Below are 144,179 nucleotides of genomic sequence, written 5' to 3'. Positions count from 1 at the left end.
CACAGCTGTATGAACTGTATTTCCAAAATGGTTTACCTATTTTTATTGCTTATCAGATGCTGTATTTCTGTCCACATCTGTTTGGCCTCTATCTGTCTGTCTTTTTATGCACAAACATCAATTAACCAGACAGTGTTATTTGTGCATCCACTGTAACTGCAAACAAATCCATCCTAAATCAGGTTAATTTACTTATTCTTTCTTCTTCTTTTTTCTTTTTTTTTTACACATACAATTTATAGCCCAGCCAATATGTTAGGGCACCATTTCCCTCCAGAGTGACCTTGTCTATGTGACACAGAATAAACAAATTAGCTCTCAGCAGCAGGATCTGTAAACTATAATCTATAACAGACTGCATATTTGTGATTAAAATCATAGCCAGTCAAGTATATCCAACTCAGCAGTCCATTTCTACTGTTTTTATTTAACCCAACAATTCTGACAGTAGAGCAACTTTGCTGTATTATTATATCAGTAATTAGAATACTACTATACCCTCTTTTTGTGGTCCAAATCTTTTAACTCCATTACATGTAATTTGCTTCTCCTGAGCCCTGTCAGTGTACTTGAACATGGTTGAGTAGCGCGGCCCTGATAGCTCCACGGGGGTCCAGAGAGGAGTGTATAGGGACAGCACTGTAACAGCACTCATATCTGTCTCTGGGGGTAGATTAAGCTTAATTAACTAAACCATCCAGCACGCTTGGATGAATGGATACAAGTCAAGGGCAGAGCAGTCACGGGAGTGCTCACACATTCTCTGGCAGACACTGAGAGGATTTTGTGCATGGTGTCATCTGCGTCCATAATGGCAACCAAAACATTTGATACTGCAGCTATAATGAAGCTGTGTGTACAATTCAACAATAATTATTTGATGCAAAATTCAACAACAGACAGAATATTGTTCATAAGTGCTGCAGTTTGCTGAACATCCATACCACAATCCTACATATTGTTCCTCATGATGCAATTATTTATCATTCTTCAGCACTTTCAGAGTCTCAAAAACAGAATTGCTCAAACCTCTTTGATTTGACATTGCCTTTATGTGGAACTGCAGCTGGAGAAAAGAGAAGTCTAAATTTGCTAGATCATTTCTTTCAATATACATATAAACCACATGCAAGAAGTGTGTGATAAAATAGAACCACTGAGAAAAATAGTTATCCACCCTGCAGAGCTGCAACAGAAACGGCAATCGAAGGCATCCCATTTCTTATCTTCAAGTCAGTGCAATTTCTTTTCCCAGATCATTTTCTCAGCAAATGATGTTGTTGTTCAATCCTGCTTTTAGCCACAAGCTAAACATCTGTTGTTGTTTCGGATACTAGTCCTCCCTGGCCCTAACATTCACTCCCTGCTCTTCTTTTCTCCAGGGCAACTCACCCTCCTTACTCACACTGATATCTCCCTTTAATTCCAACTATCTATAACGATAATTACTCCAGCCATATGTGAATTTAATTGATGCCTTGCAAATTTGTAAATGTGTGTGCTAAATGCGTGCATGTTGCTAATAAAGCCTTATTGCTTGTTAATCTGGACTGTCAGGGAAATGTGTACAAATCGATTAAATGTGTCAGCCTTATCATTAAAGACAACTGTTTTATTGAACAAATATAGATGACTTAATCCCTGTATGAAATACACTGGCATGTATGACATTTCACTAATGCACCTAATCCTGATCAAATTTGTCATGGGAGTAAAATCTTGTAAAAAAGGATTAGATTCACTGTTTAACACACCCTTACCGCACATAAATGCACACAAACACACATACACATCACATAAATCCAGGAGGATGGCATGTTTTGGAGTCTCTGATTAAAAAAGTACATTTGATAGGTTTTAAAAGAAAATCCATATCTCATGCTGCATGTAGGCTTGTACTTTGTCACTGCAATGTTATATTTATCCACTAGAGGGGACATGGGTATCAGCATAATGCTGCTTGTTTCACTATAACTGGTTTGTTTTAATCACATGTACTAAGTCAGCCACAAAAAAAATGATGTAGAGACTTTTGCTCTTATAGAGTGACAAAGAGATTACCAGTCCCTACAAAAGATCTGGACTGCTTTGAAAGCATTTTCATGTTTCTGTTTTTTGAGCGAGCAATTTTTTTTGGCTGCTGGTACGCTTTCAAACACACCCACAAATCTATGAGTATCAGATCTATCTGTTTTAGGGTTATCCTCCTCAACTTACACCTGCTGTTATCAGATAGAAAAACACAAGGATTAGCTGCCATGGAGACTTAATTAACAAATTAAACATCTGGATATTCAGACCTACTGCAAAGATTTAGCTGCTTCTTATAAGACTGGCCATTTGATGTATCAAACAATGTATCCTGATGTTTCTTGCAAAAATCCCCATCTGGCTTGTTTTGTATCTTCACTTTTTTCATGTCACTCATTTTGAAGTATTTCATGTATCTGTTTTGGTTGTTTTAGGGAATTTTGGAGGAGTGGACAATGACAGATCTCATAACATAACATAACATAACATAACATAACATAACATAACATAACATAAACAAGTTAGGGTAGGGAAGGATATGGGTATAAACCAGAAATTGGGCCAATAATGAAGTGAAATAGCTAGATAGGAAGGACGTTTGTTTATATTTGTTCATTCATTTATTTATATATTTATTTTGCATTACAAACGGTATGTGTAAGAATATTACCTCCACAACAAATGTTATTTTTCTGTCCTCAGTCTAATCTAATCTGACCAAAGAATGCTTAAACTAACAACTAACCTTGCCTAACGAAACATAACATTATGTTATTACATAACATTATTTGCTGTATAAGAGTAAACCTTAAATTGCTGTAATGTGCGACCAAAGAAATGACATATTTAGTCTTTAATAAAGTAAAATAGCTGTTTTCCTAGTATGTAGTATCATTGTTATTTTTGTTAAGGAATCAGAGAAATTTACAAATGCAGAGACTCAAATTGATTATCAAAATAGTTGACTTTTAATCAGCAACTAATCGATTAATCACTGCAGTTCTATACATAATATAACATAACATAACAAAGTACTTTTCAGTATTGTGAATGAAAAGCTTGGATGGTCCCGATGAGAACTGGACCTCCAGACCTGGCAAGACTGTTCAGTGCTCTACCCACTGAGCTAATATCCTACAGACCATGCTTTTTGGCTTACCCTTCCTTATCCTCAGGCTGCACCAGCTGCCGTCTACCGTCCGACTACATTCCACGCCCCTGATATGTTGTCCTCTATACCTGCCTTGTCCCTCCTCCTTCCCCTCCTCATTTGTAGGTGTTCTATCCCCTTTTTGGCCGCAACTTTGCAAAAGGTGAACAGAAGTGATTTTCAATAGCACCGTGCATGACTAATGGTGGAAACATGTTAAAATCATTGCAGAAATGTCCTTGGGAAGACAAATGAATTTTCAGCAGAATAATTAACTTAATTAACAAATTTGCATGCATATTCATCAGGGCCATTGAAGTCTTTCCAGCTCAGCTTGATGAACGTTGCTGTGTAATAACCAGCTCATTTACATTCAGCCATCCACTGCCATTTGTGTGGATTACCGAGAAAAAGCAAAGTGTGTGTGTGTGTGTGTGTGTGTGTGTGTGTGTGTATGTATGTGTGTGCATGATGCTAGGGGTACATCATATGTGCACTCACTCTCCTATTTCTCTTAACATGTAATAGAGAGAGCCTGATAAATTGATTTGACATACTGTTTTGTTGGTTACACACCCCAATTTTGGACCCAGCTGCATCTCCTTACACACACACACACACACACACACACACACACAAACACAGAAATATATGTACATATTCATACACACATACCTTGTGTGAATGTGACTGATATGGGCCTGACTGCATGTGTGTGTACGTGTGTGTGTGTGTGTGTGTGTGTGTGTGTGTGTGTGTGTGTGTGTGTGTGTGTGTGTGTGTGTGTGTGTGTTTATGTGTGTGTATGAGTGCTCTCCACCCATATCTCCTTGCATCCTCCTCCCCCCACCTCTCCCCTCACCCCCCTTCTCTCTAGTGGGCAGTTCTTGGCACCGATCCTGAGTCGTAAACCCTCCTGGGTTGCCAGACTGTGCGTTGTTAAAAAACGTGAGGCCCTGCGTACCCCCTCCCCGTCTCTGCAGGGCAATCTTTAAAGGCAGCAAGGTGTGACGGCACAAACTGGCAGCTTGGCAGCCATGCCTGAGGATACCAACGCTCCGTCAGCCGTGAACGGGCACCATCACATGGGCTCGCCTAACTAATACGCTCGCCGTACATGTGCCTTTCTCATGCCTCATCTGTGCCAGTCAGAGACAAAGGAATTCATTAAGATATTTCACATGGCACTGTTGTTTTCTGATTTTGCTGGGATATAGTTAATTGGGAATTTCACACAAGCTAAGGTAACTGAGGGAGAGATTATCCAAATGAGTTCGGAAAAGTTAATTACACTCACTTGGCTGTGTGTGCCCTTGATCTGTTTGGGCAGGGAACAACATGGAAAACTTATTTTATGGAAGCTTGTGCAGGATATTTCTCTAACAATATGTTTCACATTCTCATCATGGATTTCGTTTTCCTGCGATTTAGGTGTCAATGACGCTGTTACTTCCCAGTAGGTTGCCATCAGAAAACTGCTGCACCAGTAAAATTACCCTACCAACATAAAAAGGTATGCAAAGTAAATGATTTTGCACCTTTAACATAAGCAATATGGTGCAGTGTTCTGAGATTTTGCAGGAGCAATTATCACATTTATTGGAGAAAAAAAAAGCAGCATCACCTGACATATCAAAAACTTGTGATATTCAGCATACTTTCTTCCCTTTGCCTCTGTGATACTTTCTCCTACGCTTTTTGTGCATGACATATGTGTGACACTTGAAGCTGTTATCATAGCTGGAAGTGTGAAAGAGAATTGTTGCAGTAATATGCCGCTCTTGAGTGTTGTGACAGGAAAATGCTTTTCAGATACAGAATTGGCATTTTCAGTGTTTGTCATCCATGCTGATAACAGAGAAGCCAAGTTTGCAAATTAATTTCCTTAGAAATGCTTTGATAATGTTCAGGGCATGACAGATAGATACTTTTGACTATGAGTTGTGCAGTAAAAGAGATTTCACGCTTATCTAAAGACTTATTGCATTTTTAATGACATGTTTTACTCATAAAAAAAAAAAATCCCATTTATTGCATTGTCTCACCCTCTTTGTTTTGAAGCTTCCACTGAAGCAAGACGAATACAAAACACAAATGGACCATTAAACTGACCTTCAAACTCGGCCCTATGAAAATCAAATGGCTGTCACCACACTGATGGGGATATTTACAGAACTGCAGCCTGTTTCCCTGCAGTAACAACATGAAAAATACAGATCAGATGCTAGTTTTCATGATCCACTTTTTTTCTTTTTTTCTTTTAAAGTAACAGCAACTCTCGCAGCTCGTGTGAATAAATCTGTGAAAGCTTTATGGTTTCAAGTGAAAGAAAGCCGATCACAGAACATGAAAGGCGTGTTTGTGTGCACAGAAACACAAGACTCTCCCCTGCAGACTTGCTTTGTTGGCCTGCTGATGTGATTGTTGCTTTTCTATAATAGCTGCAGCACATTATTGTTCAAACTTAAAACACACAAACACACGCTGTTTTACCAGAGACATGTATGAAGATAAAACAACACCAGTATTTGCTATGGAGGGATGAGGCCTTCCAGGTATTTACATGAGTATAAGATCTGTGCTTCTTTTTCACATCATCTACCGAACTTGGCTAAGTCTGTCAAAAAAAACAAAAAAAACTTGTAACTTCTTTGTATCCTTTCTTTTGAGGGGTGTGTGTGTGTGTGTGTGTGTGTGTGTGTGTGTATGTGGGTTTGGGGGGGGTGCTGTATTTGACGATGGTACCGTTTGATGGTGCAATTGATGGGAAAGTTCTGAAGAAAGTCCCAAAGCCTCTGAGGAATTTGATTACCTCCATCCATTATCTGCACAGTGAGCAATCGCGAGGCTCTCCATCTGTCATCCGTTTCATTTGCATCGTCAACACCTGCCCTGCCTTATGCCTTCACATTTTTTATAAGCTGCCTTTCATGGCATGGAAAAATGTTGATTTTTCCCTCTAAGTACATTAATTCCACAAGTTCAAAGAACATATTTCACGCAAACAACTTGGTTTATGTCTAATAGAATTTGGAAACTCTTCTTTTTATTGCTGCAGATTAAAAACAACATTCAAGATACTTTCACAGTTTAGTGAACAAATAAGCAATAAGTGTTTCATTTTGTGGATGAATGGATAGATAGATAGATAGATAGATAGATAGATAGATAGATAGATAGATAGATAGATAGATAGATAGATAGATAGATAGATAGATAGATAGATAGATAGACTCAATTTCCATATCACCATCCTCCTGTTTATTACCAACACAGTGTGCTGCACACACTCCCTGTTCTCTCCCTCCCTCCCTCCTCAATCCTCCCCCATCCATCCATCCCGTCTCCCATATCCCCAGGTGGTGCCGACGGCTGCGGGGCCCATTAGCGACAGAATTCCTGCCTCCAGCAGGCCATGCGTGTCCCGAGTGACACATTTTTGGACCAGCACCAAGAATCCAACCCTCCGCAGACAGCTCACTTCCCTCTGCAGTCACCACAGTATGTACATGTGTGTGTGTGTGTGTGCGTGTGTGCGTGTTTGTGTATGTGTATGTGTGTGTGAGTGAGAGAGGGAGAGAGAGAGGCCTTGCAAACACAGCATGAGTCCCACAGGAAATGCTTGAAAGGCAGTATGGGACAGATTGGTGATGGTGCAGAATGGACCAGAATACTAAAAAGAAATGCAAAGATATTCTACAGTAGAGAGATCATACATCGATAAGATGACTCTCCTGTCTAGTTGGGGCATTTGTTACAGTCATAACCTCCATGAATATCCCTGCCTTAGCATATACTCTATGCATTACAATGTAAACTGCATAAGACTTTTCCATTTTCATAGACCATTTTTAATTGGATTTTGCAGCTGCACATTGTTGTTTGTTGACACTCTAACGCCAGATGATGCTTGTGTACCACATTTTATTTTACAAACAATTCCTGCTCAGAAAATAGTGCAGTCTGAGATAATTTGCATGTGTTGCATGCTGTGAAAGGTGGCACTACAAGGATTTCTGATTTGATCTACACAAGTGATATTTGATGGTCGATCAAGATTCGTATTAATCATAAGGAGGAGTGATTATGAAACAATACGTATCGAGTTAAGACAGAGCAGTAAGTCCTTTCAGTATTGATATTATGAATGGATTCTTTCTCCATACTAATAGATAGTTAATTATGTACCTAATGACTCCTCACAAAGCACTATATAATTAGTCTAGATGAGCCGAGAAAGTTCCTACTTGTTCTTACATGTTTAATGTTGGCGATTTCTCATTTCCAAATGGGAATGTGGGTGATGGTGGTACAACATTAGTCTCTGTGGAGCTACCGAAAGGTACTGACATCTATGTCTGTCTGTCTATCTATGTATGAAATGAAATGCTTTATTGTTCATAAAGCTGTGAAAGCAGCTTGGAAGTGTTTTTTAATATTTTATTTGCTGTGATAAGCACAGAAATATATATTAAAGTTATAAAGAGTTTTGCATTCATTGTTCTTTGAAATTGTAGCAGCCGTATTACAGATTTTTTTGGTTGCTTATGCAGATTTTCTGAGAATCTTGCAGTTTTCAAAACACAGAGAGCAACCACATTTTTTAAAGACTGGGCAGCAAAAACATTTAATTTATTATGAAAAAGGGTGCCACTCTCTCAAAATATTAAAAGAGGACATATCATGCTTTTTGTGACTTTCTGTTATTTTTATATGTTTATGATATTGGAGGTCTATGTTAAACATGGTCAAAATTCCCAAACTTGAGGTGAATGTATATAAAAAATGCTTCCTGTAAGTCAAAAGCCCAGGCTTCAATCTGCTCTGAACGCTTCGTTTGCAAAGTTGGGACTTCCCTGCACACTTTGATCTGGTGAGCAGCGACCTTTTTGGGTGAGTAACATTAGTTTTGTATAAATAATGTAAGGTGCTACTTTTCATTTGCGTTATCCAGTCATGCTAGCATTAGAATGTCATTATATGTGCCCTGAAAATACTAGAGGAAATTTACTGGCTAGCTAATGTTAGCTAACTGTGAGCAAGCTAACTTGCAGTCAACACTGCTTGCAGATTGGATTCAGACTGAAAAAAGTACTTGAAATAAGGTTTTCATTTCAAGTAAAGAATGATAAAAAGAAGTTTAATTCTACAATACTACTGCTTCTTCGAGCTGGCCAATCAGAACAGACAGGAGCTGAATTAAAGAGACAGGAGCTGAAAACAACCTGTTTCAGACAGAGGCTGAACTGACAGGCGGCCTAAAGGGTCAGTATGAGGTAAATATGCGCTGTGCTCGAAACCGCATACTACATACATACTACACATTACACACTAAACGACTAGATAGTAAGCACACCGTTTACACTGTAGTAAACTACACGATAACCCACAATGCATTTCGTTCCTACCCGAGCTGAAATCAGCAGGTTGAAGCTAATTTTATTCTGTAAATATACCACTTTATCCACATTTCTAACCTTTTTAGGCGAGAAAGTAGCCCTTTAGATCCACATGACCCTACCTAACCCTACATACAGTAATTCATTCAGTTTCCTGGTCTGTCTCCTATTAACAACATACATATATGTAACAGTAATAAACAACATAAAATAGAAAAATTAAAGTACATTTTTTTTAAAATACACTTCTCAATACAAACTACAAGTAATCTTAGCAGTCTATCTGATCACAGAATGAATTCAGATTTTGCCCTCACATGCGCAAATAAGTCATCTGGCATAGCAAATCTTTCTCCTACATATCTCTGCTGTCATTATGCTTTCACAGCAACACGTTGTCTCTGTCCTCTGTTCACTTCTCCATCGTACACTTTCAGAGTGTACTTTAATTTCTTCCCTCGTGTATGAGTAGGCTGTTGACCCTCCCTGATGTCCTCCTGTTCCATGCTCAGAAAACGGGCTATTATATGAAACAAAAGTGTTCACAGAAAGAAATTATTTTTTGAATTGCACCTGTAACTACATATGACAACATGTGATAAACTTCAATGTGTTACTTCTGTAATTGAATTCAAAGGATTTGTTTGTTACTGCTTCTTTTTGTGACCACAATGGATCTAATAAACAGATAAAGCATTTCATGATCATGTTGATAAGTGTGTTTGAGAACAGAACCCATTAACCCCTTTTAGCAGAGTATGTCCATGAAATTCATGTGAGATACTGTATACATGTTTGAGAATGGTATCTTTTCTTCAGGGATATAAAAATCCTGTCCGAGGTAGCATGGGTTTCCAGGGCGTGACAGGCAAAATCCTGCACTCCTGTACTTGGAAGGTCATGGCTCCGAACAGAAGAGATGGAGTCAAACAATTGCCAAAATAATTAGTGACGTCACACCTTGTTATGTCCATCTTTGTGTCCATTGTTATATATGTCTATGGGCAGGAAGTACTATTGCTGTTGGTTACATTTGAGCCCAATTTCTTTAGCCTATATTTGTTTATATTCTGGCTGATTTACACCATGACAAGTCCGTTGGAATTAAACATCAGCACTTCCAATTTGCACTGTGACCATGGATGTAGAGACAACTAAAAAGAAAAAACTCAACTCAACTCACTTATGAGACAAGATCTGCAGTGTAAGTCACCTTATATCATGTTTAGCTTCAGATTTGACTGTGTTATGACTCAGAGGAAGAAGGAGAAGTGCTTCATGACGCACATTGCCATTCCATCAGGTGCAAAGGGTTGCACATTTCAAAATTAACTCAATGCATCTCCGGTTTAACTGAAAATAATTGTACTTACACATTGGATACTACAGCATGTGAAAGTGAGATGAAGCACACATACTGTCTTGTAAAGAAAAGGAACCGTGGATTTACAAGAATAATGGTTTTCAATGCAAGAGAAAAGCTATAATGTATTTAGGGAAAATCTATCTATCTGACTATCATGCAAACACTCCACAGTGCAGTCATGACTGCCAGATGCTCTTATTCACAATCAAGGGAATCAAAACCACTTCACCCAGTAGCACCCGCGCCTCTCAGTGTGCCCTGAAATAGGGTGTTGCTGAGGTGTCAGAGGATCACACCCCTGCTTCCCAGCTGCTCCAAAACCCACTCTTTATACTTTCTCTTATTGTAGCCACACACACTCTCACACATACACATACTACACCCACTCAGAGTACCTCTAGACCAAGAGCACAAAGCACAAAGGTGATGTAGTGACAGATGCTCCTGTCACATACTTAGCATATCTCCACCTCCAAAATAGTGCAACTGCAGGAGTTGCTCTGCCTCTCTCACTCCATGGAAACCAGCACTACTATTCGTAACTCATTTATCTCCACTCCCTGCTGGATAAAAGCAGCTCTTAAACCGCAATCCTTCACCCAATATTTATCCAATCTGACCAAATATTATAATGAATGCCTCCGTCTCTCCCCTCTCTCTTCTTCAGGCCAACATATTCCCCCGCATCTCCCTCCCACCCTGTCTAACCTTTCGGTGCCAAGTTCACAGATAGAGAGAAAGTACTTCCTGTGAGAGGCCGGGCCGGCTGCCAGAGAGACTGATCCACCAATCTGACACGTTAATGAGATCCTGGCCCATAGTACTGGAGTGTCAGGCCTCCTCCACTGCAGCATCAGCCATGCCGTGACCTGCAACACACACACACACACACACACACACAGAAACACACGCACACACAGAAACACAAGCACAAATGAATCTGAGTCCCTCTCTACAAACACACACACACACACACACACACACACACACACACACTAAGAAAGACCGAGGGGAGGGGTTCAGCTCCTTAAATCTGTCTAATTAAAACACCAAATCCCTCTACTCCCCTCACCCACCAACCCAATCCTCACACAGACACACACACTCACTCGCACCCCACCCTCCTCCATCCCCACTGCCACCACCCCCGATTCCGCAGGAGAAATGATTATTAGGAATTTAATGGGGGAACGTTTCCCATCCCACACCATCTGGGGCTTGGGAATGGCACGAAATTTGAGGATGCTTGCCTGACGACATGGCGGGGAACATTATTTTCATTTTTTTTCCCTTGACTGGCACTCCGATTTCAGACATTGCAGGAAAAGGCTCGTGATTACAATAAATTACCATAATATACTGCAAAATAAAGTACACATAAAGATGGATCTCTGTTAGGTGATAGGTGACTGGATGAAACTTTTCTCAACTTCCCACATGGTTGTTGTCAACCTCATTCTGCAACTTATCCCTATAGAAACACACTTTGTTTTGCACTAATTATGATACAATGTCTCAGACTGCAAAAGCACCTCTATACGATATCCCCCATTCTTGTCCTTCACCTCCCACACAGCACTGGGCCATATGCTCTCTCTCTCTCTCTCTGCCCATGCTTCTTTCTCCCTCTCTCTCTCTCTCTCTCTCTCTACCCAGCTTAATGAGCTGCATGAATGTAGGGGTACGTGTACACGTTTGACCCCGTGCTAAACTGCTGCACGCCACCCTGTGGACCCTGTGGGCGTGAAACACCCCCTCCTTTCACTCCTCTCCACTCCTCCTCAGCCTCGTCAGCCTCCCATGTGAGGCCCCAAGAGGGATTTGAACCCTCCACATATATGCATACACACAAACACACCCAGCCTGGTTGGAAAAAGCAGGAACAAGACTGATGAGGTGAGAATCTTTCTGAATAGGATAAACAAGACCTGGCGGTGCGGGTTAGGGGGTTAAAGCACCTCTTTAGCCCCCTAACCCACAATGGACTCCAAAGGGCTCCAGCAGCCTAGTCTTTAATTTTTACTGAAGTCAAGGAAATAATCCCTTTTTCTCATTTTCTTGTAAATTGCATTAGTGGTTTTTCAGCCTTGCCATAATTCCTTTCTCTACTGTAAAAAGTACATTTCACCCAACGCAGCATTTTATTTCATTTTCTAAATCAACATGAGGCAAATCCCAACAGTTTGAAATTCTTTGAAATCACATCAAAAGGAAGAATTTTATGTTGTTTAATGATTTCTATTAAATAACCAGTCAAATGCTCATTTTACCTACGAGCAGCTTCCACCAGGCCTAATTTAGTGTTTTCAATGTATTTTCTTACAGCTTTGACTCTTCAGGATATTCATGTCTAACTTCATACATATACAACATTTGATATTAATTTCATCATCATCTTAAAACAGGACAACAAATATGCAAATAATGATGTAACATCTGATTACATCAGACAGTAGAATTTGGTGATAATGTCTTACAACCCCAACTCTTTCCCCCCTTGTCATCAATTAAACTTCTACAAAACTAAACAAAAATAAAAGTTACTGTAACTTGAATCTTTCAAAGTACAAGTGTCTTCTATTTAAGTGTGTTACAAAAGCATCAAAAACAATTATTTGAAGCTCAAAAGTGACATGACAGGGCCCAGAAGGCAATTCTTGTCTTTTGTGCAATACATGATTTCATACCTGTGTTTGTTGGTGCTGCAAAGATAAACTTTCCTTTTACTAAAGTAATGACAAACATGCAGAACTCCTTTTCAGTTGTCTGCTTTGCCTAAAGAACAAAATATCTCTGTCTTCTTAAAATCCTTCAAAAAAATTCAAAGAGAGTCCGTTTTGAAGGTTTTGTAGGAGGTATTTCTTAATTTCATTTTTTTCTTCACATTGCTTTTGCACTCTACATTTGAATTTGTTCCTTAATTGTTTTAAAATTAATTTGATTACATTTTTTGACCATACAAGTAGGTATGCAGCCAAACCTTTAAATACCAGACATCTAACTGGTGTAAAACAAACAGCCTGCAAGTGTGAACAAGTGCATGTCCTCCTATGTAAATGTGATTGACTCTCCTCCCCATGACAGAGCACACTTGTGTCTTATATATTATATATTATATCCTATTTAATATCTGTTGAGTTGTTATGTCCCTCTATACCTTGAAGAAGATTGTCACGTCGAAATGTTTGTAACTTATTCAACTATTCTCGCATCGTGGCTGCGAGTGTGCGACTTTGTTTCACACCTGCTATTCCAACTTTCTCTAATGATTACACTCTGTCTGAATAAAATAAATAAATAATACAAAATAATACAATGAACTATTTTCAATATATTTTGATGATAATATACCAAAGAGAAATACACATATTTAACAGTGAGGGTTAGTTCATCGGACAAACACAACGATATAAACATAAATTAATGATTTACTGCACTTGAATGCATCACCAGCGTCATCTTCAGCTTCCATTGATTATTATGTATTCATTTAATGTATTTCTATATTTTGGTCCTCCTCTGAATCGGTTAATATTAAAAGTGTGGAAAAATATTTTGCAGATAAAATGGAATAAGTGGAAATAAGTCATGTAAATCTTCTGTTTGATGTTTAAAATAATACAAAAGAGCTTGAAAGCAACATCAATTTGTTTTTTTTTAAATATCTGAAAAAATAGTTATCATCTTTTCTTCTAAATTGCATCTCTAGAGATTATATAAATTCATGTATTTCCACTTTTCCTCTAACTGGGAGGACTGGGGACGGCTGTCTGTGCTCTCTGGCTGACATCCAACACCTCATGAGCACAAATCAGCCATCTGATCAACTGAAATAAATCAATTTATCTCGACAAGGGTCTTTCAGAGGAAGAACGACCAAACTTTGTAATGACAGCCTAAGATATAACATCGTTTCATTGTATTTTATCCAAAAATGAGTAATTAAAAATCCCCCAATCCAGAGGTTAAATTTGATTTACGCTGTTAAATAGAAATGGTTGAAATGCATGTGTTTAAATTGTACATGGCCTGTTAAAGTAAAAATATGTTTATGTGAACTGTGCTAATACAGGCCTCCACACACCTCAAAGCTGTGAGATTGTGCTATAAGCTATATTATAACAAGATTACATTTTGGATACTCAAATAAACAAATAAAATAAAATTACGCCAGGGCGTATTTTAAAAAATCTTGATTTATTTATCTAACAATTTTATTTGTTTCATTGCTGTCGATCACTTCCACAGAAAGCTGGGAAGCCGCAGGGCTACAACATAAAGCCTCTCACTGCCTCTTCATTTTTATTGCGACAAAACACATCACAAAACATTTAACACATTACTTCACGAATATTTCGATCCATAACGAGTTTTCAGAAGTGTGTACGTGCGTGAGTGAGTGAGTGTAAGTGTGTGTGTGTGTGTGTGTGTGTGTGTGTGCGTGTGCGTGTGCGTGAGAGAGAGAGAGAGAGAGAGAGAGAGAGAGAGAGAGAGAGAGAGAGAGAGAGAGAGAGAGAGAGAGAGAAATAAAAATATATCTCAAAGTTACAAAATCAACAGGATTTATGAGAGTACAGTCACCAACATTGTGCAGAAATACATGGAGTGCATCACAGTTGCTCCTCAGCAGGAACAAGAAAGTGTAAAAATGTTCACATCAAACTATCCAAAAAACTTTCATCTCGTTGCATATAGATGGTCGTCATCTCCCTTTTTTTAAGGCATGTTGTTCGGATTCATATAGTTTTGAAACTGTTAACTTCACACAAAATGATTTTCCTTCCAGTGCTCGACCTCAAGCAAAACTGTAGTGAAATATACAACAATGCATCATAAATAATAATAATAATAATAATAATAATAATAATAATAATAATAACAATAATAATAATAATAATAATAATAAAAAACTTTATGGAAATTCACATGAAAGGTAACACTGCTGAATTGTACAATATTTTTTTATAATATATTATCAACATTCAAATTGACGGACTTATAATAAATAAGCTTAAATAAATACAATTTACATTCACCTCGTTACCACACTATTTACTCCACATACAAATGCATTTTACGTTTTTTCTCCCCACAACTTCCTGTATTTATAGGACCAATTCAGATGACATCATCATCAGCTCTCCAAAACACATGCACGTCTCCAAACTTTATGATGGTATTTAATTGTGTACTTATAATTGTCATCATTTTAATTAGATATTAGATTATGAGAAACGTCTTGTGAGAGGAACATGTCATTTCTTTTTTTTTTTATAAGCAAAGATTGCATTTGGCTGTCTTGCATAGCTCAATTGACCTTTATTGCTAACAGACTGAATCTCTGAACTCCAATCATGTCTCAGCAAACTTCCCTGATGATGAAACATTTTTAGATTCTTCTTCCCCTTTGTTTGGCTGATTTCATTTTACTCATTTTTGCCGATTTCTAATAATATGCGCATCCAAACAAAATAATGTGCATTGTATAATCGTCATCCACCTTACGCCATGACCGACATCTGTAGCACTGACAAATGAATATATATGTATATATATCCAAGATAATTCAGACAGAATAGACACAATTGCTCAAAATTTGAATTATCGACGTTTGACTTTACGTGGTTTTCCTCTGGAAACCATTATGTGGCATTTGGCCATAAAATCTTAATTGTCTGTCAACGAATGAGAAGATCTGCCTTCAGACTGAAATCATTTAATTTGTTTCCAAACAACATTCTCACTGTCCATCTGTCTGCCTCAGATTTACACAAATTCATCACTGAACAATGAAATCTAAGGTGCAGATTTTTTTTATCGTGTTTCAAAGAAAAATAAGACTGAAGATATGACAAAATGATTTCTTAAAATTGGCATGTTTGCAGTGCATGGGCCTGTCTCGAGTCCATTACGTTCCTCGCTCGACATCTGCGGGGGGAAATTGCATCGCTTCTGAAACTTGAGCTTTGTCCATCTGATTGATTAATTGTGGAAAGAGCCATTAACTTCCCCTTGTGCTTGGAAGGACTGGCTGCGGACATGCAGATCGTAGGGGAAACGGGCCTCTGGGGAGACTCTGTACATGGAGTTGTGAGCCAGAGCCGCGCGTCCTGGCGCACCATAGCGCATGCTATAGTGGCTGCTTTTGCCGTAGTCTGGCGGTTCCTCGTGTTTTAGGGAGAAAATCCCATTAAAGTTCATCGGCGGGCTCAGCTGGCCGTCAAAATGCGGGCTCCCTCTCTCTGGGGAGGGGTTCTCGTAGTACGGCTCGTACGCACCGCTGTAGCTGTAGTGACGGAACGGCTTGGCGCTGCTGTCCAAGCTCCCGCCGCTGTGGCCGGGGGGCGTGTTCACGTCTGAACCCGGGTATGGGTACATGGCATCGTATGGCGATCTGCCAGAGAACATGACCTCCCCGTTCTGGTCTGTGAGGAAATTTCTCGCGTTCAGCTGCAAACAACCGGCCACTAAGTTTGTGGTGGGCTGGGATAATCCTTTGCACAAAGTCTGCACGAAGGCGAGAAGGTCCGGTCTCTTCCCTGCGCTCAGAGTCTCTGACAGGGCCCAGATGTAATTTTTAGCCAGTCTGAGGGTCTCAATCTTTGACAGTTTTTGAGTTTTTGAGTAGCACGGAACAACTTTACGCAGGCTCTCCAGCGCATCGTTCAAGCCGTGCATCCGGCTGCGTTCACGGGCGTTGGCTTCCTGACGCCGTACTTTGGACCTGTCCATATGCTCCTTGCTCTTCTTTTTCCGGGGGCCACGCTTTTTAGGAAGTCCGTCCTCATCCTGATCGTCCTCTCTCTCCTCCTCCTCTCTGTCGGAGATGTCGCCATCGGCCTCCCTCATGTCTGAGTCGGACCTGTCCTGGTTGTGCTGGCGCTCCTGCTCCAGGCTCTCAGGTAAGCTTTCACGGGGATATTTGGCACCAAACCGTGGCTCGCACATCATATGCGGTTCCTCGAAAGGCAGTGTCAACATATTTCCTGTAAAATCAAAGCCAGAACGTAAACCATAAGGACAGAGTATAGGCCACCGACGTCTTTTGAAGGTTGTCAGTTAATTACCTTGTGAATGGGTCCTCCCAAGAGGAAGAGGAACAAAATTGGCAAGTGAGGCCAATGTCACAGCTTTCTACCTTTTCAAAGGCACTCAACTTCATTGTCTTTGGACTTGTTGTGTTAATAAAACCTTTTTACGCCTTTTATTACATAATATCAGTTAATGATACATGATAACAGCCCACTTCGGGTTTTTTGTTTTTTTGTTTGTTTTTTAGCAAAAGCGCAGAATAAAATCATTCTACACACCTGAAGTCTGAACAAAAGCTCGTTAATAGATAAAAGCAATATAAAGCTAGTAATACTTACCTCTGCTCAGCGTGCACCGTGCATGTTCCCAAATATCTCCTCTGAATCTGCGCTGCAGCTTCTTCTCTTGCAAACCAACAAATTATAAGAAAAAGCTGAACCTGCGCACCCTCTTTTTCTCTGCCTTTCTCTCTCTCTCTCTGTGTGTTCTGCTCTTCCTTCTCCCCCTCTCCTTCTCTCTCTCTCTCTCTCTCTCTCTCTCTCTCCCTTCACCTTCCCTCTCTCTTTGAGGAATGACACTCATGCCAACAGCGGGTACCCATGCCATCTGCCGCTGACGTCTTGTGGCAGCCTAGACCACGTGTTCAGTCTCCCATGGGACCTCCATTCCGTACCGATCATCTGGCAGCTCCGGTAATGGGCACCGGGAGGCCCGCGTTTACCGTCAAAAACACAGACTGGAGAGGGATAACAACTAATATCTGCATCTCTCCGTGTAAGAAAGATGAATTAATGTCTTTTTATCTGGGAAAAATGAGGAGAGATTGCAGGTTTTGTCAACAGGTGAGATAGATAGAGATAGATAGATAGATAGATATATAGATTGATAGACAATGCACTGTACATTTAAAGTTCATACCACAAAAAGGAACATTGGAATCAATTACACCAAGAAGATTTGGACATCCCAGCATGTGATGTGTGATGTTCTGTTTAACTTTCTTTAACAGCTCAAAAAACAAACTTAACAATGTTTTATCATCTTGACACTTAATACCTTTTAATAATTTTGTGAGAACTGCTTGTAAACCTGATTTTGAACAGCTGAAAATCACACATTGCTTTTTTTTTCATGGGTTCTCAAAGACCCAAGAAAGCATGTGTTAAATACAGTAGGATTTTTATATGCTGTGTATCTGTGGTTTCACAGCTTCCCAAATGAGTCTGTTTGGTTTGATGTTTTTATAGCATTAGTAGCATCACCGTAGGATAGCAAACTGTACACATCTGTGATACTGGATGACCTTTTGCCAAAAATTTGAATATTTGTTCATATTTTCAGTAGCCCAATGTACCCCATCCAATGCCCATGAAATGTGCAGTTTTATTAAGGTAACAAAAAGAAAAAAACACTAATAAACAATGACAAAGTAAAGTCAAAGTCAACACAACATAGTCACATTGTATGCAGTGTTAATGAATGTACAGTATATAAACATGGGTACAGAAATTCCAACACGCACCTTACATGTAGGATGATTCAAGCATACCAGAGGGGCGTGCACAGTGTTGGTAGCTGTGGTACCTCAGGACCATAGACATTAAGTACACCCCATGGAAAAGGCCCAGTGGCACACTGCCAAATCCACACTGGGGCACAGCTGGCACTCGATATGGGTATATGCACTCCTTAGTTATGTGGAACAAGCGCACACACACAAACGTAAGCCTGTGAATGACCTTGTTGCAAGGAGAATCAATTAAAGCGACTTATCAATCTCTCTATATTGGACATTACAAGACATCGATCAGCAGTTTGGGCCCGGCACAGCATGTTGATTACACTTTGGTGTGAGTTCAGAGGATGAAAGACCACACAAAGATGAATTCAGCGGTTACAATAACAGCATGTACACACACACACACACACACACACACACACACACACACACACATATAGGTGAATGCATGGAGATATGAGGCACCAAACATGTGTTCTAAGGATTTGCATCTCCATCACTGAAGCCAATGTGATACACATCTTGATGCATTGCTAATGAAGCGATACATTAAAGATATGCATAAAGTAACTACCAGTGCGATTCATTTCTATTGTAATGTAGTGCAATTCAATATGATTTGATTCAACACAATACAATTCATTGTGATGCAAAAGAATGATGCTATGCAATTCAATATAGTACAGAGAGTTTGAGTTCACTTCCTATGAATACAGCTAATCATAATTGAACTGAAAAGTATCACTCTTACATATTGTTTGTCTAGTATTGCAACTCAGTAAGCATCTCATTTATGCTGTTTCTTTTTTACCTCTAAAAAAACAATTAGACCTTTCAGAAACATGCCTTTTCACATGTCCTTTGTGGAGCTGTATTTTTTGTCTCCTGTTTATATGCATACACTCCATGACCTAAACAATTACTGTCAAAATAGTTAAAACTGGAGTGCTTGAGTTTTGTCTCCCACCTCTGACAGTGAGAGCAATCACAAAAACATTATCAACACGTGTTTACAACCCGCATCACAAAACTCCCGTGAAATGACTCATTTCACTGTATTTTAATCCACTCAGTCCGATAACTTTGGAAAGTCTACAAATGCTGCCCGATTAACTGACTTTATCCCCGTTCAAGTTAGCAGAGAGATAACTGGAAGTTAGTCGCTAATGAAGCAGAAGTCTGCATTCAGTTTAGGAATGTCAAACCTGACACCAGATTGAAAACTCAGGTATATTGTGAAACTCAGATTTATCTGGCAGCGATAGGCTTCATAAGCATGAAGTGAACTTGTTTTGCAAGGGCTTACTGATGTTCATTTATATGTAAAAGCAGGTTTGATGTGAAATAACAAAGTGTGAATTCCAACTTGAACATTTTGGTGGTGCACCACTTAGCTGTAGCTGCTGAGAAGAGGAATCAATCTAAATATCATATTATTGGTCACATTTCTATATAATAAAAGCACAGGGCATCTACTGATAATTAGCTATATATAAATAAATCAGATTTTACCAATGCAAAAATGTTAAAAACGATGCATTGAGAGTTCATCTTATATTCTATCTGGTGCAAAGTTATTTAATCGGGGCAATTGTATTGTGAACGTTTGTGTGCACCGATGCGAATCAGTCAATCTTCTCATCCCTAATGTGTTCACACAAAAAAATGCAGGCAAGTGTGCATGTAGACAAACACGTAATGTACATAAACACACCTAAAATACACACACATATGCAAAATAATTTAAATACAAAAAAACAGTCCCTTCATCACTGCCTTCCCCCCCAAAATGCCTCAGCTGGTCTGCTGATCGTTCTGGTCCAGCAGACACACACACACACACACACACACACACACACAAACACACACACACACACACACACACACACACACACACACACACACCAGCATCTGATGAGTCAAACTCCCCATCTCAGACTAATCAGTTGACTGCACTAATTGCAAATGCAAATATGCAAATTTATATTAATTAATTACTCCACTAATTAGTTCTCTTGTCTTTTCAGGTAATAAATCATGGTGTGGTTGAGAGAGAAGGAGAGAGAGACATGGCAGTGATCTTTTGTCTGCTAGAAATCCTTGTTTCAGGTCTGAAACTGATGATCCTGTGAGGTTTTTGGGACACTTTTCATTAAAGCTGTCGTCCACTGAGACACCTTAACCTCTTTCTTTCCCTTCACAACAATTCTAACATGTACTTAATTATTTCGATTCTTATTTTATGTGTTATACTTTGAGGGTGGAAGCCTAGTAATTTGAGAGGTATAACAAATAGCAGAGGTTGGTAAATCAGGGTGTCTCGCTGACAGTTCTTGCCTGTCAGCTCTTTTAATTATCACATTATCAGCTTTTATAGGCACGGCGCGTGGTGTAGAGCTGCAAATGAAGGCGCCACTGATCGCACGCTGAGTTGGAAGCGTTTCTCAATTGATGTCAGCACTTAAGGAGAGTTTGTGTCTGGATGATGAGTGCAAGGTGAAATGGTTGAGGGTATGGTAATAAAGCATGATTCTGTCCATGCCATTAGTGCTTCCTTCTGTGGCTCATTTCTCCAGTGGAGCTTAAGCACAACTCTGATCTCTGAAACAAAGCATGTGTTTTTTAAATCCTGACACTGACTCTGTAATGAGCTCTGCACTGTAATTTTCAAGACTAAACAAGGGAATGCTTAGGCAGGTGTTTCAGGCTAAAATACAAGGGCAAGTCATTTATTTAAAGAACTTGTTGATACACAGTACCATGATAAATACCTTGTTGCTGCTCTTTCAGTTTTCAGATCATTCCTCTCTCAATAAATGTTATAGTTGGCACAGTTATTGCTCCAATTTATGATATAATGATACCAAATTTGATCTTTTGCATATTCTATATTAGACTTTTTTCAAAGCTTAACCAGGTAAAAGTTTGAAATCTAAATTCAACAAAGCAGCAAACTGTTACCACAATAAAAACAAAACAGTCAATATAACTTGACTTGTGTCTTAGAATTCAATAAAAAGTAAGCATTTGACATCAGAGACAGAGGGTTTGAAGTGTGTCCAATTCAAGTAACAAAAGCCTCTTTGGTTAAGTGATCCGGGCATTGGGGGTCAAACCATGAACTGCAACTGCAATGTCTCCAATTCAGTACAGTTTGTTGCACATCATTCCCTCTCTTTCTCTCTGCCCCCCCCCCCCCCCCCCCCCCCATTGAGTTAAGTTTCTTATATACAGTCTATGGTTAAGACCACCACTTTTCACGAAACATACATTTGAGTTCTTAAACATTAAAGTAGAAAAACAACATCATGTAGATATTTTGCAGAAACAAATTAAATGTAACAGTGAATATTTTGCAGACATGTTCTTTCTACAGATACTTTCCTAAAGTATTTTTTTTTAAATTAAACTGAGGTGGTATTGTGTTTTTCTCTGCATACTGTTTCTGTTGAAAATGGAAAAAGATATAAATTCTAAAACACTAGGATATAAACGTTGCAATTTCAGGTCAGTAAATTAATATATAGTTAAAGTGGGTGTATTTTAATACTTGACCAAAGGTTTGTTTTTGATATGACTTTTTAAAATGGATTTGAATTCATGAAAAGTAACAATAGTAAGCATTTCAAGCATTTCTATATATTTTCAGGTGGAAATGTCTAATTGTCTAAACACTGCCCTGCCCTGACTTGGGGAACTGAGATTTGTAAAACATTTGACATTTGTCTGCATAGGTTTTGGTGAATATGAGCAAATACATCACTGTACGTATTCATTATTTGCATAATTTACTAAACATGGCTCATCATGGAGCAAACAATCAGTCTACAGTAACAAGATATTGAGCTGGGCTTGGAATTACTCAGGTAGTTATACAGCAGCTCTACAGTGACAAAGTTTTAAAAGTGCAACTCAGTCAATCAGCCAGAATAATTCAGAATATTGAGAGTCCAGTTGTCAATGACCAGAGTCATGCATTACATATACCTTAGAGTCTGAAAAGGGAAAACATGCCATAGAAAACTTTAAGTGGGCAAGTTTCATGTTTGTTTCAGCTGTGAGAACACATCTAACAACCCCCACCCACTGAAGGGGGGCAGCATTGTGGACGTGCAGAGGAGGGCTGAGGATTGTGGGACTGATTACCAGAGGCCAGGTCCTGGACTGGTGTCCTCCAGCTGTGCTGTTCTACCCAATTAGAAACTCCATATGTTGCCCCACTCAGCTGCTGAGTGGCCACACCTCCCCACCCACACAGGTGGAGCACTGTGTGTGTGTGTGTGTGTGTGTGTGTGTGTGTGTGTGTGTGTGTTTATGTGTGGGTGTCCGTGTTTGTGTGTGACTGGGTTTGCCTTTGTTGCTGTTGTCTATCAACACTCCATTGAGAGCTAAAAAAGGAAGTTTCTCCTGTTCCCATTTTAGCGTACAACAAAATAATCACCTCACAGATCTGATATAACTTTGTGTGATGGTCCACTACAGTAATACTCTCTTAATCCCGACTCATTTCCTCACACACAAACAAAGTAACTTAGACTGTCATCGTTCCTTTGATAAGAAACACTCAGGTATTTAGGTGGGTGGCATAGATGTGCTAATAGTATTAAAATATGGGAATATGAATAATGGATATGTTTTTGAAAATGTATAATGTAAAGATGTTAGTCCCATTTTCAGACAGAGATGGTATGCAGACGTGAAATGTTGCTGGAGGCACCCGTTTCTTTTTCAAAGCACAATCTGTTCGCACACGTTCAAAGTGGCGGTGACAATCTGTTGTGGTAGAATGCGACACTTCCGCTCCCAGAAAGTGATAAGACTAATAAAAATGTGTCAGATATCATATTTAAGTAAGAGTCATGTCTTTAATGGTATGTGTGTAGTGTATGAAATATTTGGGAAACTCTGTGGTATAAAAGAGAGGAGGTGGTGATTGGGAGGTGTATAAACAAAATCTAATAGAACAAAAAAAAACATCACTCATGTTCTTCAAATCTTCTTTTTATTTAGGTTTTGCTCCCAAAGAAATAACAAAGAGCTCATGAAATAAAGTTTCAGTTGTATTTGTGAATCTACTGACTTTTAAACTTTTTTTTGCCTTTTTTAAAAACAATTCTGATTTTTTTTCCAGACATGATGCTGGGATGATTGACAGTGCTGTAATGTCGTTTTTCTCACCTAATCAACACTCTTCGTGTTGATATGATTTCTTTCTCCCTCTCCTCTCATCAACTGTCCTCAACTCCCGTCGCCTTGCTGTGAGTGTGTTTGAAACACTTCTTAACCAAAGTGTGGCATGAAACTAGTATTTGGTGTACTCTGCAAATTCTGTTGTATATTTGCTTTACTTCATTTATGTTATTGGCAACCTGCTGCAAGTGTATGCATTCACATAAGAAGTTGGTTTTGCTGACCATTGGATACAAATATGCTGTATATTGTCCAAAATGCATTCAAATTCATTTTAAAGTTAGCACTGTAAACTATGAAGTAGAGTGAATTTGCTCTCCTTATACGGGAGCTCATATTCATCACTGTTTAGATTGCATACAAATATTTCAGAGTCTGTGTTAGGCCATGCAGTTTGTCTAAACACTCTTAAATGGTAAATGTTGTCAGAGCAAAGGTCTCAAACTTGTACAGTATCAAAGACTGACGTTAAGAAGAAGAACATCACAGTCCTCAGTTAGTTTACTTCACCAGAATATGGTTAACAAGTAAGTGGGTCCTTCCAGTTTGAGTGTGACAGACAGTCACAGTCATAACCCTGTTCGATCATGAGTCAGTTCGCAACCCCTTTCATCATCATACTTGACGTTTAGTCCTAACCTGCAGGCTGCAGCCACAGCAATCCATGTCATTTTGAGTTTGACTAATACAGTAGCAAAGTCAATGCCAACAGCAGTATTATAGTTCTTTATTCAGTCCAAAGATAACACTGGAAGAGTCATTGAGAGGTCTTATCTAAACCCTGATCCTGATCAGTCGGTAATGCTTTTACATGCAAAGATGCAAAGCAATCAGCAGTTGTAATTTGCTACTTTGTTCTGACTAGACAGTTATTTCCTGATGTAACTGCTAATAAACCAACAATTATGGTGATTCATTTCTATGCGCTGTCTTTCTGTTAAAGGTTCTCATTGCTTGTTAAATACACATCTAAAGAAACAAGATGACCAGCTTTCCTTTCTTTCTTGTCGAATTAATGATAAAAGTGATAAAACTCTCATGTCTGAGCATTAAGTACAGAGCTATAGCAATGCTTAGCTGATTAGCTTAGCTTAGCATAAAGAGTGGGGGGAAACAACTTTAACTGATTTTGTTCAAAGTGAGAAAGACAATTTTATTTGTTAAAAAAAGCACAAGCACAGTAATGCCCAAACAACCGTTTTTTGGGTGGCAACAACAGTCAGGAGCAGTTTAATCTCTATAAACAGATATCTGTATCTGTATAAATGCAGACTCTGTAGCCAAGAGGACATAATTTTTGTACCACAAGTGTTCTGGTCTGTTTGTAGTTTGAATAGTACTGAACAGTCACATTTGAGTGGGCTTTGGTTGCATGCAGGGAAAAGCAAAACAGGTGGAACGTATTGGCTGAAATGCAGTCTCTTATAAGCTTGTTAAAATGTTTTGTCTACATTCATATGGATATCTATTTTTTAGCAATTGGCCAAAATGTCCTCTGGACTGTCTCTAGTTGCTAATCGGACTGTAAATGACCAGTACATGGAAGAGGAAATTTTGGACCAGATATCTGTTATCGGTTATCCAGATATTGTTTGCTGGCTACACCAGAACCACTAGTATATTGGCTGTTGCCCCCAGAGGCTAAATCATCATCAGACAGTTAGCTGATGGGCACCTAAATTAGGAGCAGTGCTGCTAGGCAACCCATGGAGACACTGTAAAGAAGTGCTGAACAGTTACAGCACATAATTCCCTCCAAAATGATAACATGTCAGTTTAACAGTACTGTTTGTGTCAGAATTAAACAAACAAGATACCTAACATTAAAAAAGCTCACAGTACATGACCTGACCCGCAACAGTCAGCGACTGTTAGCAGGTGAATTTGCATATAGCATTTAGCTGCTATATATGTTTAGATATGATTATTTGAATACTGATACATGACCTAAAAATGTACAATAGATTTAAATCAACACCTCTCTGACACAGCCTCAACAAGAACTGATAATATTTGCACATAAATATTATAACAAGATATAAAGATATTATATTTAACGGGTATTCATGTTGTTGTTATTACCTCTCTTTGTATCTATAAGTCATAATCATTATAGGAGTTGAACATATTTTAGTTACAAAAGCAGTTTTTGCTAATTTGTAGCCTGAAGCATGATGTAAAATATGTTTTCCAGTGAAAATGAAAAATGAAGAACCAACTTCTTAACATCTCAATACACCCCTGGATGCTCAGTATAACTCCACCTTCTTCTCCACTCTATTAAACGCCATTGTAATGTTGCTGGAAATATCTCAACATGACACCATGCCATCTGTGTTAGATCAGTTTTAGCGAGAACAAGTAACATGGTGTTGCAGTGTTAAATTGGTTTGAGGTTGTTTTAAAGCAAAAACTCTGCATGATGAATGGCAGCACAAACACAGTAAACACAACAAAGATAGTAAGTTAAGTATTCACTGAAAAATGGGCTCTTAAAATCTTTGCTGTTCTGTAGTTGTGGTTAATTTGAATGAACCTCTTCTGTAGCTGATAAGAGTGGTCTATTGGTTTTCTTGTCTTTATTCAACAGAATGGAAAACAATCCAGATTCACATACTTATACAACAAATGAATACAATAATCCAATACAAGTCAAAGTACTGCATTGCATTGTATCTTAATCAAATATATTATCAGCAAAATATACCTAAAGTACCAAAAGTTAGTCATGATGCCAAATGGCCCCTTTCATATCTTATATCCTGCAGTATATTATAGGATTAGTAACATTGATGGATTACTGAGCAGCAGTTTTTATTGTGGTCATTTGAACTGCTTTATAGTGTTTAACTTGTGAGAGTATTTTAACCACTTAACACACGCTGTTCCGTCTACGGGACGGACCGGATGTTAGGAGGTAGCTACAAGTTCTTCTGAATGTTTTAAACACCAACCCTTAAACATGTATATTCATGCCGTACATCGTTGGAAAGCTTAGATTGTCCTGATTCATTCAAGACCACTCACGGATTATATGGTTGCTCACAGCCGTAATAGTATTAGCGATTAGCTCGGCTAGCCCCTGAGCTAAGTAAGAAAAGCTATAATGCCTACATACCTTCAAACTCTTCCATTTATCCACAACGATCATCTTATGACTCAGGACTTTCTGTACAGCTCGCCAAATATCCATGCTTGTGAAATATGAAATCCGTTTCCATACAACCGGAATATTTTCCTCAATATGTCCATGTATTTAGTCCAACACGTAACGTAATAACACAAATAACAAACCATATACGGTCCTTTACGTCATTTCCTGACCTGCGCGTCCATCTCAGAGTACACGTGACTAGATGTTTACGACCGTGAGCCTCTCCTGCTTCTGACGACACCACACACAAGCCAATCGATGTTTAGGATTAGGAAGTACATGTCTCCAAAGCCAATGAGGACATGTGACCGACAACAATGACGACATGGCTTTGATTGACTGCTGTTCTAGCCTATGGAAATATTCGGTGAAATGAAGTTGACAACCTTTTAGCCAATAGTCAGAGGTTTCCAACGGTGTATGACACTAAGTTTTCAGGTTTGGCTGTCCATAAACAAACTCCAAGCGTAACCGGTGTGCGCCCTGTGCGTAAAAGAGTTGAACCATATATCATTACGCACTCGGCATTTTGGTACACAGTTGGTTATTCTTCGACTTGACATATGACTTATACCAAAATAAACAGATAGATAGATAGATAGATAGATATGGCCAAACAAAAAAATATGGTTATATGTAATAATAATAATAATAATAATAATAATAATAATAATAATAATATGGCGTCAGCTTTCATTATAGACCAAGATTTTGATTGTAGGCAAAGGGGATGTGAAGTTATAGGTGTTTGATTGCGGTTATACAGCTTTGGTAACCAAGTGTCCATTTGGAGTCTCCAAAAAGGACCTGAGGAAAACGCATGGACATACCTGTTGAAAAATAATTCAGAAAAATTAATCTTTTGGTCTTTTGACTCCAAATTTGGACTGCATGAGGCCAAGACCTGTGGCTGTTGATTTTAGCCAATAATTCGATACTGGCAGAAAGTTTTATTTTTGTCACTTATTACAAAGATGATTGAAATTTGAAACTTGATAAGAAGGGGATTTTCCATTGTACAAGAGGTTGATCTGGTTTTGTATGAAAAATAACAAATATGTAAAGCCGGAAAAAATAGTAGTAAATTTGCCTCTGAAATGTATTAAAGTAGAAGTACAAAGTTGCATGAAATCAGGGAGAGTACAATAAACTCCTACATACATTTTTTTATTTTTATCATATTCATCTTTTTGTGTCTCAAATCCATCACTGCTTTGGGCTCTTTCACAGTATATCTTTTAATAAAAATGTTAACATAATAAACTTTATTTAGATAGCACCTTCCTAAAAGTGCTTCACAGAAACGTAAAATATAAACACACACAAAAAAACAAAAAGATAAAATATAATTTTTGCTTTTGTCTGGAGACATCAGGGAGCTCAGTGCCCTCTGCGACTTGCATCATCTGCTATGTGTCAGAATGCTGGAGCCACGATGGGGGTCTGCCCTGCCCCTTGTGCCCACCTGAGGGGGTTACAGTTGGCAGCCACGACACTTCACCTGACAGGCTTCCAGAGAGGAACAACTTGGCTGCCAGCAGAAATAGCTTCTTCCTATTCGGGGGTCGGCCCCCAGTCAAGATGAGGGAAGCTTGGCTCTTTAAGAGTTGGGCCAATTCCCAGACACACGAGCGGCTCATGCCACAGGGCCCTTTGATTCTGGGCTCTTGATCAGTCACTCTAAATAGAGCTCTGTGCTCTTTCCAATGGATAGACAGGGTTTAATTTTTATTAAACAGCTTGATATGGAATGTCTACTTTACATGCTGCATGATGTGGCCGTGTGTGGTAAGATGGTGAGAGCATGCTGTCAGTTCTGGTTAGGTTAAGTTGCTTTTGCCTTGGTGTGACGGCATCAGATGTTATTTTTCTTTGCTTTAGATCTGAAATCAGTCAATTAAATGATTCGTTTTTCGACAAAAACATTCATCACCATTTTTAAACATTTTTTAAACATGAGGATTTATTGCTTTTTTGTCTTAATTAATAATGAAGTGGATATTTTTTTGAAACATCACCATCTCTAAACAATTTGTACTATTTTCTGACAATTTATAGAACAAACAGTAGGTTGATTGAGAAAAGTACCAGCAGACTAATCAATAATGAAAACAATATTTAGTTGCACCCTTACTCTTTTAAATCTGACCCTCTGCCATGTTGTCCAGCTGTCTGTGTGCGTGTGAGGATGACAATAATAAACCCAGACATTTTCAGTGCATGTCTGGCCTTGCACATTTGCATGAGTGCATATATTACAGCCAACATACGTAATTTGCAGTTGAGTGCATCCTGCCCACAGGTGTGGTAGTTTTTCTTTTGATGAAGGAAAAGCAAACTGATTAGCAGGTCCAGGTAACATCAGAGCAGCAGTTCCCTACAAGTGGTGGTGTGATTAAATCACATGGAGTGAGTCTCAGGGAGCGGGGTAATGAAGGGACAGACTGGCGCATGGCTTCACACCCCTCCTCGTCCTCATCCTCCTACTTCTTTTCCTCCACAGAGTACTGCTGGAGCTTAGCCTGAGCCCGGGACAGGAGGTGGGGTGGAGCAGAGACACCAACACACACTCATATGCATGCAGAAACTGCATTTGCACATGTATGGCAGCAATGGAAGACTTGACAAAGAGTAGTACGGACAAAATGTATTTACTGGTGCACAAAGTCACAGCAGGAGGCCAAACATGCACACACATAAAGCAAGAGAAGCAGTATGCATCTGTAAGTTAGCTTTTGCATGCCAAAATGATGGAGCAACCACCACAGAACACATAGACATATTTCTCCAATTACCCTTGACTGGAGTTCATGCCAGCAAAAGAAACTAATTTGCTTATTTCACTTGCAAGCAGATTAACAATTTAAAGCAGTAATGACCAAAAACAAAAGCTCTGTAAATCATTTGAGAGCCACAATAAAACAAAATAAAACATCCACAAATCTTAGCAGCCTCACCAAATCTCTCATTCAAGCCAAAAATAAGCATTAAAAGCTCTTTAAAATACTGTTGATAGCTTTTGGTTACGGGCAATCCCCATTCTCATGCCTGGCAATGGTCTTTTATGGCGAGGGACCTAATACAAGATTTCTGTTCTAGTGCAAACACAGTGGCCATGGGCACCAAGGAACAGCTGCCGTATAATTGAATTAACATTCGCCTTCTGCTTCAGCACTCAGCGCAGTGCTAAAAACTCATACACATCCCTCCACGAGCTCCATCAACCTATCCATGAATATGCATGCTTCTTGTGATAAATATGTGTTCTGTGTGTAATGTTTGTGGAGCTGCCTATACAGCGGATAAAGAGCTATAGGCTGACTGTCTTTGGGAAGTGACACTGTATACATCAAGTCTGTTGATCATTTTTAGTGCCGAGGGCCCTCTGAGGCTTATTGCAGTGGTGTCTGTGGAGGCTCGGTGTAATTTGAGGTCTAACAGAGACATCTAGTGGAATATACATGACATGTGCAAGAAGCTTCACATTGCAGATCATACACAGTACATAAGCTTAGGCCTTTATTAAATGTAAATGTTGTTTCTTAAATATGAAAAACAATCTATGTGTATCTAAATTTGAAAACAAAAATATGTCCATTAAAAAATGATGTTATGGCTTGCCTGTCAATTTAACACACATTACACACTGAGGTGATTATATTTTCTTCTTTAGAAGACCCTCTCCAGAACAAGGAGACGAACAATATTCAGGTTTGAATAATAATGTGTGTCCAATATAATTTAAAAAAAAATACATTGTTAAAATCCTTAAACATGGCATTTCCTTCTTCTCTCTCATTAAAAATGCATAATCTATGAATATGCAAATATTTTTCACTTCAAAAGTTCAACTGCTGGACACAACATGTCTCATACATGTTCACTGGAGGCTCCTAGTTTCATCATAACACACCATCACAGTGTAAGTTTTATACTGGACCACGACTGACTCCAAACTATTTGTGATATCACAAATACTGCTTGTAAGTATGCTTTAAACTCAGATTTAAGGTGAGTGCAGAGAAACCTTCCCATGCGAGCTAATGAATATGAAAACAATCCTCTAGTGTCAAATTCTGCACATGCACGATTTGTTCAGTGAAGCTGAAAGATCCAAATGAAGAAATACATTTTTTTTATGAGGAGGGGGACTTTAAAGACCAGACTTTTTATGTAAGGAAGGTCAATTTGTGTTCCACGCACATGTGTTCCCACTTATTTTTGTTGATTGGACTTCTGCTCAGGTTGAAGTTGGGTGGACATATGCTGGGGAATACGTGAGGTCAACAGACTCCATGTAATGGTAAGAATGATAAAAATGTAATTTTTGCAACATAGCTACAGGAGAGTCAAGGATATGTCAATCACGCTCACTCTACACACATACAGTCATTGAAAAGTCTAATGGGGGAAATAGTTAAAATCACCTGGATTACCATGCGTCTGTGTGCAGTCTTTCCTCTGCCTGACTATACTAGGGATCCAATCGAGTCATGCAAGCAAGATGGCAGCTCCCGGAAAAGGAGAATTTTGCATAGCTGTAGGAGGTGAAGACACATCTCCACATTTATATACAGTCAATGGGCTATCCCCTCTCTCACAATGCAATGTGTATTGTACATGGGAAAATATAAATAGGCATGCTCTGAGTGTTACTTCACTCATTGTAGATTACTCCAAAGTGATAGTTTTTTTTGTTTTTTTTTCTAAATAATTTTTTTGGACATAATATATAATACAATAAACAAGGAATATACAAACAACCGGACATTCCAGTTCATAAATAAAATAATAAAAGAGGAAAGTATAAATAAGAAAGAAAAAAATAATCCAAAAACACCAAAAAACTAATTGATGACAGGTGGAGCAGACAGCCCGCCCACTAAAACGTCATTTGATTTGTCACAGTTGATTGGCTAAACCAGGTAGAGGAGCTCCAGCGCCAGTTTGAAATTTGCAGTCAGTAAGAAGAAACTTTTTTAGCCAAGTAGTTTTTGGGAGTCATCTGGACAACGCTGTGAAATTGTGCTTAATGTTACCTGGAGAAGTAAACTTCGCTGCCCGGATTGACAGTGCATACAGGTGTTCAAGGTGCTTGAAGAGGATACAAACCTTTATTTGCAATACCACGTGACTTCATCTCCCGAGTCATCGGGAAGTTTATCCAGAGGAGGAACCACCGTGCCTCCTTTCTCTGTAGTAAGTGAAAGCATATTTTATTATCTTGCCTTTGGGGTGCTGGTCCGTGCATTGGCCATATTGATAGATGATAACGAGTGTCAGTGTGTCCATGCTTGTCTTTGAAGGTTGTTGTCACAGGTAGGATTGTATCCCTGAAAAGTTGTCTATGCGCTTTGTAGAGGCCTTCAGTAGTTTTGAGCTCTTTGCTGTGTGTTCATGGCCCTGTAACTAAATTAATTTCTTCCAAGCTTGGTTATCTTTGCTTATCATGGTGAAATATTGCTCATCATAGTGGTTATGTAACTTGTGTAATTGCTCTCCCTCTCACTCTAGCACAGTATATTTAGTCTGATATTGCATAGTGGGTACTTTAAGTGTAATTTCATGATACTAGGTTAAATGCACGACTTGTAAAATACTATTTCTACACTGTGGTATTGCTAATTTGACTTGAGGAAAAACCCTTGCCTGTGGCTTGTAACTTGAATTTTACCTCTGAAATTGTTGGGACAAGTATTGAATTTATTTTTTCTGTCAGTGCAGCCAAAGCCTATAGCTCATTCTCATGTGCCACAGTGGCCCATAGTCCATTATTACCATTAACATGGGCATTGTAGTCAATTGAGTCAATCCCACATACAGAGCCTGCTGGCAAAAGTACTCTCCAAATGTGTATTCAATTTTTGCTGTTCAAGGGAGATCTCAAAGAAAGTGAGGAATCTGCTTAGAGAGCTAATAAACATACCATTAACAATATGAAACGCCAAGTTAGAGTGGTGGAGGGGGGACCATATCCACACCTGTGTGAATATGATTGGGTGTTACCAGCCACATGACTGTAGATGATTCAGTGATTGCGAAGAACATTGAAAACAGCTGAGGCCAATCGGCTGATACAAGAAGGACTTCAGTGGTCTGCTGAAAATAACACAGTGCTCCATTTTTAGTAAAAATTACAAGAGCCTGCTATTTTTGGAAACTGTTTGGTCTTTAAATACATTATGCATTTACGTTCATGACTGTTTCTTAAAGATTTCTGTTTCTTTGCTAGAAACAAATGGGAATGCTGAAGCCCCAGACAGGCTGTGGGAAGTCAAGGAGTATTGAGACAGACAAGCATTGTTGGTTTTGGTCTTTTTGTGTGATTTGTTGACTTTTAAGTAAAAAAAACCCATAATCTTTAATAATCCTCATCCACGTGACAGCAATTTATAGTTTTTACAGTCGTGTGTGCTGGAGAAATAAAGACAGGCACACATGATCTGAGCCCTTTGAGTCCAGATTTATTGATACGGCTGTGCAGTCACATAGCATGGTGGCACATGGCCGCCTGGCCGGCATGGGACAGTGACACACACATGCATGCACATTCATGCATACGCACACACCCATACACACTCTTAGTCTTTCTATTCAGGGATGTAGTGGACTGTTACGTCTTTTTCTTAAATGATTCACCCAGGTTTTAGGCAAGCATGAGTGTGTGTGATTTGGTCTTCATAATACATTTACATTTGTTTTATATGTGTAAACATATTCAATAGTATCTGCCAGATGGGAAATATAAACTATATGAAGATTACATATTTAACGTGGAAAAAAGTGCTTATCTGAAATGTATTCTTTGATTATGTGTTGGTTAGAATTGTTTTCCCAGCTTTATAGGGTCCACTGCATCACTTTTTTAGATTATCGTTCTCTCTCTCTCCATCTGCCTCACACACTCTCTCTGTCTCTCTCACACACTTACATACACACACCCACCCACCCAATTATCTCACGCACTCATCGCAACATCTCAACACTCTTATCAGTAGAGCAGGTCACAGTGAGGAGATCAGAAATGCATGAATTTGAATTGAAAGTTTGAATGAATTTTCTGGCGTTTCAGACACACACAGACATACACACACACACACACGCTTTACACCCATCTAACCTCAGTCATATAGAGTGATTCAGACTAAACAAGGAAACAAAGCATTGAACAAACAACAAATAATCTGATCCGTAGTAACATTACAAAACACCATGTTTAGAAGTCTTTACATGTCATAAATACAGCTATGTTTCTGATTATGGTTGGTATAAATTCCTGTTGAATATTCATACAGTAGGCTATCACAGTAGCAAGTGAAAAGATAGAGCAAACTACAAGACTGTACATGTGTTGGTCCCTTGGTACAGAAAATATATTCTGCTTTACCAAGCATCAGGCAGGTTATTTTGAGGATACAATAAGTTTTGTGTTTGTTCTTCTTATAAATCTAATTTGCTAAGATGTGAACTCTGTAAATTCAGAGTTTTGAGCCACTTGAATATTTTTGACTTCAAAGCTGGTGGGGGGAAAAAACAACATATCGAACAGACACACAAATAAAACCAGAGAGAGGAGATAAAATAACAAAAAGAAAAGAAAAAAGAAAATCGTTACATGTTGAAGACATTTTTTTTGACAAATGGCATTTGACAAAGTCAAAATAAGGATCGAACAATAAAACAAAAAACATACACTATACAGCACGAAAACAGCTAGAAAATACATTTTCTAAATGAAAAAGAGCAAAATATACCATTATAAATACTATACTTCTGCAACATCGAACTGCTGACTTTACCAACAGGCAGTAGGTTTCCAACAGTGTCTAAAATAGAAGTCTTTAGTCAAGACTCTTTAGTGTGTAATATTGTAGGAAGATATTTACTGGTTTCTTTGACTGTGCTTGGATCAGCACAGATTCAAATGACATCACAAAACTCTTTTTTCCTACAGGTGAAAAATGTGACATGGTAAGTACATATAGAGGCACACGTTCAGCCAGCTGGCTTGCTAACAACTGACTGTATTTTTTTAAATAATTTTAATTTTTTTAGGTAGAAAGTAGCATGGTTACATTGCGTGATAAACTGCTATATCCCAGTGCGATACTAATGTTTCTTTTATAATATAAAAAATGGGGGGTGTTTATTAAAATAAAAAGGCAAAATAAATTCACAAGGTCCCATAATTCCTATTTATATACATTTTTAGAGGTTAAATCATTTATCCCCTTTAAACCCAATATATTTTATACATATTAATGTAGGTAGCAGTATACACATGTTTAGTATACTGTAAAATAACCATAGATTATGCCAAGAACATCTTGTCACTATGAATTTTAGGATTATCATACCAAAAGAATTTATAACCCTAATGGAAAAAAAGTGCACAAATTTAGGGAAAACATATCAATCATTATGCAAATACTGCTAAAATGCTTCTTTAGTTTTTTCCAGTTACACATATATAGTAAAAGCTGAACCAGCGTTGCAGAGGTTCAATATGTTACATATGCACAGTAAGCAATATCTGCATCTTTATATATGCAACATTAAAAGGGTGTTACAAGCCTTAAAAACCTGGCAAACAACCAAGAAGCAGATACAGTTTGGACTCATAGCCTGGGATGCACGACCATCACAGAAGCATGATGGATTCAGCTGGCTAATAGGTGTACGAGCACACTGTAAACACATTGATTAAACATTACACCAACAACCGAGAAGATGAAGCTGCTGTAACGAAACTGCTCTGCAAAGTAAAATACTACACATATATAAGATTTTTTCTCTAAATTCAGCAACAATATTGACTTTGTGCTACAGCTTAAATACACGTAAGAAGGCATCGAGAAGAAGTCTGACGAAGAAACGCTCAACAAAGACTTTTTGATGACAACTTCAGAGTGACGCACATTGTGAGAATATGAGACACACTTAATGTTGGACATTGCATAACAAATGTATGTTACAAAAAACGGTAAACAAAAAGATTTGTATATATTACAAAAACTTGAATGCATTTGCGTATGTGATATGTTTTGAAATGCAAAAAAATTGCGTTCTAATTTTTGGACATTTTCACATTATATCCAAAACTATCTGTCGGTGGATTGCGGAATCATAGGATTTCTATTCCTCCTCAGATCCATACATATAGCAACTTTCAATATGTACAGTAAAGAGGACAAACAAACAAACAATATAAACCAGGCTACAAGGACACAATGTCTGATGAAAGCACTAAGAAAGTAAACCACAAGCTGTGGCAGCAAACATAAGAGACTCCCAACAGGAGCTCCTGAAGCTGAAGCATGATCTGATCTGTGAAGACTTTTCTACATAGAGTGAATTTATTTAAGGAGTGCTTGCTAGTAAAATGGTAGCGCTGCAGTGTATGTGAAGTTACCACCATGTACTGTACACATACTTGTATACTATACATACTTCTGTATGTAGCAGTGGTAATAGTCCCTTTTACTGTGCATCTAATCTGCATTTCCCACAAATCTCTACTTTTGTTACTCTGCAACAACCAAAATAACCTTGTGTCTCTTTTACCAGATTATAAATTGTTGACAGACAACAATGAAGTGGTGGGACTTTTACAATGGCGACATGTCTGTGGCGAAGTAAAAGAAACACACAAAAGCAGTTTTTCAAGGCTCCTCCTTATCCCCGCTGTCCTCGCCATTGTCTTAAGGTCATTAAATTTTCTTCTGTCATCTTTATCAGTGAGCAGGAATGGAGGATTAATGCACGTGGGTAGAGAAAGACAGAGCCACAAGCTCTGCACACAAGAGCCTAGAAGTATAAACATGGTGAAAGTAAAAAGCAAAGTTAAAACAGTGAGACAAAAAAAAGGAAGTGAAGGTGTCAGTTTCTTGATGTCCTGTAGAGGGCGACACAGTCCAACTAATTGCCTTTCCCTGCCTGTTGAGTCTGAGTCCCACAGTGTGGGGAAAAGCAGGTTCAGATCCACAGCAGCAAAGATGCAAACAGCGTGGCTGTGATACTCCACATTATTCCATCTCTACCTCTGCTAAAAAGAAAATGAAAGAGAAATATGTAAACATAAACAAACTGATAACATGGAGGAATAACATGGAAGTCCCTTTGGTATTTCTCATGTATTACAATTTCTGCTTATTCTCATAATCAAGCGGAAAATATTCTGGTCCCATGTTTCCCATTTATTCATATTTATTCAGCTTATTCAATAGTAATAGTTTAAATAAATAGTTTAATTGCAGGAAAAAATATCTTTTCATCAACATTTACATTTATTGCAACAGCTATAAAGTAGTAAACATGCAGTATATCCCTCCTGAGGCAGGGTAGCATTTCTTTGCACATGCTGTTGCTTCATTGGCAAAAGAAGATAAAGAGAAGATGAAGGGAGAATAAATCGAAATACTAGTTTAAACTTAATTTCATGAGGTCATGTTTAATTTTCTGTCAGTCGTGGTGGGCTGTACAGAGCAAACTCACCATCAACTCCTGCGTTTTTGTTTCCTGTACCTTCTGGAGATTCAGCCCCTTCAGACAACTCTCCTGAAAAGTCAGAACAGTTGTATTATTTGTCAGACTCGTGATAATCCTGTTAATAATGTGAAATCTCCAAAGCATCCTCTCTGCTTTAAGACTGTCGGAAGTCACGCAGCCTTTTATGGAATTAACATGTTTCTTATTCATTTGAATGATTTCTCAATGTGATATTTTAGCTCTACAGTTGCAGTGATGGTTGTTTAGATTTTTGCATGTCATAGACACACTTTATGCTACTCTGACTAGAGCTGCAGCTATTAGTCGATTTAATGGTTAAGTTGATAAACAGAAAATTGATCAGCAACTATTTAGATAATTGCTTTTAGTAATTAAAAAACGTTTTTCTGGTTTCTGCTTCTTAAAAGTGAATATTTTCTGGTTTCTTTAGTCTTATGACAGTGACAACGGAATATCTTTGGGTTGTGGACTGTTGGCCAGGACCAAACACAACATTTGAAATTGGATCTTAGACTTTAGGAAATTTTAGGAAAAGGACTTTTTCCCAATATTCTGAAATTTTATAGGCCAAACAACTAATATATAAATTGACAATATAATCAGCAGATTAGTTGATATTGGAAGTAATTGTTAGTCGTAACTTGGACCATCCAGTGAGGGCATTCTGATCCCTGCTCGGCTCCAAAGAACATATGGATAGAAAGTAATGTTTATTGTTGAAACAACTGTACTATTACTACTATTCAATGGAGACGAGAGATTCACAGATTATACAGACCTAAATGCTTTCACTGATGATAGCATGAAACAGGGTTGAGACACCATTACAGAAAACTGTCTAAACATTCACCGAGGTTTACTTTTGACGTAGCACATTTAAAGAAACTGCCTGATGTCATAGCTTTCAAAAACAGGTCATGCTACGGGGTTGCACAGTTAAAGGAGATGTACCGTTCTGCAGCGGTGGATTCTTCTGCGCTCCCTGCTCTGTTGCCCCTGTGTTACCATCTGGTGGTCTGCTGACCTCCACTGACTCTGCCTCCTCACCCTGCAATTTGTCCTCGTTTGGTTCAGGTTGCTCTGATTCTGAGTGGACCTCTTGGGGCTCCATGGCCTCCTCCTGCTGCGCTTGCTCCTCCGCTTCCCTTTTAGCTCTCTCCTCCGCCTCTGAGGTCACATGGAGCGCACAGGCAGGTTAGCATATGCGACAGTGTGAGCTCATGTGGATTAATTCATAATGACTTACTTCTTACTTTGAGTCAGTAAAGGTGGATCAGAGAGCTTTAATGCTTTGCTGTTAGTTCTTCTCTCCAGGGGTGTTAAATCTTTATAAACAAAAATCTTTAAAAGTTGTAACTTATGACTTTATCGATGCTTAAAAATAATTCACTAATGATTTATAGATAAGATTATTTAGAAACCATTAATAAGAACTTTTGGGCTGCCAGGTTGTGATAAAATCCCTTACAGCATTGTTATATATAGCTGAATGAATTGATTAAATGATTCATTTATTTATTCGTCATGTACACAACTAATGTGTAGTGAAATATTTGGAAAAAGATTAGTAAAAAGCAAATGTACAGGACAAAAAAAATCTAGATAAATATTTAAGTGTGCCTAAAGCAAAATGTACCTATACCACAAATGCAGATATGCAATGTGCAAATAAATGTTAATAAATGTTTACAATTATTTCTGACTTTGTAATAAGTAATATTAGAATGATATAATATCATGTAATACGTTTGCAGTAATAAATATCCAGTAATTCATTCACAAATGCTACGTACAAGAGCTTTCCAAGGACCCCAGTTGTAAATATTAATAGATTGTTATAAATGGAAATCTTGATGAACTGAGGATCAAACAGCAGGACAGATACCAACCATGGGGAATTAATGGCTTATGACTGATTAGGTATTAACAATTAAAATCATTATTCACATCTTATAAACCCCTTTTAGAAATGCTGCTAATTTAACTTAACGCGTATTTGCAGTAGAACTGATACATGTCAACACTCTGATCAGCTCTGGTTGATTTTTCATTATGAATCAACAGAGACATTTTCACTGTGTATCGCACAAAATCCAACACTTGACAAATCTCAGTGGAAATCCCTCTCTGACTAAGCTAAGAGCATTTTCAGCTTCATAAGCCAATTTTCTATATTCTGGTGAATCTAATGTTCTGCTCAGACAGATCAGAGCTTTGATGTTCCCTTATGTCGCTAAATCACCAGCACTTTAGCCAATTTAAGTGTTGTAGGGATGCACCATACCTTTATCAGCTTGAGCTTTCCACCTCTCTCTGTTCTGATAGACTTCCTCATTCCACAATGCCTTAAAGTTCTTCATGTCGACCATCAGCAGAGAGCTCGGGCCTGACGAGCTGCTGTCGGAGCCCATGCTCTTCACACTGTGCCTCTTGGCTTCATCTGAGCTAATACTGTTCAGGCTGGGTAGGACAAAAATGAGAGAGAAGAAATACATTAAGAGTTTAATAAGACTAAAGCATTTCTGTCAAGCTGTAAAGGTGCTTTGGGTAAATGTTAATAATTAAGGTCAAGAAATACCAGGAATGTCTGCAAAAGTAATTCATCCTGTGGAAACTTAATATTTGTGCAAAAAAAAAATTTAAAAATCAAGCAATCCATCAAGTAGCTGTTGAAATCATTTAATTTGGACCAAAGTGGTGGATTGACTGACTGACTGGAAGAAAGCAAAATAAGCAGAGGCAAAAATAGAGAGCGGACGTAGTTACCGATGATTTAAAGGGGCCATAAACGCTGCCAAGGATTCAGTCCGAAAAAAACCAATAAGCACCCAGGTGTGCACAGAGACAAGGAGAAAGCACAAGTGGCGACACTATCTGAGATTTCCACTCGGTTAGCTTCGACTGAAGGCCCACTGAGCGATGCTAATGACTGCTGTTGGGGAGAATGGGGAGGCTGATATTGATGTGCAGGTGCAACAGAAGATGCAGAGCCAGACTCCCCGAGCTTTATTTTCTAACAAGCTAAAACACAAAGTTTAAAGAAATACCAAACTCTAACTTTTTAAATGATGATTTTTCCCTGGATAATTTAAATATTAATAACGTGAGAGCAAGTGGAACGTAGTTTCCCATTTCTGAGGACTACACATACCTAATTTACTATATGGTTGGAAGAAAAGTATTGCGCTAATTAATTAAGCCAGTGGAGACAAAATCACTTCCTCATAAATCTCAAGAGGCTATTGTGTATGCCAATCCAGCACTGAGGCCCGTTCTTGATCAGGGATGGCGAGGCAAACTTGAGTAGCATCTCTAAAATGTCAATTTCAAGGTGTGTGGCTCTGCCTGATGAAAGGTGGAGACATTTCCACGCATAGAAATGGATTACTCATGGGAGACTCATCTGCTGTTTTCAATACTTCCATTAGATATGCTGTTATTGCAGAGGAGCGGCTGAGGTTTAATCATGTAATTTAGAGTGCAATTACTCAGAAAGGAATGAAATGGTTTGTATGTTGGGTTGAGAGGTGAAGGGCAGAAAACAGCTGTTTTCTATCCTCATTTGACCAGGCTGGTTACACTTTCACTTAGGTTTCACTTAGATTTACATCCAGTCATTCACTTCCATCCACTCAGCCCTGCTAAAGGTTTTTCCAGCATGCATAAGAATCCAACATTTTTATTTCTAAATTATGTCTCAGTATTAAGAGGAAACACTAAAGCTCACCTTGAGCGTCGAAAGCCTGCAAAACCTGAATGGGAGGCCTCGTCAATGAGTGGCGTGACGATGCGTTCCATCATGTCTGTCAGCACAGTGAAGGTGGGCACCACAATGAAGTCTATGAACCCTGGTGACAAAGATATCGGCAAATTTATAGCATTTAGATTAAGCTGTCACTGCTCAGAACAATCATTTCAATGTTATAATTCATGAAGTGAAGATTGGAAAGTAAATCCGAATGTTGTAAAATTAAACATCAAATCTCAGATACAAGTATAATGAAGTCTGGGTGTCAACAAAGGGCTAAAGTCACCCTTTTATGTATTTTGTGGCATTTTGTCAAACAGTCGAGAGACAGCAGGAACAACAAGGAGATTATTTGTCCTTTAATCTACTCAGACTGAGAGGAAAACTGCCACTGGGGATGAAAAAAGTCATGCCACCTCTTCTGAAACTCTTTTAACTAAATCATTTGTTTTTTTTATTTTGGTTTATACATAAATGAGGTTAAAGGCTTTTGTAGAGAGTATCTGGTTTCTATCTAAGGCACTAAATGTGATAATGGTTTTGTGCCTTAAAAATCCAAAACATTTGCATAACACTTCTTGTTTTTTTGTTTTACCACCATTATTACGGTTCCCACACATACACACTTCAAAAACCAAACCTACACACTTGGGCGCACTATAAATACTTTCACAAAAGAAAACCTCACAAGTAAACTCATTTTGCAACAATGCTTTTAGACCCACACATCCACCATTACGGTGCACGTGATGAGGCGTAGCTACTCACCGATCTGGGACTGTGCCACCAACGTGGATTTTCTGTCGCAGAGTGGGGAAAACGGCAGCCCGAGCTCTGCTTCTTTGTCCCCCTAAAAAAAACACATCAGCTTCCTCAGTCAAATTCTAGAAATCTGTACCTAACCCTACACACACACACAACTGAGTGGCAGTCATAGACACACACTTAAAGCACACAAACAGCACCCACCACCACACACAAAATGGTTGTATTTCTATCAACAGGATTTGGTTTTGTCTGGCCCTCGCCCCAAGTGCTTTTGGGCCACAAATGTGTTTCATTTTCTCCTCTGATTCATCACAGATGAGATGGAGTCGGGAGGCAATGTTCTTGTAGAGAAGCTATTTATCGGCAATTCATATCCTGGGACACAAAGGCCTTGTGAAAGCAGCCATAAAAACAATAGAGCTGATAATCAGAACAATGTGGATTAATAATGGAAGAGATGAAAGCAATGTGGCACCAGTTAAATGACTGTCCCCCCTTGTTGACGTTTGCAAATATGCAATTTATTATTTATAGTCGAATCCATTGTTTGTTAATGTTCTACATTTTAATCTGCCGTGACACTTATCATGGCATCACTATAAAAATAATTATTAGTTGATATAACTCCCTAACTTCATATTTCAGTAATGTTAACTGCTTTGGGGGGTTGAGTTGTGCCAAAGCACCATATTAAAATCATCATTCACTAATATTATTCTGCTTCCTGCTCGGTGTGACTGTGTGAAGAAAACTTACATGGGAATGAATTTGAAGAACAAATATTTAAAGCATAAAGCATGCCTGTGTACTATTTTGAGACAAGAAAATATAAATCCTACTTCACAGTTCCTCCACAGCTGGACCAACAGGCCTTTTCACAGCAGATATGTTGACATGGCAGAAAAACAGCACATTTGTAACTAGTAACAATAATAAGGGCTGCTTTCTGTTTAGATGTTCCAGTTTTATGATCCTGGTATTATCAATTATTCAGTTTTTGGCAATACTATATCAGCATTCGTCACGAAAAAATGTACAAATAACAAGACTGAGACAATTGAAACAACTGATTTGTGTAAATTCTGGACTTCTTTATATTTTATGCACTTCAGTGTTTTCTTAAGTGTTTTTTTTGTCCACTTTGGGGCTGCAGAAACACGCTCTGTTGCTTATTTACAAATCCAGCAGTTATGGGGCAATGTTATCATTAATTTGACGTTGGGTTTCTGTCCACCTGATGAATGTAAGTCCAATATTCACTTTGTGTTTTGGTGTCTACCATTTCATGAGGGAAACCTCCAGCTCTTTAGCTGCTAAATGGTCCACTTTGTTTGCCTGTTTGCCATTTAATGGTGAGCAGCCAGAGTATAGTGTGTTTTCAGAGCTTTCTCTCTGAAAACAGCTGCCTGCTGCAGTCAAAAACACAGTGAGAGTGATGAGAGTGAACCAAAATAGCGTAGTTGCAGCTGGATAGCTAAACAATGAGCTGAAACTTGCTATAAAGCTCAGAAAAAATGGGGGACATCTCTGACATTACACACATGATCATTATTAAGATATCTAATATATTTGGTCAAAATAATTAAACAACTGAACAACATTTCCAGTTTTTGTTCAGTGTAACTAAATTTACCTCCATAGTTATTTAAAAGGTGAATGAAGCTTCCTCTCAGATGTCCAATTTGCATGCTCGCTTACTCGCTTAATGGAGCTGTCATTACTGTTATTAGTTTCACAAGTGCTCTTCCTGCCACAAGCAACCTTGTTTTCACCCGCTCTGCTTGAAATTACAGTATTATAAAGGTGTTGACATCTGAGTGGTATTTATATAGGAAATGTGCAGCTGCTTACCTGTCTGAAGAACTCCTCTAGCAGAGAGGTGGTCCAGCGGTGGTGGAGGTCCCAGTTTTTGGCCGGGTGGCTGATGTCTGCTGTGTGCAGCAGTAGGGAGAGGGCTTTGGGCTTGTCAATGCTACAAAACAGAAATGAACAGAAAATGAAATCACGTGTTTAATCAAGGTGTAGTAAGTGATTTTAGGTTAAAACTGACACATCATGTACAATTCCAGGTCCATATTTATATTCTGGGGCTCTACTTATTTATCTTATACTGACAGCCCATCAGTTTAGCCTTTTTCTGAAACAGGCCATTTTAGTTCCCGTCTCTTTAAGGCCCTCTTCCTGACAAGCCCACTCTGTTCTGAATGTCCTACTCCTGAACAAATTATAATAAAGGAACATGTGATGTCCCCTCATAAAATACACATATATCTGTCAGGTCCAATCACTGGTTAGTCAGTCTCCAAGCAAAAAGAAGAGTACACACTTTTTCATTAAAGGGAATGGGAAAGTGTGTCTCCAAAGTTTTGACTGGCGCTTTATATCAGACAAACAGTAATTCCAGACACATTGTCAACACTGAAAAGGACCAGCTGAGGTGAAAAGATGAAAAAAAGACAATAAAAATGTTCAAAGCCACTGAACCTACTTGGAAAACAGTAAGAATGGAAAGAATGTGGCATGGCTGTAAAATTGTCCAAAGCAATCTCTCCACAAAAACTGACAGTCTGACTGTCTGTGCAAGATGAGCACAATAAAGCATGAAAAGGTTTGGAGAGGTGAGACTTTTTTATAAGCATTGTAGTGGATATGCTCAGGGGTGGAAATGTATTCGCTTCAGGCTTTTGGATGTGTCTTTGATAAAAATGCCCACCAGATGTTTATTAATGAATGTTCAAGAACAAAAGTTGCAGAAATAATTACTACCTAGAAAAAATTGCTAAGAGTATGGTGGGACAGTAGTGTTAGCAGTTAGTAACAGCTGATATGCAAGTGGAATAAATGCAAATATGCATAAATATCAGATGAAAATAAGTATCAAAGATTGTCATTGCAACAGCATGCTGCAGTATGGATTCAGCATTGGGTTGTTACTGGTATTCATACATCAGTCACTAAGTTTGTGCTTAAAGGTGTTCAAACTAGTTTTTTAACCCAGTGATTTATGAAATTGGGCTGAATCATTAAAACTTAACATCCCCTTCAGCCATGTTTGAAGACATATGAAAATTCACTTCTTTGACTAATAATTTGTGTCTGACGGATTTAAAAAAAAACAACCAAACAAACAAATTAAATAACCTTTAAAAAAAAAAAACATCTATTCCTTCAACCTAATTAAAAACTTGTTGAGATGTCACAAATCTTAAACTCATATTTAACATGAGCTCAGAAAAGTTCCACTTTCAGCAGATAAATGTGAAAAGAGCCATCTAGTAACAAGCTCTGCACATACAGTTGAAACCTGTATGTGCACTGTAAAAGAAGTGTATCAGAAGCTTCAAAGCCATGACATCATCATCTGGGCTTTCCCAAATTGTTTAAAGGCATAGTAATCTTAGGGCCTGATTTACCAAGATCCCAAATAAAGGTTACCCTAATTGCATGCACAGTGCAATAGATTGCGTGTTTCGTTTGTGTGTGTTTTGCAGGTGATCTACTAAGAATAACTGCGTTAATGAAGACAGGTGCAACAGGGTGGAGACAGCAGTATTTAAATGAGGGTTTTGCGTGTCTGAATGGAGAGTTTAGACGAGCAGAAAGCTGCAAGCGCAAAATGAAATGTGATCAGCTTCTAGTGGAAGAGATTAACAAGTATATTGAATTATAACAAAAACAACTAATATTGCCAGGAAAACCAACATATGGGAGAGTATTTGGGACGAAGTCAATGCTGTTAGTAACACCAAAAGTATTCCACTCCAAAATATTAACACTAAACACGTATTCTGTCATTGTGCCTCCGTCTCCTCCTCTCCACAGTAACAGAAGTCATCTGTGCTCAATGAGCAGCCGGTTAATATCTGCCCTTCAAAAGGTATTATTTATAGATGCAGTTAGCGTCAGAAATAATACCTTCAGGTTTGGTAAATCACAATGCATGTGCTAAATAACATATTTGCATTTTCTCCTCCCTGTATTTTGCACACTGGGGTTGAAATGCCCCATATTACATATTCATTATGGCAAATGTACTAAATGGACAGCGCATATTGAAAGAGGCAAACCTCAGTGTGCTGCGTTAGTAGATCAGCTTGCACATTTTTTGCGGGTGATGTCAAGTTTGCACACGTTTTTACACACGCAGACCTTTAGTAAATCATTCCCTTAGTGTATGTAAACTTCTGACTTTGAAGAAAGTAATAAATTGTCTAAAAAATTCTCTCATTATTCTGGCATTTAGCAAATATAAATATTTTTTGTAATCCTAACTGACCTAAAAAAGGAAAGGTTTCGTCTGATATAAAGTCAGACAATGAGAGAAAAAAAGGTAATATGTCTTTTTATACAGTGTATGTAAACTTCTGGTTTCAACTGTACATCATCCTGCACATTGTAGCTTAATCATCCAACTGAAGGAACAAGAAGAAAAACACATTTTTGACTGGAGGGGGACTTGAATGTATTAGCTAATAAAGACTACAGTAATGTGTAAATGAGTTGCTAGGAAACATCTGTAGTGCACTCTGATCTAAAGCAATCAATTATGTAACAAGGAGTAACTGTAGCCTCGCAAGCTATATCATAACTGTCATAACATTTAATATCTAGGGCAAAGGATATTACATTTATCTGCCAGTCCTTTTTATAAATGTAATGTAGGTATTTATATCCCCCAAGAAGAATGTGTGTGTGTGTGAGTTAGTCGTAATCATGCAGTCTAAAAAAAATGAATGGGAAACATCTAATCCAATCCATCCCTGCTAATCCAACTGATGTTTGGTAATTTAGTCAACAATGGCATTTTGAGGAATATTGTGTTACTATTATGAAATTAAATTTAAAATCCCCCCAGTTTACATGAGCTGTCATATCAGATGTGTGACTATAATCCTTCCTCTTCAACTATTTAATCTAAATTTTATATTTTAGCAAGCAACAGTTAATTTAGTTTTTTGGTTTACAGAATTTAACTACTGCTCTACTGGCAGCGCCCTCAGACGGTCTCCACTAATTACACTGAGTCCGAATTAATTTAGATATTCATTAGTGTGTGCATACAAACACACTTATGTACCCATGATAACCTAAAATCAGTGAAACGTCTCCATCTAAAAAGAAACTGCCTCCATTAGGCTAATCGGTTTTATATACAGTGTGAAGATAAATCATCTCACCTCATCAGACATCAGTGGCGTCTGAGATATCACCTGATACAGTATCAGACTATCATGTTTAATGGACTGATGCATGAATGGGCAGACACAGACCAATATGGAAAGAGGCAGACAAATGAAAACACACACACACATACACATTTACACATACACAGCACAAGGTTAAACAGAGGTGAGAAAGACTAGCTCAGATTTCCGCCCTTATTCCGTTTGAGGCAGATTGTGTCTTAAAGTGCTCTGTAAGCAGGCCTGGAGCTGACTGGTTTGAATTACATCACATTACAGTCTATTCAGCATTACCTGCAGACTGTGATATCTCATTCATGAGCATGTGTATGTGCTCCATACTGTACGCTGATGATTACCTTCCAGTCAGCATTCTTGGGTTCCGAGGTATATTCACCAAATATAGGAATAATAATATTGTTGATTACAACATCTATTCTCAGGAAGCCATTTATCTCCATATCACTGCTTTCTGGGCATTTTTCTAATCATGACAAGCGCTGTGCATTATCACACTGAAGAGAATACCCCGAAGGTCAACAAGTCCCTTGCAGCTTTCGCTCATCAGTGTTGCTGCTACATCAGCAGTGATGACTCATCATCACGCCACATGATAGTTTGCTTGATAGCTCTATTTTACTTCAAACTGCAGCTCTGTGTCTGCATGTACAGCATTTGCCAGCTATCAGTCACTGTAGTGGCTGCTATGCTTATGATGTGTGAAAAGGACATTCTGGCTGCACCTGGAAAAAAATCCATTCATTTAACATAATTCACTTCCTGTTGTGAATACACCTGGTGCTGGCTTCCTCATGGCTGAACTCTTTAACCTGCTAAATATGAAATTAATTCATGTTATCTACATCATCTTTTTAATTGTTTTATTCAAGGTAATTACACTATACGCGTGTCTCCATAAATATTTACTTATTTTATTCATTCTAAATTATGATAATGTTGAATATTAGTAATTGCTGCTGTTATTAGGTCATTATTTGTGTTAGTATGTTGCAGTGTTAATTAATGTATGATGTAGAATCTCAGTTTTCTTCTACTCTGGATATTTTCTCAATGGGTTGCTTCCAAATTTGGTCACATGTGTATTTGATTTAGTTTTAAAGGTTCTGGATGTAGTTCAAGAATTAGCCTAATTTATTGACTGTGTCTGTGTAGTTTGTATAAATTGTCACTACACCATAATATGCAGTACAACTCAAAAGTTTGGACACACTTTCCCATTTTAGCAGATGGGAAGGTGTGCGTCCAGACTTTTTAATTTCATACTGTATGTGTAGTTTGACTTGAGATGATTTAAGTCCCATATATTACATCTGCCATTTATTCCTCCAAGTGACAGGGCAAGCAAATGAGAAACCCATTGCTCGCTCTTTCAGAAAATGTTTAAAAACTACCTGGAGGTTGGATCGAAGTTGATTTGTTTTTTGGGTGGTGAGCGCCATCATTTTTGATTGAACACTTGACCAGCATTCAACCACATAACACTGTTGTGTACCTCCTGATTTTCTGTTTAAAACTAAACTGATTTGCCAATACTCATCCACCATTGGTGACAGTGAGGGCTGATGGAGTTGTATAGCTGCTGTTTCAGGTTGGCATTTCTTTATATACACATTACAGGAAGCAGAGCAGGAGTTCAAGTAAATACAACATGAAACCACTCATTTGTGGAGGCTGAATGTTTTCTACCTGGTATCTTAGTAGAACAGCCTATACCAGCAACCCTGCCAGCCATATTTTGGGTGCAGACTGTTTTTCACTGCAGTGTGCAAATAAATTTCACCCTGCCAAATCTGGTGTTACTGCACCATAACTCTGCTGCAGACTTGAAGCACAGAAACTACTGTGCCTGAGAGTGCCAGTAGTAACACCCTGCTGTATATTTGTGTTGTATAATGTATGTGTGTTAGTGCTATTTGGCAACAAGATACGCAGTCAATTTCTATTTTTTATGTTAAGTCAACAACACCTGAGCACCAGAAATCCTCACATAAAACATGGTTTCTCTTAGTGCACCCTTCAGGGCAGGGTTAATTGGGTTGTAAACAGCAGGTGGTTAGTAAACAGTGGCTGATGGCAGGGTTAATGGAGATGTAAATTGCACGGATGAGAGCAGAGTGTGTAAACAGTGGCAAAGAAAAAAAGTCAACTGACCCTTCAGGCTGTTGCAGGAAGTTCTTCATGGCCTTCACCTGCTGGAAATGGCAGGACATATCTGTGGCCAGCACCATCTCCACCACGAGAGCCCGCAACTCTCTGGATGAAAAGAAGGGGAAACAAAGGAGAGGGAAACATGAGCCATGTGCTGTATAATGAACTGTCAAACTGGCAGGTAATAAAAGCCGACTCCTTTCGGAAGTCGCTAAAGTAAATGAAGGCAGCCAACACAGTTTTTGAGAGCTATTTATAATACGTGCTTTGACAAGTCCCAGCTTATACCATGAGAAATGGGATTGCAGCTGTCTCCTCTAATGTATTATCACACATTTAGTTTCATTTAGTACAAAGTTGTTGGACCTTGAAGGTAATCCAGCGTTTCAGATTTTCCAAAGAACATAGTTGTTATCTCTTACTTTTTTCAAGACTAAATTAACATCGGGCTTAAAACGGAAGGTTTTTTTTTGGTGAGATTGTTCTGTTTGACCTGCTTGGTTTTACATCTTTCACTCCCGACTGTCTATCTGTCTCTATATGTTCTCTACTTAGGGTTACCAACCGTCCCTTGAAAAGTGGAATTGTCCCGTATTTAGAAACAAAATTATACGTCCCGTATTGAGCCCGTATTTCCGCGAGAATCAAAATAGTCATGCTCTGTGACCAAAGAGCTTGACAGCACACTCACACACGAGAATGACATTGCAGAATCCGGCTCTTCTCATTGGTCGAGGTACTGTTGCTTGCAAGAAGATACCGGAGGACAAGACTAAATGTGCACTATTACAGGAATTTTCATTCTTTCCTTCATTCTTTTTCTTTCTATTGTTTTATGTTATTTTATACAGTTTTCCGTTAAGCAGGACTGAGTTCTGTTAAGAAGATTAGTTATTTTGCACTAAAAAATAAATTGTTGAATAATTTGTTTTCCATGTATTCGTATCACTCAAAAACATGCATCGAATTAAATTCAGGTTCGAGTCAAATTATTAAAAAATGTTTCATACACACAAAGAAGGCAAAAAATTTCACCAAGCCAGGAGGAATGAACGCAATGGGGTCGGCCGGCCCTGCCAACTGTCCCTTATTTCTTTTTCAGGGAGTTGACAACCCTATTTCTACTACATATCAGCGTTTGGTTTCCCTTTGCTGTCACTCAGCTCTTTCAACTCTCTGTCTCTCCTTCTCTTATTGTCTGTCCGTATCAGTCTCTCTGACCTCCAGTCATCCTTGGAGAGGTTGTAGAGGATGTTCATCTCATCGTCGTCCTGCAGTAGGCGGTAGGCTGCGCTGACATGGTGACTCTCTAACACGGAGCGGTCATTATACAGGATGGCTGTATCTGACCTGTCAGTCAAAGAGAAAGCAAAACAATAGTGTCTCTATAATGAAAAACAGCACATAGAGCAATTATATACTACATCATCTTTACTTACCAAAGAAATTAAAATTGCAATACACGACATTCAGCCACTAGATGTCACACTATAGCACCAACATCTCAAACCAAAACAAATGTGTGTTGTTTACTCACTAAACTTGGGGGAAAAAAGAAAGCTCACAAAACTCAGGTCAAATTCTCAAAGTAGGCTGTACTGATCAAATATGGATCAATATTATGTTGGTGCATTTCCTATTTCTTGCCTCGAATGTTGTCTGTAACATATTTTAGTGTGCCGAGTCGACTAGCTGTGATTTGAAAGTGATTTGCCAAAAGTTGTGGAATGGATGTGGAGGACACGGAGGGACTTGCATGCATGATGACAACACACAGAGGGAGTGTGACTTTATTCACTGCTCAGAATGCCATTACTCCTCTATATCCTTACATAACATATAGTTGTATGCTGAGATTCAGTGAGGCTGAATGTCATTTATTGGACCCTTTTTAAATTATTAAAACAATACAAAGAACAAAAACGACAAAAATAAAAAAGGGCAGGGCGAAGGTGGAGGAATAAAAGCAAGAATGGCCTTTACCTTATTTAAAATAATATATAAAATATGTGTATAAAATGTAAATGTTAATATATTGTGTAGGAAAGGAAATAAAACTGCAATTATAAACCATATAAGACAAAAGTTCCTTCAGTGAGGACATATTATCTATGAAAATTGACCTCTGAAATAAAGATGTTTGGGAGGATAAACATTAGATAACTGTCTGGTTGAGTAAGAGTGGATCTTTAAATCTGTTTGAAAATTAGAAATTAAATAGTTGAGATTTCTCCACTTGACTCATTTGTACAAAAGTACATCAGAAACATTAACATGTTTTAAGAAGGTGACGTACATGATTGAAATTGAATCACCTGAGTAACTGTACAACTAAATAAGTATATTTAGTTGCTTCAATATTGACACTTCCCAACTGTTCTCTCCAGTTCAATTTATGATCAGTGTTGCTTCAGAGGAAGTTTAAAGGCCCTATTTTGGCGTGAAGCTTGTGGCGCAAGTGCCTTTTGGGCGTATCCAAATCCACTTTTGCTATTTTAACGGCTGAAAATGGTTGTTTAAAAGGGTCGCACCATCTCCCATTCCCTTTAATATCCAGGCGCGCTGTCACCTTGACAGATTGTTAGTTTGGTGGCAGATATACCTAGCCTGGCTAACACCAGACCATGTCTCAATCTCATGTGAGATTGAGGTAGGGTCTGGTAAGGAGCCGTTCATTTCCTCGTATTAACTGCTGCTTGGAACGGTTGCTGCACCTCCGTGGCCGCCATGCTGGATGTAAACAGAGTCGCTCTACGGTCATCATCGCCTTGAGCCCGCCTCCCTGTTGTGTGATTGGTTTCCTATCTCAGGTGAAAATTTTGTCTTGGTGGCCATGCTAACTTTCTGAGCGAAGTAGAATCTGACTGGAATGAGAGCATGGGTATACCCAGGCTAGGATTTACCAGGATTGGACACATGACTACATTGACAGTTTCATTGATTGATCATTACTGCGATTGACTGATTCTGATACATAGTGGCACGTCATTGTGACTTTAAAAAAAAAAAAAAATGTTGTTGTACATCATAATACGAATTCACATTGTGATCCTTTTATTTGTGATGTTTTACATGTTTGTGTGCTGCTGCGCACCCGTGTGTGCATAGCAGGCACAGTGTCTGTTCTGTCTATCCAGGAGCACATTGGACTCTTGATGCGCCCTTTAATAACAGTGACATATGCGCCAGTGACCTTAGACCTCTTTTTTTTTTTTGGGTCAGTAGCGCAAACGCTTTCCTCTGCCTCAAAATAGCAGCGTGCCACCAATACGCCTGACCACACCAGTCTGTGCGCCCATGGGCGCATTTGCTATTGAGACAATGTGGGCGCAGGGCGAGAAAATGACAACTGCGCCGGGGGAAACTAACAAAGACACATGCGCCACGCCCGCCATCCACTGTGCGCCAACTGCAAGATGGGGTCCTAAGTGTTTGAGTGTAACGCCCCTCTCCAGAGAACAACCTTCTTCTTTCTATTCCAGGACACAGAGTTTAGAGTCGATTTGGACTCCCCGTCCCGCCCCAGTGTTATTACTGCACTGCAGGTGATCTCAGTGTGAATGTGAAGCCCCCTCGCTGTAAATGAAAACATTGATCGGTGAGTCAGCGCCATGCATTTTTGATTTTATGATCCATTACCTTGTCTGAATGTGGAAGTTGTTTGTGGTCCCTGTGTGCTCGTAGTCGTGCACCGCCGCTGCAAAGATCATGGCAAAGATCTCCAGCTCAGTCAGCCAATGCTGGAGGCAAATGAAGAAGAGAAGAAAAAGAGGAGGCGGGTGAAGATAAGGACGAGGGGGATATTAAAAAGGAGCACATAGGAGAGGGAGGGGTGTTGAAGGGGGGGCAGGCAATGACATGGAAAAGACAGACATCAATGGAGAGAAGTAAAGGAAAGGAAAGTAATGAACACAAGAGGAAAGAATGGACAGAAATTAGAGAAGAAAAATGAGAAGCCAGTGAATGGAAAAAAGGGAAATGCAGGGAATGGTACATCACATCATGAAGATGTAGAGGAGGAAAGTGATATAAAGGATGCCGGGAGAGGTATTTGACATGAGGAATACATTACCGCCAGGAATGAAAGGAAACAAATGAGCAGGAGATAGAGGAAAGGTCAGAAAAGCGAAAAAGAAACTTTAGATAAGACAAGCCCAATTGAGAATCACAATTTAAACTCACTTTAACACTCTCTCCTTCTTCCGCTCTCTGACAGTGTCTGGTTTGTCACTGTTACCAAATATAAATAGAAGTTGAGCTCTCTTTGATTTTATTAGGAGTTAATGCTTTCTCAAGGTAATAATGCACATCATGCTTTACTATTTAAGTTTTTAGGTCAAATTTAAGCCCTTTCTAGGCATTACTCATCACTGCAGCAAAGAGGAGTGTGATGTGAAAGTAGCAGTGCATTCTTAAAGGAATAGTTTGATATTTTTGGAAATACACTTTTTGCTGAGAGTTTATTGAGAAGGTCAATACTAAGTCTCATGTCTGCACAGTAAATGTGAAGCTACCATGAGCTGCCACTTACAGTATTTGGAATCAGCCATTTTTTTTTACAGGTATTGGACAAAGTGAAATTTTGACTTGCATTAAAGGAAAGGTTAAGGGATCACCAAAAGTTATTACAGTTCATCCTGAGGGGATGTGAATGTCTGCACAAAATGTCCTGGCACACTAAAAAAATTCAAATGAAAACCTGCTGATGGCTTCTGGGCATCACCAAAGTCATTAGAATTCATCCTCTGGAGAACCTGAATGTTTTTTCATTTTGTTTCATTTCAATCCATTTATTGCTGTTGAGATATTTCAGTTTAGACAAAAATGGTGAATTGACGACCAACAGGCATACCAGCTTTGCCATGTCTAGAGTCAAATCACCTGCATGGCTAAAAATAAGGGGAAACAAATATTTTGGGTAACTGCACCTACCACACAATTTCCAGTAAAACCACATCAAGTTGTTTTTATACCTCGGAGTAAACAAACGACATATAATGCATTAATTGAGATTTAGAGGTGCTTGTTGGCAGATTTTGTTGCCTTTCGAAAGAACCAGGCTAACCATTTATCCCTGTTTTCAGTATTTTTGCAAAGCAATGTTAACCGGCGGCTGACAGCAGCTACGTGAGGTTGGTATTGATCTTCTCAACTAACATGACAAGAAAGCAAATAAGCCTTGGCAGTAAACAAAAAAAGTAATTGTGAAAACTGTTTCATAATATGAACATAAATAACCACCTGAAGCTAAAAATACAGAAACTGACTGTGAAAATAATGTACATATATCGACTTAAACCTGTGTGTGTGTGTGTGTGCTTTTATTTATGGGGATTCATGTTTAATCTCTGTATGTATGCAGCATGCACACAAACACACACACACCTGTGAGTGTGCATTTTTTCTCTGAGGTGTGTATGCATCTGAGTGCTCTCACGTACTCAGAGTGGGGATTTAGCTCAGGAAGCCCAGTCGATATTGGTGACTAATCAACAGTGGGGGATGGGGAAGTCATTAAGAACAAGGAGGGGGGAGCAAGATGGCCGATCCATCCCTTAGTATATTTCCTCATGGGCCTGCTTTATGAATGACCTGTTGATTGTTGATTTAATGGAGTCTGGAGGGCCTGAGAAATGATAGATGCTGTTCTCCTGCTCTCCCAGGAGCCAGTGGTTCTAGCAGTAATGTGGTTTACTCCGCAAGGCACTGCCCAAAGAAACACACCATGTTGACAGCTGTCGCAGCCACCTTATTAAGGTGATTAAATAAAAACACTGGAAGCGGGGGCGGCTGGCTGTTTGGGGACTTTGAACTCAGCTTTAGTGAGGTTTTTCTCTTTTTTTCCCCCTTTTCTTTTTGTTTGGAATGAACACAGCATCAGAAATGCCCTTAAGTCACTCCGATGGGAAGGAATGAAATAAATATAGGTCATCAGATGGAAAAACAACATGTAAAACGGAGAATATAAATGAAGCAACGTTGTGGCTGAGAATAAGGAAGGCATAATATTTGACTTTAAATATCGAGACAATTACCATTAATACGTAAGTGTCACATTTTGACAGATCGTTATTCTTTAAAGTGTGGGTTGTTGTGCTCAAACCTGCCTTGAGCAAGTCTGGGATTAAACTGTGATTTTCTTCTCGTTTATTTTTTTCCATGGAAGAATGGTTCATGGATTCTCCAAGAAAAAAGAAAAAGCCATATTTAGAAGCTACAGTACATGTCAGACAAAGCTGCAATTAGGCTGGCATAAGGTAGATGACAGAGAGGTTCTGAATCCCTGTGATTTCAAAGACTGGGCTTCATTCCAGTGAGCTTTTCCATTTGAAACTAAAGTAGCTGTTTGTTTTTTTTGTTTGTTTGTTTTGAAAGGTGTAGAGTAATTGCTTTGATCTCAAGAGATTATATCATCTAAAGTGCAGAGGTCTTACTCACCACCATGCCAGTCTTGAGTAGCAAGTAGTGTACAGTCTGTGTGACATCAGCAGCGTGCATCAGGTTGTGGTAGGGGTTTTTATGTTTGCTGTATCCCACTTCTAGAGCCTCCACAAACGATACCACTGCAGAGATTGGGATCTGATAGCAGAGAAGAAAAAAGGCAAATGACTGCAAGCAAATGAACACTGCAGAGAGTAAGAAACTTATACAGGCTATTTGGTATTTAAATGATGAGTGCATACAATTTGAATGCGTGCATTTCCCCCTCAGCGTCTGAAATTGATGTCCATCATTTAGGCTACCACAGATTTCGATTACATATTCATGTCAGCTTCATTGCCCATGTCATTTACTCTCAGATGCTGTCACTTCCAGTGGAGTGTCCTCAGCTACAAGACGGTGTAGAAAATGAGCTTCACAGAATCAGATGAGATGAAGTATGCCCAGCTCCCTCATAATATGGTCATCATTGAAATACAACACCATCTAACTTAAGAGACAGAGAAGTGAGAGTGCTCACTTCTGACAAATCATTGTGAGGGTTCTTACAATGTGAGCTGGGTTTTCATTCGTTTCTCGTCATTTAAATGACAAACAAAAAGGTGTAGTGGTGACCAGTGATATGTGAAATCCATGTAACCTTACCTTGAAACGGCTGATGAGGTCGTATCTCGTGAGCAACTCGTAGAATATGAATTTAAGTGCGTGTTCTCCGCTGGCCTCATTTAGAGCGAACACATCAAACGACCACTTGTCAACATTCTGTGTGAGAGAGAAAGAGTTCAAATTAAAAATTTGTTGAGACTGATGGCGCTTCAAGTGTGTCTATGGGTGCAAAATATGTTATTTCATATCAGTATGCTTCTGCTTGGATGTGTGTGCACATGTTAATACCTTAAGCACAGATATGACAGAAGGGGGGTAGCTGAGTCCCACCATATTGGAGGTACGTCGGTACATCCTGTTTGGATGAGATAAAAACATCAAATGAAGCACACTGCTGAGTGTAAACACCAGAGGTTACCTCCCCGACCCAAAACCACAGCCTGGAAGGTTCCCTACCAAGACTGACTGTAAACCTTCAAATCAACACAACTCAGTGTGAAACTCTATTTAAAAGGTTAGATTGTTTTTCCCATGCAAAAGGTTTAAGGCTTTATTGAATGTGAGGGGCAGAATATAGATTCATAAATGCTTTAAAAAGATTAAAATCATGGAGTCATTAGAATTAGTAGTGACATTGAAAAGTTGTGTGTTGCTCAACATCTCAAATATTTAGTGAAAAGCAACAAAATATGTCCTAAAATAGTGTTGATAAATTGAAAGTCAATATTAAGCTGAACAGGTGGACGTGACCTTTTCATTTTTGTTTTATTTCTCATTCTGTTCCAATCCTTCTTCATTGTAAATGTCTGGAAAAAACAAACTGCAGTCTATAAAAACAGATTAAGAAAGATTACAGCTTACATGTTTGGGTCTTACTGATTTGAACAAACGCATATTGCATGTTAGAGTGTGATAAAGCACAGCCTTGGAGCAGGAGCTGTTTGTAACTCTTTGAATGATTGTGCTTAGCCAGGCTTGCCAAGGCCGTCATGATGTATGTTCGAGTCAGTCACTGTGCAGGGGAAGCATGCATATTTACAGTGAGGGTCTTTAAAAACTAGGCTGTAGCAAGTGAAAGTTTTAAAAATAATGCATATGCAAATTCAGATACACGACATGTTGTTCTCTCGAGCCATCAGGACAGTGAACTACATGTATGTCCTCTGATTTCTGTGCATCCTTTGCACTCAAGCGTGTACAAAGTTTTTATTTTATAGTTTGCCTAGCTCATGTGAAATATCAACATTTAACTTTTTAATAAACTGAAAAACTGCACAGCAACATGGGTTAATGCACTTTAACATCTTAGTACTTTCTACATTAATACATCAAATTCGTTTTTCTAATTACTATTCTTTATTTCACAATGGCCTTTTTAGCACAGCCACATGAGTTTGCCTCCCTGATGAATAAAACTTTTAAAAATTGAGTAAACAATCTAATGGCGACAGAGCTGAAAGCAGGCATAGTCTGCATTGTGATGAATTACCTACAGAGAGCAATTTTCAGGTGTCTACAGATAGATTTTCGTATCAAACTAAATCAACACTGATAGCTGCAGGGAGGATTGGAAAAACAAACTCAGACACTATTATATGCAAAATGTCAGTAATGTAAAGCGTATACACATAAAAAGCAGTGTGATTGTACTGTGTTGATGCAACATGTTTGTGCACCTCTCAACAAATATTCCAGCCTGGACGGCGTGAACGATGCTGCGGAAGCGAGGTTTCTCCTCATTGCGTCGCAACATCAGGCCCATCTGGCGGGTGAAGGTGGAGGCCAGCCAGTCCCGCACCTCTGAGGGTACCGACTCTGACTGGATGTCGCTAAGCTCATCCTCTGTGTCCACCAAACGCCTGAAAGAAGACAGATAGTAGGGACAGAAACACATAGAAAATGAGACAAAGAAGGGGGAAAACAGACAGATGCAGCTTACTACTAAAGGCTTAATAAAATATTTATCATTTATCGTACTACTACTCTAACCGGGGATCAAAGTCAAATCCCAGTGCTGTCCATCAAATAATATCACATCTTATATAACATCAAAACATCTCAGCTTCTTGAAACACCAGGATACACTATTCAAATCCAATTGTGTGATATAATTCACTGCAGCTACCCTGTTGTGTTGACATGTACGAGGGATCAAGAGCAAAGCCTTGTCTCCACGCTCTCAACTGGATACACGTTCTTATGGCAAAGAGAAAGCATATACATCACACTGATAATCATGGTGCTATGTGGATTCTGCACTGGGTAGTTCATCATCCTTCAACCTGGAGTGGTCAGGCCACCGCTGGCCCTAATCTGTTTGGATCTAGATGACAACAGTCTTACATAATTCCATAAGCCTTGCCCATATCTCGGATTCTGGACATGCATTCATCTGTTGGCATACGTTGACACATTCCCTAAACACAGTTTAAAGATAATTTCCCATGGTGATGATCTTTCCACAGCCTTAAGACAAGTAGTTATAGTTGCATAAACATATCTGTTGGGATTAGCAGATAGAAAAATCCAATGTTTTGGATAAGACTGATAAAAAACCTGTTGCAATTTTAGCATTTAGGGATGATATGCTGTTGACATACTATACTACATACTATCTGCTCATGTTCACCACATAAACATCATTCAGTGGTGGAAAAAGTATTAAGACATTCACTTAGGTAAAAGCAGCAATAACACACTACAAAAAACTAATAGTTTCACAGTATCACAGCACTCATTATGCAAAATGGCCCATGTCAGTGTTATATTATTACATCATTTGGTTATTGTCATTTATGCATTAACATGTAAGCAGTAGTTGTAGTTGGTTAAAGAGGAGCCATTTTAACTGCTTTCATGTCATTTGGATTATTTAATCTAAAACAGTACATCATATATTATATTCCCATGTAAGTAAGTAAGTAAGGGTAGTACTTGAGTAAATGTACTTATGCCACTGAACTAAGTCTTTGGAGACTGTGTAACCCCAGCAGAGGGAAGAAATGGTTAAAATGAAACAAAGACTTTACAGCACAGGTCAATAACCTGTCAACTAATGATAGTCATCATTTTAAAGTCTGGCCTTTGTCACTGTTCTCCTGTTGTTCTTAATAAATGAACCATGTCAGTACTTGTTTCACTGTAGAAAGCTGCTCTTTTTCTTACCTTGTCTCCTCGATGTAAACGGATTCCAGCACCGACGCCGCATACTCAAGGTTTTTCTTGAGGTCAGCTAGGGAAGCTTCTCCTCTCTCTAGTTGTTTCACCAGACATCTTAATCTAAAACAGAGATACAACAGTCATTTAACAAATGGGATTACTGCCTTCCCCATCTTGACATGATAAATTAATTGGAACTGATATTAGATTAATCTGGTCTGTGTTGCTGCTGCCTAAGAGACAAGATGTTTTTTGTTTTGCTATAAAAATCAGCCATCATCTCAGTCTAAATCACAAAATATGACAACAAGCAACAATATTTAAAATGCAGTTCGACCTGTTGGCTGCATATAATTGTGCATTTGCTTGTTAAATCAACACATAGGAGATCACATTGAACAAGAGTGAGCCAGCAAAATACTTTTGAAACTCCATCTCTCAAGACTATGTAATATCTCCTTTTTAAAATCAAGATGAAATGAGAGATCATTATTTAATCCTTTTTCAGATCAAATCCTTGGTCATATTGTGCACCTATATTTAACAACATATGCCAATAAAATAAACATATACATATATATATATATATATAATATCATAACATCCCCTCATCAATCTTCAACTTTTAGTGGCACATACCTAAGATTCATTATGACATGTCCTCTTTTCAGTGTTCAAATCAAATTACTCCCAATGTTATGTCCCACCTATCTATCTTTTCTGACTCGGTAAGACGTCACAATGCAGAAGTTACATACTTTCATCTACACTTAAACAAACTACACAAAAAAACCTAATATGATCTCAGGTTAAGGCTGGGAAACATTACCACTTTGTGTATTGACATGGAAGTTTTCATTCTCAATTTTAGCTCTGGTGGAAATCTCAGTTTCCCCTTTTTAAAAGTTGCATTACCATCTCAGATGTCTTAATTGGCACAAATATAATACTATCCAGTAGACCTTCCTCTTAAGAGATGTTCTAACCTGTCAAACACAGGTGTAATTAATCACATTAATATTGGCTGCAATCCATCTACATGTGTCAGCACCAGGTCTCTGGTATTGTGCATGCTGGCTCACTGACGCGGCTTACCGAGACACTTAATTGGAACAGGGCCATCGCTAACATTATTAGTTCCACCTGCGCTTTTCCTGCTGCGACAACTCAAAACGTCTGCTTTGAGAAAGGTCTATTGATACAAAAAAGAAAAAGACAGACCAGTTTGACAGGCCATGTTTGGGCTCATTTGCATGTGTCATCATGCTGAATATTTAAAATTAAATTAACTTTGCAGATCTGGGTAGTTCTACAATGTGCTTTTTGACATCACAGACAACTTCTATTAGATTGCCTTCATAACTGGGTCAGTGTTGCTAGTTCTGCCCTTTACTGGTTCACATCCTTTTTTTTTATTATCTTGAGCACACAAACTATAAAGGTTCTTTTAAGTTATCAATATTTTTATCAGTAGAGTTCATGGTGACACAGTGTTGTAGGTAAATGCCAGTAATGTGGATTTAAAATTCTTTAAAAAAAATTACATTATAGAGATTAATAGGCATACTGATGGTATATCATTTGGGTTTGTACAATTTCTTTTCTATTAGAGAATTTGCAACATAAAAAATGAACCTGTACAGAAGGTTTAACCAAAAACCAATATCTGGTTCAGTCTTATGTCTTATTTAGATTTGTTCTGAGCCAAACTTAATAATTTAAACATTTGAGTAATACAACTTTGCAAAACTGGCTGTTATTAAAATCCAATATCACTTAAAGGATCAAACATATTGTTTATGTTTATATTTTTCAATAGTAACTCGCTTATGGCCATAGATCAATGTGTTTAATGTTATTTGAAATATGTTCAAGCCCACCAAATATAGCACCAAAGAGAAAAAAAACACAACTTAATATCAATTTCTGTACTCTGCAACCTCTTGCAGTATACCGCCTGCTGCTGTGTTGGAGGTCATGCGCCCTCTTTCACAGTGACTGCCCACAGAGGCTACGGTCGTTGTTGAATTATTAAGCAGAGAGGTAGGAGAGTATAAGGTTTCAGATGCTCTCATTGATTACATTCCCTGACAGCAGCTGCAGTTTTACCAAGTAAAGGCTGCAAAATGTCTTTGTGAACATGGTTGAGGAAAAATGTCTTAGTATAAATATTTAGAGAATTCTTCTGATCCAATTATTCTTCTTTACAGCCAAAGTTGAAGCTAGACCCTGAATGCATTGTGTGTACAAAGGGGAACAATTTCAACACCTCCATATTTTTTTCTCTTTTCCACTAGCATATCTTTTAAATGTTGAATTAAGCTCTTAAAACTGAGGGATGGCTAGCAATCTAACCTTCACTACCATAATGTCTACTGTGAAATTATAACGGGTGTAAAATGCTGAATATAATCCACCTCTAAAACAGTTATTAATTCCATTTCCAAGCATATGAAAGTTCAATGAGATGCTTAAGAAAAAGAAATATATACATTGGATATCCTGCACATGATTAATATGTTTATTTAACTGTGACAACAGCTGCTTCATGTGGTAATATTGCTCTTAAACTACAGCTATTTTAAGAATCATAAGGAAGTGAATGGTACGCTGCAGCTCTAGAATCACTGGACATGTGATTTGGTTGGCTCTAATGATGGTTATTAAGAACAGCTGTGTGCCAGTGAGCTTCCCTGCTAATGCACAACAACAGAAAAACACCATACCTTCCACAACAAAACTACTTGTCAGACTACAATTCACTGAAAAATGTTGTGTCTTGTACCACAGTAGTGCTAGCATGCTGTGCCTATTTGGAAAGCCCATGTAGAAAGACATTAGCGCATGCACTGAGAGACATGCTTCATCAAAGGCCCATGCTTTTGTTTGTCTGACAATTTTCTAAATGGAATGCCCAATCAATTGTTGTTGTTCAGTCAAAAGATTATTTACTAGAGCATCCCGGAGGGCTTTAGAGTGAGAATGAACGCTTTTACACAGTGTTCAGAGGAAAGAAGATACTATTTAGATATCTTTTTTTGAGCCTTTGATTGTAAAATGTGAAAATCTGAAACTCTGTCCTAATTGTGCACCCTTGAGTCATTTGATTTTAAAACCAAAAAGAAAAACTTGTGTAATGACTAGATGAATGTCAGGATGTACAATAAATCAACATGTCAGCCAACCAAAAAAAAAAAAAAAAAATTGGCTCATTTCACCTGCTGTCATTACCAAGGGAGGCAACATGCTAGGTTAATAACACGGGTCAATCCCAAAGTAACTCCTGGGCATGTAGCCAACTGAGAAATTCAGTGTAAGCCAGAAAAAAAGCTGATACAGTCGGGTGGATGAGCAACAGCCATGCAATTTGCTATGGTTGAACACTTAGTGGTGAACTAGTGAACTCATTTTCATTATCAGCTTCTCACTCTGCAAACAGGATAAAACAACGTAATCTCTCATTAAAAAGTAGTCTTTAAAGTACACCACAGAAAGTGCTGTAAGCGAAACAACCTCATACACAGAAAAATAACAAAAAAAAAAAAATCCACATATAAAAGAAGAAAACAATAACTGACTGTTGGGATAAGAAAATGTGAACATACTGTTTGGCTGCAATCTTCATAACTGATTAATCCGTCTAAATTTTTTTTTTTACAATTTATAAAATGTCATAGAACCAACATATCGCAAATATGTGCTTTATAAATGACTTAAATGAAGAATCAAGTGATCATAATTATTGACATTTAATTTTCTGTCAGTTGACTTCAATTGATAAACTACCTGTTGCCGCTTTAGATGCTTTAAAAAAACAATAAAAAAAAACATTTAATGAAGTTGATAAAGTTATTCACCAGATACTATTAGAGTACCATAATGCATGTAAATAATATGAATATGATGACCTGGAAAAAGTTGCACATATTACTTTCCTGAGAATATTACTAATAAATATGGATGAGATACAGTTGACAGTAGTGATAAAAAGGTGAAGATATGGGACTGAATTGTGACTATCAATATATGTAAAGGGACTGAATACCAGCTACAGTGTGGCAAAAATATGAATGTTTGACACATACTGAGCATATAGCACATAGTGTTTTATAGACATGTTGGATGCTTTTTTAACTAACTGTGAATATTGGTCACTTTTGGAATCAGTTCTCACAAAAATTAATACAGGCTGACCACAGTCACTGTTCTCTAGTGGAAAAGATATATTAGTATTAATTCAAGGTTAAACAGTGAGGGTTTTTTCTGAAATCTTTAATTATCTAGTACATTCATTTGCAAGTATCACATGATGTTCACGTTGAAAAGCCTTGGGACAAATGTGTGATTTTGGTCTTTATTAGTACAGTTCACTTTACTTGGTGTGGCTGCAATAGAATAGGATCAGCTCAAACTTCCATCTGAAAGCATTGCAACAACTAGCTGCGTTTTAGGATGTTAACCATGTGTGCTTCACCACCCTCGTGATGTCTCCTGTGTGACAGGTCAATATTTGTCTGACAGCAGGAGTCAGGCAAGGTCAGCTGGAAAAGCTTGACCTGCAGTACCTCTGATATAATGGTGTTGAATCATGTGAGACTCCTGGCATGCATGCCTGGGATGTCATGGTGTTGGAAATTGATATGCAGTCTGATGTTGAACATGTCATCACAGACCTTTCTACTTTTTATGTGAACTGTAGCTAAAAGTATTTGCCAGCAAAGAGGTGGATTAGAGCAATATGTTCAAATCTGGATGTGATTGTAGATGACAGGTCAGTGATTTTTGCCTTTTTTGGGACTGTAACTGGCCTGGAAGTTTAAGTTAAAGGTGGGAGCAGTACAAATAAGAACAGGTTAACTAAAATGCAAAATGACTTATTATTGGAAAAGCATCATTTTGCTTTTAGAGTAGCTGAAAACACACATTTAATTCATCATTATTCCATGTGAGCTTTTATGATTCAAGACATGCTCACTTAGTAATTGTCCTGTAAACAGAATTGCAAATGGACTTTCAAATAGTTTTTTTTTATTATTAAAAGATAATGACAAAAACAAATTATAGTAGCAATCACACAGCATCCCCTAGGTAAATAATGTAACAAATAAAATCCCTAATGTTGTCTCACAGGTGCTTTTTTTCTACTAAATTAACAAATTCCACTGGCCGCAGGGTTAAGCGAAACTGTGACAGTGAGGCAAAGACATGAGCCTCCAGCTGTCTGCCTCTATATCTGAAGATGAGAGATTTATTTGTTTTCCCTCGTAGGGGTGAGCAGAGAGCACAGGGAGGAGATTAGAGTTGGAATTCAGGTTGAGAGCATTTTCCTCCTCCATTCTTATTGCCTTTAGTTCTTTGGCCTTGGCTGACCCTCTCTTCTTTCGGTCGGGGAAAAAATGAAAGGACTGGAGAGATCTGGTGTCAAACTAAAGCCGCCAGCATTGTATAGTGGGGCTCCACAATGATCAACCTCTTGACAGCTGTTGTGACTGCCAGAAATGAACATGGAAAAAAAAGTGAAATTAAACAGCAGAGGGTAACATAGCAACAGCTTTCTCCTTCCGCTAAGAATCCTCTAAAGCTATAGCTCTCTGCATACCCACTGGGAAAAAACATTTAAAAACTGAAATGTATGCCATTCTGATCTGACTCCAGATTAAAACAGGTCCATTTCTCTTTTGCGAAGCTATAACAAACAGTCAGAGCATATTTTCCACACAGCGGAGAGCAGGGGAGAGGATAAATGGGACCGGCTAAGCAAAGGGGAATAAGAGCAGTGCCAGGATGCAAAAATTGGTCACCGTCTGTGTTCCAATGACATTCTAGCCTAGATGGTGTGTAATCAATAGCCTGGGGTCAATGTAATCAACGAAGGTAGATTAGCGTGCTTTCAGAGAACACACAGGTTTCAGGCTGATAAGCAGAACAAGGCCTGTGAAAACATGATGACTCAGTTAAGCCGCGGTACCACATATTCCACAGCCTCGACCGTGATTTGTGACTGCAGCAGGTTAGTCAATAAAATGTTCGAGTTCTGGGACATGTACATTTTGACAAAATGGGTGGGGCGAGGCAGGAAAAGAAGGAGGCATGGTTTAATTTGGAGTTGGCTTCTGATCAACTGAAAACAGCTCAGTGCTCAAGCTGTTTTGTATTGATTATGGCTAACACAACACTGTTTCTCCTGCATTATACAAATCACTTGATTGGGAAAGTGCTTACTGTTGCAAGAATACTACTGTATATGATATTACATACCACAGTTATCACATGTTTCATTTATAAGTGAGTGTATAGCATCTTTAAATTATTCTGATGGGATGTTGTTTGAAGAAAACAAAACAAATAATCAACTAGATGGAACCAGAAATGTACCCTGAGTGACTTTAACTCAATTGTATTTGATTACACAGCTTACTTAAAAAATATATAGAAATGTAAAATATATACAGAAGTCAGAGAACATTGTCTCTCAGTGTTTCTTACAGTTTTCAGCAAACAAAGAAGTCTTACATGTTATTCATCTAAGGACAGTCAATCTATAGAGAAGCTCTCCATACAGCAGAGCCAAGTACAGAATTCAATATAAATATTACCTTATATGGAGACAGGAGACTCCAAAACCATAAAACTCCTGCCAACATATGGAAGCACACTCTTGAGGTTTATATCAACACAGTTAACAAAGGAATAATAAGTAATAACTGAAACTAAAACAAAGTGAATGAATGATAAAAATCAATGCTTCATGCTAGTTTACTTTCATAATGGTATAACTGAATATCGTTGGGGCAACTTGGCCTCTGTGAACAATTATAGGCACCACAAGTTAGTTTTCCATTGTGACGTGACAAATGTGTGATTTGTATGGAAAAAATCACACAAAAAAAGAAAGAAACAAGCTAAAAAGTATTTCTTTTAGCTTTTTTTGAAGCAACATTTTTATAAAATTGTTGCGCATTGTGAAATATTGTCTTTGCATTGAGGAGTATTACTACCACAGACAGCATAATCCAGTGTGTCCTCTTTTTTAAATGTCCTTCAACTCCTCCCTCCACACTCGCTCTGTGCTGCTTTAGAACATGAGCTAAATTACTTAAATTGTATGTAAATACTAAATGTTAATGTGACACCCACACTTAGCGTTGGTGGCCATTTAGTTTTGGGTGGGAAAAGCAACAGCAAACTGAACATTTCTGCTGCTGTTGATGGCTCTAATTAAAATTACAAAATAGTGCTGCAGTGCATACAAGCACACTCTCTGAACAATATTGGTAACTCCTTCAAAAAGTTCCGATATCTGTTCTAAACAAAGCCTTTCCCGTGGGAGGTTGCAAATGACAGATGTGACAAGAATGGCGGGGGACAGAAGAAACCTTAAAAGAGATCAGTGGTTGGCTGAATGCAGCCCACTCATGTCAAAGTCTGCCAATCAAATACACCCGGAGAATTAAAAAAAAAAAAAAAAAATCTCTTATGAACACTAAAAAATATAGAGAGTCAATCCTTCAGCTCAAAATCATTTGTTCAAATTGTAGAAGGTGTAAAAAATTCAGTGGTTGCCATTTTAATGCAACACACAGAACAACTACATGTGCCAAAGCTTTACTGTACATGCAAAATAAGATGACAGATATTCATAAATTGGGTCATGTCATATATTGTTAATATAACGTTTAATTGATTCTTTGTTCTGCACCCACCGTACAGTAAAACTTTAATACAAGACACCAAACACAAACCCACAAGCTATTTTGAGATACTATGCAGACATTTGTTTCTATAATCACTGAAAATAAACATAATTAGCTGTGCCATAACATCAACTCAAAATGTGATGATGCAACTTATATATTAATGATGTGCTAATATATTAATGTACAGTATGGCATGTGCATGGAACAGAAACAGCATGTCAGTGTTCGACAAATTACCACTTCACTTTAACCTAGCATGCCACCATCTTCAGTGGTCATCTCTATTTAAGGTTATGATGTTTTTTTACAGCCTTTGATGCAGCTGTGTTGTATCTGAACAGTGATCCGCTCCAGGCAGGAGTTTTGTTTAAAAAAATATAACATGCTTATCCAAAGTGGATTGTGAAGGCTAAAGGTCAGCCTAATTCAGATGCTGAACATTCTTCCTCTTGGCCCAAATTAAAATCATGTGTCTGTCTGGTTTGCCCACTGGTTAGAAGTATTTCAACAAGCAGGCTGGTAAACATAACTGTGTGGAGTTTGCTCATGTCGCACTGCAATATATGCTGCAATGAAATTCAAGCAGATTTACTTTTTGATGCCATTTAGAGCTCATACGGTAATGTTAAAGGTTGTGTCGGCCTGCTTTATGAGGTGGATCCTAAGCTTATGAGGCTGAGTTGATTTACACATACATGAATGTAAGCGCAGCATGTTTGCTGTGTAAATATTACCTGTATTCTGCACATACACCTCACCAGATCTGCAATCTGACCCATTTTAACAAAACGTATTGAATATTATTTCAGAGCTTTGAAGACAGGACAACATTAAAGCACATAATGTATAATTTTTTTCTGTGTCCGTGGTCATATTAATGTGGATGTAAAGGCACAAAGCTGTAAGAAAACCATCTTCAGTAAATTTCAGCCTGCACTCCGAGTCAATGAAATGCGATGGACCATTTGGCAACAGGAGAGGGTGGGTGTTTGATTTACCAGCAGCCAAGTCATCATTTTAAAAGGTTGAAGCATTCATCTGTCATATGGCCCTTTCATCGTCCCGCTCAATTCTCTATGTATTTCCAAGCTCCATGTGAAATAAAGCACCATCAATTCTGAATGCAAACCAAGAGATTTAATTCAAGTTCAACCTTTGTAGGTTTACTGCATAGTAGAAGAGAGAGATCGTTCTCACCCAGACAAGGACACTAAAGGTCATTTGTTGAGAAATTCTGGGTCTTATTTTTGTAGTTTCAGCAATTGTCTCTGTTGGTTATGATTATGTTGTATTCTTAAAAGCAATTGACTAGATGTGGGCATACAGCAACAATGCTCTAATTAACTCTAATGGGGCAAAAACCTTGACTAGTGAAATGATCAGACGGGTAAAAACAAAAGTTAGCAGTTTAACCATTGAGCTCACCTGAAATGATATATAATAATATCTCATGGATGCACAGCTATGACTGCCATGCATCAAAAGTTGCTCCCGTATTTCCACATGTTGTCACCTTCTGAAATCTCAGTTCCTAATTTTCTCAGTGCAGTGTTATTATGACAAATAGATATGACAGCATAACTACTTTAAATCTTAAATGTTTTGACTGTTGTGGCTCCGATGAGACCCTGCAGCAGACAGTATTGAAGTATAGCTACACAAATTTTTATTTATTTTGCTGCATCCCTTTAAAACAGGGTATTCTTCACATTAAGGGAGTTATGATAAGATTTAACCATAAAGGTTGTAGGTCAGAAAAACAATGTTGTTTTTGTAAAAGTATTTGGGTTTTTTTTTGTTCTTTTTTGGAAAGCACTATTAAATGATCTTTTTGTTCTTTACTACTTAATGGGGACTTGTTGAAAGATGGCCCCTTTGGACTAAAGCTTGTAAGAATGACAAAAAATCCTCATGATTAAACTTTAAATTCTCATCATCAGTTTACAAAAAAGATGTCCTTCATGCAGATTATTGCAGCGCCTCATCTTCCACAGACTGACAACCTTGACAGAGAACATTAGGTTTTGACTAGATAATAATACAGAGGCTAATAAATATACTATGAATGTAATGGGGGTGTACTGTATTTGTGTTGCATCTGTAAGAATCAAAAGCCTTTCTAAATCCAAGCTACATTTCCTTTAATCCCAGTAAGCAATTTGGGACTTCTGGGAAGTCATTTGTTCTACAGGGAAATAAAACAAAGCCAGCAGCTTAACGAAGCGTAGTCAGTCTGCAGACAAGCAGCATTACAGCCTGACAACAGTAAGCACTGTGGCAGAACAACATCAAACTTTGTGTACCTGTAGGTGTGCTATGTGTGTGGGTGCTTTGGTCTGTATTTCAGCAGAATTACCTACAGTAGACCTAATCTGACAGAGTTAAAGACATAGTTAAAGAAGGCAACATCCACCAAAGCACATAAGAGTGTGGCTGGCAGCCAAGATGAAACTCTGAGAGCTGACTAGTCATATAAAGTAAGACACTGCAGTGCTGACATAACTGAAGTAAAACATTACACCTGCTTGGAAAACACTCAAAGGAAATATGTTCTAAAATAACCTGGTGTCTAAGTAATACAACTATAGTTCACTTCATTTATAACACAGATGATATGTTATTTTTCGTCGTGAACACTGTATAAGTGGGTAATTCACACAGTCTGAGCTGATACCTATATCCGGATTTTGGTGACACAGATGCATCTAACAGATAAGCTACATGTGGTTAGAAGTTTACTATTTTTCGCCTGACAACTAAAGTACCCATATAAAGCATGCATAACTATCACGTTGTTACCCTGTACAACGTCAGGCCTGCATCTCTTTCTCATGGTGGATCTGCACAAATGTGATCACTGGGAAATAACACCAGTCACCAAACACGCATAAAAACTGATAAAGAAGACAAGACCAATTAGTACGGCCTTTTCATGACTCACACCATTAATTAGTAGAAGAGGGAAAATGGGTAGCGAGGAGGGGAGGTCAAATAGAAGCAAATGAACTCATGGTAAAAAAGCGAGCTCAGTGGAACGTAGACACCACAGCAGGATGGCTTAATTAACGATTTAATGGACTGACTAATGACTGTACTATTGTCTGCCTTTCATTTTTGGCCTCAAATAACAGCACAGATAACAGATTCAGTTACACATTATGGAAAAGCGAGTGTTTTTGAAACCTCCTGTTACAAATCTATTATTTCACATCATAGGGATCAGCTACAGAGAGCCTGTTGCTGCCAGAGACACTGAATGTTTAACATGCTCTCAGACACAGTGCATTTCATTAAGTAGGCCATTAACATAATAGGAAGGAGCAGTATATCAGCTCATATGAGATGGTCCATCCATAAACACCTTTTCTTAATGCACATTTTATAGAGGACGTCTTATCCTGCTGACATCTATATACTTATTTAAAACCTTTTATTATGCAACTGTCCTTCCATTCATGAAGCTCTGAACTTTTATTTTTAAACACTGATGGGACCATTAATAAATGATGCATCTTACGCCAGTTTAAGGTCTTTGCAGGCAGAGGTTTGTGCCCCTCATATACTTGAGACTGGATGACTTTAGAGATTGCAAAATGGGTTTTCAAAATAAATGTTTTTAATTAATTGTAACTATACAGTATATAAACAAAAGTCGCTTTGTATGTTTTTATTTTTTTTATTTAACTCTGCCTGCTACACTCAGCCTCCCCTCTCTACTTAGTCTATTCCAGCTACAAGCACTAAGTGGTGGCAATGAAACTAGTAGAGCAGCCCAGCCACAAAGTTGTGTTGAATCGTTGCAAATTGCGGTTGAAGAATGAATAACCAATCTCAGCTCAAGCACTAAAACTTTTTTACTTCAATGAATTTGTAAATTACTTCAGAATTTCCCTGTTTAAAGGGGGCTTTATTGGACAGTGGACAGTAGGGTAGCAGTCAAAAGGCAAGAGAGTACGACATCTAACATTGGTCCCTGGATGGGACTGAAACAGGGTCGCTGCAGTTATGTGGCAATAACCATTAGTGTTAGCTTGTTGTCTTGGGCTATTATTAATAACTTTTTGTCAAAACAAATTTGTAGCACTGAAATGCATCCTATACAACATGATGGACATAAGAATTTCTACAGAGTTATGGGCTAAACAGCGTAAATAAAAACAGTAGCTACATGTTGGTGAGCTTTCTTTTCTTAATTGATTAAAATATAAATTGAAAACTAATGTTAGCACTGAATTGAAAGCCTTTTCTTTCACATTTTCTTGATCAATATTGCTATTAACTGCAAAATACAGTGTGAAAAAGTGTCATTCAAAAATATGAACATCTAGACAGTTACTAAGGAAGGCAGTCTGATAATAAATACGGAAGCCAAATCAGATAATTATTTGAAACAACTTGTTCCTGTGTAAACACTAACATATGCATTGTGAAACTGTGCTCACTGTAAAAGATGCATGACACCCCGGGTCTGGTGGTCAAACCAGTGGCTGGCTGCAAGGTTGGAAATCACCCAAAATGTAGTGATATACTTAAGAAATTAGTCAGCGGTATACCAAAATTATATTATCAGTGTGTGAAATCAAGATAACCTTTAATATGCAAAACCTAACAGACAGACATTGTCTGCATTTACCACCATTTAAACTTCTCTAAAACTTTTGCCTGTGAGAAGTGAAAGAAGTACATTATTTAAAGCCACCAAGGCAAAGCAACATGTAGCTCTTATTTGCATAAATAGCTTGAAATACAGCGCCCAGATATGCCTGAGTTATTCCCTCTGTTATACTTGATTAGCAAATCCAATGGAGTGAAGCAGCTCTATCAAACGTCCAACACACTACTGCACAGCAAATCCAGTCTCTTAAAATGCAACAGACAGTTTAGTTATTTGAAATTACAGGAACCTTGGTGTGTAATCAAAGTTCAGTGGCCTGACACAAAACAACCCGACTGCAATAATTGACCTCACTGAGAATTTGTACAGCTCCTTTCAGTCCAACAAGTCACTTGGGGAAAGGATGAACATCGCAGTGATGTAACATTCATATCCCTCTGCTGTATCTATGGTAAGTCTTCCACTATATGGACGGTATGACAACTTCTTGTCCTTGTGCCATATGTGTCAGAACACTTTTGATACACTGGCAATATGTTTCACTGTCAAGGTAACCAAAACTAATTCCTGCTAATTTATTGTATCAAAAAACAAAACAAAATAAACTACACTAAGTCTCTAATCTCACATTCAAATCCCCTCTGTGATTTCCCTCCAGTGACCATACCTACAGTACTACCCGTGCCGTCAAACATGCTGACATGTGTCACTACTGAAGTATAATCCCTAACGCGCAGTGGTGAACGAGTTATGTAATACAAAAGATTAAAATATGCATCCCATGGTTCGGGGAGGTCTAAAGGAGACAGCGTGAGAGAGGAATTGCGTGTGGATGTGTGGCTTAGTGACAATATGCTGTCAAGTCAACAGGGGTGGAGTTAAAGTAAAGTGTTAGCCTTAAATGGCACTGACCACATATTCAACAGAGTGAATGACTCATGATGTGCAGGTGCAAACAAGGCCTAATAGAATTTCATTGAAAAATGAAATATTTGGTCTACATGAGACATTTCTGAATTGCTGACACGACTGAAATGATTCAGAGGTCTGCAACCAGGCGATATTAGTAACCAGTAATTATAGCAGTGACATATTGGTGTACTAGTTTCGGAAATGCGAGGCATATTTTCAGGTAAATGAATATGTGAGAAGTGTATAATTGACTTTTCACTAAGCCCTGTCCTCTTACTGGTGCTACACATGTCAAGCTTTCCAATCTGGAACAAAGTAAATGCATTTTATGATCATAGCTGTTGCAGCAGTATCATGGACATTTGTGGAACCCTGAAAATGGGAACCCTGTAAAGCCATTAAATGTCAGTTTGTTAGCTTCACACATGATGATGACCAGTGTTGTATAATGATGCAAAAAAAGATTGACAATACAGGTTTCAGGCAAAGAAGTTGGCAGCCTTGATGATCAGTGTGGGAGACATGTAATTCTCCTATTGCAAGGAAGTTGTCCAGCCCTAGTATAGTACAAATATATATATAATATCAGACTATTTCTGTCACAAGGAACTGACCATATATAGCGAAAAAGTTGCACAGTCAGGTTTGGCAAAAAAGCTTATTTTCTTAAGGGAGCTCCACGAAGCCTCAGCTGCAAAAAGGACTTTTGGGAGCTGACCTCCCCTTAAAACACATGCATGAACATTAACTCTTAACTAAATCAACTGTACCAAAAAGCACCCAAAGGGGCATGTTGGGATTGGATGGAGCTGCAGTATTAAATAGTGTTGGAAGGAGCAAATCAGCAAAATAACAGTGATTAAGGAATTATAATGTCAGTAGAGAACAACTGCATGGATATGAGTGTATGTTTTTCTAGCCACTCAACTGTGAATGAGCCAATGGTTGTGAACTTTATAAGTAACAGATGTCAATCAGCCAATACAAGTGCAACTTGTGCAAAATCCAGAGTGATCCACTGAAACTAGTAGCTAAAAATGCCCTTTGAACTAATGGGGAGGTTCCTTTTTGGGGATAATTACACTGATGATGCTAACCCTATACTATTTATAGGCCAGGTCAGCCAGACATACTAACATTATTTCTTCTGTTAGAGCAGACACACATACCCTCTTGCTCTTCCTCTTGTTCTTCTACACTCACCATAACGTACATTAGATTCGATTTGTTTAATGGATAGAAAGTGGCCATAAACGAGTCTGCTGTGTGTCAACATAGAAATTCAGACAACCTGGAGGGCGAGGAGAAATATTTCAACCACTTGGACTGCAACCGTGGTACTTTTGGAAATACTAACAAGGTTTTTTTTTACCAACATCCACACATCCCTCCAATCCAATATATTGCTCGATGATATACTCTCTAACAGGGTAAAGTGCAGTTTTATATGATGGGAGAGGTTACCTGTGTTGTCCACCATGTCTCCAGTTCATAACAAGGTCATCAAATGCCAGTAATTCACTTACAACAATCTAATAAGGTAAAAACCAGATTTTCAAAGGTCACTGAATTCCCATGTCAGATGAGTCATGCAGGCTAGAGATTAAAAAAAGGCTTTCTGTCTGTCTCTGTCAGCCACAAAGGCATACATACACACATCAAGTGTACACTCTCATATGAAGTTGCGAACCTGCAGGCAGTGGTAGAGTTTGCAAAAGCAATTTTGAAGGCAGTGCATTAAATCTCTGCAACAGTTTCACAAATCACAGTGTGGAGAAGGGGTTTCTCATCTCCACCAACTGCCACCAGGGTAGCCTTGAGCAAACCATTTAACCCCAAGCTGTTTGCGGTCAACAGTGGAAAATTGTAGAATATAAGGCAGCTACCCAAAGTCAAATATGTGAAATCACATTAATGTTAAGCAAGGAGTTGCTGAAAATAGAATTGCAATATATGAAAAAACCCTGAACTAATTGAGTGTGAAAAAAAACCCTCAAAAATACAACATACTCACATTCTACAATTAGATCTAATCACTGTGCAACACTTAAAACTTCTTAATGATCTAAGAATAGAGTTTGACCTGGGAACACTCTGGTTTCACAATCAGATGTTAATTTTAGCAATCTTTCCAACACTGATTAGGTAGCACGCTGGATGCCAGCAGCAGGTGTTGTCGTTGCCAAACTCTGCTGCTAGACTAATGATTTTAACTTGGATTTTTTCCAACCTGTCAGGCCCATGAGGGCACAGCAAACTTAAAATCTCTGAACAATAACAACCAATCAGGGGGCAATTAATGTGCAACAAAAAAACATTCTTGTGCCGTGTAAAGTGAAGATGACTTGGAGAACAATTCAAAAACACAATTACAACTGAAGACCTGTGAGTAAATAGGATGAAGCAACAGAGAGAATAAACTGGATAACACCATTACACAGGCAGCTGGAGGAAGGTAGGTCACAGAGGTGTCAGAAAACAAGGGGAACAAGAGGACACTGATATGCATTTGTGCAGGACACATCTGAAGTGAAGTCATTAGATTAAATCAGATTGTTGATTGCAAGAGGAGTTTCAGGCAGAGGGACAAATAACAAGTAAAGATGTAGGATACAATTAAAAATAGAGTACATGGATGATTGTTTGCTTGTTGCATTTTTGTCATTGTGTTGTTTGACCCACCTATAGAAATGTATCAGTGTATGTGTGTGTATATGAATGTACCTCTGTTTCTTCATTACTCCAGATGTGACATTTACATTATCCTTGTTTGCATTTAATTTTCCAACCCACCACACAACATAAAATGTCCCTTCAGTAAAACATCTCTGTGCCTTATTGTCCATTATAAAATCAAGCTTGAAACAGTCAACAGGCTTCTTGTTGTCTTCCACTATTTTGACCTCTTCCAGCTCCTGGAAAAATGCATCCGTTGTCTCGGAGGCATCACAATATAACTCTTGATTTGGGCTGTCTTTGCTTCAGGCATTTCTTGGAACCCCTGAACTTCTTGATCAGACCTTCATGTGTTGGCGCATAGACTCTTTGTCCTCCATCACTTCATTCTTGCTGGCTCTCTTTTCTGCGTCTGTTTTTCCTTTTGCAAGGTCTCCTTTAAAGAGGTTTCAGGAAACCCGGCTCTCCAGCACTGATCCTCAATGTCACTGCTGCCTGAGACATGCTTTTTTTAATTCATTTGTGACCTGGAGCTAGGTCTCCCTCTCCCTCCCTTGAATTTCATGATGAAATCTGTGACTATCATCTCCTCTTCTACGTGGAGGTCCTTGTTGAAGTCTTTTCTGTTAACGGTTTGTTTTCATTATAAAGGTTTCCTCTGCTTCTGGGTTGTCCAGAGCATGCTCACAGTTTGAAAGGGACAACATTATGGTAGAGGTCACCGATCTGTTTCTGAAGAGCCTCTACAGGGGGACATCATTGTTCGCAAGGACCTCTGTGCTTTGGCAGAGGGTCTCAATGTGTCAGAAAGGGTCTCATTATTGCTACAGAGCTTCTTGAAGTGCTAGAGGAAGGAATTGTTGGTTTGGCAGTAAGATTTGAAAGGTTCAATGGTGATAGTCTGCTCCAACAAATTTCTACCAGTCTTGCTGTAAGATGCCACTTCCTGTTATTTAAAAAATCAGCTGTCCTAATAAATACAAATAAAATACTCTTGAAATTGAGACTGTGCACTGAATTCCACTGTCATCTTCGCTATTAGGATAACTAGTAATGTACTGTTTATACCACCATTGAGTATTACTCAAAAAACCTGTGCATTCTTCAGTCTGCACAATCTGAAATCTCAACATACTCCAGCCCTCTTTTCTCCATATACTGTACAAATACTGTGTGATACTGTGAGGTTTGCTTGGACTTTTAAAGTCTTTGTTATGGCCCTGAGCATAAGAAAAAGCTCACTGGCCTCCACTGAGAAAGGAATGATGTATTTCAGGATAATGGAAAAAGACACAGTCACAGACACGGTCATCTGGCAAATATTTTTCTACATTATTTTTTTGTCTCTTCCTCCTCGTCCCTCTCATCATTCTCACTACCCCAATAGGAACCTTAATTTACCTCATCTTCATCATCTTCACTGGTTCCACTTTGTCTCTTTTACATCCTACTGCTCATTCTATAATAAAAGGAAAGATGCCTCTGTAAGCATTTAGAATACAAGGTTGTAATGGTTAACTCTTAATACTGTACAGTGTACTGTTAGTGTCTTGTATACTTATAAATACTAACTACTAATATGAATCATATACTAATGTTATTATATTAATAAATCAGATTAGTAAATAAATTACTTCAATAGATAAATGAATTAATAAAACATTGAAATAAAGTTTTAGTTATTGTTACTGGCCAGAGTCGTGTGTGTGTGGAGGTGGTGATGGAGGTGGTGATGGAGGTGTTTTGGAGCGATGACCACTTTTAGATCCTGGCTACAGCGTCAGTCTCATGTGTCTGGTTGAAAATGCCAGTGCAGTGATCTGGTAAATTTGTGATACTGTCAAAGGGCAGGTGAAGGCAAAAAGTAAATCGAAGAGGTTTCAGCACAGGAGTACAGATATACATTTTTAAGATGATAGTAGGACGATATTGTTACTTTTTGACACATACTGATCTGAAATAATTATTGATTGTACATCTAAAACTAGAAATGTACACAATGTATGTGTTGCAGTTTTAACAAGATGCACACAATACCTACTACAATGCCAATAGCATAATATCCTGTAATAAAACCATTTAAAACATTTTATTAGGACTCTAAGCAGGAGATGTGTTAAAGATCCAGAACCCCCTGCGAATTATAGATGTGTAGGTTATATGTAGGAAAAGAGGGGGCTGGGCTGACATAACCTTAAACTGTCCTTTAAAGGTAGTCATAACCCTGAAGCGAAAAATGGCATACTGTAGCTAACCTATGGTGGTCAAACACACACGCACACAGGCCAGAAAGCTAATTTGATGAAAAAGGAGAGGTAGAGAAAAAGAGTGCTTTCAATTAGATTATCTGGTTGATTCTGAGCCAAAACATAATAACAGATAGTGTATAATACTCTGACTCTATCACAGATTATACAGCACTAATCCACACATAGTAGCTGTGTTCCAATTCAGGGGCTGCATCCTTCAAAGGACGCAGCCTTTGCGGCCTCTGAAGGCGACTACTTCGGAGGGACCTCCTGAAGGCTGGACCGCCCTATTTATTGATGCAGCCTTCCTGGCTGTATCACCAGATGTTCCCGCCCTTACCCTAACATCACGATTTCTGCCACTCAGGCCCACGAAAGTAAGAGAGAAAGAACAAAAGGAAGTGAAAGAGTAGAGAGAAAGTTTAAAAATGATTATGCCAGAGCAATTTTTGATGTTATTTTTAATCTTCCCTGTTCTGGAGGAATAGGAAAAGCAGCTCTGTCGGCGCCGATTTTTTTTTTTTTTTCAATATTCCAAGGATCTTGGGATATTGGAGGCCGCGAAGGATAGTAGCGGTGCATCCTCCAAGCAGAGGGAAAAGAAGGGCCGCATCTGTAGGCTGCATTCGAAGGAGCCTTCGAATTGGGACAGCCTTTGTGCGGCGTTGTGACGTAATCGACCTTCAAATGCGTCCTTCGAAGGATTCGAAGGATTCTTCACAGCTAGTGTTGCCCAACTATGGCTGCCTCAGTGTTACTTTGACAATGAGAGGTGTACCAACACAGAAACAAAGGCTATATTGCAAATACAGTGTCCTATACTTTTAAGCTACATTACCTCGATGCTGTTGAAGGGATAGATAAGTGTATTGAATCCACACTGAAGATATAATTCAGGTTGTTTATTGTAAATAAAACAATGTGGAAGAGATGATAAGAAATAAGAGAGTGAGAAGAAGCACAAAACATAGCTGTCCCTGTCCTTGTCCATGTCACTCACACACACAAACACACACGCAACCACACAGATCAATGAAGGTTGAAAAGTGGTGCACTGTGGTGGGGGTGGGGGGTGCTGGTCTGTCCTTCAACCTCTGGACAAACAAGTACATTGGAGTGCACTTTATTTGGCATTGGGCCACTTCACACAACATACATACACACACAGACACCGAAAAAAGACCTTGCAACTATCTTTATTCCCAAGGAACCGTTTTTTTAGTCTCTCACATATGGTATGGTCATTTCAACCATCACTTCTTCATACTGAACTCATATAAGCACGCTGAACTTTTCTACTGAATAACCCATGGAAAGATACCTCTTAGGCCAATACTTTGTTATTCATTAGTCCTTGGGTATTATAGAATGACTCATTCACCACTGTACTGTACAGCCAGGAAGTTATACAGTCTTATTATGAATCCTGTTATGTGCTGTCTACCTCTTATGGCCAGCTCCGCCGAGCCTAATAAAACAGGAAAATGTAAATGAGAGGTACAATATTTTGTTGATTGCTTTACAATCTCCTCCCTCCAAAGTGGTAATGTAGAAGAAAAGTACAAATTTATTGAGAAATGAACTTAAATTGATTGTGAAAAAAAATCCTCTCCCATTTAACATTTCACTGCTTTCTACTTTTCAACTAAAAATGTTCTTGATTGTACCACAAATCAAATCTATTTTCTATTTTCCATAAAACAGTATTTTACTTTTCTACTATATGAGACAATTGTGTCTAAAACTCTTGAACAGTAACAGCTCTCAGATTTACTTGATCAAAAATAATAAGACTTAAAAATGACGTGTCTTGTGTTTCTGTGTACATGTTAGCAATGTATTCCTCATTAATAGCATAGATCAAAAGGGGATATTTTTTGGTTGTCTGTAGTAGTAAACTACATATGTTTTCATTCTGAAACTTGACCAGATAAAAAAAGCATTTGAAGCCCAGATAACGTAGGGTTCTTATTACTCTGGAAAATAGACTTGGTTTGGTGTCAGTGGTTTTGATGACTGACAAAAAGAACCATAGATTTCTCATAGATTGCTGAGAAAAAAGTATGGCAGTGATGTTGTGTATTCTATAAGCACCAATACATTTTGAAATAGATTTATTAATATGGATAGCGTGGGACTACTTTCTCTTCAGTTGATTTCATTCTGATAACCACCTGTCAGTCAGGTGTGCATTGGTGTATACACTGAATATATATTCTCTTTAGAGCCCATCATCACTCAACAACCGTACAGGGAGTCATCTATTACAAAACCACAGTGAAACGCAGCCAGCATACATGTTTCACTTAGAATAAAGTACTCTTTATATTCTAGCCTTGCTTTCATTCAGTATAAAGGTAAAGAGAGAAATAAGTTGAGGGCCATTCTCTGAGGATGTTTGCTGTCAATTGTGGTGATGCAGGAAATCACTAACTGAGGTGAATAAACTATGATAAAAGTGGCAGATACACATACAGTGGGCAAACCACAAAATACTTTCCTGACATTAACTGACCACAGTAGTCTTAACGGCAAATATTTAAGTCTTGAATTTTTCCTTTGACACAGATCCCTTTTACTCTCAGTGGATTTGTCTCTGACCTTTTACTGATATCTTCAAGTTATACAGCAGCTTGGCTGTCTAGGCGCTGTCTTTGGTTAATGCTTGTTTATACAAATAGCCTTGTTATCACACTTCTGCTTCTGCTATGGTTTGAACATGTTAACTTGATGCTATCAAAAGATTGCAGAAAAAGTTTTGTGTTAAATTTCGTCCTGGTTCAATAGCAGCAGTCATGGTTGATGCATTTTCCATGTAAGTAGTGCTGCAGACAGTGTAGTGCAGGTAAGCAAATATGCAATGTAAAATATTTAGATATGTCAGTTGAGAAGTCTGATGGCCTAGTTATGTCCTTAAATCTGGTGGTACCTAAGGCATTGCTCCTGTATCATCTACCAGAGAGTAAGAAGGACAACAGTTTGGAGTAAATAGAGTTTGTTGTCCTCGCACCAGCACCAGATGCTTAGTGCCTTCACCTCCTCTCTGTAGGCAGTATCATTGTTGTCCATGATGAGGCCCAGGATGGTCGTGCTGCCAGCAAACTTAATGATGACACTGGAGCTTTACTTGGCAGCATAGTCACAAGTGAATGGGGAGTACAGGAGGGGGCTGACACAACCCTGAGGTGCTGGGCATCAGTGAGGAGGAGGTGTGCCTTCCGAAACTTGATACCTGTGAGTCGAATTGTCAAATATCCAGCCACAGATGGACGTCTTCAGTATAAGATCAAAAAGCTTAGAGACAAATTTTGAGGTAATGATGGTATTGACTGCTAAGCTGTAAGCTACAAAATGAAGAGAGTCCAAGGTGTCAGAAAGGGAGGAGGAGATTTGGGTTTTGGCTAGTCGCTCTGAGTGCTTCATTATGACTGATGTCAGTGCGATAGGGCGGTAGTCATTTAAACAGAAGGCCACCATTTTCTTGGGGACAGGAAACGATGGTGGATGCCTTGAAAGAGTGGGGAACATACAGTAGACTGAGTCAGGGAGATATTGGTGAACAGCTCTGCCAATTGATCAGTGTGCACACCGAGAGCCTGACCTGGGATACTATCTGGCCCCAGAGGTTTGTGGAGGTTGACCCCTGTGAAGGACCATGTTACGTCGGCCATTCGAAGAGTCAACATGGCAGCCTCATCACCCACATGTGGACATACAGTACGGCGGGCAATGTGTTGTCTGCTTCAAAACTAGTGTAAAGATACTGAGCTCGTCCAGTAGCAATGCAGTGGGCCTCCTTTAAACTTTCTGCTTTTATTCATAAATAAAATGAACTGAAAGTTGCAAAGCATAAGTTCCCATCAAACATTTTTTTATGACTCATAAAAAGTAACCCCCTCCAGCATCAATTATATGTGATATAACATAACAAGAGAAGGATGATAGCTGAAACCTACTGTCTATTGCCCCACAAGTGTCAGGGCTTACATTAAACATGTTTGAGGAAGTGTACAATATGTGAGACCGATGTTATTACTAAAGCAAACCATGCACATAAAGAGATATATACAGTTCCCGTGAACCTGACATGGCTATGACTGTGTAACAGTGAACTACTGTACTGAATGTTTATTTTCTGGAAAGGATGTTTAGTCCAGCGTGTCCAAAAGAGTGCAAAGAAAAAAAAACAGGGACAGAAAACAGAGTCCCAACTGCGTCACAGGTGTGATCCCAACCATTCGTAGTAGATTAACATCAAATAAAATACGTTTTATTCACATACTCACACAACTATATGAAGCAATTCACACACAAGCAGGTATAATGGATACTGTCATACACACACACACACACACACACACACACACACACACACATACAAACAGAAGCATGCAGCAGATGTGTTTATTAATCTTTGACAAAAGAGCTTTCTGCCAAGTGACAAATAACATGTTTCACTTTACTATGCCAAATCCTTCACTGTCCAGTGTTTATATAACAGCAAAGTACCATATCACTAATCAAGCCATTATCTACTTGGCTACCATCCAACAGAGGCTAAAAGCATCATTAAAAAAAATAGCTAACTGCTTTTAATTTACTTTTTTTTATTAACCACAATAACATTCCTATAGGCACATGATCAAAAAGTCTGCCTAGTTTGATCCACTCTCGCTGCTAAACATTTCTGTTGAATGCTGGCAGGTAGTGGCTAAAAAAGTGGACACAATGGTAGGACATGTGCATACAGGTGATACACTGATCCATTTGCACAGTGCTGGGGAGTGCACTGCTAGTTTCACTACATTTCCAAATAACTTTAATTTAAAATCATGTTATGAGATCAAATCAAATCATGTTTCCAGTGATAAGCTATTTGTTCTTCCAGCGATGAAGCACAACAAAGCACTATCTCTATATTATCTTATCTCATGAAATAATCTCAGTAATGATTGCTCTGTTTTTCACCTCTCTTCACCTCCTCCTCCCTGTTTTGTGATTTAAGAAATGGGCTGGTTTGATTGTACACAGCAGAGAAACTGCAGCATTGGCAGCTGCCGGTGAGTCCTTTAGGACACACACAAAGCGCTGGACATCTGGTCAACTGGTCAACTGGTCAGCTGGGTGAGATGTGGTCTGCTGTTGGAGTCTTTCCAATTCTTTGTCACTCTGTCAACCTTCTACTGTGGATGGGGCCCTTAATTCAATTAATTTAATGATATTGACGTTTTAAAAGTCATTACTTGTAAATGTGAAAGATATACTGTATGTGAATATTAATGTCACTTATTATTCTGATGCAGGTCCCACTTATGCACTCACCTATCAAACAGCACCTACAAATTAGTCCTGGTATCAGAAGCTTTGTCGCTTTTTCAATTGTGTACATACAAAAAATGTTGTTAAAACATAGCAGTATGTAGAACCGAAACCGAACCAAACAGGTTTTTAACAGTTCAGGATATGGGTCACTTCCCATAGTAGATTCTTGCACAGCTCAAGATACACCAGCATTGTTCATATCAATCTCATCCATTCTCCTTCTTTCTCCTTCTCCCATTTTGAAGACACAGCCTTTCACATTGGTTATGACAGAAGCTGTGGGCCACAGAAGGTATTTGAGTATTCTATAAGTGAGGTCTGTGACTCCCACTAGGACAGAGAAATGACTGGGTTAGCTTTAGATGAATGATGTGAGATGATAGACGGCTGAATGGAAAGAAAAACACAAATGCGGCACACAAACACACACACACAGATGGCTGCCTGGCATCACACATGAGTACACACACACACAGCATACAAAACACCAGAGGATGCCCGCAGTTTATCTTTCACATTATCTCACACCGTGACCAAATGTTCTCTCTCTCTCTCTCTCTCTCTCTCTCTCTCTCTCTCTCTCTCTCTCTCTCTCTCTCTCTCTCTCTCTCTCTCTCTCTCTCTCTCTCTCTCTCTCTCTCTCTCTCTCTCTCTCTCTCTCTCTCTCTCTCTCTCTCTCTCTCTCTCTCTCTCTCTCTCTCTCTCTCTCTCTCTCTCTCTCTCTCTCTCTCTCTCTCTCTCTCTCTCTCTCTCTCTCTCTCTCTCTCTGAAAAACACAAATAGAAAATAGAAAGATAGTTTCACTTTCCTTTGCAATCTCTCAGTCTACCTGCCTCTGTCCTATAGGGTAATACCCTTTGGACAAACAGCAGGAACCAAGGTAGAGGTGGGACGGAGAGGCAGGGAGTTGGAGGAAGGGTAGATATAAACAACGAGATTAAGGAGACAATCTGCACCATAAATCTGCAACATTATCTGCTGCAGGCAGCAGGAAGGGGAAGCCTTGTGAGCTGGGCTGGCACCAAGTAAGCCATGACGTTTATGTTTTCATCTCCGCTGTTGCATCAATTTTGGATAAAAGCCAATCATTTAGACTTTGTAATCAATCTTGTGAACAGCAATACATTTAGCTCAATAATGTCTTTCTAAGGTAGGCAAAGAGGGTGAAAACAATCAGTGTAGAAGCCCTTTGCCACAGGAGAAAATGCAGCGCTTGTGCATACTATGTCCCTCTTAGGATGTCACTTTGAGATTAACAAAGAAAAAAATTCTATTTAAAAGTGATTTGCCTCCTGGCGTTCAGATATTGAGGGGTATTTCTTGGCCAGAACGGAAAATCCCTCACACTAATGTGTATTCAAGCAGCTGTTTTTGGATCTGTGTGTACATAAACACACATTGGCGCTTAAGCAATGGAGCAAATGCATCCCCATCATTTTGTTGAGGAAAGCAAAGTTATAGTTTTGCTACCCCTCTTTTTGTCTTATTAAAAATATACTTATCATGGAGTCCCTACAATCAGGTGATTATATTAGTTATCAATACTGTCAATCACAGTCTATCAATCCAGTGTAATATGGCTATCTTACAGGGCTGCCAACTCTCACGCACTGACTGTGAGACTATTGCAATTTACAGTTTTCACACACTCTCATTGCCTGTGTTTATTTTCTTATACAGTTAAATAACAAATTCATAACTATTAACATTGCAGCGTGAAAAAAGGACAATGACATCACACAGACAGATAAGACAGAGCAGCACAGTGCAACAGCAACACTGCAGCAGAGAGTTATTCAGACCTTGAAGATGGCCTTGTGAGTATGGAAAGCAGTAACCAAGTTTAATTCAAAGGTTTATCAAAATCATACGGTGATGTGTTGTAAGGCTATTTCATTTATATAACTTGTTTTTCCTTGTTTGACCTTGAAGATGGCCTAATAGCCATTCTTCTAAAATCATTTCCTGTCCTGATCCACCAAATTATTTACTGTTGATGACTGCTGATAAATTCTTGGTTTTAGTAGCGCTGACAATGTAACTAATCTAAACTAGTGAAGGTGGCTGTTTCTTTCTTTTCTTTACAAGATTTATTTTTGGGTATTTTTGCCTTTATTTGATAGTAGATGGCATAGAGGCTGGCAGGAAACAGGGAGAGAGAGGGGAATGACTTGAAGCAAAGGCCTCTTGCTGAAATCGAACCTGGGACTCAGCCATTATGTGGCATGCACCAAGGCGATCTGCAGGTGGCTGTTTCTTGACTTAAGGTTGTTTAGAAATACAGGAAATACATTTTTTTTTACAATTCTGTTTTTTGCATAAAGGTATTGTGCATCCGAGAATGTGTGTCTCTATGTTTTTAGTTTGGGCATGTGTACTGATGCACAAACTGAAGGGTGTCTCTCAACACCTGTGTGGCTTAGAAAACCGTGACGCGATGTGAATCATGCTAACTGAGGCAGTTAGCTCAGAAAAGAAAGGAGCACCTGATGTGAAGTGTAGGGGAATGAAAAGGGATAAAAGTGAACAAAAAAGAAAAAGACTGGATGAGAAGAATGTAATTAGCCCTAGATTGGAGTTTCGTTTGAGCCAGGCAATTACCTCTCTAATCAGGTAGTAGGAGAGAGGAGAGGAGACGGGGATGGGGTGAAAACAGGGAGAATGATGGAGTGGAGGGATCATCAGTGTAACAGTGCTTTAAGCCACAGCCAGAAAATAGAATGTCAATTCCTGCCCAGCCAAAAAAATGCAGTGGTTTTATAAGACTTCTACCTAAAAACAACAGGTTTATTCCTATATTGGGTTACATTACACACACATTGTGGACTAAAACAAAGAAAGACATCCAAAACCCAACAATCCCACAACAATTACAGAAGAAACAGCGAGTCATTCAAGGCTAAAATTGAGGTCTTAGGCTTACTGGGCTTGTCTGTTCCCAAAGACCACTTTTATATCAAAATAGCTCTGCTGACTGAATCAGATTCACTGTCTGGCGAGATTGCTTGTTACATGTACAAGAGTTTAAATAGGTATAAGGCATTTGATTTAAAGGGTAACGACCCTTGAAAAATAATACTTCACATCATATATCCTGTACCTTTTGTGAAAAGATACTTCAACTTTTACAGCTTTTGTCTTTTTGTTTCATATAACTACAAGTACGTCTCACTGCAGTTTTCTTTATCAACACGCATGATCATCTTTATTAGGGCCCGAGCGCTGACCAGCGCGAAGCCCTATTGTATCTGTCAAGATTATTATTATTTTTCTTTTTCTTGCACGACGACGGCCTTTTTGCCCCCCTGAACGTGCCCCGAAACTCACCAAAGTTTGCAAGCAAGCCAGACCCGGCGAAAATTTCGATATTTTATGGTTTGCACAAATGGGCGTGGCAAAATGGCTCTCTAGCGCCCCCTACAAAATCAATAAAAGCGAGCCCCTCGTGACAGATTGACATAGAGAAACGAAACTTGGTACACATGTTCATCATGTCAAGACGCACCAAAAAGTCTCTTGGACACATACCCTAACACCAACAGGAAGTCGGCCATTTTGAATCAAAATATTGATTTTAATGCAAATTGTGGCATCATATTTGAACGTACTACTCCTACAGTTTTCTTCCCATCCACTTCAAATTCACACAGAATCATCTTGAGACATTGAAGATGAAAGGTTATCAAAAGCTTTTTCCCACGTCATTCCTGGTTGCCGTGGTGACGCGGCGAATTTCGATGCTTCGCCATGAAATTTCAAACCCTCATAACTTGACTCCACATGGTCTCAGCTTTTCCAAATTTCAGATGCTTGTTCAGCGTCCTGGTCTGAACACATGTACAGTCTCATATTTAGTGACAATCATAGCGCCACCTACTGGCAACAGGAAGTCACTTGCGTCATTTGTTCATTAATTACTCCCATAATCTTAAGTATTTCCACCTGAAATTGACTCAGCTGAGACATAAGACCTTGGTGATGCCACATTCTGCAACTCGTGACCGATCATCAAATACTGTTGCCATGACAACGCATTCAACGCCATGAAAATACGATTAAAGTTTTCAGAGGCAAAAGATGCCTCCACAGTAACGAAACTCAACACACACGTCTGGAGTGGGGTCTTTTAACATCCTATATACTTCAATGGGATGGGCGTGACTAAATGGCTCAATAGCGCCCCCTTGAATATTTCAAAATTGAACCTCAGCCTTCCCGATTGACATAGAAGAATGAAATTCGGTAGGTTTATGTATCATCTCCAGACGCACAAAAACGCCATTTGGACCCATACCCTAAGTCCAACAGGAAGTCGGCCATCTTGGGAAAAATGCTCAATTTTGGTGCATTTTTTGGTCATTTCCAGGTCTCATATTTGAACTAACTAGTCCTACAGATTTCATCCCATCCTCTTCAAATTCAGACAGAATCATCTTGAGACATTGGAGATGACAAGTTATCAAAAGCTTTTTCGTCCGTCATTCCTGGTTGCCATGGTGACATGGCGAATTTCGATGTCTCGCCATGAAATTTCAAACCCTCATAACTTGACTCCACATGGTCTGAGCTTTTCCAAATTTCAGATGCTTGTTCAGGGTCCTGCTCTGAACACATGTACAGTCTCATATTTAGTGACAGTCATAGCGCCACCTACTGGCAACAGGAAGTCACTTGCTTCATTCGTTGACTAATTACTCCCATAATCTTAAGTATTTACACCTGAAATTAACTCAGCTGAGACATAAGACCTTGGTGATGCTACATTCTGCGACCGAGCCGCAGCCCGACATGCGTGGGGGCGCGAGGGCCCGTTCATCACTGCTTGCAGTTTTAATTGTCAGTGTAATTTCTGCTACTTTTTTTCAATGAGATATGTTTGTATTTTTTCGAGTGGCCAACTAATCCAAGCGTAAAACCGAAAACACTATAGCATTGTTGCCCCAAATGAATCATCTCCAATAAATAGCCCAATAGCCTTGGTGACTGACAAATGGTCCCAAACCACAGAGAATAGAGACAGGGAGGCTCGGGTAATGGCATCTAATGGGCTGTTTTTGAAAGGCAGCCAATGCCTGGAAGACTTGCTCCCTGATTACTGACATTAACCAAAGAGTTCAATTTTCCCTTGTGACTCTCTGTGCTCCTCTACATTCTTTTTTTTCTCTCTCTCTCTCTGTCAATGCACCGATTTTCTTCATTCATCTGTTCCTGCTGTTGGTATTTTCATGCATATGTTATTTCAGAGAGTGAAAATAGTGTCCTGATAAATTATTTAGACCAAGCGTTACTAGAAATGTATTGTTTTTGTCTTCAGAGCACTTTGCCAAAAATCTGGACATTCTCCATTATGTTGTTGTAATTTTTGTGACATTCAGCATACAGTAAATGGTCTCTGCTGTAGTCACCAGGATCACCAGGATAGAAATACTGATGTCCTCCCAAAACCCTGATCCTTCTTCCCATGCCACAACACCAGAAATAGTCTGCGAAAAGTTTTAATTTGGATTTTTCTTAAGTTAACTATTTAATTATATTTTCTGTTGATTATAAACATTTGTTAGCCAAAAAGTAGTCCAATTTGTATATATTCAAGCTTGTCAAATACCTACCACATTTAAGTTTTTAAATTTTAGAACATAAATTACACCCACGTTTCTAAAATTTCCAAATTTGCAGAAAAAAGCATGCAGAGAGGACATAACCAGTGTTTTCTACTGTAGAAAATACTGTCAGTCAGTACAGATATCCAGTAGAGATGTTTGACACGTTTCATTTATAGTTTGAGTTTCTGTTGGTAGCACTTTCTTTTGTTACTGCATCCAGAAGAGAAAAGAATAATTACCTCCAGGCTTGCAGATGTTTTATAAAGCGGAAAAAACACATCTGTCTACTACGGGGTAATTACATTACAACTGTCAGTTATTATTCCAATAGGTGACAGATGGTAGCAGGACACAATCTTTTTCTTTATGTAAAAAATGATAGGAACATGAAAACGTTAATATAAATCTAATATAAATCGGGCAAGACAGTCACAAACTTCAGATTTGATTTGGATTTGACTGCTTGAAATTTAATTCCCTAAAGACATGACTGAAGAATTGAAATAACTCACCTATGTGAAAACACTATTACTGTAGCACTGCTTTGAAATGTTGAAATTAGTGTGTAATTTTATCTGTCAACTTTCAAATGCATAAGACTTGTCAATGAGTTTCAGCTTGCATACTGCATGTAAACAGGTGACTTTCCCTGAAGGACTTGGGACTTAATCTGAGAGTTGCTTTGGCAAAACTTCATACTCGACTTGGTCCCTACAGTCTCAACTCACTTAAGACTTGGATTCGCCCTAAAAAGACAGCTAAAAACAGCTTTGCAATAAAGTGCAAGCTATTGCCTTCGTTGATTTATTGACTAAATAATCACCTTTGGGAGATGAAGTTTAAGTACATAACGCCCAGAGACTAACGTTAGCAGAGCAGAGCAGAGAACTTCAGCAGTAACAAATGAAACCGGCTGACCAACACACACTGCAGCATTAAACAACTTAAATCAAATCTGAAGTGTAGAAAATAACTTGGTGCTTAGTCTGTTTCACATCAAAAACTCTGCAATCGCTCAGCGTCTTGGACAGTGATGACTTTCCCCGGAGCGAACAGCGCAGCAAAGATGCTGCTCTCCACTGCTGGAGACATGATGTTAATAACAACATAGCGGAGCACTCTGCCTCCCCCTCATTTTGTTATTTTCATACAGGCAGGAGACTGTAGGATGCTTCCAAATGAATTAATTAATGCAGTTAACTTTTTAGCTCAGTTATGTTTTATGTTGTATTTCAGTGGAATAAAGGCACTAGTGAATGGTTTGGCACACAGTATACTGGAGCAAGAGACTGAAAATACTGCCCACCTTTTTATTATTCAGAAGAGAATCGGTGTATGGATAATCAATTCTTAACTGATTCAGATACCAAAGAATCATAATTGACTCCATTTGTGAAATTCCCAAATATTCACACCCGTAGTGACCAGATTTTAAAAGCCCAAACAGACTAACAACTGCCACTGAAAACATGGACAGTAGCCCTGCGTCGCTTCCAAGGCTGTGATCTGAACAAACATAGCAGCCCCAGGGGAGATAGAAAGAAGACACAAAAACTCCCACAATCAAACAGACACACTCACACACACTCAAAACTGGACACATGACATAAGGCCATTTAAGGCTGGAGTCCTGCCTGGATCAGATGGCAGAACACTTAAAGCTTTTAAAAGCCAGGCTACAAGGAGTGACCACTATAGCATATCTACAGGGTAAAGTAAAAGCCTGTTTCATTCAATGCAGTATTCAGGCGCCTGTAAGGGAATACAAAAGGATCCACAAACCATCAACATGTTTCTTTGTTGGTGAATAATCGCTGTAAGTGGTAGTGCTTTGGCGATCAATGCCTTTTTAGTAAGGAGAAAGTGTCTATTTTTATCGAACACATTTTTAATTTGACTATTCACTAAACCCCTCCCCCCAAACAGGAATTGTCAAATCATAGCTTAGCAACGGTAGCTAGGCACATCAGGCTTGCCAAGCTTACAAGCTTACAAGACTTCTAGTATGATAGTGTGACTTCAGTGTGCGTATGGCTGTGATAGAGCAATACTTAGCATTTTGGAGGCCAGTGAATCATTTTTATTTTTATATATTTTTTCCTTTCCACCACTAGCAATCAACTTTGCGGTTTCTCTACTACCATATGCTGCAGATGTCAGACTAACTCACTCCTAACGTCATGACCTAAACCAAACCAAAAGTCAGCATATTACTGGGGTACAGGTTACATAGAAAAGAGCCTAGTTCACAATGAGACAATCATTTGTGTCCTATATGATCAGAATATAAGTAACATTTGTGACTTTGTCTGCTCTTTATTGGTTTGAGGGCTAGGGTTGGGGTTGGGGTTAGGGTTAGCACTACAGCAACCTAAGTCAAACCCTTTACCCAAGATATTACCTAACCGAAAGCTTTTCTTGTCTTGTGTAAACTAATACATACTGTAGTAAAGTATAAACAATGAAACTTAAATGTAATGTTTTGCTTGCAACCCCAACATTCAAACAAGGTGATAATACAACAAATAAATTAATTTCTGCTTATTATACTTTTAATATTAGGTGGTGCATTTTAGCTTTAGCCTCAGTGTCTTAGCATGATGCCATCCCTCCCTTGCATCACTCCATCCCTCCCTCTGTGAAGAGGGCTATCGCTCCCTCCATCTGCGTGTGTGAGGGGTTGTCCTGGTGTGTCAGTAATGACAATGTCCCAGCGTTCCTCTCTGCCAATTAGCCCGGCCGTAATTACACAGTCACATATGGAGCTGTCAATCACCTGGCTCCTCCACACAGGAACTCACCCACCCAGCAGAGAGAGTGAGTGAGGCAGCAACAGAGAGAGAGAGAGAATGAGAGTTTCCAGCAGCTAGCTCTATACCTCTCCAAACGACCACACACTGTGCCAATAAGTAGCATGAGGAGCATTTTGTTCAATTACTCTAACTGTGCGGCAATCCCACAGTTCACAGGAAAATGCCATGAAACATGAAAGCATTAGAGCAGTGCTCCAGCAACCTATATTTGTTTAGCGCTTTATTTGTGTGGTAGTTAGAATTCCCTATTTACTGAGTTAACACAATCTGAGCGAATGCATTCTCCAGACTGTTGCCAGAACAGTTGTTGATTTAACTGACTGCAGGAACAGATGCAAAATAATTGGTGTGTTTTATGCAGAAAATCCTGTCTGGAAGTGTTATTTGAAATTTAAAGAAATGGTCTGCTGAAATAAGCAAAACAAAATAGCAAACATTGTGCTGTATTAAACATGTTTATCTATCATGATCTTTAAACATTTTTATTTGATCTTCTAGATCTCAGTGCAGCTTTTGACAATCAAATACGTGATTCGCCCTTACTGCTTGACACAATTGTAATTGTAATTGGTTGTATTTATTTTAACATGGACCCCAGGAAGAGTAGCCTTTGCCTTGATAACAGCTAATGTGCATCTAAATAAACTAAACTAAACACTGGGTCAGCATTTCTGGGTCTGCCCTTGGTTGGCTCCATTCTTACATTTCAAACAGAAATGTGGATGCGTCAGCAGCAGTTTCACTGTTCTATTGGCAGCATAACTTCCACACCTGTCAATATATCATGTGGGGTTCTGCAGGGTTCAGTTTGAGGTCCACTTATTTTCTATCTTTATATGCTCCTATTAGGAAGAATCATCCAAAGTCTTTCCACTGCTAAGCAGATGACACTCCCATCTACCTCCCTCTCAAATTCCCTAAATCAAGCCAATGTCACTTGATGACAAAGCTGTCTCCAAGATGTTAAACTGGTTGTCTCATAATTCCCTTCAGTTAAATGAGGACAAGACAGAGATCCTACTCTCTGACTCCCCACACCATACGGTTATTACTGCCCAGAACCTTAATCACCTTCATCAGAACCCAGGTGTTTTATTTAATGATGATTTCAGAACTTCTCACCCCTTTATAGCATACCAGACCCCTCAGGTCCTCCCACTGTGGCTTTTTTTCTGTGCACATCTATATGCATATATGTCTTTGGATTTGTATATGTCTGACTTTTGTGCAAAACCTGTTTGCTTTTTAAAGTGTTTAAAGTGTTTACCTACATGATAAGCCTGGGGCTTTTCCGTTGTCTCTTAGCAAATCTTTGAACTGATCCTACTAACAGTGTTGCCTGTATGTCCAAAGCATGATTTATCTCATCTTTCTGTGCCACTGTTGTCCAAAAACTTTTAACACATCGTGTAACCTTGTTATACTGGATGACTTGTGCCTCCATTAATATTAATATGGGCATTTTTCTGATGCCATAAATACTCGCCTGAGAATTAAATTTGTATTAATCTGTGATTGTTAATAACACTGAATATACACTATTTACTGTTTGTTTGCTAAAACTGCAATGCTTAGCCGTTTACAGAAGTAACTGAGCCTTTTTTTAAAAATGTAACTATATATTTTTGATCCATTTTTAAATATTTATGTCTTTAGTAGGAAGAGTTCGAGGCTGAGGGTCACAGAAAGGATAGTGAGGTCAGACAGTATTGAGAGATAGAATATGGTATTATTAGCCTTGGTATTTTCAAGGGTTTCTTTTCCTGAAAATGTCTGTCCAATGTCCCAGTTTGCTTCACGATAGATAATGTCCGTGTGAGACAAGCATGCTAATGGCCAATTTGGAGCTTTGTCAACAATTATGATGTGCTACTACTGTATGCTATTGACAAACTAACTATTAGAACAGGATATGAAATGACACATTTCATAGGTGTCATTTTTTAATGAAGTTTAGTCTACACATGCTCCTTCAGAGTGTAAGGAGCATGCGTAGAGTGGAAAATATGGATGACATGATCTGATGACGTGCCACTGCTTTAAACCTTTTTGTATTTACATTATAGCGCTATGATTCAACACACATTCATCACACAATCTGATATGCCTCAAATTGATATCATGCAGTCTGACACAGATTGTGACCTAGATTTAATTAGAGCCATCTCACACAGTTTGACACATAATGACCTTACACAGTCATCACACAGTCTAAAGGCACCTTAAGATTATTCTTAAGGTTTACTATCTGATACTATCTTATCTTTGAGCTGGGATTTAACCACTGACTACAAAAGCATCTGGTCAGTTTCATTTCTAAATTACACAAAGATTGTTTTGTCATTTGCTCAAATGTCAATTTTACAGATTTGCAAGGTCTCTTGGGACCTAAAGCCATGCATTATGCTCAGGGAGTCAGAAATAAATAATCACTGGGGAAGCTGAAAAGAATAATGGACACTGCTGACGTGTTTCAGATCAATACAGAAACATCTTTAACAAATGATACTTAAATCTACATTAGCCAGTGGCATTAATTAATCCCTGCTTTCACGCGTGCACATAAATGCATTTGAGTCCCAGTTAATAGCAAGCCTGATTTCCCATGAGCATCTCCAACAAAAATAAATAAATGAAAGTTTCATACTGTAGTAGATAACATGGCACTCGAATTATTCGTCAAGCTTTCAAGTTCAGTGAGTTGTCTACAGTCCCCAAACAACTGTGTCCTCATAATTTCTATTAAACAAAAACGCCAGTTATCTGGTAAAGATCATGAGTTGACACTTGAATGAACAGAAGAGAGAAAGAGGGAGTAAAAGAAAGAGTATTTGTGAATGCATACAAGTGTGACAAGGTATGTTTGACTGGTTCAGCTCGCCTTCAGGAAGGAAGTTGGATGAACAGAGGGAATAATAATCATAACAACCACAGCAGTAGTATAACAACTTTAATTCAAATTGCACTTTCATAGTTACAAAGTGTTTTACATAGTGAAGGCAAGCAACAATGAATAATAAAGAGAGGAAAAAACAGAAGAAGAGTTGAGAAGAGATGGAGATGAATAGGGATGAAGGATGACAGGATGGAGAAGGGGAATGATGAGAAGGAGGAGGTCCAGAGTCCCAGCAGCAAGTCTTACCTCTGGGACGTCTTCTTATACTTCCGCCTGTCAGAGAAAACAAATATTAAGAATAGTAAGACATTGATTGAAATGTTACTCTCTTAATCAATGTTGAATTTATAAGAAATAAAAGACACTGCGCCTCATGCAAGAAACACTTGTACAGAATTTATTACTAGCACATGAGTGATTTAAGAGAATTTGTTTAATTCAAAATGTATTTAAAATGTTCTCTTATGGATGAATTAATATACATATCAGCCTGCCCTTGTTTAAAGGGTTATAGAATAGCCTTTCACTGAAGAATCATGATGCCATAATCTGGATGAATTTGGAGTTTAAATATGACACTGAGAAGAACTCGAATAAAATATATACCACAAATAAAAGCTAAATTAATATTACATTCACCATATCATTGTCATCATAGCTGGACAGTTTACAGAGACATATGCTAGATCTTACAATTTTTACTGGTTTGTTTTGGCACAGCATTTTATACAGCTGAGTGGCTGTTCTCCCGCTCTGACAGCTGCCTCAGGGTCTTTATGCAGGTTTGCTGTCCAGGATCATCCTCCATTGCACCCAACACAGTCACATTACCTGCTGTATAATACTTCTGGTCCATCTCTGTGACTGTCATCTCTCCTTGACAGACTCTCATTTAAATCATGGACCCCTTTGGATTTAGAATGACTTTTTTTAGCATCTAATTTAAAATGATTCCTTCTTCATTTCTCTCAAAGTGCGGTGCTGCTCTGAATACACAGTGTACCAGGCCTGTAATTCCACTATTGACACGGTTAGATATGTTATGCTATTGTTTGCAGATTTCCAACAGTCTTTTAACAACTTTCTTAATAAAATTTGCCCACAAAGGCAGCCAAACAAATTTATATAGAAAGTTAGGGATGTTGGCTAAACCCCCACTCCAATTTTTCTTGCATGAGGGCAAATATAGCTGTGATAAGAGGCATCACCCGCCAAACTAAAAAAACAATGTGTAAAAAATATATTTTTTGGGGGGGGGGTAATGTCAGTCACCACAGTTATAATAATTTGCTTTGTACACACACAATAACTTCAACCAAGAAAGTAAACGCTTACAATCATGAGGGATTTAAGAGGTGTAAAAATATGCAAACTCACACACACACACGCCACTCCACCCATGACATCCCACCTACTTTACTTTTACACACAGATGCACACACCAGGAGCCTACACATTAAAACACACCTACTATCACTTACCCTAACATTTGGCCTTAAACACACCCACACCTCCATGAAGAGATAACAGCGTGCCTCTAAAAGCTGAATTCATACACACACTTAAGGCACTCATAATAGAGAGAGAGAGTGGATTGTGGGGGGGTGGGGTTCAACTACAGATGTGGATTTAAATTCCAGTCAGGCAGAATTCACACCACTTAGCTTGATTTGTTTCTCAATCATCTTTTGTATCAATCTTTCCTGGAGCTCAGCATGAAACTGCAAGCTAAGAAATATTAAGAGCTCCCACAAGACTAGTAGGGTGGGGAGGGGGAGGGGGTCATCTTTACATTCAATCAATCATTTGGGGTCTATCAAGTGATTAAGATTAGACAGACATGAAGTGTCACAGTGAGGTGGTTGGTAGTTGTCATAAGGGGTGATGGGTGTTTCAAACAGACGGGGTAAACAATACATGAAAAAGGAGCAGAATACAGATAACAAAACCACATGAGACACAGCAGATGAGGATAAATAACAAAAAGGATCAGAAGGTCAAGGAGAAGCAGCAGTATTGATATTTCCTACTCTCTTCACCTACTCACAGATCCTTGAACCCACCTTTTTGCCCATTCCCCCCTCTCATTGAGTTTGCTTTGCCTCCACATTTGTGTATGTGTCAACAACACAGAGCTTCTTCTAATTAGATGGCTTTAATGCAATGTCCTCGGCATAATGAGGATGTGGGTTGAAAGGGATCATGGAAATTTCAGGAATTATTGTAATTATAAAGGTCACGGTGAAGTTATTACGCAAACTTCCTGACAAAGTTATTCTGGGGGGTATTTTTAGATTACATCTTGCTTCATGCTTATTTTATTTTGACTTAGGCCTTACAAATCAGGTCATCTGGCCAGCCTAATCCTTGGGCCAAATCTAAGTTGACCTTCCCTTAAGAAAGCTTTCTGTGATGAACTGTTGATCAAGTGATTAAATAATTCATTGATTTCCATTAATCAGTGGGTGACGGAGAGGTCGGTCTGTCGCACTGATCTAATTTATTAATGGAAATCTATTGGAATCCATTCACCGATGCAAAAACATACAGGGGCAATTTGTCAGAGGGAAGTAATAAAACATAACATGCTGTTCATGCCTTGATCAGTGGATATCACGAGGCTTATACGTCACTGACGGTTGAGCAGTGGGGAAACTGTCCAAAGCAAATGCTCTCACTGTCTATCCATGGATGATGGGTGCACTCTGTGGAGTACGCAGTGCCAGAGAGAGGGTTGTGATAGCCATCCAGCGCACTTACACACTCACACTAATCATACAGCTGCCAAACAAATCTCTCAGGATGGTGGCTCCCATCCTTTCCCCCCCTATTCTATCACTGAGTAAACTGACGATTCTTAACAAAGTGACTTATTTTATGGATATTTCAAATTCTATTCAGTGTATAACAATATTGGCACAGAAAAACTAATAAGCTGTACAATTGACCCTAATATTCAATGCAGTAACTGCTGGAAATGTAAAACAAGCAATTTGGATTAATTTTGAGCAGTATATTCCAGTGCATTAGAAACGTGTTGCCTTATATTTTTATCAATGTAAGGAAAAACGTATATTAATAAAAGTGTTGCCGTATATTTATAAAATATGAACATTGGTTGTTTTAATTTCATACTTTTCAAATGCAGGACGGAGCTATTTAGCAGAGCGTGGAGGCTCTGTGAATATAGCTTGTATTCATGTCTTCACAATGCCCTCATGCTTATAAGATTTCTCCAGGTTAATATCGTTAATAACAATGTAAACTTTATAAAAGAACATTTACATTTAGTAGTTTCTTAATGAAATTAATGAAATGCTCAGATATACTGTATATTTATATGTATTTTTTTTTCACCATTTAAAATCAAGAAGACCTCATGACCTCCCTGTGAAGCTTTGTCGACCCCTAGTGGGGGCCGCAACCCCCAGGTTGGGAATCAGTGTCCTATAGGACATACAGTAAATGTCACCAAGTCAACACATACACACTCAAACATACATCCAATCCATATCGTCCACACAAGCTCATGCGCAAGGTCACACATATGCACATGCACACACACACACACACTCCGCACTCCACACTGACAAACCCTCTCTATTAAACATACACAGTGTGAACCGTCAACATCTGTGGGGGCTGCCTGTCAGCTGGAGCTCCCTCTCTTCAGACAGAGGCTCTTTGTGAGATTAAAGGCTAACGTGATCCCTGACACGCAACAGGAGCCCTCAGAGCACCCAGTAGACTGCAGTGTAGCCATGATGGGGGAAAAAAATGAAAAAAAACGAGGCCCAGGTCCCCATTACGCTATATACCTGACATGCTATCTATTAAATATCCAAAAAGACAGGTGGTTATAATAGCCAATTTATGACAGTGACCAAATGAAAGAGACAATGAAGGAAACATCCTATAGGAAACTACTGTAAATGTGGCAGAGGATGACAGTTGGGGAGACCCACATTTTGGTATTTTGTCACAAGAGAGAGAGCGAAACCGTGACTAATCATGTAAAGGATATGTTTAAACAAACCAAAAAATAATTAGAGGGATGTGAGAGGAAAGGAGAGGAGAGCTGGTGAAAGAAGGCTGATTGCTTGACTGCAGAAAAACGTCAACAGCCCCATGCGCCCTTCTGCACTCGTCTGTGGTGCAGGAGGGAAAAAAAAGCTGCATTTCATTCAGACCTCCAGCTGTTACATTAGGGTCTTTCTTTTAGACAACCCTCCTAAAGCAACACAACTATCTCCTCCCCCTGCTGAGGAAGAATGATGAGAACTAAAAATGGATAAAAGATAATTTCCTCCTTTTCAACTTGCATGTACGTACAGTGCACTGGGCTTTCCGCGGTCATAGAGGTGTTGATTGGTTGCTGGATGTGAGAAAGTGATATTATAATAGTGGGGTTTCAAATAAGCTTGGGGAAATGTAAAATGTGAAGCTCTGGGATGTCTTTCCCGTGTTATCAAAAGAGGATTAGTATGAGTGTATAGCAGGCGAACACACAGGTAAAATACTGCAAGTGAGGAGATGAACGAGGAAAACAAAAGAAGCAAACAAAAACAAGGCTCAGCTTCACTTGACTCACCCAAAAATACACTCATTCAATTATTCAAGTCCAAATTCACTGTATTCTTGCGTCAGAATTTTACAACAGGTGTTTACTGCACGTTTCACCAAACAAGTAAAGGCATCAGCATCTGGTTCATCATAAGAATACCACCAAACTGCAATCATTCACTTGTCCCTTTAAACATTTGCTGGTGCACTGAAGAAAATAACTTATAGTGACCTAAATAAGGATATTTTGCAGCAAGGCTTCAAAAGTGTGAGCGCTGTTCTTCTTCTCTGATGTGCATTCCTTTTATTCCTTTCTCTCTGATAAAGTAAATAAAACATTCTAAGTTGTTAAAAGGAATAAGCTTAGAGATTTTTAGCTTGAGAGATTCCAAACTCTCTGCGCATTTTTTTTTTCTTCTTCTTGGTAATATCAGCCTATCCTTCATAAATAAGCCAGGCTTTTCTTATGACACTCTTTCCTGTGTGCTTGTCTTCAATTAAGCTTTTTAAGACCAATTTTAACAGATAAATCCATGCATAATTATTAACAGCTTAAGTGATACACAAATGCCACTCGCTCAGAGGCACACACACATACACACACACAACATTGTTTCACACACTTGTTGAAAAGAGTTAAAGTGGATATACTTACAATCCCCGGAGCCTGAGCCAAATCTTTTCAATTTGTTCCGGCTGGAGGTACTTTAGGGCCGTGCTTTCAAACTCCTCGATCTCTTTGGTGGGAGACTCCATGTCAAATACTCACAGAGTTCAAGATGTGCCAACAGGAGATCAAAGAAAAGAAAAAAAGTTTAATCCCTCTTAAGTGTGAGTGGTGAGGAAGACGTAACACCGAGCAGAGAGAGAGGTTGTGGTGGAACCCAGGACGTGACCGAGGTTTCCTCTTTCTTCACATTTGCACTCAGAGCTGCGACAAACAGGCTGTCATCCTTCCGTTTCCTTTCTTTTCTCTCCCTTCTTTTGCTTATGTTAAGAGTGTGTATGACTGAAACTCAGAAACACTCAGTGTGTGCAGTGCAGTGCAGTGCTCCAGCGGCTGTGACAGTCGTGAAACAGCCTCAGTGTACCTCTCTCCTTTCTCCCTGCCTGTCTCTCATTCGTTCACTTCTCTCCTGTGTGAGCACAGGGGTCCTGAAGCCGTGCCATGCTCTCCCAGCAACAACGGGATGCAGACGGCAGGGCAGCGCAATCCGGGATTAACGCTCACTGCCGAGCTCTCAATACAAGAGGGAGGGAGGAACACCACCAGTTAAAGAGAGGGAGGAGTCTGTCTGATAATGAGAAACCATGTTGTTTCATCCACTGGAAACTAGGGGAAGAGACGGAGGGGAACGAGTGGGGATGCAGAGAAACAGGAGCAACAGAACAGGAGAACAGATGATGAAGGTATGAATGTCCTGGATTACTGTAAGACATTTATGGTTGAAGATAAGATTAAACCCAAAGGCCATTTTCTCAACAATGACACAGCCTTTTTCTTCTTTTTCACCCTGTAATTCACCTACTTTTACATGCAGTTGTTTATTTCATCAGTAGGATAAATGTCAGCATTTAAAGGGATGAAAACATTCAGTGCAAATGCAACAGCTTTAGATCTGCAATGTATTCATTTGAAAATGTAGATAATACATTCATTGTACAACAAATTAAATGTCATGCCAGGCAGGATTAAATAGTACGCACACAGTGCATTGACACTGATTTGACTGAGATTACACTGATCCATTGAGCGTATTCAGGCCATATTCAACCCCCCACCCCCCACCCCCCCTCAAATACAAGCACTGTAATACATAAAAATCATGTTTCTCACTTTCTCTTTCTCTCTCACTCACTGCATATACAGTACCAGTCAAAAGTTTAGACACACCTTTCCGTTCACTGTAGCACAGGACAGCATAGTGTCCAGATGCCACATTGCTGTCCTCTGAGGCTTTATGGGCAAAAATGTCCTTTCCGATTCATTTGAGATTTGCAGATAATGTGGCAGTTAGCTGGGCAGTATTAAATGTGAGGCAGTTTTATGATACTCACAGCCATATAATCCATCAGCACACACTGGTTTCTGCATATATTATGTGTTATATTTCATCTCCAATGAAAGCTCCATCAGTAATTACATAATTACACAAATGTAACTGCTGAGTACTCCTATTTTCTGCTTTCTTTTTCAGTCGATATATTTCCTTTATATTACATTTTCCCACATTTTTCACTATTTCAACATCTTAAGTTTCCTGCCACTCTGCCTGGCAAGAGATATAACATTATATATTATATGTATATAAATTGAAGTATATTCTATTCAAAACTTTTTAAGCCTGTTTTACTGCTTCTCCATGTTCCTCTCTTCAGCTACTGTAGCTTATAGCTCACTGAAAATCTAGTAAAGACCCCCAACAACATAGAGCTCCATCTTTTCATTTTCTGCAAGTCCAAAACTTGCACAGATTACTCAACCCAGAGCCCCCCTCCCTCCTTTCTCCAAGCCCCCTACCACACTCTCAGGTCTTTCAATTACTTGATGCAGGATGCAGAGATAATGCCAGGGCGCCACCTCAAAGAGGCTCCTGCTTTCATCTGCTGAGATGGGTCCTCTGTGAGGAGGGAGGAGAGAGGTTTGCCTGAATGCCATGAAGCCTGCTGATGTTCTCTTCAAAGGCGCACTTGTTTCTTTCTCCCACTCTGTCTTCGGCTTTCAGTTTCTTTCTCTTTCTGGCTGCCTTTCTTCAATGCACTCTTCATCACAGTTTTTCCCCCTTCTTTTTTGTGGAGGTGTGGCCCCCAGGAGAGGCAAAGCCACAGGCAGAGTCGACAGGTCAACTTGAGGGGAAACCACAACAGTAACTTCACATTTCACTGCTTGCTGTTCACAGCTTTACACCCCAGGGACTTGATGTACCGTGTCATCATGTGTAAGTGTGACGCTGAACAAGGTCGAGCCTGGTGAGAAACGTTCTGTCAGTAGCACTGCAAAGACTATGAAGGTCAGTTTCAGCTGCATTGCACTCAGAGTCAAGCATTTATGCAAAAAAGTGAAAGTACACAATGCTGACTAAAGGACTAAAGTAGCATTAGAAAGAAGTTTACAGTAGCTCTTAGAAACCGACATCCATCCTTAACTTCCTGCACTGGCTCTGGATATTGGCTTTGGACTCATTCCCATCTGTACTTGTTAAATATTATCTAATTAAAATGTAATATCTCACTGAGAAATTGATGATAATAGATCAGTCATTGCCTGTGATGTGGATCTCTGGCATTTGACTGCCTGACATCTTTCATTACAAGCTCTCTGATTATCTCAGAACATTGGGTTCTAATGTTATACTAGAGGCCTAAAGTGAAAGGATTTATAAAAGTCTACATTCGCGGAGGGGGGGGGTTCCTCTGGTGCATAAAATAGCAGGATCAAGAATGCAGCCGTGTTGAGGGAGATGGGGCCTGAAGCATTTGCACCCAAGGAATCTCACAAAATACTTTAATTACATTGCCAGCTGATGAATGAAACACCTTGCGGGGGGGAAAAAAAACACAACTTTGGCAGTGTGGCTTATTTGGACCACTGGATCGCAAGAGGACACAAGACAGCAATGTTGAGCATGCGATGAAATATTAGGAATACGCAGAGGTGTGTTGCTTGCTTCTCATTTACAAATTATATGTTGTTGTTGCCAGGGAATCTGACTGTGAAAATTGAGAGTAATTAGCCATCTGAGGGGGATATTAAGCATACAAAATTCATCACACGGTCACGTTTTAAAACAGATCTCATAGGAGGAGAAAGAAAATAGAGTAAAATGTGAATAAAAGCTTTGCCTTCAGGGGGGCTTCACAAAAACAATGTTTGTCTGAATGAGTGATTATGAAATAGACTGGGGTTTACAAAATGTTGCCAACATTTTACTTAATTTCAAGACCAATGAAGCGATGCAAAAGGCAAAACTGATTGTGTCCCTGCAGGTGATGATAATCAAAATATGGCCCTGATTAATTACGATCCCAACAACTGTTCATAAAAAAAAGACCAAATGAATCAAGTCTTAGGAAAATGAATTATTCCTATGACTATGACAAAGGGACTTGCTGGAAATTACACTGTGCTAAGGTATTCTTGTCACTGTGCTCAGGCTCCCTCAAAGCTCACACGCTGAAATCAAGACATTAACACGCCCGGCCATTTGGAGGTACATGAAAAATTCAGATCTCATTTAAATTTCCGAGCAAGTCGATAAGGATATCAAAGCATCAAAATAGCAATCGCCTTAGCGGTAATGACCACATTTTGGTGAAGATCATCTATTACAAAATATGATTTCCCTGTCTATACTCTCTTTTTGTATTGGATGTAGTGGAGATGGGAGGATGGGTGGAAGAAATTGAGGGCACCCGCCCATAAAGCTATATTTATTTGCAGTGATGGAGGTGGAAAAATACCCCAGAGAAGACACTTCCTATTACTTCACCACCACCCCCGCCCCAGGAGATATTCTTACAGGTCAAAGGTGATGCATAAAATGGCCAAACTGAGGACTTAGGTGACGGGAAAAGCAATCAGACTTGAGTGTTTGAGTTGCATGGAGGCATGTGTGCAGCCCTTCTGCAGTTAAAAGGGTCCAAACTGTTGCAGCAAAATGATGCCCTCTGTCACTCAATTGAGATTTTTTTAAATATAATGATTATTTTCAGGCATTTCTGCTGGACTGAAGTATGTGTTATCTAACCAAAAGGGAGAAATAGTCCAGCCTGCAAAGTATTTGAATCCACTGACCTGTGACATCTAAGTGTTGAGTGACCTATGGGACAGAAAGTCCTCACAGCAACAGAAGCCTGATATACCAACAGCTTACCAAGTGCTTATTTAAGGCAGACATGTTAGCAAGCAATTCCCTCCTTACACAGATATTACAGCAGATGCATAGTAACATGAGTATCTAATTAGAGTCATGTTTCAGATATTTAGTCACCTTTCAGGTCTATATATTTGTCTACAAATTCTTTGGCTTGTTAAATGCTAAACTGTCTTTACTAGCCTCCCGTTTACCTCAGCTCTCTATTATTTAGTCGGAGTGCAGTGGTTGTCTGAACTTGTTAGTTGGAGGTGCGACCGACAGTTTCAGGAGGGCGTTAGTGAGAGCAGTTGGGAGGCAACTCTATAGTCTAAATGCAGACTGGATAACTCAAAGCTAAAAGCAGCTTAAAGGTGTAAATAGCTGCAGATTTGGTAGTTGCTTTTCATTTGGATTGAAAGCACTAAAGGCTTCAGTGTGCAGAATGTAGTCTACGCACAGAGTTGGACACGAGATGACTTTCTACACATTAATCTGCTGAGGTGGGAATGTGTTAGAGTTAAAGATGTGTATTTACAAGCAGGATTTGTGACCGCCCAACTAGTTTGGAGCCACCCATGGTCCAGTGTGCAGTTTAAGCAAGTGTAATGTGGAAACTTTGACTTGTGTCCAGCAGTAAAACTTCTGAAATGAAAATTGATAGATGCTGGATTATTCAGTGAGGAATAAGAAAAATATGTAATTTTAAGAGTCCTTAATTATAATTTAATTCAAAGTATTTTTATATGTTATGAAATATATCTGGAGGAGCATCTTTTAATAGTCTTGAATTCCAACATGACTATTAGGGGTTCGTCCTGCAGTTTTGAAATTAGTTATGGGTCATGAACCACAAGCAGTGAGGAAAAACTCAATATCATCCTTCAGTGAGGTAAAACTGTTGATGTACCATTAGTAATATTTGTTCATTACCTCATTTAGATATGATCTTCAAAAGTAATTCAAAAGCTAGTTTCCATGAGGAAAAGAGTTTATGTCCACATGACTCTCATTCAGTCTTGTATCTCTGTCATCAGCAAATTATGAATCTCCTGCGATATGATCCGATGATGAATGGAAATGTTCTGTTCCAGGGTTGACTTCAGGCTTAAGGCTCAACAACACCAGACTTACTGCAACTCACACAACTAAACGTGACACACATCCCTGTAAATTTTTGCCGGGCAGACAAAATACTGCCCCCCAAAGTGCCTCCCAGTGTGTGACTCCTCTCATCCTATTACTATTTTAACTTGACAATACGCTGGATACAAAGCAGCGGCAATGCTGGCAAATAGAGTACTATTCATGTCATGGGTGAACCGTTTGCAAGTCACATAGTGTATTTAAAGGCTGCCACAGTACATGGGTAACTGTAACTGTTAGGAGGTAGGAGGTAAGGGAGGTAAAGAAATTCCCTTAATGTATTCTCTGCCTGCTTGTGAATGCCATTAAAGAAAATGGACTGATCTTATCACAGCAGAGTTCAAACTTAACACACACTTTAGTTATTCTGGAAAAAAAGCATGTAATTTTATGATAAATAAAAAAGTATTTACACATGACTTGATACACACAATGACTTCAGTGAGCTTCCCAAAGACACATAATTGAAATATGTGTTTCCACTGATGATTTTCACATTTATAATAATTAACTATGTATTCATAATTGATTAAAAGCAGGATGGAAAAAACCCAGCTTGTGCCTCTGTTGGTCTATACATCAATCAATATTTTTGTTGGTGAAAAATTACAGGCTGCACACAAGGGAGAAAACATATGTTGAACAAAGCAAAGGTTGGAAGTTGTTATATAACCACAAACAGTATTTACAGAATTCACGGAATGCATAACAAATCTAGTGTAAGAAGAGATCAGAGTTTGAGCCACTGTGGATAAATATATCAGTAGAGGTTTGGCACAGTTACAGTTTTGTTTGCTGTTGGTGGAAACACTTCGCAAATCATTCTCATACAGTTTATAGCAAAGTGTATAAAAGCTTCATCCAGAGTTATGTGGCGTCATGCGGCAGACAACCGTGATACAGCTCTTTAACATCATAACTGTGAGGTCACGCCTCAATCATTTTGATGAACAGCCCTGCCATTTGTCCGTGTGCTTCCAGTCACACTGGCCAGCAGAGGCTCGTTAACCTGCTAGTGGGGCTAGTGATGGAGGTTGTTGCTGCACAGGGGATGTCAGCGTGGGGTCTGTGAACCTGCAGCTGCAGCCAAAGGAGAGGTCAGCCTCCACAAACCATAGGCTGCCACGGAAGAGACAGCTACCTTAATCAACTGTAAAGTTCACAGCGGCACACAGTCTCCAATTAACAGGCAGATAAATCAAACCACTGACCACAGAGCAGTGTCTGAGTTTGAGCCTCATGTGTGCTTGACTGTTTAAATTGAAGTGTGAGCTTTGATGCTACTGTGTATAGCTATCTTTAAGATGACAGAGGTATAAACTGATATTTGTTTGTGAATGTGATGAATGATTACATGAATACATTTACAATGCTATTAAGATGCAGTTGTCTGCGATGTTGTTTCTGACAGTCACCTTTATATTCTTTATGGCCTACTATCAAGGTGGCACATTATAAATATATTTTTTTCATACATTTCCCTTCAATCATCACTTATCCAGAGGTTATTATTAATTAATTACCCATTTTTATGTTGAACCTTTCCACTAATACCCTCATGATCAAGCTAGAACTGTTCCTAATGATATTATGTTTGTTATTACAATACATGTTAAGATTTACTCTACTCAAATGTTTTTTTTTAAATATTGTTACACATCTATTGGTCTCTCATTAGTATCAAATCACAATGGGACAATCACTTGTGTACAACAGCAAATTGTGTCTAATTAAAATACAATTTTAACTAATGAGTACTAACTTATCCCTTACACAAACATTTCCCTTCCTCTTCTCTTGGGACCAGGACAAAATCACCCTAATGGCTTTTTGTATTTTACCCCTTTTTAAAGGCCAGCTGGAAGTCTGGCTTTCATGGCAGAGGTGTAATTTTAAATGTAAACTAAAACCAATCAATCAGTCAAACTGGGTATCAGGTGACAGGCCAGTGTCGATGGAAATGACGGTGAAGATACTGCGTCATAATCACATTATGATATTCAAATTGCTTGGTTGATAAACAAGCATAATCGTGACTATTTAACAGCACAACACATACCTGAAAATGTAAGTTAGTCACTGTTAACTCACACATATAAATTGAATTGGTTAAGTGATGTGATTGTTGCTCAATTAATATTATAAACTATTAAATATATATACAAATATAAAAATAAAAAAGGAGTTCACAGCAAAGCATCTTGTAAATTAACAATAGTGACTGGCAGCTGGAAGTAGTGACACTGTATACATAGCAAGTAGGTTACTAGTAGCACAATGAGACTGCATGTGGATTGTGGTTAACAACACACTTTCATACACAATTTCATTCAAAAACATCCTTCTCCATGAAGGCACCATATAGCCCATTCAATACCTAGCCACTACTTTAAAATGCACAAGGTGCCCCTAATGAGCATAAAACAACAGCCTGACTTGAGCTGCAGAGATGAGTCAGCGTGTGTTTATACACTACGGCTCCATATTATTTTCTGTCCCTCACTGTGTGACTAAGCATGCACTCAATTGTGTTGTAACAGCAGCTATAATCCTAAAACAAATTCAGCAGCTGCTATGTATCTGGAGTATTAGGCAGCCATTCAACTGAACTGAAAATGAACCAAAATAAAGGGTAAAAAGATACTCAAACAGCTTTGATGAATGAAGAATGACTGGAAAGCTTCAACCAGCTGAGCACATGACGATCAGTAAGATACTTGGAGGAAAATGGAAGTTGGAGTTTTATTAAATAGTGCGAATCAATTCTTCTAAATCTCATCATATTCACCTGGAGCCCCGCTGACTTTTACCTTTATTCAACCTCAGTTCATGACAGTCTATAGCTTGCTGTCCTTTTAACTCACTCACTCCCTTCCTGACTGCTACTGATCATATGAACCCTCTCCGTCCTCCAATAAAATCTAATTATCATCGCCTGGAGGATAACAGACAGATTTGGCCTCGGAGGTGACACAGTAGTTACATCATTTTATGGATTACTGCTAGTCCCCTGCTCATTTAATCACCCTGTACCACAATCCTGCCATTTGTCATTCAGTTGTAGATCCCCACAATTCCCTGTTGATTTGCCCTCTATTAACCACTGTTGGCCTGAATGAGGACATCCCCTGACCTTAGTGGGTATTACCCAGACAAAGACCTAAGCAAGACAATGGCAGTCAAATAAACCCTTTTCTATAGGCAATATTTGCTAGTAGGTTTTCCAAATTCACAAGCTTGCATTTATTTATTTTTTACCAGTCAAAAGACTTAAACAAAAATTGGCAGGTGGGCTTTTTTTCTTTCTTTTTTTTTCATTTAGCATATTACCTTTATTTGAACTGTCAGTGCTACTAAAATGAACCATTCCCTTTCAGGCCAAAAGACAGTTATGCAAAATACTCAGCCTCAGCCAAATATTTAGCAGGATTTGGCATTTTTGTTTGGCATTTCTTCCCCACATTGCTATGTCTCAATATATGGCACTGAAATAAGTCAGTGACTCTGAGAGCATATGAACTGTTCCCTCTATGATAAGTAAGAGTGCTTTCAGCTGCCCGGTGCTGGTTGTGTTTTAATATAAAAATCCAGAGTGTAGTTTTTAAATGACAGGATGTGTCTGGTCAAGTGGAAAACTTTCTCCTGGTCACCAACTGACTCTGGAAAAAAAGGGACTTGTGGTCTGAGGGAGACTATGGCAGAGAACAACAGCACTGTAATTTAAGATAGCATAGAGAAGCACCACAGAGGAGGCATGTGTTAGGGCAGTGAGACTTTAGAGTTCAACATGGGATTTCCACAAAGTCTTACCACCTTTTTGAATTGTGACTCTTTGTGCATGCTTGCTATATACACATATTGTAAATAGACGAAAGAAAAGAAAAAAACAGCTTGTTATAACTTGTCTACTTTGCATACAATCAAAAGCTTGTTATCGCATTCTGGGTGCATTCTTAGTATCCTCTGACAAATGCTCACTTCCCTCCACCTGCGGCATTTGTAACGGTCTCCAGAGCCATCAAGGTTAATTGGAATCAGGTGTTAAAAGACGTTCAATATTCTAAAAGTGACAACAAATTATGTTAATGGTGGTTTGAAGTCCTTGTTATCAAGGTGGAATCAATCATGCCCACATCCCTTGAGGTCAGCAGCCATACATAGCAATTAGCACAGTGTATGTGTATGTATGTGCACATTTATGCATGTGTGTGTGTATCAAGAATGCTAAATGTCAGACATAAGATTATCCTCTCCATACAAACCAGGCAGACAATCAACTTCAAATCTTACCAACGTGATACTCAAATTCACATTAATCAGTGTCCAAAAGTATAAATACAGATTCTACACGTTGCCTTGTTTCCCCTCTATTAAAAAAAAGGTATATCGACAATATGCAAATCACACTTGTATTAATATGTATGTCCAGTATGTATCGACCTGGACTAGAGAGAGTATTGATGTCACACCGCCAGCTGACATACAGTAGACTTCACTCCATGATAATTCACTAATAGTATACTTTCACTTTTATGTTGTTTTTATGGCTGAAGCAGCCTGCCAGCAGCAAACCTGATTGCAGTTTTCTCTGTGGCATCTGGCTCATCTGTCGCTGGAAGATCATCAGCCAGAATCTCTTCAGGACTTCGAGGGTCATTCAGGGGGGGCTTCTGCTCTTTGCCTTTGATCCCCATCCCTGCCGTGATAGCATTCCACAAAGCACTCTGGGACTTTGAGCCTGCAAAAAAAAAAGAAAACAAACAAAAGAAGAACCTTGGTGTTGTTACATCTATTTTATATTATGTTATAAAATAAGCTTTCATTCGTTTTCCAGGTGGCAGTTTTTATATATTATTATATTCTTGAAAAGAACACCGATTTGTATCTCCACTGAATACTGTACATGACTTTCAGGATTTAAGTAAAAGGGAACTGAGCCTTTGTAATGCTGCCCCCAGGTGGGTGCAGGCTGTCAATGCTAGTTTATCTTTAAATTAATGCATTTGACACACACAGGTGCAAAGAGGGGTTTAGATGGTTTACCAGCCTTAAAGGTGTCATGTGAAGTTAATGTGTCATAAAGTAGTTTTTTCTATGTTTAAGGCAGTGGACAGTGCCACCTGAAATACATTAAAAAGATTATTATCATCATTCCAATATACTTAAAACATTGTTCATCATGATATCTGTTGACGTCAAAATAATTAATATAATTAATAATTAATGTTTATGCATTGATCAATTAGACTCTGAGAAGTTTCTGCAGCCAATATCTCATTAACTCAGGGTGAAGTGATGCACTGTGATACTCTGATCTAAAAGGTGAAATCATTTGGAGTGAATGAAGTGAGTGAACTAAGTAATCAAGTTTAATTAATATAGTGTGCATTACACTTACGTGCAAAACTGCCAAGAGGTTTGTTGGAGCTTTCACCATCTTCATTTGCCACTGGATGAAAAAAAGGAGAATCAAGTAAAGCAAAAAACCATCAACTGTCAATCAATCAATCAATCAATCTTTATTTGGATAGCCCCAAATCACAACAAAGTCATCTCAAGGCACTTTACACATAAAGCAGATTATAAACCGTACTCTTCAGGTTTTAATTTTAAAGAGACCCAACATTCCCACATGAGCAAGCACTTGGCAACAGTGGCACGAAAAAACTCCCTTTTAACAGGAAGAAACCTCAGGCAGAACCAGACTCAAAGTGGGCGGCCATCTGCCTTGACCGAGGATGGTCAATCTTGACTTACAATGTTGTTGCGTATACTTTCTATGTGATATATTCAACAAATACAAAACCAAAAACTACTAAAAGGCATTCAATTTGCCATTTTCACACAATTGATAAAATATACTTTTAACTCTTATTAAAATTATAAAACTTGATACTTTACCACATAGAGCACTGGTTTTACTGATTTAAGTAATGACCGATTACATTCATGTACATTATGAAAACTCTCATGGATTTTGGCAGCTGACAGTCAGAGGACATTTGCAGAGAGATTTAAGTATTATATTTTGGTAAATGAAAAGGACATGTTACCCACCTCCTGTGGCAATGACGCATCTTATTTATACATACAGTATGAGTACACAAGTAACTACTTGTAAAAACAAATCTTTCTCTTTCCTTCACATTATTTAAATGTAGATCAAGAAATGTATTTATTCCTTTCAGGTCATTACATCAGGCATTTATGTGCATAATTAGACAAACATGCAGCATAATTAATTTTAATTTTATTTATTTGATATATGTTTTTTGTGTATATTGTATGCCTATACATCTTTCTTTTTGAGATTAGACAGAAGAAATGGTCCATTTTGTCCAAAGAAAGCAAACATGCAGCTCAGAAAGAGTCAGGAAGGCTGTCTACTGTTCCATTCAACCCTAAAATTGCCTCGAAATGTGACATAAGTGATTGTGAAACTACTGTAATTGTTGCTGTCACTTCTCCTGCTCCTCCTGGAAACTCTGCCATTGAAACACTGCACACAGTATGTTGAATGGTGAAATAAATCCCACATCCAGCCAGCAGCAGCAGCAGTGTTGCGAACAAAAAACACTTAATGATGACAGACATGAGAGGAGAAGGACAAGAGTTGTTCAATCAAAAGTGTGACAATTACAGCTAAGTGATTTGCAGAGGGACATTTCTGAATGAAGAACTTGTTGAACCTTGAACTGACAGGTGAGGGCAAACAATGCCGTCATCCAAAGACAACAAGTGAACAAATGTGTCCGGTTTCAGTTGTTAATCACTAATGGCATAGTCAGGATTAAGGTTGAGAGGGTGAACACCAAAAAACCTGAACAGGTGTTTTCATTGCTGCTGTCAGTTATTTAGATTTTTATGGTTCACAATAATCAATGGCAACCACAATGGCTCAATATTCAAGCTGTTTCTGTGCCTCAAGATGCAATTTCCCTATTTCACCACTAGATGCTGGCTCAAGTAAAGTCAACAAAAGGTGTCCTCTAAAACCAAGTAAGCAGTAACAGTGACCAAGTTAATCCCTCATGAACTTAATTAGTGTCATGATGGTGATTTTGAGAGTTTGACTCACACTGATGCTCAAATAATTTGCACATTATTAAACTCGGAGAGGTTGATGAGACTCCATTTATACATTTTATTGTGCATATTACCATCTATTTAAAATTAGTCATGTATTCTAGGCTCACTTATCAGAATTTACTCATTGTGGATTTCCCTTCATTTACAAACATGTTCTGCATTATCCATCTTGAAATTGTGTGTATTGCATTGGAGATGCAGATAAAATTGGTGATGCAACTGTTTGTCAGTCCAACAGACATTTTCTATGTACCGAAAAATATGCTACTTTATGACATTTCATGGACATAAACATGTGAAACTCATCAAACAAGTGTCACATCTTTCCATATTTGAAATAATAATATTTCTATTTCTATGTGAAGGCTGATCAGTGAATTATATTTCAGGGCTTTCCAGTGTAATCACCAGTACTAACACAACCCACGTCCCCTTTTTGTGAAAGCAAAGTCAATCCACAGCAGTTTTGTAAAGAGAGATCAGACTATTGTCTTCAAGTTAAAAGCTTCACTTCACAAAAGTACTCCAACTAATTACTATGGCACTTCTGAATTGTCAAGATAAGATGTAGTGAAGCCCACATTCACTCTTATGTTGAAGCCAAGTGGCCACGCTCAATGTCTGTGATTCAGAGATTCACTGTGACTTTTCTGTGAGTTTTGAGCCATACATTTGTCCAGAAAAGTAAAATATTGTAATAGTTTTGGATCGTGTTTCAAGTTTTAAAGATAATTATACCATACCCCATATGTGTGTCAGGCCTTTGCCCATGAATGAACTCAATTTCCCAGAGTCCTCAGTATTTTACACCTAGACTTTTCGTAACCATTGGTCACTGTGGCATGTGATCCATGGCATCATTAGGTCAAGCATCTCTTTTTCTGGCCTCTCTTCTCTGCAGGGCTGCACCTCACCCTGCCAGCAACCTGCAGCACTCAGACCAGGACAGGTCAGATAACTAAAGCAGACCACACCGAACTTCTTTGGTTATTAAGGGTACACACATCACAACCAAGCAACAAGACCCACAACCCAGGAAGCTGTGTAACTTTTCCCAGCTTTGCTCACTCAAAAGTGAGGAAATGACCTGCTCAACAAAGCAGCAAGCCAAAAACCCGTCTTCCGTAATATAGCAATATTACCCGCATGAAATACTAATTTGTGGCCATGAAATAGGTATAACGTGCGCACAAAATACTAATTAATAATATTATCATCATTCCTGGACAGCTGCGTAAGCAAATTGATTCTCTAAGGTCTAAGACAGAGCCATAGAGAGAGAGAGAAGAGTTGCGACACTCTTTGATCTTGCTAGCGGGGTGGTAACGTCGTTCATGTAAGCCTGTATAGTTCCAAACACACGCTGCGCTGACATGTTCTTTTATGGGACTGACAGCAGGGATTGTGACATTGAATGGTAAATATAAATGACAACTGAAAGCTATGTATAAGTATTACTTAGATATGTTTTGGGGGGAAAGCTTCACGTTAGTGTTAGCATGGCTACTGACTTTAGTGGCTCAACCTTAACTTTTAACTTACTATATTTCTGTTTTGAAATGCAAGACGATTCAAGATTTTTGGGCAACTGGATTACTGGATTTCCTTGATTTTGCTTGTAATTTTGATTAACTTAGCTGTGGTCAGAGAGCGATTGAGAAAGCAAAGTAGCAACTGTCCATTCAGCATTTAGTGTCCAGCTCACAAGCATTATAATTTTAAGACTAAGCCATATGCAACGTATCAAATAAATATATATATATATAAACTACATATGAAGTATATTAAAGAATAACAACTCATTACGCTTGGATGAATGAAATAGTATTTTTTTATGACAATGAGTGTTTATAAAAAAAATCAAATACTTTTTTTTCTAAACATATATACATAGATATAGATATATACACACACACACAAGTAGTAGTTTAGTTTACTTTTTTTGGTTTAGAAAAAAAATTCTCTTCACATATATCAGGTTCAGGCAAAAGGATCACTGTAGGGCAGTTCCTCTCAACAACACATACTGTGGAGACATCCTCTTTATCTGTGTCCTGGACACTAAAAAGCAGATGAAGCAAAATAGTGTGAGAACAGATTCAACAGTGGACAATAGTGGACACAGCAGGTAGCACTATATACTTAGGGTAAACCAACATATTATAGGCAATGACTGAAAATCGGTCGTCTACCAAGATTTAAAAAAATATATATAATCACGCTGTGCACATACAAATAAAGCTAAGTATATGCATCATAAAGGGCCTCTGATATAATATAGAGAGTTGACCATTCAAAAGAGGTAGCTATTTAATCAATTTACCCCTGGACATACTTTCACAGCTGGCAAAGTTGAGCTAACAAATTAGCTAGCAATCGGTCGTCTAGCTAGATAAAATATAGTTACGCTGTGTGCGTAAATAAAGATCAGTATATGCATCATAAACAGCCTCTGATAAAATATAGACCGCTGACAATTCAAAAGAGGTAGCTATTTAGTCAACTTACCTCAGAAGTTACTCGACGGCCAGCAATGCAAATGAATGATGTGCAACGCCGTAGAAGTGAATTTTGGAACTATTCGAGGCTGCATACCCCGGAAGTAGAGCGTACAATGGAGTCCTATGGGAGTGTCGCAACTCTTCTATCTCTATGGTGCTGGTCTAAGGTAGAGGCATTAGAGGGGCTAAAGGCTGATTTATGCTTCTATGTTGGATCGACATAAAGCTTGATTTATACTTCTCTGTCACGTCGGCGGCGTAGCTACGTGTAGCCCTCTGCGTCGACGCGGACCCCTACGCCGTAGCCTGACGTGCACCTCCAAAAAATCCTAACTACACACCACAGCAACGCGGACCGCAAGGGCTGTGATTGTTCTGCTCAAAACGTCAGTTCCTCCGGCAGTTGCTTTTTCCGGTCTTTCTTCCTGCGACACCGCCATTATTAATAATGAACAAAGGGTATGTGTTTTCTGTTATTAGCGCACATACCGCAATGCTAAATGCTACTGTGACCGGAAGATAAACAAGGATACGGATATGACTCCTCTGAAACCACACACACATTCACAACCCCTGGCAGCATGGCGGTGAATTGCAGAGCAACGCGTTCCCTCGACGCAGAACTTCGAAAGGTCAACAAAGCATAAATCAGGCTCTACACAGAGCTGTCTGCATCGCCGTGAACCCCTACGCTGTACACCTCCCCAGAAATGTAACTACGCGTCGAGGCAACGCAGACCGCAAGGGCTGTGATTGGTTTGCTTGGTAGCAAAAAATATACAGAGTAATAATTCATAAATAGAACAATGTTGTGTGACAATCATGTGCATTACAACAAAACACTGCAGAAACTCAAAATCTTCTAGTCAAAATAAATCTCATTATACTCAAAATAAGACTCATCACCAAAAAAGTAACTTGTTTTTAAACAACTTTCACTTGTTTCAACCACATTTTCACTTGAAATAGCTCAATCTGCTGTGAAGCAAGTTTTTTAAAAATACTTGTAATAGGAAAAAATAAGAAGTGGCCATTACACAGAAAATAAAGAGTGAGATTGTCTGTGTCATACCTGGGAAGGGACTAGAGACACCGATAACCATTCAGGTTAATTGCACCGCGACAAAACACAACGCGATGGAGGGATGCAGAACTTTGAAAGGTGCACGACAGCGTTGGGGCACCGGCACAGTTACGGTGTGGAGGTTACGTAGAAGCATAAATCAGCCTTATAGCTACACGATGGACAGAAACAGTATGATGATGAGTTTTATTTTAGGCTGGGAATGAGCTATAAAGACATTCTGAAAAGCCTGGCATTGCAAGGAACCACGCATAAAGACATCATCAATGTGTTAACATAATTGTTTAAAGGAATTATAGCACATTTCATCTGCAGGTTAACATCAGACTGATCAAAAATATAGTGAACTTTTAATCTTCTGTGATTTTATTGAAGGACAAATGTTCAGAGAACACTACAGACACATTCAGTAGTTCAGTCAGAGCAACAACAACCTGCATATCAATACAAACTAAATTCTGATCACTGCTAGGCTATAGGTTCCCTTGGCAACATGATACATACAGTGAGCGCTACTGTAACTGCATGGCTTTGTCCGGTGGCATCATTAAACGCTGCAGTTCATAACCTATGTATTCCCTCAGCTGAGAGCCTGACACACATGATGCTACTTTCAAAGGAGATGAACAGTGAAAAAGGCACTTTTTAAGCTATATTGTGGCCACAATTCAATTTTTTTTTACCGTGTCACCAGAGGGGCTCCGTAATATTGTGTGTTTTCACTTTTGTTGCTTTTTTAAATAACGCTTTTGATTATACATGTTGTCTATTTAATGTTGTACAAAAGTGAATATTGCCAACCTCTGCTCTGCAAAGAACTCAAAAAATCCTTCCACCTTTACTAGCTATTGATATGGTAATTTTGGTTATAATTAAGTTAATTACAAATCAGAGTTACTAATTGATAGTTATGTATATTTTATTAAACTGAATCAGTGAATTGGCTATCATTTCTCTGTCTGTTTCAGGTGATTTAATGTCAAATAAATCCTACTTTTTTAATGTAATAATTATTTCTGATAATTACTTATTATTTCTGATAGTCAAATCTAATCTAAATGACTCTTACATAAAATGGCACAATGATGTACATGTGACGACAGGGGAGTTAAATGGTGTCCTAATTGGTGACAGATGGTACCCCTGCCAGCCATCGTTAGTGACCCCAGAACTTGATCCTGGCCCACAGGGGCATCATAACCTCACCCACTACAGTTGAAGTGGCCATCTGCATACTTACAGACCATGACCACAATGAGAGGGGGGCAGCATCCCTTCATGAGGGATGAAAAACGTTGAGGAAGTCCTTCATTTTCACTTTGCTAATGTCTGAGATGGAACAGCTGTCGGACACAATTTCCCAAAATCATTTCCCTGAAAATAAAATTATAAAATGCTTTAATATTCAATTTAAAACAGTTAAGTAACATTGTGTACACCCAGCCACCTTTAATTCATGTTCCAGTTATTCTATTTCTAGTTTTGTCCATGTGACCTGGAGTATAGTATGTTCTGTTAAGAGATTTCATTTTTCCATTTGCAACATTTGAATGGTCATTTTCACTGGCAGTCCAGGAGAAGCAGAAGAATGACCTTCAGTACAGCTGGAGGTAGCTCTACAGTCCAATACTCTATCATTTCAGTCTCACAATGAATGTCTTATTGCGCTAAAATGTTCTATGGAAATGAGTTGAGGCTCTTCCAGTCGTGCATTTTTAGCAGACAAGGACAAGTTTAAACATGTAATGGACCGAACCAAACCACTTCACACAGGCTCAGGATATAGCCTCTTTCATCTTCCTATGATTAAAATAAGCAATAATGTTCAATTGAGCCTTATAACAATAATCACATTGTCCACAGATCGTGTATGTAAATTACACTACTATCAGTCTCTGTTTCAAGATAAATGAGGTTAGACGCCAAAATCCCTGTTCCAAGTTATGTCAAAGGTGCAGAGGGGGGGTCCAGCCAGCATGTACTGGCAGATTATTAATCATAAATGCAATGAATCTATTCTTGATGTCAGCTCTGATGAGCTCAAAGTGAAAAAAAAATGTGCACACTGTCAGCACTGATAAATGTATTCAGAAGCTACATTTTGGTCGAGTGACCTTCATGAGGAAAATGATGATAAGCCTTTGTATACAATATACACACAGAACACAAACTGAGCCGCTATCAGAGATGTCTTCAAACTGTTGAAGAGAAAGAAAGAGCTGAGCTACTTAGCCAATTAATGAACCACCTGATAGACAGGAAGTTAATCTGCATGTATTTTAATAATGGGTTTTCATTTGTCAAGCAAAAATACAGATATCTGATGGCTTTACCTTCTCAAATTTGAAGATTTGGAGAGTCTTTTGGATTGTCAATTTAGGTGAGGCAGGCAATTTGAATATGTCACTTTGGGTGATTTTTCAATTGCTCAGAACAAAATCTGCAGATTAACTGATAGCGAAAATGATCATTGCTCACAGTGCTAGTTTGTAAAACCTTCAGATCCTGTAAAAAGTGATATGGCTTTTTTGCAGTTATAAATCTTGTTCCTGTCGCCCAGAGTGGAACTCAACTTTTGAAATGTCATCTTTTATTTGCTTTATGTCAGATTACAGAAAATATATATATTGTATACCCCAATTCATCATCTGTTTAGGAAACCGAAGTCTGATAAATGTTGACAGAGTGGATAACACTTTATTAAGTAGTGCTGTAAACTTGAATAGTGACACTGTCACTGCTGTTGATAGGCTACGATTTTCCAAGAGATGTCTGGATATACACATAAACTGTAACTCCACTGAAGTGAAATACAATGCTCTGCTAATTTTTTTCACTTGGCAAATTGTATTATGAGCACTCAGCTACTCCGTAGCATCACTTTTCTGGAATATCCTGCCTACTGATGTGTAATCTCTGTATTACAGGGGCATACCACCAATTTCACACAAAAAGATTATTTTCTATAATACTTATGGTTATGAATAGCGTGTTAATAATAACCATCATCATCATTTATTTATATAGCACCTTTTAAAAACAAAGTTTACAAAGTGTTTTGACACACAAAGCAAAGGCAGTACAATCCAAAATAAAAAGATATATAACACAGAGGAGATGATGAAAATATAATAAAAAAAATAAAAATAAAATGAGGCTGATGTGAAAGTATTTGTACTGAATGTGAGAAATGTGAAGAAGATGTGAAAGAAAAAAGCATTTATGTACACATTAAAAAAAAGAGCTCTATAAAATTACAGATGAGCTGAAAAGTTCAAATCTGTTTTCGCCACATGAGCTGTGTATCAACAAAAGCAAAGCAAACCTAACAAACCTAATTCATGACAAAACACCTCAGTTGGAACCAAAGCAGCGGCTGGCAGCTACAGTTCAGGCTCAGTGTTTAATAGAGGAGTGAACACAAAGTGTCCAGCCAGGCAATGAGGTGCAAGTGCTTAGGAGTCACGCTTCAGGGGAGGTGATTGGCAAAACGCTGTGCAGACTGAAACCTAGGACCAGTGAACAATTGATTGTGACACTTGTAGGTTACCATGACAACTGCCATGCTTGTGGGTAGTATGGCTGTCATATAGGCCATATGTGATAGAGGCAGGTCTTTATAGGTAACAGGATGTGTCTAAGTGAGCCGGAAAATCCAAAGTCTATTTTCTGTTGAATCATAACAACTTGCAGAGCTGCTTTTAATGTAACCTGGAAAATATTTGAGGGCACTTCTCTTCCTGTTTTTGTGCCTCACACCATAAACAATGAAACATGACTCCTTTTTTATCAGTATTGTTGTATAATTTAGATAAGTTAAGCTTTCTGATGTTGGTGTCAGTCAGTACAGTGTGTCTCGTGCTACACAATAACTGTCAAGAACCCTTGATGCCCAAAGTTCAACCTAGTTTAAAGTTTGTACAATTAACTCAAACTTGAATCCATCCAATAATAAGAAGGCACTGACCAGGGCAAGAAGCTGATTTAGCCTGTCTCAAGTTTAAAATTGTATGGGGGCACCTGGAAGAAATATGATTTCCAGTGTATAAAATGTGCCTAGTGATCAAAATGTAAACACCTGTTGCCTACGTTAGCTTAAAAATGTATCTCATAAAGACAAAACATAGTATTAAAAACAAAGTATTCAATTATTATTATCACTATAAGTTAGTTATTATATGAACTTTTCACATCCAGTGTTTGTATAGCGTTTAAATGTCAATGTTATGTTGTTTCATAAAGTCACTTTGGAAAATGTGACTTTAGAGGAGAGAATAGTTAATTCAGTCTTGTGCAATCAATCACAATCAAGTTAAGATTTTTTTCTTAGAGTTTTTTGGGAGGGGTTTACTTTCAGGCAGCAGAACAGGCTGTGAACACAACACTGACTTATGATCACCCTTATAAACGTGTTGTGTGAGTTGGAAGACAGACTAACATGTTTCTGAACAATGTGTTTCTGGCAAATGTAAATTCACTTCGCTTTTAGCTCTGTGTCAACTATTGAGGGAAATATCTGTCTCTAACACTGCTAAAACTATTGTTCAGCATTTCACCACTTCATGTTCACTGCTGTTTGGTGCCGGGCAGGAAGTGTAAAGTTGGTTTATCAGGGATTGTTCAAAGAAAACAGCCCCCTACTGCTGCTGAAAACAAGGTTGAAAAGAATGCTGAGATTGAACCACAAAAGTAAAATTTGTTGCATCCCAAATGAAAGCATCAGTGCAGTGATAGTCAACTCTGAAGCTTGAAGGCAAAAATCTGCTGCTGTCTGTGGGTTGAAAATCTGGCCTCGACCCAGTGATGTCACAGCAGGTATTTACTATTATCTGTGCTTAAACCCCTGCTGTGTCAACACTGATTGTGGTGTGCCTAGCAGCGCTACAACAATTTACTGACTTGTGTCATATATTTCATTCTTGGCATTACAGATCTATCATCGATTTCCAAACATGTTCGATAAGTTAAAAAAAAGTGAGTTTAATGATAAAAGTGTTGATCAAACTTTTTTTTTTTACTGCTGTAAGATCATAAAACTGAACAAGACCAAGAGAGCGCATTTGGTTTATCATCGTAAACAACAAACTGTCAACTGTCATGCAACTTTTCATGAACTACTATGCCAGGTTTAAGGACACAGTTCCTCCACAGCCTCCAGCACAGAGCATCTTCACATCACTCTATTTTTAACACTGTTTCAACACTCACTTCTGAGAGTTTTCACGAGTGCTGCAACAAAAAAAACAAAAAAAATAGTACATAAGTTCATCAACTCTCTCGTTGTCAAGACAATAGAATGAATTCCTGCCTGGTGACGTCAGCAGCACACAGCTTTAGTCTGAGCCCCCCTTGTTTCCATGGTGTAGTTGCATTATAGAGGAAAGCATCAACTTCAGTAGAATGGACTAATGTGTCGAGTTGTGCAGAGAAGCTAAATGTGATGTGTTTAACGATGTTTCTGTGTCAGTGCCAAATACCTCATTGCTCTGCCTCACACACGCGCTCTCTCTCTCTCCCTCACACGCACACACATATTCTACTCCTGTCACACGCACTTTTGTGCATCTACTTCCCATGCAAACACTTAACCTTTCTTTGTGCTCTGTCTACCCAGCAAATTCTTACCTATTGTGATGTTGAAGCCGTCAATGCTGAAGGTGGCACTCCGACCCTTCCTAAAGCGATGCTTCTTGGAGTTAGCTTCCATTGCTTAGGCACCTTCCGGTCACCCTTGCGTCTTTTAATCTGCTTTTAACGCCTCCTGTCAGTTGCTGTGTCTTGTTTCAGTTTCGTTTGGGTAACTCTCCTCGTGGAGAGGGGGGAAGAAATGTAGCCCACCGACTCCGGCTAGTGCTCAGCGCTGGAGAGGAGAACTGTCAAAGACTCACCACTTCTCGTTACAGACACAGAGCTGGAGAATTTCTCTCATGTCCTTCTCCACCCCCTTGTCTTTGTTGTACATATCTTTTCTCTCCCTCTCGCCGTTTCTCACACCTCAACAAGCTCATTTCAAGGAGCTTATGGCTCTTGATTTGTTTTTCTTCTCTGGATCTCCCTCCACCCCTCCCTCCCTGCTTTCTCTCATCGTTTCTCTCCCCAAGAGGTACAGTAGGTGTGTGTGGTGGGTGGCAGTGGTGGTGGTGGTGGTGGTTGGGAGGAGAGAGGACATCTCTAGAGGTCTTTAAATAAGCGTGACTCCTCCTACTGTCAAGAATTTATAGCAAAAGCATTGGAGTTGTTATGACAGTGACCTATTGTAGTCTGTTTTAGTTTTGTTCACCTCACTCAAACAAACAAATGTGGGCTAAAATCATGTTGTGTCAAACATGCAGGTGGAAAGACAGATAGGAAAAGAGTGATTATGTGTATTGAGCCAAAACCAGTCATTAAATCAATGCCCCTGCTTTTGATTTTACAGGAGCTATTTACTCAGGCACAGAAAGACGAAGCCCATTAACAGCACACATGTACATTCTGTTCATTCGAAAGAAAAGAGAAAAAAATCAAGCTCTGATTTACCCAATCAAATGGATATACTTATACAAGAACACATACTGCCTCAAAAAATATTTAATTATTTTTTTATTTTTTAAATGGCCATTAATGAATTCACACAGGAGCAAGGACACTGTTTTTGAGTATTATCCAAGAAAAATTCTCCCTTTTGTGCATATTTAAACAACCTCTCCTTTAACCAATACACATATCCTCTCCTCACACACACACACACACACCTGAACACACCAGATCAACAAAGGATAAAAAGCTCCCCTTATTAGCACCATCTGACATTTAGCTATGGAATTTTTCCGTGTTTCATTTCCCCCCTCTGATTAGTGTCTGTGAGTGCTCTCTATGAAGGCTTTTGGCTTGTTCTCACACCTTCCCTCAGATTCAGTAGACATGCCTTTAATAGCGAGCACACAGACGTAATGTCTTTTAATTGTCATCTGGTATTTAATTAACATACAAATCACTAGTGCACTTCTGCTGTTTGGCTCTGTTTATATAGTTCAATCCTCTATGGTATAGCAGTGAAAGCAAACAAAGTCTCTTTTCCTCTATGCACTACACTATTCAAAACTGCTCGTGGTCTAAAGCTAATATTAAACTACATCTGTTTGTTCTAGTATCTCCTCTTATCCCTCTATGTTCTTTCCTCGAGCCACTTTTCTAATAACAGCCACGATCAATTATGTAATTTACTTCACTGACATGTACCAAGCAAGACAGGGGATTTACAATACTTGGCTTCAAATCTCAGAGGTAACATGTACTTTAAAATCTGCACTGCAATCATACACAGATGAGCGATCAAACGTTGGAATGAGTGTGCAATCTCAAGGGGTAAGTGATCACCAGTTATTAAATAATCCCTGATCTGCCAAACAAGGACACACAGCAATAATTGATGCGTAACCTGTTAATGATGTAACAGCTAAGGTTCCTGAGGAAAAGGAAATCGATTACAATCAGGGGATATAACAGAGTAAGTTTGAGTTAGTCAGTACCCTTCCAGCAGACACATTATGGTCTACACTTGTTAGATAATTACACTCCATCCCATTTTGTTTGCGCGCTACAATAAGGGCTCTTTATGCTCCCCTTCTTCTGTCACACTGCTCTCCCCAGCCTCCTATTCGTACTCTATGTAGCGATTTGTGAGGATCCTAATTTTGCAACACTCACAGTGCAACATCAAGTGCCCGCCTGTTCCAGGGTTGCTTTTATGATAATGAGGGCATGTGTGGGAATATCACAACTTTTTTTTATGATTTCTTTTAGTCAGCACACTCCCAGCTAACCATTTATTTGAAAAGGTCCAAATTGGTTACAATGTGCTTGTTTGATACATTTTAAATATGAGTAGGCTTGTTGAGACCACAGTTGTGTCAATATGATTAATGATAGTATAGTATTACAGCAGAGTCCGATCACCAGTATTAAATTCATCCTTATACAAGGGATCTAAAAGATGTGTGTAATTATCTGGGACATTAATCAAAAAGGTAGAAAGGTGTTAAGAGGGTATGGTTTTCTATGGTTGTATTCCATGAGAGAGTGCATCTATATCATGGTCAAAGTTTGCTGCAGCATGTTCAAAGCTTTCCATTTAATACATTTGAGGTTATACGTTGTAGAGGAGATTACATAATACACTTAACTGAAGGAGTGTGCTTTGGCTATTATTTTCATGACGCTTTAGAAAGCTCATGGTGTTCTGTAACTTTATACATTAACTGTAATCTGTGAAAAAAATGCAAAACATGCTGTTAAAAGCCTCAGTAGGTGCTAATGTAATGATGGCAAAGGCATTCAGCTGTTGTCAGTCTGAGCTTTAATCAGTAGCAATCAGAACAGCTTTTGACCAGACTACCATAACATTTGGTGTACGTATTAATGATTCCCTACAGATTCCTGGTAGATGACACCCAGACCTTTTGTCTACAACCTCTGTCAGATTTAAAATACCAATATGCTTCAAATGAAATGAACTGAACAGCATCAGAAACTCTCTAACCACAGCATATTTTCAATGTTTGTCAGCCAATTTGACTATCCATTTTCTCTTATTTTTTATTCTTCATTGATTCTTTTTATTCTTTGAAGGCATGCATGATGTTTCACACAAAAAGTAACTTCTGCTACTTATTGTGATACATTATAAATACCTTCAAAGAAAGATTGTCTGAAAGTGTGTGCCCTTATCCCTATTTGTATGATTATGGCATTTTACAGCTTTTTATTTCTACACTCTCACAGGCATGGGCAGATAACGACATTTAAATCACGTAGACAAGAGTCAGCCTCTGATGTTTGTAGAGGCAATTATCAAACTGTGAATTTTAGTATTGAGCAAAAAATGCAATGACAGTGATTACAACTCACAAAAAGGAAACCATGAACAAGAGTTAGACCAGGTGTTGGAAAAGTAAACTTGTTAACTAAAAACAGGAAGTGAAATCCACAAGCATCTGTATGAAATATATTTTACTTTTTGAATCTCAATTAAATCCTCATGTTTCGACCACATTCTGAGTTTAACATCAACCAGTGACCACTAAAGACCACTGTATATGTCATGTAACCTTGGTACCATGTTTCCTGGCCAAAACTGTTGCAATATAATTTGTTGCCAATTTTTAATCAATTGGCATTTCTTGTCATTATAATGCAAGGAATCAGATAGTTTGAGGATTTAAAGGATCTTACATCTAATGTTCTTTGAGAAATGTACAATATAGTACAAAGTCTCAAAAGGTTGTGAAATAGCCTTTCTCTTTTCTTCTGAGCTGTTTCTAAACATACCACTCTGCCCAATTGCTTGGACTCCCAATGGAGTGGCTCACTGACATTATTTTAAAACAGTGGGGATGTACCGCATTTGATTTGGCAAATTTTTGTATTTCCATTTGTCATGTGCTTGCATTTCATGTATCTGCAAAGCTGTTACCACATGCTAACCTCCTAAAACAGTCTGCAATAGTCCCATATTGTATCTGTAAAACTCTGGTCTTGTTCATTATCTGTGATATGAAGTCTAAAGTAAGTGCCCTGGTATTATTTCTGTTATAAGATCCTGGTGCACCACTCTCTCCTGTCTGGCTGCTGACAGCTCTGTCAGTCAAAGCGTCAGTCACACTGGACTGCAGAACAGGTTGTACCAGCATCTGTTTCAAAAGCTGACTTGGCTAACATTCAATTCTGGAGCTCAGAGCGTCAGTCAGAGTCACTCTGCTCTGCATTACACTGTCCTCAATTGTCATCGTCATCTCTCTGTTTCCTTCACAGTGATGTATTTAGTTGGTTATGAGGCTAGACTCATGACAACCTGAGTTTACAGACGGTCATACTGTCACCGTGGTTTATTCCGCCTTTTTTAAGCTGCATCCATGTGCCGTGATTCAACTCAGGAGCTTTTTAACTGATGCATCAGTGCAGTGATGTTTTGGTGGATGCCCTACACATCATCAATAACAAAATAGCTGTAATAAAGGGAGCACCTACAGATGATGCTCTAACAAGAGTGTTTGAAGAATGGACACAATAAATATGCTTGTTCATCATAGGTCTGGTGAAATGTTCTGTATGTAGGAATCAGAAATTCCTTCTCATTAGCGGCACGTGTCCGTTAAGATTTTATGTTAGTGTGTGCTTGTAATGCAAGACTATTGCAGGTGATTCTCCCCGTCCCCCTACTGCTGTACACTCACACACAAACACACATAAAGAGGCTCCTGTTGTGCTGTAGCTGCTGACTGCTGAGAGTGACCTGCAAAAATTTGTGTTAATCAAACACTCGAACCTCATCTGACCCGCAAACTGTTTTACAAACCGAGTTTACTAAATATCAGTTGGAAAAGTGAACTGTGGCTGGGACGCAATGCGATGTGGTAAGGAAACAATGTGCTGTGGCCAGGAAGAGACAGGCTGTGACTAAGGAGCAACGCGCTGTGGTGTTATTGTGTAATTTGTGCTTATTATCACCTTGAACAACCAACAGAAGAGTGTGCTCATGAGTGACTTGTGTTGTGGTCAACAGAGGCAGCTAGCTGTCTCATTAGCTGGAGAGTTAATACCTACATGGTGTTTCTAGTTGGATAGCATAGTTTGTGTTGTGTTGTGTTGTTACACTGTTTTTTGTTGTTGATATTAGTAGGATAAAGGCAAGGCATTCAGAAGCATGCAAAACTCCTTTGAATTTTTGGGGAAAATCCAGCTTGGGTAATTAAAAACAGCCAACCAAGAAAGTCAGGGAAGGTTCCATCTTTTTTAGTTACATTAGCCGTTCATGGCAATTAGTAATGTATTAATTAATTAATACATGTAAATTACATCACAATTCTACATAGAACCTTTAAGGAAGATTACAGTTCATTTCAATCTGATGTGACCATTGTGACTCTATGTGTGATGATCCACCTCCGTTATAGGATATAATAATGATAGGGATTAAAAAAAAAAAAAAAAAGTTTATTGCACTTATCTACATATTTCCAATTTCAAATAAAGTTAAATTTTAAAAGTCTGTTTCTAAGTAGAACAAAAGTAAACACAGAAATTGAAAACTGCACAGTGTGTATCTTGTCATTTTATCCTTGAAACTCTTGCAGGCATTTTATTTCATTGACAAAGGTACTGCAGAGCTATCCACAGCCTTGCATGTGAACAAACCAGCATGTGTGGATGATTATGTGGGTGGCTGGTTAGCTGGCAAGCTGCCCCGGATATATAGATCTTTATAGAGTTAGCCATAACGACTGCTACAGGTGGCTAGTTTCAGTATTTACTTTCATTCAGACTCAGAAACAAATTTTAAAAGTGATTCATGTAATAATAATGTTTATTCAGAAAGATACAGGAGTCTCAGTTAGATCCTCATTGTTTGTGATAAACGTCTTTTTATGAATCATCTGAATCTCTATAACAAAGCAGGAGAGAGCAACATTTGCATGACAAATAGAGCCACAGTGGCCACATTTATGGGACATATGTCAGATTGAAATAAGATGAAATGTTTCTTTAAACTGTCTGCAGAGGTTTCTAATAGCAACAGGTCACACCAACTGAAGCCAACTTCTGCTGACAGAATAATGACAGAGGAGAAAAACAAAAATATACAAAGGTAGTGGATTCATACAAGATTATTTTTACAGATGCTGTGTGCTTCTTATGTCAAATTAAATATGTTTATTTTCCTTTCAACAACATTATTTTATTAAATTATAAATATATAATTTGCCCATTATTCAAATTATGTTAATTTGTTTTCACTGTGTTGTGTAATTGATGATTTATAGTTTTAAATGCATTTTTATACCACCAGCCCTCATGACTCCACTGTGCTTATATGATAAAGATGTAACTGAGTGCTGCTGATACAGCATAAAAACATAGGTAATTCATTACTTTGCATTTTCCAAGAGTGTGTCAAGAATATTAGTTCACACCTGTCAAGCAAAACACACGCGATACGATTGAATGCATGTTGACTTTAATGCCATGGTGCATTTCCAAAGAGGCATGTTGTACAACAGCTGCCCTGAGAGGTGTATCCTATACTCATACATCTGTTCAATCCTTGTCAAGATCCATTTTCTTCAAGGGTCATTATAAGGGCTACGTCACTGTCACTAGGCAACGGGGAGACCTTTCAGGCATACAGTATATTGCATACATTACACAGAGGATAACAAGGGGTTAATATGGCAAATAGCACTCATTAGGATGATGCCATTTTTCTAGTATACACAATAAGCTATTTTACTGTGTTATTTTCAGTATTGTTTTCCTCACTTACGTCTGTGCAGTCAGTGATAAGTGAAATGACAGAATAGAGATGGAGCTCACGCAGCCTTGACAGGAGGATTGCAAAAGGAAACAACTTATCTATGGGTTTTTTTTCTATTAATATACACTGTTTTGTAAACTTCAGTTGCTTTTTTTTTGCAAAGAGTAGACAAAAACACACCTGCTTGCTTTTGCTGTATGTCTATTGAGCGTAAAGTATCACTCAACCTTTGATCTGGTCATCAAACGCCAGGACAGGCCGTCAGCAATGCACATTAATGAGTTGTACAGATAAAGGGAAAGTGGGATTTTAAAAATAGCCTGTTGTAGCAAATGAATCCCAATACTAAAAAGTGCAATTTTTATTTATAGTTATTTATAGTATGTTTATTTTAAGTAGACTCTGTCTCTCATGGTCTTGAATAGAAAAATCAATACAATTCCTTATTTATGTAAACTGATTTCATTATATTTTACTGTATGATTGAAACATCATTTAAGGTTTTTTGATTATGTAATCTGTCCCAGAAGCACATCACTATTTAACACAACAACTACGCAATCAGACAGAAAAACAAGCTCATTAGAGGACTCCCCTATACTGTGGAGCAACACACACTTTGTCAGTCCCTACACCACTGTCACCACAGTGACACAGTCATGTAATTAAGACACACAGGGTGTCAGGGAGCTTGTCTTTTCCCCTGCTAAATACTCATTAGAGCCAACTTTAAGGGTAATGTTAGCCTGTGTTTTAAACCTGAGGGAAATGAACTGACAAAACAGAAGGCTACATGAACTGTCATCTGAATCCTGCAGCACTAACATCCTGATGAAAAGAAGGAAAAAAGTCTCAAGCTACAGTGCATAGCGCACAAGTGGCTAATGATTTTTGCACCAGCATGGCTTCGAATCAAAGAGCTAAAAGCAAATGGGTGAGTGTTAGGTCAGCGGGGCAAACAAATGTAAACCTTTTGATTAGAAGCTGCCATCTCATACACCAACAGACCAAAGCAGCTAATCAGTGTTATTTGGACGGAGTCTGGAAACTACAGCAATCCTACACTCTTCATGAAAAATGTCACAAATGCAGTGTTGGAGATCCAGCAAGCTGTGCTAATTAAAATGCAGCGATCACAGAGGCCACACATCAATGAAAGAGCTTCTACCAGAAACAAAACGTTTGCCAGTGATGTGGATTGTAAATCAGTAAATTGTGTTGAATATACAGTAATACTATAATATTATATGCAGTCTCTGTGGAAATGTAGCAGGGATGCAACGTTCACTCTCTCAATATCAATATTATACCCAAATCACCCATAACCTATCCCAAATTTAAAATATTTGTACCAAAGTGCATGGAACTTATTGGTATTATGTTAAATAAGGTAACACAAGACTGATATGACTTTTGTGGTGCTGAGTAATGAAATGTAGACTCACTATTACTAAATAAATTTAACTGGTAGCAGAAACACAATTTTTCTAACATCACTGATGAGGAAACCATATTTAATGTGCACCAGTCATGTCTGGCTGATACCCAGTCCTTAGGCATCCTCTCTAACTAACAAACATTACCTTAAACAAGCATACTTGCTGATAGTTTAAAATATATAGTGAGCATAGCAGCATAATGAATGCATCTGCAAATGTCTAGTGTTTCTTAATCTGTTGTTGCTATAATCTGCTAGGTCTGCTAGATTATGGCAACAATCATAATCTATTATTTTGGTCAATATTGAGATCACAATTATTTCATGTGATTAGAAATATGCATTTATTGAACTTAAAACAAAACTTTTCTTTTTAACAGTGGATTTAAAAAAATAGAACTCAACTGAAAAATAAATGTAAAAAATAGATCAAATAAATCATATATAAATAATATAAAAATAAAAATAAATTAGATCAAAATACATAAGAGCCACTATCTATACAAATGACTGAAAACTACTAAACATATATAAATAAAAATAAATTAGACCAACATTAATGAGAACATATTACTGCAGTGATTGTTAAGATACATGTTATGTAAAGAGTGATCAATACTAAATTATCCTTTATAATGATACTTTAAGAAACAAGAGGTTTGACACAAATCATTGACTTGTATTATCCTGCAGTATGTTTACACTTGAGGTTTTCTCCACAAAGTTGATTTCTTAACTGTCACGTGAACAAGAAACCTGCTTTCTGTAATCAGGGTGTGGGATTAGAGAAACCTGGTTTCCACAGGGAGATTTTACTCCCTGGAGAACACCGATTTCTCTGCCATGTCTACGCATAACCAGGTTTCTAATCAGCTTTTAACAAGTAAGCATGTGCACAATAACAGACTTCAAACAGAGAAAGCACGGCGCCAAGTGGCTGGATGAAAGGAGAGATCATTACATGGAGTGAAGCATCCTCGTATATAAAGTAACAGCATCCAAAGTCCGACTGAAGCTAAAACAAAGTAGCCTGTAAATGTTTAAATAAGTCAGTTTCCACCACTAAACATTTCATTGTTTGTTTGTTTTGTGAGGAAGCGCTCCGTTCCGCTCTGCCTGTACTTCTCTTACTGTGCTATCTGGCTGCTGGACATATAACACAAGACAAAATGAAAGCATCATTGCTATCTTGATTATCTTGTTTTCATAATCATTGGAAGCCAAAATTTAATTGAAAATTTAAAAATAAAATACAATAAGTTACCTGTGGCAACTTAAAAGGGAAATAAAGTGCGCATCATGATTTCTTGTTATTTTTACACCACTATGATGTTGAGTGTTAAAAATGGTTAAAGGTCCAAAAACTTGATGTGAATGTATGTAAATCAATGTACAGTATGCAAGTTAAAGGCTTGACTTCGACGTACTCTGAACACTATGTCTGCAACATCTCCTAAACGTCTTCCTGTTACATCAGATTGTTCGTGCATGCCCACATATGGCTGTCCCCTGGTAGTCTTTGTTTGCTAAGGTTGCTCTGTGGATTGCTCCCATTGTTGACTTGCATATTTGATTAGATTCAGGCTCAAAGACGTACTGATGTATTCAAGAAATTTCAAACAAAGTACAAGAGAAAGGAGTGAAATCCTACTATGACTGTTTATGTACTATCCAAAGTCCATATTGCCCTTGCTCTACAAGTCCTCCCACAGCGAGAGTGAGATGAAAGGGTGAGATGTGACAATGAAGGAATAGATGGAACACATATGCCATATGGGGCACGCTTGCTGGATCCAGTGTCATTTCAAATTGATATCAATTACTGATGACATGTGTCACAGCTGCATCACATGTCACTGGTGAGGGAAAAAGTCCCTGCGTGTTACAAGCCTCAAACAACAGGACCAGCTCTAAAACCTTGGGGAATGCTGATCAACAAGACATCAGTGAGATTTACAACATCCTGCAAAATGCAAAAAGCTAAATGTGAAGCCCCCTTTTCTCTAACATGGCCATTAAATCAGACCACTGACCCAAATAACCTTTGACCCTTCAACTCTCCAAGAATCAGCAAGATGGAAAGATCAATTCACATCCCAGTCTGAGCTGTTGGATTCACATCCACCACCACTGACTATCATAACTCACCTCTAAGAGCCAGTTACAGAGCTACTATCATTAATATAGTGCTTTAGTGTTTTATATTGGAGTCGTGCACAATAATAATTAATAATTTCCTCCTTAAAATCATAATACTATTAGAGTGCACATATTACTGCACTAGGTCTGTAGAGGATCATTTTATTGTTTTTTTGTTCTGATGTGCAATGTTCCACTGATCAATGCATGGACACAAAACACTATTTGTTAAGGAAATTACATTTGATGTTATTTCTAAACCATATTATCTTTTAAAGTCCTATCAAAGCCATTGCAGTATCCAATTACAACAGTGATTTCCAGGCTGCGGGCCAGCTGATGCCTCTTAATTTATTAATAAAGCATGCATGGTCACACAACAAATACTTACAGTAGCAGTGCTGGTAAAATTAGTTTCTCATTTCAAAAACACTGATCACCTACATTGCCTATGATATGAACACATTTATTACGAGGTGAATAAATACTGTTCCTGCTTGATTTTAATGTATAAACAAAGATTATGCTTTTCTGTGAAATCATGGAGATTCACTGGTTAATAACTTTATCATCCTTGACCTCCAAAAGGTAATGGAACTTTTAAGAGAGTTTTTATGATTCTAAATAAAGAAAATTCCCAAATATTGAGCTATATATTAAACAGTTTTTATTTTACTGTTTCATTGGCGTGTTACTTTGCTCAAATATTAATGATGAACACATGAATAATAAAGAATAAATCAGTCCTTCATGAATAAGGAAATGGAGAGAACTCAGTTCACACGGCTGGAAACCTGGTACAATTTTCCCCCTCAAGTGTGACTGACACTACAGCCTTGAACAGAAGCTTAGCTTGCAGTTTCTCATCCTCTGCTATCTCTTAAAATATCATTCCGTATGATTAATATACGCTACAAGAGTGACTTCAGCTTCTTGAACGCCACAGGAAACTCTCTGAATATGACCTTCTTGTGCCAGCAATGCAATCAACAGCAGGGTAATTGCAGCTCTTCAACATCACTATTATTATAGAATCACTCCAGTAGCTTAGTAGCCACAGCACAGCTATATTTATAAGCTTTATTTCCAAGATGAGACATTTCCTATAAAGCTCCTGCTACACTAAGTATGTATTGTGGATAGCTGAATCAGCCTTGACAGGGTATAAAATTGCCTAAAATGATCTATCAATCTTAATTGTGTGGGTGTATGGTCTCATTTGGCATGACAGCTCATACTAGTCCCATGGTCTAAAGTAGTTCAAGCTGATGTCAGACTTTTTCTCTGAAGCCTCTTAACTTGAGAAGTAAGCAGTAGTTGAGATCAGTACACCGCAGGGACTGTCTGACACTGAAGGGACCCAACCAGATAAGCTAATCGGGAATAAGGTGTCTGTGTTTTGTTCTTCAGGAGGGAGCAGAGGAGTGTACAGTCAGCTGAGAGTCAAGGAGGAGACTCCACTAAACACACGAACATCACTGGGGACGAGGCAGGAAACTCAACGGGTGTCTACGCTGTCATACGGTCATGGAAACGCCACAGTACAGATGGTATTTTAGGAGTCAGCCGGGGAGAGGTTTGATCCTCTGGGACAGATACGCAGAGAGTTGGAACTAGAGGCAACAGCAATGGAGAGAGATGAAGATAAACAGAATGAAATGAAGGAAACTCAATTTGCCACAGAGCCAGATTGTAAGAAAACATGAAAATGGTTTCAGGGCAAAAACTGACGAGTAAGTGAACTTCCACATTAGCTGCAGCACAAATTTAAACTGAGCTGAGCTAAGAGGCTCTGGAGGGTGAAAATATCGTCAAGCATTGTGCCTTTCTTTGACAAACATTATTTAGAATGAATAGGACTGTTATTTTGGTTTATTCCAATCTGGGGGTCACCTCACAGATCAAAGACATGCTTTGCTAGTGGAGATATGTTGCATTGAGGCTGGCCTTCAAAGAGCTCAGCATTCATTCAGTGAATACCTTTTTTTTCAGTAGCACATTCACAGTAATCCTCTGAAGTGACCAGTTGCTCTCATCTACAGATAAATCCACGAATGGAGCCACAGAGACGTCCAGTATTAAAGAACAGAACAGCTGTATTTTGGGACCAGAATGCTCCTAAAAACTGAAAAATGTTCAGGTTTAGTGATCATTTAAACTATAAGAATTAGTAATAATTTAGTAATTCCTGCATTTGCACTACATGACCTTCAGATGTTGAAAAAAACATGCAATTTTACTGCATGTCAGTTATAGAAAGAACATTTTGAGGTGCTTGTACTTTACCTAAATATTTCAAATTTGAGAAGGAAATGTACAATTTTTTTACTCCACTACAATTATCATTTATCATCCAGATTAAGATTACTCATAGAACCCACCACAAGTTCATGAAACGATACATACTGAAGGATTGATCAACTGTAACAAGTCTCTAAAAACTCTCCAGCTGGTCCAGAAAGCAGCTGCTTGTGTTCTGACAAAAACTAGAAACTAGCTCTTAGAACTCTTAGCTTATGCTGCTATAGGCTTAGATTGCCGGGGAACTCCCATGATGCACTGAGTTCCTCTCTCTATCCATCCATTAACATTCATGTACTATTAATGCATTCATAACCTAAACTTCTTCCCCAGAGTTGTCTGTGCTTTCTCGTCTCACAGGTAATTTGGGCCTGTAGACGTCCGGATGACAGATTCTTCCTGTTAAAAGGGAGTTTTTTCTTGCCACTGTTGCTCATGTGGGAATGTTGGGTCTCTTTAAAATGAAAACCTGAAGAGTTCGGTTTAGAACCTGCTCTATGTGTAAAGTGCCTTGAGATGACTTTGTTGTGATTTGGCGCTATACAAACAAAGATTGATTGATTGATTGATTGACTGTATCAGATTAAAAATCTGCTCCACCTTAATAAACTTCAGCCTTAAAATTGCTGCATAAACAGTGTGTTAATAATCTGACTACATAACATATTATATGGCAATTTAACACTGACAGGGACAGGAGCCACAGTGATGCCCACTGGGTGCCTTACTTCTGATTAATACATATTGCATATCATTAAAACATTTAATTAAAGATCTCTATGTGCACAGTTCGGTTCAATTACATTACCATTTTTTATAGAAACAGGCAAGATTAATAGTCTCCCTTATGAGAAAATGGGTTATGTGTTTTAGGTGAGACTGAACATTTAGTCAATTTCATGTTTCATCGCTTGTTATATGATGATTTAAAAGCTGCACTTACTCATAAAACATCTTATTTTTGGTGAGTTCTGCATGAAAAACTTTAGGAGCTAGGAGTGGACAGTAAGTTCTTTGTTTGCATTGTTACAAGTTAGTATTTTTGTTCTTGTTTGACAAATACTTCACCACTGCAACATCAATTTTGGTGTGTGTGTGTGTGACCAGATAAGCAACACAGATTTCATTTGTCACCCCCTCTGTATGTAGCTACAATGCCAGTCAAAACTTTCACCTTCACACTCCCTTCAATTAGAAAGTGTGTCCAAATCTTTGACTGACACTGTATAGGTATGAAGTGTATTTTATGTTGAGTTTTGTCTTAATGTACTGTATGCATTCTTTATGTATTGCTGAGTTTTGTGTCTTGTGCTGTTTTTCTTTGCATTTTCTTGTATCATTTTACGCATTGTAAAGGCTCATCTAGGAACAGGCATTGCAAACTATCAAGTAAGCATTACATGAACGGATAAAAACACCGTTTTCTTCCTGTACGTGCTCAGGAATTGTTGCACTCACCGCTCGGTGGACATTCAGGAGTCTTTTTCCTCGACGTTTGTTTGGCTCCGTCGGAGTCCTGCTTGCTCAGCACCTCGGACAGCGACTGACGGGAACTCTGCCGTCCGGTTTGGCTCGACACGTTGAACCGTGCGCTCTTCTTCCTGGCCCGGTCCGTTTCAGGTGCGGACTGACTCCTCTCCGGCTCATGACTCTCCGGCTCTGAACCCACTTTCACCAACGCGTTTCTAGTTCTCGTTAGGGCAGAAGTAACCGAGCCCATCACCAAACAAAGAAAAAAAAAGGAAAAAAAGGAAAGGAAAAAGAAAGGGTGAAAGCCTTACTCTGAACCGGTTACTCTGAGTTTTCCTTACATTTTAGTCAAGCAACCTGTTGAAACTTGGATCACAAACTGCGTCTTTAAAAACACTACGTGCGCGCGAGTCATTCACAAACTTTGAACCTGGGATTTCATTTTAAGCAAAAGCAAGATACTGACACGAATAAATCATTTAGAAAACAGTTTCCACGGATCATTTCGGCCGGCATCTCCCTCGATTGGTGTTTCCTCCGACAGACGCGTCACATGGAGAAAGTTGCTCTGTCGACAAACAAACACACTGATCTCTCGGGGCACACCGGTGAAAACAAGCGACAGTAATTAACCGGCAAGTATCCGGGATTATTAAAAAAAGAACAGACATGCATCCTATACTGACGTAAATGAGCCTGTGCTGTTTATAAACCAAAAACACCGATAGATTCCCGAGGATAAAATATCACGCCTTTAAAGTTTCTGGGATAAACACTCGGGAGATTTGGCCTGAGTGAATAAAATTGTGATTTAATGAAGTTTGGCTACTTCCAATGATTTAACAGAAGAGATAGTTCAATTGACATTAATCACCGACAGATGGCAGTCAAGTACAGCATGTTGTCAGTCAATTCAGTCACAGCATTGGATCACGTTAGTCAAAACTGCATTAATATCTATCGCCTTTTTATACAAGACAGAATATTCCTATTTTACAGACCCATTCTGATCAAAGCTGCTCTTACTGTCTAAATGGAAAAACACAAGTGAATAAATACCTCAAAATTGTACAGTACAGTTAGGGGCGATTGTAGGATCAGACCTCTTAAAAAAAAATAAGAATATTTATTTATTTATTTATTGGGGTGCTGAGAGCATCTCTAAAAACGGTCTTAAATCGCCCCTGAGTACAGTACTAGTTGTGCAGCATCAATGTTTATACAATATTTTCATAGTATCTGGAACATAAATGGCCTGTGACAGATCATGATTTCATGATGAAATTACTTTTCAAATCTGATTACACTTAAAATGTAATCATTATATTACTCACAGAGCACCCTGTCCTCTCAGGGTTCATTTAGTGGCTGATCTGAAGCTTTCATCAGCAAATTGAGTTTGCACAATTGGCATGAAATTCATTTTTTTACTGAGCGCATAATTGACATAAGTGAAAGCAGTAACAAAACAAACCCACCTAAAAAAAACATTAAATATCCAAAATTAAAACACAATTTACTCAGTACTGTCATTTATTTATATTGCAATTCCACTAGTGCAACCTCTGTTTACTATATTATACAGTAATAATATATAATACAAACAAACATTTATGTTATCATAAAGTAGTATAGCCTGTATGGTGTATATACACTACTATATAATATCTATTTGCATTTCTGTTTGTTATGGAAGAGGGATCTCTCCTCTGTTGCTCTTCCTGAGATTTCCCCATTTCTCCATCAGCTGTGGACTATTTAAAATATGTTATCACGGGCTTTAGAAATAAAACTGACTTGACTCACACTCTTTAGGCTTTAGTAATAGTTCTAGTTATGTACCCGGGATGCAAAGAGATTCACCAATTTTGCACTTTTCTGGTCACGAAAGCTATAAAAACTAGAAGCACTGTAGTTACCAATTTGTTAGGTGTGTCTACACAATATACAGTAATTCAATCAGGCAAAGCAGTACTGCTGAATCTTCTTAATGTTACAGTTTTGTCAGAGATGTTGATTTAATCCTGGTAATTACATTTCGCAGTTTGTGGTGGTGTCACACTGGATTTCATTATATTGAGAGGATTTTCTAACACTACTTCTTGCATGTGTATTGAAATGTAAGGGACAAATAGTTGCAATGACTGTGGTTTAAGAGTAAACAACTCTCCAGGCGTTTTCACCAATGTGGTGAACAAAATGAATGAGGTTAATTTCATTTAGCTTAACCTATTGAGAGAAAAATAAGGACTTTCAAGCCAACTGCAAAACTGTTTTGTTTTTTTCAAAACGACTACTATTTCCAAAATGATAAACCCTTTTACCTAATTGTACTTCATTACTATAATGTGTCATACAATATTACACACTGCCCACAGTATTGAGTTACAGTCTTAATGGTTTATTGCTGCGTACAGGCAATCGTGACATCTCTTAGCATACAGAATTCCTGGTAGTGTGCATGCTGTACCGATCAAAAATACTACTTTGGTTACAAAGAAAGATTTTTGTAAACCTCAGTCAGGCTGTCTATCTTGTGCTGATTTCATTATTGTGTCTACACAGGTGTGACAAAAGATAATACCTTCAGCAAAGGAGGAAGCATAATACAGTCTGTGTCAACTAACAGGCTTACTGGATCATCACATAGAAAGGCACTTTTAGAAGCTGTTGCTTTTGTGTGCTGTTGGTTTGTTTGCTTGCTTGAAGCCCCAGTGAAATGTGTTTCTTCGTATTGCTTTTGTTGGTTGTTTGGCAAAGACAAAGATGTTATCACTCCATGTCGTCGTGGTTCTGGGTTGACTCGTTGATCACCTGATTGAGGATGTAGAGGACAGAGAGAAGGTGATGAGCAGAGTCGTGTGTCTGAGCTCAGCTGACCGTCAGAAAATGACTCTATCAATTCTGAATCACTTCAAGTGGACTCTACCTGACCATCCCTAGTCTCAATGGTCTTGATGAGGACCTTCTTGGTTGTTGTGGTTTCAAAGTGAGGTTTGGAGTCAATCATCGTTTCTAAGACCAAAAAATAGTTGTGTTAATAAATAATATTATCATCAATACAATCAATCCTGCAAAATCAAGATGTAAAAGGTGATCCTACCTCTCAGGTTTAGAGATGAGAAGTTTGGCAGTGGGGTGGAGATTCTGCAAATATCAAAAGTACAGTCCACATTTCATATCATATCATATCCACATCATCACTTGAATATATTAAATGTTTTTGTGCAAAGCTTTTTTAAGGTACAAAGTCTTCTATTGTCACCTGCTCTCCTCTCCTTCCAGCAGCTTCCTGTAGGTGGCAATCTCAATGTCTAGGGCCATCTTGACATTTAGGAGGTCTTGGTACTCCCGGAGGTGACGGGCCATCTCATCCTTCATGTTGTGAATGTCCTCTTCCAGACGGCCGACGGTGTCCTGGTAACCGCCCGTCTCCAGGGAGAAGTTCTCCTCTATCTCTCTCATCTGGCGCTCCAAGGACTCATTCTGCCATGGCAGCCAAGAGTGAACAAAATTACATCTTGGCAGTGAAATTAACTGATTTTGAATAAAAACAACTAAAGGTGATTTTTTATTTTACTCTCTTACCCATGAAAATGTTTTCCTCCATGGATATATCTATATTTGTCCACTATGCCATTTTTCAGATGCTTGACGTTAATGTAATTAACTTTATGAGCATTATTTATTCAATACCACCTATTTATGGTTTGAAAACACTGCAGTGTGCATCAAGTATAAATTTGCATACTCACAGTTCCTTTGAGAGCATCCACCTCACAGGTCAGTGCCTGAACTTGGCGTCTATAGTCATTAGCCTCCTGCTTAGCCACCCTCAAAGCATCATTATTCCGGGCTGCAGCTTCGGTGAGGTCAGCAAACTGGCATTCACAGTGACAAACACGGAGAGAGGAAGGGAGAACTTAGAACTCGACTGTTCAATAAATGATGAGTCAGAGGTTAGGGGAGAGTGAATATGGCAGATAGCGTGAAGCGTGTAAATTATGAAAGATGTAGCCAAAATACAGACTTGCAGACGTTACACTGCAGTCTTGTGGTTGACGCCGTTTTGAGGCAATGCTGCTGCATTCACTGAAATCCTGATTCTGCCTTCTGTGTCTACGTTTAAATGTAAAAAAGACAGAAATATTCTGCTTCACTGCACTGCCTTTCAGATATGTTATCGCCTTTTAAATTGATAAAATGACAGTGATATATTGGACTTGTTGGCAAATAAATATCTGACTCTTTAGCCTCTAGATACTCCACTGTGTTCATCAGCTAGTCTGACATTTGGTGCTGAACAGAGAATGGTATTATCAGAGCTTTCTTGCAGAAAAAAACACTGATGAGGGCAGTGAGTGAACAGTAAACCGATACAAGTAAAGCTGTGAGCTGGAAAATTTTAATAAGGCTGAAGCTGAAAGGTGCCACAACGCTGAGTAAAATTGCTAATTCCCTGTTCGTTCATCAAGCGACCCCTCTCACATACAAGTAGTCATTAGATTTTTAACATGAAACATTGATTATAGCAGCTTTAAATGTTACAGATCTAAAATGTACAGAATGTGTGATTGTATTTAGAATATCTTAAACATTTTTAATAATTTAGTAGTAGTAATTTATAGTTTAAATTCCTAACCTTGGATTTGTACCATTCCTCAGACTCCTGGATATTTTTGGAGGCCAGGTTCTCATACTGCAGACGCACATCCCTTAAAGCCGCTGTCAGATCAGGTTTAGCCATTTCCATGTCCACCTGTACGTGCTGCTGCTGCTGGACCTGGCTCTGAAGTTCCAACATTTCCTGAAATAGAATCAATAGAACTGGTACGTACAAATACTGCTTTCATTTTGTTTTAGCTTACCAAAGTGTAATGAGTTGGATATGACTTGACAATATGACAATGATGACTAACAGAAAATTAAGGGTCTGTTTAGTGTCCTTTTGTGTACTTTTAATGTCTTTCCTTGCTGTATTAGAGTTTCTGTAATGCACTGAACACTACCAGTTTGTACTCTGATCAGATTAACAAATACTGAAAATTATTTGGCCCAGTTTTTTGAGGCTGCCTTTAGCTTATTAGGCCTGTGCCTGTGCAGTGTTTTCACAGCAGCCACAGAAAAGGAAGCTTACCTCATCATGCAGCTTCTTGAGGAAGTTTATTTCATCCTGCAGGGACTCCACCTTCCGCTCCAGGTCCAGTCTGGCGAGGGCAGCATTGTCCACATCCTGTGCCGTGACACTGACTCTTAATAAGGTGACTTGTGAAGGTGACATGAATTATGCATTACATGTTTGCTTACACAGGAAAAGTAACGCTCTTTCACATGGTGTACAGGCGCACAACACCCACGTACACAAAATGGCCCACTGTGCAGTCCTTACAAGGTCACAAACACACGCATCAAATAAAAATCAACTGCAGGCACATGACAAGTATAGGCACTAAATCACGATTTAGTGTTTTCTCGTGATTTTAATGTGCTGGATACACTCGACTATGCACCTCAACAACATCACAGGCAGACTGGAAAGACTTTCAAGTGGTTAAATGCAATAATACAACCAAATCAATCACTGCCTCCTTGGCTATTCCTATCTCTGGGGAAAAGTTGAGATAATGTAGAGAGGCTGTTTCCATTCCTGTATAAATAAAATCAATTTAATAAAATGGGCACTTCACAACACCCAGAACCACAAAGTATTATCCAAAAGGGCCTTAATCCCATTTCATATTACCTAACTGCATTCTTAAGCTCAGCTGTTCATTCAGTAGGAATCCAGTTCCTCCACTAAAAACTGCTGTGGCTTAAGATGCAGTAATTATTGTATGATTCTGTTTTATAAATAAATTGAATGTGTTGTGCACAAAATCACTACATGGTGAAAAGATTATATTGTAGTCAAAACACCTCATTCTTTTTTATTTTATTCTGCCTTTGTACGTGCACACTCACAGTGACACCACTTCGCTGTGCTTTGTCAGGGCGTTGGCAGGCTGGTAATTGAGATATCAGCAAATGAAGCAGCTTTGCCCTGCTCTAATGCCACAAACAAAGTGTGCTATTCAGCAGGGTTTCCCAAACAGGCCCTCGGCTGGAAGAGTGACTGCCTGATTGAGGGGGTGCCGGCAGCGGGCACTGCATTGTTGTCTGTGTGCCATGGTGGCATGCCACAGGGACTTCCTTCCTGTCATTATATACAAGGTTGTGGTTGTGTAGTGTATTGACGACTTACTACATGCACTGAAAAGCTCATAATCTCGTTTACTTATGTCTTCAGATTCACAAACGCCTCTTTGTGTTTTGGTATTTTTGTTGGTCTTGTGGTAGACAATGAAACACATCATTTCATTATTCACCATCTCTGATAAGACCTTAACAAGTGAGATTCTTATATGCTGATGCCCTCCCAAAATGAGACAGCCGGATCACATGGTGGCTTGCCTTCTCGCTCTGATAACCACATTGCGTCCACACTGTTTGCTTGTGCTTGTGTCCAGCTCATTCAGTGTGACCAGTCAGACTTAAAAAGATCTCCCCTCATTGCAGGCCTGATTGAACTCAACAGCCACAACTTGGCCTTTTGTACCGGGCTAGGGTCAGTTCCGCTCTACAGCTATTTTGGATCATGGATAGAATCTGCTGTTGTGCCATCAGAAGAGCGCATTCCTGTCTCTCCAGCTCATGAACAATAATTAGATAAAGATCACCTAGGAGAGAAAGGGACACTGGACAAGTCAGGAAAATGGAGACAATTAAGGTTTATCTAATCACTGACATCACTTGTCAGCAATTTAAAGTTTCAAACCCCCATTTAACCACGAAAAGCTAGGTATTTGGGGCAGGGGAGGGCTTAGGAGTCATCTGCTGTTAAAAACTGAAGCACACTTATTATCACTCTCTTTGGAAAAAAAGCTCCAATTCTTGTTTTCCACATCTACAAAGTTGATCTTTAGTTTCTTATCTTTCTCATCTTCACATCTTACAGTTGATCTTACATGTCATGAGGTGAATCATACTGTACCTGTCTGAAGCTCTGCATGTTTGCCTCAGCCTCCTCTCGCTGGGATAGCTCATCCTGCAACCTGCAATGACAGAAAAAAAGAAAAAAGTTTATTTAGCAGCCACTGGGATCCCCTTTTCTGTGCCTCCACAGTTCTGCTTGCTTTTTCTGTTCCCAGTTCTTGTTCACGCATGAAAACCTGTGAGTGAATAACGAACTTCAATTAGACACAAAGCTTTGGCAGCACAAGGTGAGGGGATGACATTTTGCGCAGTGAAAGGCAAATACTTCTAACTGGTTTAAATCTGGATTAAATTTATGTAAATTTAGCATGCATATATTTATAATAAAAGAGTTTATATAATAACATCACACAGCAGCAGAGAAAAAAACAATTGCCACGCCTCCTACTTCTCTCTCAGCCTGTCGATGTCGTCTGCCAGGTTGTCCCGGTGAACTTCTACCCGGGCCTTCTCGTTGGTGAGCTGGTCCACCTGGCGCCTCAGCTCCCGCATCTCGTCCTCGTACAGATCTCCGACGCGGGACGTGCCTTTGCCCCGCAGCTGCTCCAGCTCTGCCAGCAAGATCTTGTTCTGCTGCTCCAGGAAGCGGACTTTATCTATGTAGCTGGCGAAGCGATCATTGAGAGACTGCATCTGCGCTTTCTCGTTGGTGCGGTTCGTTATGAACTCACTGTTTATGGCGTCGGACAAGGAGAAGTCCAAGTTCTCGGAGGCCAGCCGGGGCATGGCCGAGCTGCTCCGGAGCCTCTGGGTCTTCGATGCGTAGATGGTCGGGGCGGAGGAGAGCCCGAACGATACCCGGGATGAGCGCACCGGGATGGAGTATTGGCGGCTGGAGTAGCTGCTCCTAACCGCGTTTCTCTCCCCTCCAAACATCTTTTTATATGAAGAATGTGGAGCTGACCTGTAAGACATCGTGCTTCTATCTTCTCAGACAATAGCTCGATCTGTGTTGCTCTTGCCCCAACTGCATCAGCGGAGTGCGCCTGGGAAGGCGTTTCCTGAACCATTACTTATTTATAGTCTCCTCCTTATGCAAATGTCTCAACAGGGATTTGAGCGACACCTTGAGAGTCCAATCACAAATCAGAACACCCAAATATTTCCTTTCAGGTCCATAGGAACCGATCCTGGATCAATATTAAGGCCAAATTGCCTTTGCGCACCAAACCAGCAGTGAATGTGAGCATGCCCTACATCAAAGGTCCTAAACATTGCAGTGTATTTAAAGCTGAAATCAAATTTGGATTATTGCATTGGCTTTCTAAAATTACAACACCACGTGAGTGTCAAGAGATTCAGACTGGACTGTGGATAGTTCTTTAGAGGATTTATGTTGATGTTTGCTGAATCTGTCCACAAATAACAGGCTGCTAAAACTCTAAAAAATCCTTTTTGCAAGTAATGTAAGGAGCAAGATGGAGGATGTCATCTTCCACAACTTGGTTAATAGATGTATGTTATTTTAATGTAACTTCACCAGAGATGGGTTTTTTTCCAATGGCTGTGTCAATGTCAGCAAAATGTCATCCTTGTGCATGTGTATATGTGCGTGTGTTAGAGCATATGATGTGTGTAACCTATTATGCAGAAGGTGAAATGCTTAAGTGAGATTGAGAAGGACAGTAGTGCGTGCAAGAAAACATCATGTAGAATGTCCAGGCTGCCCACCAATCTATTACACACACACACACTGTATTTTTAAGGCTTAGATGACCACACACACTAATAGTCAGGGGGATAAAATGGAGAGAAAGACAGAGAGGTTGTGGTGGGGTACAAATCAAAGTCATTCAATACTGGCAGGTTTGCGGCAGCCTTAGAGCTCATGAATACAGTTTATTATTTGTCGCCCTCTCTGCAGATTGACCTGCAGCAGATGATAAACACATATTAGAAATTAGAGTAAAGATTCATCTTCATGTGCAAAAAAACTCTCTCTCTTTTTTCTCTTTTATCTCTGTCTCTCTCTGCAGATACAGCTGTCGGTGCTGCAGTGCTGCTGACTTGCGGAGAATCAGTGAATCTGAAGGGAGACGCAGAGCAGAAGAGCTGAGCCAGTGA

General features: G+C 38.8%; 3 protein-coding genes across 3 annotated transcripts; all 3 read right to left on the bottom strand.

Annotated features, from left to right (window-relative positions):
• Nucleotides 1–15,928: 15,928 nt before the first annotated feature.
• On the bottom strand, nt 15,929–17,658 carry neurod6b (neuronal differentiation 6b). Its single transcript, XM_053329968.1, is given in 2 exon segments — nt 15,929–16,932; nt 17,334–17,658. Coding segments are annotated over 2 exon segments (1,329 nt in total).
• Nucleotides 17,659–37,291: 19,633 nt separating this feature from the next.
• pde1cb (phosphodiesterase 1C, calmodulin-dependent b) lies at nt 37,292–135,368 on the bottom strand. The gene is made up of 18 exons (XM_053330751.1): nt 135,084–135,368; nt 111,718–111,726; nt 110,168–110,218; nt 109,342–109,507; nt 59,431–59,544; nt 57,942–58,124; nt 56,554–56,620; nt 56,305–56,421; nt 55,657–55,797; nt 52,858–52,958; nt 50,440–50,568; nt 49,222–49,323; nt 43,718–43,838; nt 41,867–41,948; nt 41,078–41,198; nt 39,635–39,810; nt 38,302–38,517; nt 37,292–37,398 (listed from the first exon to the last, which is right to left on the bottom strand). Exons 1-18 carry the CDS (start codon nt 135,331–135,333, stop codon nt 37,292–37,294), a joined length of 2,253 nt encoding a protein of 750 aa, XP_053186726.1. The 5' UTR covers nt 135,334–135,368.
• Nucleotides 135,369–137,488: 2,120 nt separating this feature from the next.
• Nucleotides 137,489–143,087, bottom strand: LOC128368485 (vimentin A2-like). Its single transcript, XM_053329304.1, has 9 exons — nt 142,504–143,087; nt 142,114–142,174; nt 140,221–140,316; nt 139,726–139,890; nt 138,839–138,964; nt 138,349–138,569; nt 138,187–138,230; nt 138,013–138,098; nt 137,489–137,897 (listed from the first exon to the last, which is right to left on the bottom strand). Exons 1-9 carry the CDS (start codon nt 143,028–143,030, stop codon nt 137,856–137,858), a joined length of 1,368 nt encoding a protein of 455 aa, XP_053185279.1. The 5' UTR covers nt 143,031–143,087; the 3' UTR covers nt 137,489–137,855.
• Nucleotides 143,088–144,179: the final 1,092 nt, after the last annotated feature.

The sequence above is a fragment of the Scomber japonicus genome, chromosome 12, assembly GCF_027409825.1.
Source record: "Scomber japonicus isolate fScoJap1 chromosome 12, fScoJap1.pri, whole genome shotgun sequence".
In the NCBI taxonomy this organism is placed as follows: domain Eukaryota; kingdom Metazoa; phylum Chordata; class Actinopteri; order Scombriformes; family Scombridae; genus Scomber; species Scomber japonicus.
This window is presented reverse-complemented; position numbering and strand designations above follow the sequence as displayed.

Bases quoted from the DNA above. Each gene is read 5' to 3' on its own strand.
- pde1cb (XM_053330751.1), bottom strand. From the start codon at position 135,333: ATGGGCTCGGTTACTTCTGCCCTAACGAGAACTAGAAACGCGTTGGTG. The intron at 58,125-59,430 runs GTAAGAAAAAGA...GTCTTCTTTCAG, and splicing joins GTTTACATCGAGGAGACAAG to GCGTTTGGTGGACACAGAGG. The intron at 56,422-56,553 runs GTATTAACATGT...TCTCTCACACAG, and splicing joins CTGTCATATCTGTGCTTAAG to AATGTTGACAAGTGGTCGTT.
- LOC128368485 (XM_053329304.1), bottom strand. From the start codon at position 143,030: ATGTCTTACAGGTCAGCTCCACATTCTTCATATAAAAAGATGTTTGGA. The intron at 139,891-140,220 runs GTAAGCTTCCTT...ATTCTATTTCAG, and splicing joins TCAAGAAGCTGCATGATGAG to GAAATGTTGGAACTTCAGAG. The intron at 138,965-139,725 runs GTTAGGAATTTA...TGTGAATGCCAG, and splicing joins AGGAATGGTACAAATCCAAG to TTTGCTGACCTCACCGAAGC.